Source organism: Carettochelys insculpta, chromosome 4 (genome assembly GCF_033958435.1).
Source record: "Carettochelys insculpta isolate YL-2023 chromosome 4, ASM3395843v1, whole genome shotgun sequence".
NCBI lineage: Eukaryota > Metazoa > Chordata > Testudines > Carettochelyidae > Carettochelys > Carettochelys insculpta.
In genome coordinates, this window is record NC_134140.1 from 74,411,266 (window position 1) to 74,555,444 (window position 144,179).

Consider the following 144,179-nt stretch of genomic DNA (forward strand, 5'->3'; position numbering starts at 1 on the left):
AACAAACTGAGACTGTTACACAGCCTTTCTGACCAGATCCAGAAGGAGTTATTCATGTCTCCATTGGGAAGACCAAATGTACCTGTTGGATACAGACAAACTTGCCCTAGGACTAATCCTCAGATACACCAGTTTCCTTTCCCCATACTTTCAACGTGCATTTCTTACTCTTATTGTTAGGCACTTTGATATCAGTGAAATTTTTCTGTTTGACTATTTTGAGAACCAACAAGTTACAACCATATATATCAGAGAGGTAGCTGTGTTAGTCTGTATCTTCAAGAACAACAAGAAGTCCCGTGGCACCTTATAGACTAACAGATATTTTGGAGCATAAGCTTTCATAGGCAAAGACCCATTTCACCATATGTCAATACCTCACCAAAGTATAAAGGAATAAAACAAATGAGGATAGGTTAGACTGCTATAATCTGGAATTCCCTCATTGGGCAGCATTTGTGGTCCGGCATCTCCATGGAGGATCCCAGGCTAGGGCACTCCTAAAAAAAGCCTGGGGCCCCATGCTCAGCAACTCCTCCCCTGCTCTCCCAGAGCTTCTGCAGTACTGCTAATAGCTCATTTGTGGTATTCAAGCTCAGGTAGGGAGGGGAAGGAGCGGGTGGGAATGGGAGGTGGCAGTGTGGCTGCAGAGCCCTATAGCTGGGGGCTAGGAGCTCAACTTGGCTGCTGTGTGGCTCAGTTTACTCCTCCAGGGCTGCGTTCCTGCGTCACAGCTGCAGGTCTCTGGTGGAAGCAGAGGGGCTGGCAACTTGTGTTTGTATTGTTTGCTAGCTATTAAATTTAAACAAAATTTAAATTGTTCAGTTGTTTAAAATTTAAACAATTTAATCGTTAAATTTAAACAGGGATAGAATTTTATCTGAATGAGAGACCTAAAATAGCCTGAAACATGCTATCTGTCTATACTTTGAATATTTGTACACATAACTTTTTTTTTAAATAAACAGTTCATATTGTGTTTCAGCTGGTAAAGATCCTGATCCAAAGCCCATTGAAGTCAGTGTGAGTCTTTCAATGTACTTTAATAAGCTTTGGATGAAAGCTCAGTATTTTTTGTTTTTTGTTCTTCTCAGCTGAGGATATTTTAATATGTTTCAGGCTCAGTGATGTGACTAATTTCAAACCATCCAAAGATGAGAATTTGCCAGTCTCTTGCCTCCCTGGCATTTAATAAATTCTGCCAATTAAATGCTCAATCCAGGAACATATGTGTAGTATATAGGAATTGAGTAGTACCCCTGAGCCTTTACTGGCCTCTGATTTCTTCATTTCAGAAGTCACCAGAGCCCTGCGTGAGCAGGGCGTGTTTGTGAATGATAAACAACAATATTTGGGCTCTAGCGTGCCTGTGTTCCTTCATATTATGTTTTTTGTGTAAAGAACAAAAGACACAGGGATGGACTCTAAGGGACAGCCTCTCAGCTGGTGTAAATTGCCATGGTGCCATTGATTTCAGTAGCACAGTGGCAATTTTCTGCAGCTGAGGGTCTGCCTGCTTTTTTCCAGCAACATGAGATTGCTGTGCAAATGTCCTCTGTTTTTCCTAGTGATGCTGTATGGCTGCAAATGCAGAAAGGTAGGAAAAAATTCAATATTTCATCATTATATCTGGAAGTGGGAAGGATATGAAAATATGGTACTAGAAAGATTAAAATACTGAATCCATTTAAAGTATATTTTTACTGCTCAAACTGACAGTTTTGAGGAGGTACTATATGCAACTACTTTATTACTGTAAATCAGACAGGTTTTAACTCCTGTTGTGCTGCCTTCTAATTCCAGTCTGTATTCCATGTAGTAATTTCTGGTAATAAGAATCCATGAAAGAGGGCAAAAGAGCAAGAAGATTAAATAAGAACCTGTGAAAGATGTAGTAATGGGTTGTTTTATTTTATTTTTAATGTTACATGAGAAGAGAAAAATAAAGTGTTTGTAAATATAGTTAACTGTTAAAAAGGCAGTCATAAAACTTAGTCAAGGAGACAAAAAGGTAGGAAGTTTATAGGCAGTACAAAAACACATACTTGCCTACTTGGTGCATACCTTTTCATTTAGGTCCCAAGCTCTGAAAGTCAAAAGAAACATTAAGAATTATTCAGAAGCAACACACAAGTTCATCTGGAGATTAAAATAAATAAATTAAAAAACAAACAAACTCTTCTTTCTTCTCTTCACTGTTTTGTCCATTAGCTGTGAAGAAAACCTCATCTCTCTTGTTAGAAAAAAACACAAAAAAAACCCACCTAATGGATTCCTTCTGGACCTAGGAATTATGAGTAGGTGCTGGAGGTTAATGAAGGTAGGAATTGTGATTTCCACCATTTTTATTATTATGCCTATCAAGCACTATAGTTGAATGAATCATCAAGTTTAGTATGGGAGAGGAATAATTTCATGAAGAATCTGATAATTGCATAAGGAGCAGGCAGAATTGCAGATATGAATATGCTGACATTTACATAAGCTCCTCTGTACCTAGTGATGTTTCAGACAGCCTCAATTGTGGGTTAATAGGTTGTGCTGCAACATAATTGCCTTATATACAGCACAAAAGATGTTGATTGACTTTATGTAGTGTATGCAGTGGTACTGTAGCTGTATTTTTCCCAGGACATTAGAGAGACGGTGTGAGTGAGGTAATATCTTTTACTGGACCAACTCCTACTGGTGAAAGAGGCAACTTTCAAGCTTATACACAGCTCTTCAGCAGGTCTGACAAATGTGCTCAGAGTGTCATAGCTAAATACAAGGTCCAACAGATACCATAAATAGCACATATTCTAAGGCACCTTTCAAGGCGAAGTGGCCTGTTAACACCCTCAGGGTCATAGAATAAAAAGTGGGGTTAGTGAATTACAGATTATTGTTATAAACCATAAATCCAGTATCTTCATCAAGAGCACGTTTTTAGTGTCTGGCAAAGTTATGAATTTAATGACACTCCCATAATGGAGATTGTTCTAGGGGAGCTAGACATTATTCTTATCGAGGATGCGAGTGACGTATGAATAAATTTGAATATTTGATTAGGTCAAGTCAATCACACCAGAGCAATGGACTGGACTAAAACTGAGTCCTTACCAATGCTCCCAGGATTTTACCCCGCGACCCTGCTCGCCGTCTACAGTGGGTCTAATCACAACGGGGTTGCAGGGTGTGTGAACTGCGCTGCTGCGGTGTGTTTACCCAAGGAAGAAAATACAAACAAGATGTCAGGTTCAAACAGGGAGACAGGGTTTATTTTATAACTCAAAAGTATGAACTTTGGTAAGCTAATTTGCACAAAATATGTAAGCCCTTGTTTTTGTGGAATAGGCACAGGATTTGAATACTATGGCTTGTAGCCTTAAACAATAGGTAACTGCTGTAACAGCACTGCTATCTAATCCCTCAGCTACTTACTGTGCTTCCGGGACGGACCGTGCAGCCTTTGATGCGTGCTGTAAAATGGAAAGATTAACTTCAGAGCTGAGTTATATTTATTTATTTATTCCTGGATCTTCCTGAGGTTCACCAGGTCGCTCAACCCTTGGCCGACTACCGCGGGGAGCAGATCTTATAAGAATAAGAATTTGCCTGCACTAAGCTAGGTCAATTCTCTAGTTAAATGGGTTGCCCTGCTGGCCAAGCAGGGGAGAGCCCAGTATATGCGGGGTTTCCTACTGAGAGGTTTTCCCCTTAGTTAAGTGGAGGGGTTTTCCTAGTTAAAGGTTATCCCCTCAAAAAATGGTACTGCCTATTTCGACCACCTTGTTATGGTAGCCCTTTATTGCAGACCTTCATTACCCTTAAAGGGTTACTAAGAATACCAGGGTTTTCCCTTTATTGGGTTATTCCTGACCGCTCTACCCTCCTAAATAGGGGGAAGCTTATAGCTCTGGATTATAGTAACAACGCAGTTTACCTAACTACCCTCCTGTGTGCATGCAATAGTTTTAAGCTAAACCAATAGCATTGGCCTCCTGTGCCTTTACAGAAGGACAAGGAATACAAAATATAAGGCGCTGATCATGGACTTGGGGAAGTCCTAATCCACCCTCTATTACAAAGCTATATAAAAACGTTAACTGCTCACCTAATTATTTAACTTTAAACCCAGACCATAAATACCTCCTTATTCCTGCTCTGTGATCCAGGCGCTGGGCCTGTAGTTCTCTTCGAGCTAGGAAGTTATGACCCTCACGGCGCGCTTGTACGGCAGCCGTGTCAGGTCAGACAGTAAAGGAGGAAGAAAGAGAGAGCCAGGAGGAAAAACTGGCTTGGTTAACAAAAACCTCCTGTGTTTTTAGGAACGACCGTGATATTTCAGACACCGGCCTGAGCTAAGGTCGGTGACTGGAAGGGCAGGGTCGCTGCTGCGGTTTCCCCGTGCAGGGCACCGTTGTTTGGGCGGTGCGGTCTGCCAGGCAAACCCTCCGGATAAAAGAACCGGAGCCTTACTAGTGATTTAGCTCTATGGAGACTGGAGCTCTTCTGGTCTTCAGGCTGGAGCTCTTCTGTTCTTCGACGGCCCACGGCGGCTAGAGAGCGATGACTGACACGCAGGTCAGCTTCGGCTCTTCTGCCAGCGATGTTCAGCTACAGGCTCAGTCCAGCTCTTAGCTCAGTCCTTCTCCGTAGTCTTCTTTCTTCTTCTGCTCTCCTCCGAGGTCTGGTCTGGAATGCCCCAAGCAGGGCTGCTCTCCTGAATATATGCAGCCTGGGTGGACCTGTTTGACAACCTTTGCCTGCTAGGTCCTCCTCAGTGCCACAATGTATCAAAGGGGCATTTGACTATTACATATGTATGAGGATCCTAAAGTAACCAATCAGTTTGAAACTTTTCAAACCATAACTTCATACATATTCATAGCTCGCCGAATATTAATTACAATTGTCATTTTCTAACTGTCATTCTCCGGTGGCCATTTTGGATTTCTAAAACTCCATTTTAACAGTGAATATGGTTTTTTAATTTATCTAATTTTGATGTGGTTTGTGAGGGAAATATGTCACCACTGCTGGTAAAGCAGGTTATAAGTTTAAAATGCTTAGCTTAAGAGCTATTTGGTCAGGATGCAGGGCAACCATACAGACACCACAGCTCATGGACAGGGACATATAAATCACCTCAGAAGAGGATATTTCTACAATTCTGAGATTTTTAATGAATATTTCCAGTCTCCCCTAGGCTCCTTATTGGACCACTGCCCAGCTAGTTTAGAGTTTGAGGCCAGAAGGGATCATGTGACAGGTTTCACTCAGTGCTGGGGCACCCCCTTTTGGCTGAGTCTGGGAATTGATGCTTGTATGCTTAGCATTCCCTTCCATCATTTGCTCACTGCATGGTCCCTTTCAGAAGAAGTCAGCATGCTCTGTCTTTGTGACTCAGCTGTCTGATCAGTCACTGTATAATTTTAGGGGTATTGACATCTGGCTAGACCAACTGTCCATATGACTTCACCAGTCCTGCACAACTTCCCAGTGGCTTCTGGGAGAACTTGGGTCCACTCTTTACTTGGGTTCCAGCCATGGGACCCTATAACCAGCAGCAAAAGTCTGCATATTGCTGTTTTCCTGAGTTACTTACAATACAGGATTTCTCAGCCTTTCTTTCCTGCAGGTTCTCTGGGTTGACCCTTCTTTGATGGCCAGGATCCCAGGGCTTATTCTCCTTGCCCAGGCTTCTGCACTCCTAGGCAGTGGCTGCAGACTCTCTACCTGTAGCTCTTTTTGTTCTCAACTTCCTAGCTTTATACTAACCACCTACATCTTCCTAGCTGGGCTTCCTGCTCATTTAAAAATGGATTGCAGCCACATATCATAACTGGCTTCTTGGGCCCACATTAACCCCATCACAGCCTGTCTGTAGTACATACCTCATCACTGCCCATTAGATCATTGAATTTGCTCTCCTGAATAACAGAATAGGTTTGTTCTTATGCTGTTGTTTGGACAGCATAAAGGCCATGTGTTTCCATGATGTTCTGCCCTGAGCTAAGTCTGGATGATATGGGATAGGAAAACTATGAAGTATAAATATCTGTCGACACCCAGTCCAGTCATCCTGCTTTAGGTCTTTTGATGGGCCATTGCTTTCCTGATTTTATTGGGTTAATGTCTACGATAACTGTCTCTGGGAAGTTGGTAGAAATTCAGAGCAGATGACCATGCCCCCTTAAAAAGAGGTGGTCAACTGTTTGTGAGAACTGGACTTGTTTACTTAGAAAATATTTTCATTTAACTTGAATTCATATCATTTAATGTTTTAAATAATTTGAAGATGCTTCATCTGAATAGTGTCCAGCTTCTTAAGTGTGCATGTGAGGGGTGATATCTCAGTTATGCGAAAGCAATATATTCTCTCAGTTTTGTCTTTCTACTTATCTATCCTTCTGTGACAGCAGATGCTCTTAAATATTATCTGGAGAACAGAGTCAGCCCTGTGTGCATGGAAAAAAAAGTTATTATTTTACTATTTAGAAATGAAAGTCAGCAAATGAGACATACATTTGGTACCATTACTTTTCTATCCACCCCAAGAAAAGTTTTTGTTCTGTCAAGATGGCCCAAGTAGCTGATATCAAAAAGACCCAGAGGAATCATAACAAGCTGGCTTCTTCAGTTGTGGCTTTCCATGATAGAGATAATTTTCACATTGCACCAGATTATCAAGAAGATATGAGAATTCAACCATTTACGTTGCATTTGTGTGGAGCAAGGCCACATTTTTTTCCTTTGAAAATGAATCACTGTGTTGTCTTTGAAACTCATAGGTCTCTCTGATGTGTTCTGTGGAATGTTCCATTTCCAATATGATGTCTCATCAAGTTACACCATCTTCTCAATTAGGTCAGACACTTGATAAAGCTACAATGCTGCTGCAGAATTCTTCAGTGCCAATCATAGTCTGTGCGCTTGACCAGATGCTAAGTAAATGTGTATTAGGCATACGTCTTGGTGATAAACTCACTGATGTTGATATTTCTGATGACATAGCATTAGTCATCAAATCAATGGACAAGCTAGTTGTGGCACTTAATGCCCTAAAAAGCTTAGGGTAAAAGACAGCTTGCTAGTTAATTGGAACAAAACCGAAATTGTGATATTGAACATACTGCAGGGTGTAGTGCTTTAGTCAAGCTTGTCAATGATTTTACTTGTCTCCATTGTCAGTAACATAGGTGGCAGAGAGAAAGAACTTGAAGCCTTCACTGCAACAAGCATCATCAGTAATGAGACATCTTCTCAAGATTGTCTTTGCAAGCTACATGCATTAGATAGACTAAAATATATAATTTCTTGGGATATTAAACTGCTTTGTCCCTCAGGCAGAGAACAGGAGAGGTTGAGATGCCACCAGTGCCTCAGGTTCCTCCAGGGAGTTGATTAGGTGACAGATGATCCTAGCCAAATATCCATGCTCCAGGCTGAAAAAGAAAGCAGGAAACCCCCAAGGTCTTTGCCAGTTTGATCTGGAGAAAATTCCTTCCAGCCTTATTTATGTCTGCCCATTAATGACTACATTTTGAAAACTGTCAGGGAAGCCATTTGTGTGCCCTGTCTAGGCCATATAATGTAAATTTGCAATCAAAATGTCATGAAATAGTAAGCCAAATGACTTGGAAATATCCACATATGCTGGATCACCATAGTTGCCATTATTACAGTTTCCCTCTTACTAAGAAAAATGCCCAGATTTATATGACAAGACCTACCTGTTACGAGATCACGATGACTCACAGCAATTATCTGTTTGATTTTTTTGTTGATGGTCTTGAGTTAGCTGTTTCATTATCTGACAGGAGATCCATGTCATGCAAACTGATCATAGCTTCCCGGGACATCCCTTTTACATGCTTTTCTAATCTGAGGAAGTTGGTCTTAATGTGTTAGTCTTTGAGGTGCTACAGGAATGCTTGTTATTTGTGACGAATACAGCTACCCTTCTGAGACTATTGCATGGGACTATGAATTAAATGCTTCATTTCAAATGCAGAACAGAAATATCTGTTGAACACTTCTACTGTTTTTACATCATTATTATTTTACCATCTGCCTAGCAAGGGTCTTACACGTGATTTAGTATTTTTGTTTTGTTTCTATTGTGTTTAAAAATATTTTCTCATTGTCTCTAGTCCTATTGGCTATTGAAATTTTATTGATTCCTTTAGCTTCCCTTATGAGTCACCTATGTTTTAAAGCTGTAACTTATATTCATTGACTTTTATATCCACTTTTCCATTCTGTCTGTATTGATATTCACCTCCATATCTCCTTTTAACCAAAATATCTTCTTGCCCTCAATGGCAAAAAATTATAATCTATGTTCATTTAAAATGCAGGTTAAAATTCACCAAACAAATAGTAGGCAAGAATATTTTCACATAGTCAAGTGAATTTAGTTCTTCTAATAGTTGTTGCGCTGATAATCCTTGAGATTGCCATCTTTCTGTTCCTGACCCACATACAATTGAAAGACTGAAGGCTTCTGTCTCTGATAACCTCTCATGACTTGGGGAGCCACTTTTATGGCTAAGGATTTGTTCAGTCTCCAGGTCCATTCCTTATCTGGTGTCTACTGAGACTGACAGCAGAGATGAGATATTGGGCTTTGTAATGTGGATGCTAATACAATTTTAACTGAATTACAATGCCATTGCAAATTGGATGATAATTAACTATTAAACTATAGGAATTTCAATCACTACCCAAATGTGCAAAATTAAAATTGGTGAAATAGAAGTGATTGGAAGACGGGTTGAAATTCTGGTCCATTGAAGTCAGTGGAAGTTTTTCCATTGACTCCTATGTTTCTTTCTTTTGTTTCTTGGTATTCCAGAACTGTAGCTTTTTTCATATCATATTTTAAAAAAATATATATATATATTGGCTTCATTGCATTCCATGCTATTTTTGACTGTTTTCTGATTCAGGGATCTTGGTTTAACAGATTTTCACACTTTAGTGTTGCCAAGCAACAGGTTGTTTGAGATCATATTTCTCAATCATTGGCATGTAAAATGACCTCTTTTCAGTTAATAGTCTGAGTACTGAGCACTCATACTGTACTTGTCCTGCTTCACTGAACATTAGGCTGTTTAAAGTGAGACTGACCTATGGGTCATCAGCTATTTGGTTAGTGATCTCTTGGATTCAATTATGTGAAGAAAATGTAAACTCACACCTTGCCTTTTCACAAATTCTTATAAATTTCAGTTTATTTGGAAAATATGTATACAATACCTACTATTAAAGATTTATTCTTAAAATGCTCCTATTTATATGGGGTAAGTTCTAATTTTCATCATCATACTTACAATACCAGAGTCCCTGAGTTGTTATGTCTTTGTATCTTGAGTCTGATTTGGAGGGCGAACACAAGGATTTAATCTTCATGTTTTTTCAATCCTTGGGTTTTTTGCTGAGTCTGGAAACAAAAGCATCAGTTGTGTTAGTGCTGGGAGTTTGCTGTGTGGTCAAACCGTTTGCTAGTGTGTATATATATATATATATATATATAATAATTTTGATAGTGTGGCCTACCACAATCAACACACTACAAAAGCCTGGTCCTGTTGGGGGATTGTGAAAGTGGGTGGGTGCCAACCCACCCACATTTACAAGATCCGCTTTATGGGAGGTGGGAATCCACTAAACACTTCAAATAAAAAGAAGAACAGGGATGGCTGTGGAAGTCATAGGGCCAAAGTGAAAGAGCCAGAAGGAGGCACTGAGCAGAGAGCCCTGGCCAGCACCCACTGGTCCCTGAAGGTGTCAGTGGAGCTGGAGAATGCTGTCCAGAGGAACTCTGCCCAGATATGTGAAAAGCAAGGAATGAAAGTAGGCCCCACAGTAGGAGTCACCGCACCCCAAGCCAGCCTCCTCTCTCTGATCCTATAAATGGCCACCTTAGCCAGAGCCAGGAGGAGACTGATGCAGCGGGGGTGTGAAAGGATCAGTATACGTGGAGACATGAGCAGCCAGAACCTCAATGGGAAGTTCTGGGGGAGCTGGCAGAGGGGCTATACCTGGCATACTCAGAATACATGTATGCCAGGGTCTCCCTCACACCACAAAAGGACAAGTGTCAGGGATGGGGTGAACCATGCCAAGTGCATGCTTGGGCTCACGGTGCCATGGAAGATCCTCCTGCTGATGTCCCTGTAGGATACAAGAGCCTGGTGGAAGGCAAATATTTATTGGGAGCTGGTTCAGTGCCTTTTTGTTCCCCAGCTAGGCTCACTGAGTCTGGCCCAGCAGCCAAGACAGGCAGTTGGGGCTCGTTAAGAATCAGTATGCAGCAAAAGGGCTAATCAGACACCTGCTGATAGTTAAAGCTTTCTGGCTCACTAGAGAAGGTTTCCCCCACCCATGTGGATCGGGGGCGGGGGCAGGAGAAGAGGAGCAGACCAGGAAGAGAGGCTGGAGGACTGAGGTTTTCAAAGAGAGACGTGGCTCAAGCAGGTATAGGGGGGAAGGTGCCAGAGGGAAGTGGTCGGCGAAGTGGCCTCCATAAAGACTTCTTTGTTTGTGGCAGGGGAAAATCCCCATCAGCTACCTTCCATTGAGGGTCCCCAGGCCACATCCCAGAGTAGTGTGCGGGCCTGGGCTCCTTCCATCCTTCCCTGGAGAGCTGCCCTAGCAGAAGGATGGGGCACCAGACCCTTCAGAAAGAGACTTGCTCCCATTCTTGTGATGTTTCTATGATGAGAATGGCTCAGTAAGCAGAGACCCTTACTTCTCAAAAGACCCAAGGCAATGGAAAGGCCTCCATGAGTCTCCGAGGCATACAGTAAAAGCCACCAAGAAGTGCAGAATCCCTAGGAGGCCAACAAGGGACTTGTCACCACTTTTACTCCTCTTTTAATGTCTCATCGTTTTCTACGTCTGTTTTTTCTCTCTAATAATAGTGCAAAAAAAAAAACCATTTGTGTTCTTCTTGGCTCAAACCTTTGCAGGACAATGTGAACCATAAACTTTAAAAGTGTGTTTCTAAATTTGCAAATAATAGAAATCATTTTTAACTAAAGCTTAGTCACTACAGTCTGCAACTCTTCAACATGACCCTGGAAACTCCCACTGTGGTGCTCAGTTAGCACAGCTGATCACAAAAGTTAAATTTACTTTCAATAACTAGAAATGCAGCAAGTGACATTTGAACTTTAATTTCTTACTTCCTGTCACAGGGGTTTGTACTTATGGGCCAGAAGTTTTGACCAGGTCAACCCTCATTACCAAAGAAGTCACAGTAAGTGAGCAAGCTCAGTCAGAGAGTGGGGACTGGGACCTAGCCAGGTGGGGCCTGGGCATGCCCCTTTAAAGAGGGTAGGAAGAGAGAAGCTTTGTCTTGTGTGGATTTTTTGTTTGGATTTTGTTCTGTGATTTTGAATTTTGTTTGGAGGGTTATTTATATTAATAAACCCAGTCCTCAGGTATTTTCCATGGGTAATTTTGACCTCAAAAGGCCCAGATAAAATTTTATTTGAACAGGTTGTAGGGGTGTACTTGGAAGGTGGCTGGCCCTTTCATGCTCCTCTGCTCTCATGAGGTATTATTTGTTGTCCTAAACAAAACAAAAGCCCAGTTTAATAAACTGCTACTGAAGGTCATAGACTTTAAGGGCAGAAGGAACCATCATGATCACCTAGTCTGCCCTTCCATGGAACCTCATCAATGCTCTCCACCCCCATAAGAGTCCCATAACTTCTGGCTCAGTTACTGAAGTCCTCAAATCTTGGTTTAAAACTGGGCTTTCTTTCTGCCGGTCTGCAGCATTCAGGCACCCTTCTTCCAGGCACTGACATTTTTGAAGGCACCCTTCCCCCTGCTGTGTGCATGCATGGTTCCAGCTGGGAGCTGTGTGGCTCCTACAGTCTTGGTGTAGCACCGCACAGTTCCTGCTGTCCTAGTGCCCACAGCCCTGATGGCCTGGTACAGCGCAGCACAGCACGGCTCAGATTTAGTCAGTGCAGCCCCTGTGGCAGCAGGGAGATAAGTTACTGGCATTCATTTTGGGTGGGGGTGGGAGGGGGCTGGAGGTACCTGGGTCTGGGGAATTGGGGGTTGCTCAGACCCTGTGGGGGGCAGTTAAGCTACCAGGGGATGCTTAAGCTGGAGCGGGGGCAGCTCGGGGCCTGTGCCAAGGGGGTTAAGCTGCCAGGGCGATTTGGCCCTTGGTGAGTGGGAGGTTGGGGTTTGAGTTCCATCACCGGTTTTTTTTTCTTGAAAAAAAGCACTGGATTAAAGACCCCAAGTTCCAGAGAATTCATCTTGGTTTAACATAAAACTTTTATTCCTCTTTTGACCACTCCAGAAAAGATTAAATTTGCCACAGTTACTTTATGTGCATATTGTTTCCTGAAGCTCCATAAAGAGACTCTGTACAGAGCTGTGGCAGAGGACAGATATAACAATGGCTTTTAGACATTCAAGTCTGTTTCAGGTTGTGCACATAAAAGACATTCTTGATCCTCTGCCCCATTTATTTGAAGGATGGGTAACGCTCTAGCATCTTTTCTTTCATTTACATGACTGACGTTTTGAAAGCCAAATTTGGCTAAGGGCAGTCAATTACTGTACTGTCTACTGTTCTGCTACTTAAACTGATCTAAAGGAAAGAGAATTTCTGGAACTTCACTTCAGTGGACATTTTCAGCATCAGGCTCAGGGTTAGGAATCATAATTTTAGATGACTTTACTGAACTGATTAGTTGTGGGTGCAGGATGAGTTCTCAATATGCAGGAGTTATAAAGTGTTATATAGTGGATGAGCCACATATAAATTCTTTTGAAAATCATAGTCCAGTTGTCATTTAACAGTCTTGCTGCCTCAAACTGTGATAGCACTAACCTTTATTCAATGTGGTCAAGCATATTTTCTCCTAGAAGAAATGGTCATGCAACAACATGGCTGTGGCTACACTAGCCCCCGCCTTTCGAAAGGTGTATGCTAATGAGCCACATCAGCAGAGCTAATGAGGCACTGCCATGAATATGCAATGCCTCATCAGCATAATGGCGGCCTTGGCAATTCAAAAGTGCCTCTTTCAAATTGCACGCTGCCCATGTAGACGGGGGCCTTTCGAAAGGACCCCCCAGACTTCAAAAGCCCCTTCTTCCTAAAACCAAATAGGAATAAGGGGCTTTCAAAGACTGGGGTGTCCTTTTGAAAGGCATCGATCTATATGGGTAGTGCATGATTCAAAAGCAGCACTTCTGAATCACTGTGGTTGCTATTATGCTAATGAGGCACTGCATATTCATGGCAGTATCTCATTAGCATATCTCGGAATGACTCATTAGCATTTCCCTTTCGAAAGGGTGGAGGCTAGTGTAGACATAGCCCTTGTGAGATTTAAATATCTTCACAGTTTGGATTCATACATCATAAACACTCTTTAAAATATAAGGGGCCTAAACTTTGAAGAGTGGGTCTTTTTTTTTTTAGTTACGTAGATGAGTAGGAAACCTATTTCTGATGTGTTGTGACATAACATAGCTTTGGAGAAAAAGTGCTTTATAAATAGAAGACAACCAAAGGTAAATGGTTCCAAATAGCTTTTGAAGCCAAAAACTATGCAAAAAATAAATGGTTTATCACCTATGAATAATAAGCACTCCATTCCTTCTGCTTTCCGAAGACATGTATGGTTAACAGGCTGTCTTGGCATACCTCCATCATTTGCTATTTAATAGGCAGAATAATTAGTTTTAGATGTTCATTTCACAGTAGAAAGGAATATTGATGGAATAGCTACACTCATAATAATAGCCCATCCAGCCTGATATAAACCTGAGCCAAAAGGACTGTAAGCAACTCAAATGCAACAGAGATATAGTGAAATGTTACAGCAGTTGCTTTTTTCTCAGGAACATAATGCTGTCCAAGTACAAACTACAGAAAAGATCCACACCAAGATTTTTTTGAACAATCTATTCAACCATAGAAGGTGGTAGTAACCCAGTCTTCCACCTATTAATCTCAAAGGGAATTTTGTTATTAGCATCAAAAGTTCAGGATTTGGCTCTAAGGCTTCAGCTCTATGAAAATTTACACTTATAAGTAGAGCTAATAAACTTAGTGGGACTGCTGCTGAGCTTACTGTTAAACATGTGCATGTAATTTTGCAGGAAGTATACGTGAGTTTTCAGCTGAATCTGTCTTTATTATTTACAGATGAGATCAAATTTTGGCTCAGCAAGCGGCCAGGATAATGTCATCTTTATCTAGATAGCTTTTACTTACATTATTGTTACTGATGCTTCGTAGAAATTTCCATGAAGGGATGATCATTGGGTTAGTTTATTTAGCACAGTTTTCATCGGGCACATCCCTGAGTAGCAGATAGGGGAACATCCTGAAGATGCCAGACATCTGCAAATACTTTATTGAACCAGATGGCAACTTCTCTCAGGAGGGTGTGATCGGGTATCTGCTGGAACAGCTACTCACAATGGCCGTGTCTACACATGCCCCAAACTTCGAAATGGCCACGCAAATGGCCATTTTGAAGTTTACTGATGAAGCGCTGAAATGCATATTCAGCGCTTAATTAGCATGCGGGCGGCAGCGGCACTTCGAAATTGACGCGGCTTGCCGCCGCGCGTCTCGTCCAGACGGGGCTCCTTTTCGAAAGGACCCCGCCTACTTCGAAGTCCCCTTATTCCCATGAGCTGATGGGAATAAGGGGACTTCGAAGTAGGAGGGGTCCTTTCGAAAAGTAGCCCCGTCTGGACGAGACGCGCGGCGGCAAGCCGCGTCAATTTCGAAGTGCCGCTGCCGCCCGCATGCTAATTAAGCGCTGAATATGCATTTCAGCGCTTCATCAGTAAACTTCAAAATGGCCATTTGCGTGGCCATTTCGAAGTTTGGGGCACGTGTAGACGTAGCCATAAAGTGCCACTTCAGGACAATAAGAAGGATGTCAAGGAGAATGAAAATCTTTTTAAAATAAACCTTGTCTGAGCATGTGGGATTCAGAAATGTCAGTAAGCAGATCACTCAGGAAAAGAGTAACTTCACTTTAAAAGCCAGAGGGTAAGGCTTGGATAGTTGGAAGTTCATCAGATAGGTAAGCATGTTGATGGGAAGCCTACCTTGAATAGAAAGTGGTGACAAAGAAGAGTTTGGTACATATTAACTCTTTTATCCTTCTTCTTTCTTCTTTTCTTGCCTCCTTTCACCTTTGTTCTCTTTTTTATCAAGACATATGTTACTTTTTATATTTGAAGAATGTGTCACCACCTTAGTGAAAAACAATTGCCGCTCATTAATATTAATGGTCTGATTTTTGTCTGAAAACTTCAATTTAGACATTTATTAGTCATTGACCAAAAAAAGTGCTGTGATTGCAGGGCTGCCTAAATGAGCGTGTGAATATAAAAGATGAAATGCTTGTTGGGGCGTCTATTAATTTGAAACAAAAATTGATGGTATAGCATCGCTTGCTTAAAAATAAGGGTTAATAGGAATTTAGATGTTAACTGAAATCAGTTGTTCTTACCCATAATAGGGAAAGGAAGTCTATTCTTACAAGAACAAGGGGGTTCTAAACTGAATATTTCTATATACGGCCACTTAATTTGTTAAATATCCCACAAAAGTGCCTGGTGACTAAGCATTGTAGATCTTATTTTCAAAAGTGACTTAGGTATGTTAACTCTGTGTAGAAATCTGATGAAGTTCAGTAAGGAAAAGTGTAGAGTCCTGCACTTGGGATGGAAGAATCTCAAGCATGTTACAGGCTGGACCAACAGGCTAAGGAGCAGTGCAGTGGAAAAGGACCTGGGGATTACAGTGGATGAGAGGCTGGATAAGGGTCAACAGTGTGCCCTTGTAGCCTAGAAGGTTAATGGCGTATTGGGGTGCATTAGGAGAAGCATTTCCAGCAGATTTCGATCTCTTCATTTCCATCCCAGTCTTCCTGCCACAAGTCCCCAGCTTCTGCAAACACACGATCCTCACAATCAAGTTTATCTCAAAACACTACTGCAGTGAGTCTCAGACCCCTGGTCCACTGACTGGGGCTCATAGGGCTCACTCTGGAGCTAAAAATAACAGTGTAAATACAATCCTAGGGCTGGAAGGTCTTAGGAAGTCATCTAGTCCAGCCCCCATCTAAAGCAGGATCAACCCCAACTAAACCATCCCAGTCAGGTCTTTGTCAAGCTGGGACTTAAAAAACTCTAGGGATGGAGATTCCACCACCTCTCTAGGTAACACATTCCAGTGCTTCACCACCTTCTTGGTGAAAGAGTTTTTCTTGATATCCAACTTACACCTCCCTCTCTGTAACTTTAGATTATTGCTGCTTGTTCTGCCGTCAGTAACTACTGAAAACAGCCTCTCTCCATCCTTTTTAGAGCTCCCCTTCAGGAAGCTGAAGGCTGCTATCAGATCACCCCTCACTCTTCAATTCTGCAAACTAAATAACCCCAGATCCCTCAGTGTTATGCTCCAGCCCCCTGAACATTTTATTGCTCTCTGTTGAACCTGCTCCAGTGCATCCACATCCTTTCTATACTGGGGGACTCAAAACTGGATGCAATACTCCATACATGGCCTGCTCTAGCTCTGCTGGAAATGATCCTCTTGGGGCTTGTCTATATTTGCCCCCAACTTTGAAGCAGGAATGGTAATCAGGGTGATGGGAGATTACTAATGAAATGCTGGAGTGAATATGCTGAACTTCATTAGGCTAATTCTCCCCAGTGGCAGCTTCAAAGTGCCGGCATGTGTGCAGCCGCGAGCACTTTGAAGTGCCCACGCTACTTCAAAGTGTCTTTACTCCTCAAAATTTTGCCATGGGAGAATTAACCTAAAGAAGCCATATTCATTGCACCACTTCATTAGTAATCTCCCATCACCCTGAATGCCATGCCCCCTTCGAAGTTGGGGGCAAGTGTAGACCCAGCCCTAATGTACCCCAATATGCCATTAGCCTTCTAGGCTGCTAGGGGGCACTGTTGATTCATACCCAGCCTTTCATCCATCATAATCACCAGGTCTTTTTCTGACGCACTACTACTTAACCAGTCAGTCCCCAGCCTGTAACAATGCTTGAGATTCTTCTGTCCCAAGCACAAGACTCTGCACTTCTCCCTGTTGAACTTCATCAGATTACTTTTGGCTTAATCCTCCAATTTATCTAGGTCACTCTGGACCCTATCCTGACCCTCCAACATATCTACCTGTCCCCTTAGCTTAATGTCCTCTGCAGATTTGCTGAGGATACAATCCATCCCCTCATCTACATCATTAATAAAGATGTTGAACAATACCAGCCCTAAAACTGATCTGTGGGGACCTCCACTTGAAACCAACTGCTAGCCAGACTTTGAAGCATTGATCATTAGCCTTTGATCCATATCTATCCACCTTACAGTCCATTTATCAAATCCATGCTTCCTTAACTTATGGGCAAGAATATTGTGGGAAGCTGTATCAAAAGCTTTGCTAAAGTCAGTGTATACCACATCTACCGACTTCCCTATGTCCACAGAGCTGGTTATCCCATTATAGAAGCTAATTGGATTGGTCAGACATGACTTGCCCTTGGTGAATCCATGTTGACTAGCCTTGATCACTTTCCCCTCTTCTAAGTGCTTCAGAATGGATTCCTTGAGGATTCCCTCCATGTTTTTGCCAGGGATTGGGGTAAGACTGACTGGTGTATAGTTTCCTGCATTGTCCTTCTTTCCTTTTTCAAAGATGGGTACTATATTTGCCTTTTTCTAGTCATCTGGGTCCTCTCCCAATCTCCATGAGTTTTCAGAGATCATGGCCAAAGTCTCTGCAATGACATTTGCTGACTCCCTCAGCATCCTTGGATGCATTAAATTCCAGACTCATAGAGTTATGTATGTCTAGCTTTTCTAAATAGCCACGTTAACAATCTGAGGTTTGCAGATGATATAGTTATCATTGAGGAAGACGAAGAGATGCTAGCGAGAATGGTGCAGGTGCTAAATGAGGAAGGGAAGTGGTATGGACTGATCATAAAATCATAGACTTCTCGGGCTGGAAGGGACCTCAGGAGGTCATCTAGTCCAGCCTCCTGCCTAAAGTAGGATCAACCCCAACTAAATCATCCCAGCCATAACTATGTCAAGCACGGACTTAAAAACCTCTAGGGACAGAGATTCTACCACCTTTCTTGGTAACACTTTCCAGTGCTTCACCACCCTTCTGGTGAAATAGTTTTTCCTAATATCCAACCTACATTTCTCCCACTGTAACTTCAGATCATTGCTCCTTGTTTTGCCATCTGTCACCATTGAGAACTGTCTCTCTCCATCCTCTTTAGAGCTCCCTCTCAGGAAGTGAAAGACTGCTATCGAACCACCCCGACTCTTCTCTTCTGCAAACTAAATAAGCCCAAATCTCTCAGCCTCTCCTTATAGGTCACATGCTCCAGACCCTTAATAACTTTCATTACCCTCTGCTGAACCTGCTCCAGAGTGTCCACTTCCTTTCTATACTCAGGGGACCAGAACTGGATGCAATACGCCAGATGTGGCCACACCAGTGCCAAGTAGAGGGGAATAATAGCTTCTCTAGATCTGCTGGAAATGCTTTTCCTAATGTACCCCAATATGCCATTAGCCTTCTTGGCTAAAAGGGCACTCTGTTGACTCATATCCAGCCTCTCATCCACCACAATTCCCAGGTCCTTTTCTGCTGCACTGCTGCTGCACAGCCAGTCAGTCCCCAGACTGTAATAGTGCTTGGGATTCATCTAATTATGCACATTGATAAAACAAAAACAATGGTATTTGGAGATAAGGAAATAGGAAGGAAGCTCAGTGTAGATGTGAGCAACTAGATGGGAGCAAACTAGAGAATGTAGAGAAGTTTACGTATCTGGGGAGCAACATAATGTATGATCTAGACTGTAGAAAGAAATAGTGACTCGAATAGTGAAAGCAAGAGCAAGTTTGAAGGTGATGGATAAGATCTGGAAAAGCAAAGCAACTAGATAAGAAACAATGCTGAGTATCTTAAAAATGGGTGTATTCAGGAGTATTTTGTGTGGATGTGGGACATGGGTGTTAACAAAAGATTTGAAGAGAAGAAGAGAAGAATATTGGCATTCAAGAGGAGTTTTTATAGAAAGATCCTGAGAATTGTATGGATGTAGAAGGTCACCAATGAGGAGTTATATTGGAAGATATGGCTGAAAGAGAACCTACTGCAGAAGAAAAACGCAGTCATGTAGCACTTCAAAGACTAACAGAATAATTTATTAGGTGATGAGCTTTCATGGGACAGACCCACTTTTTCAGATCATAGCCATACCAGAACAGATTCAATATATAAAGCACAGAAGCCCAAAAATTGTTATCAAGGTTGGCAAATCAGAAGAGCAGGGGGGCGGCAGGAGGTGTGTGTGGGGAAGTTAAGAGTTAGGTAAAACAAAATATGTAAAAGAGGCCTTATAATGGGCCAGGTAATTGCTGTCCCAGTCCAAACCATCTGTTAATGTGTCGAATTTGAATATAAATGACAGTTCTGAGCATTCCCTATGTAAACGGTTGTTAAAGTTCCTTTTCAGTAAAACACAGACTTTCAGGTCATTAACAGAATGGCCCACTCCATTAAAGAGCTGGCTGACAGGTTTGTGTGTTTGGAGTTTTTTGATGTCTGTTTTGTGTTCATTCATTCTTTGTCAAAGAGTGTTTGCAGTCTGTCCTATATACATGGTGTGTGGGCATTGTTGGCACCTGATGGCATATATGATGTTAGTTGAGGAATAGGAGGATGTGCCCATGATTCTGTGATTAACATGGTTAGGTCCACTGATGGTATCTCTAGAATAGATATGTGGACAAAGTTGGCTACAGGGCTTGTTGCAAGGAAAAGTTTCAGGATTAGTGTTATTGTGGTATAGCCTGTGGTTGCCAATGAGAATCCTCATATGGTTGGGAGGTTGTCTATAGGAGAGAACAGGCCTGTCACCTAGCACCTTCTGGAGTGTTGCAGCCTAGTTTAGGATAGGTTGCAGGTCTTTAATGATGTATTGCTGTGGTTTGAGCTGTGGGCTCTAGGTAATGACCAGTGCTGTGCTGTTGTTGGTTTTTATGAGCCTATGTTGGAGTAGTTGGTTTCTGGGTATTCATCTAACCCTGTCAGTTTGTTTTTTAATTCTCTTGGTGGGTAGTTCAGACTTATGAATGTTTGGTAGAGATCTTGTAGTTTTTGGTCTCTGTCAATAGGATCAGAGCAGATGTGATTGTACTGAAGGGCTTGGCAGTAAACGATGGATCGTATTGTGTGTTCAGGATGGAAGCTAGAATCGTGTAGGTAAGTATAGCAGTCAGTGGCTTTCCGGTAGAGTGTAGTATTGATCAGGCCATCATTGATTTGTACTGTAGTGTCCAGGAAATGTATCTCTCGTGTGGAGTGGTCAAGGCATAAGTTGATGGTGGGATGCAGATTGTTAAAGCCTCTGTGGAATTTTTCTAGAGTCTCTTTACCGTTGGTCCAAATGATAGAGATGTCACCAATGTACCATAAATAAAGGAGGGATAATAGGGGACAAAAGCTGAGGAATTGTTGTTCCAGGTCAGCCATAAATATATGAGCATATTGTGAAGCCATGTGAGTGCCCATAGCAGTGCCACTAATCTGCAGGTATAAGTTGTTCCCAAATCGGACATAATTATGGGTGAGAACAAAGTTACAGAGGTCAGACACCAGATTGGTGGTGGTAACATCAGGGATGATATTCCTGATTGCTTGTAGCCCATCGTCATGTGGAATATTAGTGAAGAGAGCCTCTACATCCATGGTGGCAAGGATGGCATTGTCAGGAAGTTTTCCAATACCACATTCTACAGGCCTCTGTCCCAGATTCCCACTGAGGAGTACACAGAGAAACTAGAGCTTCTGCTCAAGACCCTCCCTATAAAACACTGGAACATATCTACACAGACACACCCCTAGAATCCCAGCCAGGTTTATTCTACCTTCTACTCAAGATCCGTAAACCTGGGAATCCCAGACACCCCATCATCTCGGGCATTGGCACTCTCACTACAGGATTGTCTGGATATGTGGACTCTCTAATCAGACCTGATGCTACCAGCAATCCCAGCTTTCTTTGAGATACCACCAACTTCCTTAGGAAACTACAGTTCATTGTTAACCTTCCTGAAAACTCCATCCTGGCCACTATGGATATAGGGGCCCTTTACACTTATATCCCACATGAAGATGGACTTCCAGCTGTTAGGAACATTATTCCTGATGAGACTGAGGCACAAGTGGTGGCAGAGCTTTGTGACTTTGTCCTGTCCCACAACTATTTCAGATTTGAGGACAATTTATACCTTCAAATCAGTGGCACTGATATGGGCACCCACTTGGCCCCACAGTATGCCAATATTTTTGGAACAATGCTTCCCCTCAACCCCTAGCATCCCTCCTCTATTTGCGCTACATTGATGACATCTTTGTCATCTGGAATCATGGGAAAGAGGCTCTTGAAGAGTTCCACCATGATTTCAACAATTTCCACCCCACCATCAACCTTGGTGTGGACTAGTCCACGCAAAAGATCCATTTCCTGGACACTGCCACCCTATACCGAAAACCCACGGACCACTATGCTTACCTACACTCCTCCAGCTTCGATCCAAGGCACACTACATGATCCATTGTATACAGCCAGGCACTAAAGTACAACTGCATTTGCTCCAATCCCTCAGACAGAGACAAACATCAACAAGACCTTCACCAAGCTTTCCTGAAACTACAATACCCACCTAAGGAAGTGAAGAAACAGACTGACAGAGGCAGACGTGTACCCAGAAGCCACGTGCTATAAGACAGGCCCAACAAGAAAAACGAGAACACCACTGGTCATCACATACAGCTCCCAGCTAAAACCTTTTCAGTGTATCATCAGTGATCTGCAACCCATCCTGGACAACAATCCTTCACTCTCACAGACCTGGGAAGGAAGGCCTTTCCTTGCCTACAGACAGCCTGCCAACCTTAAACAAATTGTCACCAGCAACTAGAGACCCCAACATAGTAACTCTAAACCTGGAACCAATCCTTGCCATAAACCTCGCTGCCAACTCTGCTCACATATCTATACCAGTGATATCATCACAGGACCTAACATCAACCACACCATCAGGGGCTCTTTCACCTGCACATCTACTAATATAATATATGCCATCATGTGCCAGCAATGCCCCATTGCAATTTACATTGGCCAAACTGGACAGTATCTGAGTAAAAGAATAAATGGACATAAATCATACATCAGGAATAGTAACATACAAAAACCTGTAGGAGATTGCTTCAATCTCCTTAGACACTCAGTAACAGATGTAAAATTATTAGTCCTACAACAAAAAAAGTTTTGAAAATCAAATGGAAAGAGAAATTTCTGAGCTGCAATTCATTTGTAAATTTGACTCCATCAACCAAGGATTGAACAGAGACTGGGAGTGGTTAACCCATTACACAAGCAGTTTCTCTGCTCTTGATGTTCACACCTTCACATTAGCATCTGACAATGGGCCACATCCCTCCTGATGAACTGACTTGTTTTCTCCTCTCCTGATGTTCATTCACAACTCCACATTGCCTGCTGATTATGGGCCATTTCCCCTCTGACTGACCAGACCTTGTCGGCTCTGGCCCACCCCTTTACTGAGACCCCCTCCCACTCATGCAGATGCTGCTGCTGCTGCTGCTGCTGATGACGATGTTCTTTCATCACTGAGGTCTGCCCAGCTCCTTCCCATACTGCAATGCCTAATGCAGTATTCTGGGAACTGACCTTATCTCTGAAGACAGAGGAAAAAAAGCATTGAGTACTTCAGCTTTTCCCACATCATCTGTCACCAGGTTACCTCCCTCATTCAGTAATGGCCCCACACCCTCCCTGATCAGCCTCTTATTGTTAACATATCTGTAAAGATCTGCAGTTCCAATTGTGCTTTCACTTTCCCGATTATTTCTCTGGAATTCTCCAGGCATATATTTATATTCCTCCTTAGTCATCTGTCCAAGTCTTCACTTCTTATACGCATCCCTTTTCAGTTTAAGCACTCCAAGGATTTCCATGGTAAGCCAAACTGGTTGCCTACCATATTTGCTCCTTATTGTGCATCAGGATGGTTTGTTCCTGTGTCTTCAGTAAGGCTTCTTTAAAATACTGCCAGCTCTCCTGACTGCCTTTCCTCTTCATATTATCTTCCCAGTGGATCCTGCCCATCAGTTTCTTGAGGGAGTCAGAGTCTGCTCTTCTGAAATCAAGTCTGTATTTTACTGCTCACCTTCCTTCCTTTCATTAGGATCCTGAAATCTACCATCTCATGATTGCTGTAGCCTAGGTTGTCACCCACTTTTATTTCTCCTATTAGTTCTTCCTTGTTTGTGAGTATCAGATGAAGCTGTGCAGGGTCCCTGGTCATCTCCTTCACCACTTGTACCAGGAAGTTATCTTCAACATTCTCCAAAAACTTTCTGGATTGTGGGTGCGTCTACACTAGCTGGCTACTTTGAAGTAGCCAGCACAATGTTGAAATAGCATGCGTCACATCTACACGCATCATGCACTATTTCAATGTTGAAATTGATGTTAGGCAGCGAGATGTCAAAATCGCTGTTCCCATCCAAAGATGGGAATAGCGCCCTACTTCAATGTTCAACGTCAAAGTAGGGTGTGTGTAGACGATCCGTGTCCTGCTACTTTGAAATAGCGGGGTCCTCCATGGCGGCCATCAGCTGAGGGGTTGAGAGACACTCTGTCCAGCCCCTGCGGGGCTCTGTGGTCACCGCGTGCAGCAGCCCTTAGCCCAGGGCTTGTGGCGGCTGCTGCTGCTGCAGCTGGGGTCCATGCTGCATGCACAGGGTCTGCAACCGGTTGTCGGCTCTGTGGATCTCGTGCTGTGCAGGCCAGGAGTGTCTGGGAGGGGCCCTTTAAGGGAGCGGCTTGGGGCTTTGCTGGCCCCTTATTTCGACAGGGAGCGCTTGTGTGTGTGGACGCTCTGCATTGCCTTCTGGGTCAGCTCCTTTCGACATTCTCCGTCACTACTTCGACATTGAACGTCGATGGCACCAGCCTTGGAGGATGTGTAGGCGATGTGCATCGAAGTAGCTTATTTCGATGTTCTTACTTCGAAATAGGCTACTTCGACGTAGTGTGCTAGTGTAGACGTAGCCTGTCTGTGCACTGCTGTCTTGGTCTCTGTAACAAGTCCAGTGACGCCCAGCCCCTTGGTCAAGGGCGGGCGGCAGCAAAAAGGGGGTTAGGGCACCAGCCTGTACTCAGTTTGGGCGGTCAGCGGCTCACCGCTACAACACCATACAGGCCCCAGCCCTCAATCTAGGGCGGGGCAGCAGTTCACAAGAGTTGTATAGTTCTGGGCCCAGCCCTCAGTCCAGGGCAGGGCAGCAGTCCCCAGATAACAGCACAGTTCTGGGCCTGGCCCTTAGTCCAGGGCAGGGCAGCAGTCCCAAGTAATAATACAGTTCTGGGCCCGGCCCTCAGTCCAGGGCGGGGCAGCAGTTCACCAGGGTTAAGCACTGGCCCAGCCCTCAGTTTGGGGCGGGGCAGCAACACAAGGGTTAAACACCGGCCCAGCCCTCAGTTTGGGGCGGGGCAGCAACACAAGGGTTAAACACCGGCCCAGCCCTCAGTTTGGGGCAGGGCAGCAACACAAGGGTTACAGACAGGCTCAGCGCAGGCTGGCCCTGTCAAGGAGGGGGTAGGGGGTTGCAGGCCCTCCCACTCCACTGCGACCCGGCCCGGGGCCCTGGGGGTCGCTCACACGCAACCACGGCAGTGGGGATCCAGACCGCAACACACTGCCATGGGTTCGTGAGCGTCATTCCCCGGGCCACTTCCTACCTCTACCTCTGCTGGCGGGAAGTCCCAGTCCATCTGGTCAAGGGGTCCCCCTAGGTCGGTCTCCTCCAGGTCATCCACCTTCGGGGGCTCCGGCCAGTCGTCCATCACAATGTCATTGGGGTAGTCAGGCGGCGGTAATACAGGAGACCCAAGGCGATCCTGGGCCTGAGTGCTGTAAGGATCCGCCAGGACTCTGGGGCAGACTGCTCCTGGGGCTTCTTCCCAGGTAGGGGGTCTCCGCCGGCATGAAGGTCCTGGTAGGTCTGGGAAGTCTGGGTAGTCCCCTTGGGGCATATGGACCCGGGATTGCTTGGAGCCGCTGGGGGTTTGCTCCTCCGGCCTGGCTGGGCAGCAGCAGGCCCTCTCCCTTTGGCGCCGAGGAGCTCATGCGGGCACGTCCTCCCTGCCCGGAGGCCCAGCCTCGAGTGGGTCCTGAGTCCCGCCTTTGGCTCTTCTAGCCCTTGGCCCTGCTCTCTGAGGGGCAGGCCTCTGGTCTCCTGGCTCCGGCCCCGCCCACCAGGGCCTCTGCAGAGCCTCCTCTGCCTCCGGGTCTGCAGGAGGCCATACTGACTCACTACAGTCTCCCAGCAAATGTCAGGGTGATTATAGTTTGCCATGAGAACCAGGGCCTGTGATTTAGAAGTGTGTCTTAGTTGCCTGAAGAAATGCTCGTCTCCCTCATCTACCTGATCTGGTACCTGATCTCTGTTGCTTCCACCTCTAAGCTTAATCCAAAGACTCTCGACTGCTTTTCTCCTTCCATATACTGGAACTCTAGCAATCATACTGCTCTCTTACATGCAGCGCCACTCCTCCTCCTTTTCTCCCCTGCCTGTCCTTCCTGAACAGTTTATCCCCTTCCACGATGGTGCTCCAGTTATGCAAATCATCCCACCAAGTCTCTGTTATTCCAATCACCTCATACTCCTCTGATTGTGCCAGGGCTTCTAATTCTTACTTTTAGTTTCCCAGGCTTCTTGCAATTGTGTACAAACACCTTAGATAACTACTTGATTGGCCTTCTTTCTCCTTTTGAACCAGGGCTCCTCCTTTGTTGTACCTTCCTCCTTCCCCACATACCTCAAGGCTTGTGTCATTGTCCCACAATGAAACCAGTTTAAAGCATTCCTCACTAGGTTTGCAAGGCTGCCCACAAACATTAATGCTTCTTTTGCCTGTTACTCATTCAGCACAGAGGAAAACTCATGCATCCCAACTGGCTTTTAAATCATGGCATGTCAGGCCATCCCCAGAGCCGGCGGCTGGTCAAGCACATGGCAAATCTTTTGTCCCATGACCCAAAGAGAGCTTACCATTGTGTTGAAGGTAAACATCAGCTTCAGAAGAGCTTAAATAATTCTGCTTAGAATAATCCATTCTTCAGACTTAAGAATCCACAGAGTGAGCTTGTGTTTCAATATGTTCTTTCACAGAGACAGACAGCTCTGTCAGTATGCTCATTGTTCCAAGTAAAGATAAATGAGATTGCCACAAATGCAGAGGAGGAAAAAGTCACAGCAAGGAATGATGGTGAATTATTTTGAAGTGGCAGCAAAGTAAAAAGTTGAGCTGAGAGAGTGGAGGAAAAACATAGTGGGCAACCAAGCAATAATGAATGCTTCAGTCCTGTCAATAATGACAAGGTAGACTGAGATAATGAAAGCAATGCTTGAAAATTCAAAATCATCAAACTCTGCACTCCCTCTCCAAAACATGCCCCATTATATGCCACCCTATCCATACTCATTCCTCTCACCTGGTCAGGGTTCTGTATTCCCTCAGCCACTCCAGACATCCCCATTACATGCCACCCTTGCCATATTCATTCTCTTCACCTGGTTGGCACCTTGCATCCCCTGGGCACCACAGGCACCCACTTTACATTCCACCCTGCCACATTCATTCTCCTCCCATGGTCAGGGTCCCATATCCCCCAGCCACTCCAGCTTCCCCCCGCCCCATTTCAGACTTCTCTCCACACAATCAGTCCCTTCCCATGCTCAGGGCTCTGCATCCCCCATACAATCTATGGCCCCTGTTCCTTACGTCCTCTCTCTACATATTCCAGCCCCTCTTCTTATCGGGGACCAGAACAAGGGGGGGAAGGTCATGGAGACCCCCTGCACTCCCAAGGAATCACCCACCAGCTGAGCATTTCTTCATTAGCCGAAGGCTAACATGGGAAACAGCGGAGCTGGCTTTTATATTCAAATTCGGCACATTAACACATGGTTTAAATCGTGATGGGAGCTTTCTGAGTCACTATAGGGGCTCGTCTGCACACTTGGCTCAATCTAATTCTTGACCTTCCCCCCCCCACCTCTCCACTCTCTGATTTGCTCACCTTGATTATCTTTTTCTGATTTGTCCTCCTTGCTTACTCTTTTTGGTTCTCTGTGCCTTAAATATTGAGTCTGTTCTGGTCTGGCTATGGTCTGAAGAAGTGGGTCTGTCCACGAAAGCTCACCTAGTAAACTATTTTGCTAGTCTTTAAAGTGCTACTTGACTGATTTTTGTTTTGATACGATGGCCCATGAGTTTATTATCCTTTTATTTTCCCTATACCCACCACTCGGCCATTAGGACCCCCTAAATAAAAATGTTGTAGGTTGCAAAAAGAAAGTTTCATTTATTAGTTAAACATGCCCTGTTGTCCCTGCTTTGGGGTTGGGTGTGGTGGTGATGGTTGTCACGCTGTTGGAGGGGTTTCATAAAGGACAAAGAAACAGCATGGGTGTGTGTAGGGATGCTATTTAATGCCCTTCACAGTCATTAATAAACTTGGTTTTCAAGGCATCCCTGATCTGAATTGCCTCTTTCTGTGCTTTCCTGTTTGCCCTTGTGTTTGGTTTCTGATCATTTCTGGCCAGGGTCTTTGCCTCTGCCCCCCACACTGGCATGAAATTCTCCCCCTTTACCCCACCAATGTTATGAAAAATAAAAAGCAGCCCTCAATGACAAAGATAGCATTTCCTTCACTGAGGTCTAAGCAGGTCAGAATGCACCTGAACATGGCTTTTAAATGGCTAACAACACATTCTACTATTGTTCTGCACCTGCTCAGCCTATTAATGAAGAGCTCCTTACTGGACTACACGGCGCCTGTGTATGGCTTCATGAGCCAAGGAAACAGGGGTAAGCAGGGTCACAAAGAATCACTATGGACATTTCCACACCCCCAGTGTCCATTTTCTGGTCTGGGAAGAAAGTTCCACTCCGGAGCATTGTAAACAGGCCAGAATTCCTAAAGATTCATGCACCCTTCCTGACCACCCCACATTGATGTAGGTGAAATGACCTTTGTGATCCACCAACACCTGCAACACCATAGAGAAGTACTTCTTGTAGTTAATGTACCTTGAGGCCATTTGATCTGGTGCCAGAATGGGGATGTGAGTTCCATCTATGGCCCTATCACAGTTACAACTGCATAGCAGCAATCCATCCACTGTGTCGTGCACATTCCCCAGAGTCACTGTCTTTCGCAGGAGAAGCTTATTTATTGCCTTGGCTACCTGGATTACAACAGCCCCCACTGTAGATTTGCCCACTCCAATTTGGTTTCCCACTGCCTGGTAGCTGTCTGGTATAGCAAACTTCCACAGATCAATTGTCACATGCTCCTCAACTGTCAAAGCAGGTCTCATTCTGCTATTGCTGCGCCTCTGGGCAGGAGACAGCACTTCACAAAGTGGTTTTATGCAGGTGGAAGCTTTTCAGCCACTGTTGTTCATGCCAGGACTGCAAAATGATGTGATCTCAGCAGTCTGAGCTGTTTTTGCAGGTCCAAAACTTGTGCTTCATGCTGTGCAGTGACTCCAGTGCTGCCAACAACTTTGTGGTGCTATTCTCCCGCTGTTCACATCTGTCAACGCCTCTGGCATAAATCCACTGATAATGCATGAGCATTACATTCAGAATATACTGCATTGCAGTATGGGAAGTCATCATAAAACATTACACCAAACATTGGAGCATCTTGGGATCCATGTTATTCTTTGTAATTGTGAGTGACAGTCAATGTAAAAGTGTTACGAAAATTCTCTTTTCTGTTTCTTTTCAGTGGAAAGTGGGAAGTGAGGGAAATGCATTCTGGGATGATGACATCAGACACCAAGAACCGCTTGCAGTGATGACTTTTTAACCACAAGACACTGGCACAGAATCCCAAAATGCAACGGGTCTGCAGGAATTACAGAATGCACTGCTGCCACAGTTGAACTTAGGCAATCTGGTGGGGACACACTAAGTTGACTTTGTGAGCAGTTTTGGACACTCAAATTTAACTTTATAAAATCTAGTGTTGAATTTTTTGAAGTCAACTTTTTAACTTTATTCTCAAGTGTAGACATGCCCTAAGTGAATCAGTTTGGGAGTTACTTTAGCACCAACTGGACAAGATTAAGAAATACAAGTTAAAGAATTAGGATCTGAGGGAAGATTTCTGCCAAGCAAGAGCAAAAGTAGAGACACAATAAATAAATAAATAGGAAGATGGTATTTCTGAAGCATAGGAATTTTGGATCTGGCAGAAGCTACACAGGGAAAAAGAAGAAAGAGATAAAGCTGACAGAAGGCCATTGAGCTTGAAGAAAAATCAGAGGCCCAGGCTGAGGAAAATGAGGATATATCTGAGTTACAGAAAAGTGTAGCAATGTACAGATATTTTAATCAACTGAGTGGTAAAGAGTTGAAAAATGTGCTACTAAGGAGCTAAATTCAAAGAGATGAGGAGATTAAAATACTAAAAGAGGTGCATGCAGAGCTTAGATAAGCTACTTCTATATTTTTTGTGCAAGAGACCAGAGAAACCCCACCCATGAAATTGCTACAATCAACAGCTAAATTTAATCTACTGGCTGATCTCTGCTATTGTGTATAAGGATCTTAATGGAATGGAGAGGTTATGAGATGGACTTTACAAAAAAACTATTTGCTAGAATAACCATAAAACAAGTCTCAAGTTAAGAGTTCCTGAGGTAAAAAGCTGTATTGAAACTTTGCCAGAACTAGTTGCAGGACATTAAAAAATGGCTTACAATGAACTGGTAGAAAAAGTAAAGACTTGGAGACAGGCTGCAAAGGGTCTGAAAGATAATTTGCCCCCAAATCCTTTATGTCCAGAAAAAAGTTGATACAGTATATTGCTAATGTAACCCACACACCGAGGTGTGATGTAGCACTTTAAAGACTAACAAAATGATTTATTCAAAGATGAGCTTTCATGGGACAGACCCACTCCATCAGATCAATAGCATTTCCAGTACAGTGAAGCCCTTAGATAAAATCACATCTGCTCTGAACCTACTGCCAGAGACTGAAACCTTCAAAACTTCTACCAAGGATTCAAAAAATTTAATTACTCACTGAAGGAAGTGAAAAAAACAAATTGACAGGGCCAGCTGAATACCCAGAAGCCAGCTACTTCAAGATAGTCCCAAGAGGATCAATAACAGAACATCACTTGTCATCACCTATAGCCCCCAGCTCAAACCCCTGCAGTGCATCATTAAAAACCTACAACCTTTTCTAGATCATGATGCTACACTCTGGAAGGCCCTAGGTGACAAAGCTGTCCTTTCCTGTAGACGACCTCCTAATCTAAGGAAGAATTCTCACTAGCAATCACAGACTGCACCAAAGTAATACTAATCTTGGAACTTTTCCTTGCAACAAACCCCATTGCCACCTTTGTCCACATATTGTTTGTGGGGATACCACCACTGGACCTAACCTCATTAGCTACAAGATCAAGGGCTCATTCTCATGTACCTCAACCAATAGTATATGTACCATTATGTGCCAGCAATGCCCCTCCACTATGTGCATTGGACAACCAGGCAATCTCTTTGCCAAAGAATGAATGGACACAGAGCAGACTTCAAAGAATCTCAATGCACCTAAGCTTGTCAGTGAACACTTCAATGGAGTGGGCCATTCTGTTAAAGACCTGAGAATATGTGTCTTACAACAGAGACTTCAAAAACAGATTGCATAGGGAGAATTGTGAATTGGAGTCCATATTCAAATTCGAAACATTAACACTTGGTATGAACAAAGACAACAATTGCCTCACTCATCACAAGGATTGCTTCCCTTCCTTTGATAGTTGTAATTATCTCAGGCAAAACACTTGACATTCACCACCCCTCACTCCCTTCCTCTGTATTTGATTTGTCAGTTCTTATTGCATTTTTTTTTGGCCCTCTGTACTTACAGATGTCAGCGCATACTGGAAATGCTATTGATCTGATGAAGTGGGTCTGTCCTGCGAAAGCTTATCACAGAATAAATCAGTCTGTTATTCTTTAAAGTACTACATTACTGCTGTTTTGTTTTGTTAGAATACAGACTAACATGGCTACCTGTCTGTTACTAGACCTAGGTGTTGTTCACTGTCCCATGTAGTGGCACCTAGACCACTTACTCAGTGAGAAAAAATAAGTTTCTTCTACAAATTAAGTTGAGAGTTAGCTTGCTTTTAGCTCAAAGTATAAAGGGTCATGTACTAAGCTACAGATGTCCCTGGTTCAAGTCTGCCTGTGGGTGGTTACACTAAGACCAGGTTTATTTTGCTAAATCAACCTGCTCTGCATGGCCAGTGACGCCAGCCTTCACTTCCCATTGCCACTTCTCGTGTCAAGCTGCCCTTCCTTGATGTCCCTTCTGCGTGCAGCTTGAGCTCATCTCCAAGGCCCCTACCCTCTCCACATTTAAATCCTTTTAAAGTCATGCTCTCCTCAAGGAATCTAGCTCTTTTACACTGATGTGTTTTACCAAGATGGGGCCAGGCACAACCTCAACCACTCTATTTATATACTGTGAACTGTTCTGGTAACATCTGTCTGTTCTTGAATTGTGAGCACCTCAGGTAAGGCCTATGCCCTCTTTTTTCTCTGGAAAGCATCTATCCTAGCTGATTATGATAGAAAATAATGAGTTACAGTGAGTTTGTCTAAAGATTTAAGGAACATGTGAACACTCTTTGCTTATTCCATCACCGCATTTTCCATGAGCAAAAATAACTGATATGTATTTGCCCAATAAGTATTTCAGGAAAAATTATTTGTAAAATTAAGACCTCTGCCTAAACAAAAGAAATAAACCTACTGAAAACAGGCAGTCATAAGCACAAGGTGTTGCTGAGGCCCTGAGGAATTGCAACGGGGAAGAGTGTAAAGGGAGGTTAAAGTTCTTAGTGTAACCACCCGGAGGCAGACTCATCTTAATTTCAAAGCAAGGGAGAGGGTGGGACTACAATTTAAATTCAGAGCCTCTTATAATGTGTGAGCAATGCAATGGCTCCCAAAAGGCTGTCACAGCAATGAGGAATCACTGCAGGACATAATGGCCAGCTACAGTTGTTTTGGTGCCCTTTTCTGCTGATTCAGTCCTGCAATGTTTGGGGTGTGTTTTCCACCAGAACATTTGTGAATAGTCCTATTTTTACTCCTAATGTCATCCCATTCAGAAAACATTAAATTGGACAAGGCAAATATTTGATAGCCATTGTATAGATGACAAAAAGACTTGATAAAGAATCAGCTCTACTTTTGTTGTACCGGTGAATTTACATACCAACTTACTGAGAATATATTCAAATTACCTTATACACCTCTAGGACTGTGAGTTCAGGATGAGGGCCAATTCAATGTAAATTATAATCAATGGGATTGTTTCCATTGTCTAAGAGTCCCTAACTGGGAAGACTGGACTTGATTAAATTCCTGATATCAGCCTATTTAATTATATTTAGGATTATTTTCTATATATGAGTCAAGAGATTTGAGTCAAAGGAACGGTGATGCAACCAGCTTAACTGGCAAAACCATCACAATCTAAAGCCCCAGGAGATGCTACCTATAAATGACATTTTTTTATATGATCTGGTAGATTTTTCCCAAATAATTTGCAAGCATATTACTTAGCATTAACTGATTAGCTTGAGGAATTAGCAATGCATTTGGTAGGATGTTATTGCTTGGTTGCTGACATAAGTACTGTACTATTCTTGGAGGACCCAGATGATGCTTTCAGAGCTATTGGCTGAAACTGAGAATATTGGATAATATTATGTGATTTTTTAAAAGGTTAATTTATTACCTACCTGCAAATTGTGATAATTTAACAGCTTTTAGAAGCAGGCCTCAGTTTTTTTGTCCGTTTTCCTCTTGCAGTTCAGTGTATTTTTAAATGAAATAAGGCATATTTTACAGCAGTGCTTTTCTGCTGTGGTAAAATTTTTTTTCTATTTGATCATATTTTACATCATTTAGAAAAGTATGTGGAAGGCAAAATTAGCATATTGCATATCTGCATCAAGAAAAAGCTTTCCGCAGACAAACTAGATTCAACAAACTTATACTTGCTGTTGTTACATGTATTAAAGCAGCAGATATGGGTACCAAATGGCAATGGGGTATAGTGTATCAACACATATCCTGTGTCTACACGAGCCCCTTCCTTTTGGAGGGGACATGTTAATGAGTGGGTTCGAAAGATGCTAATGAGGCACTGCCATGAATATGCAGTGCCTTATTAGCATAATGATGGCTGTGGCAATTCGAAAGTGTGGCTTTTGAATCACGTGCCGTCTGTGGAGACGGGGACTTTCCGAAAGGACCCCCCAGTTTTTGAAAGCCCCTCCTTCCTAACACCAGATAGGGAGAAGAGGCTGTCGAAAACTGGGGGGGTCCTTTCGGAAGGTCCCCATCTCCATGGGCAGTGCTCAATTTGAAAGCCGCACTTTTGAATCTCTGTGGATGCCATTATGCTAATGAGGCGCTGCATATTCATGGCAGTGCCTCATTAGCATCATTCAAATCCACTCATTAACATGCCCCTTCCAAAAGGAAGGGGCTTATGTAGACCCAGCCATAGTGACAGCCAGCTCACACAGCGAACCATCAAAATAGAAGAGACAGAAGTTAGAAAGGGAAAGAAAGACAAAGTGACTTACCCAAGAATATGCAACTATGTGGCCACACAGCTCATTTATAGAAGGTTCCCTTCAAAGTCCTAGCACATAACATTACCCTCAGAATACAGTTAGACAACACTGGGAGAAGTTGTCTATCCTGGGCATATGTGAAAAGTTGGGAGAAAGGAATGAAGGCCCAAGGCCACTCTAGTGGCTAGCCAACATACACAATATAAAGCGGGTGAGTTTCTAAGCAGTACTTAAATCAAAAAGGGCCCAAGCATTAGAAGTTTGTGCATAGATGGTTTAGAGACACAATGGGAGTAAGAGCCCGAATTAACTCTGTGGTGCCGATGAAGACACATCTTAGGATCAGTGCTTTTTTGTGCCGGTACACCAGCACCTCAGCAGCCCCAACAGGATCCTCTTTTTCTTTTTTTTTTCCCTTCACAAAAAAATCACTGCTTAGGACACACTGCCTCCCAAAAGACATATGCTATATGCTGTGTGTTGAGTGACAAGGCGAAATCCCAACTCAGTTGGTCAGTGCTTCCCCTTCACTTCAGTAGGGCCAGAATTGCATCCATTTTGTTTACAAAGTACAGTATATGCAGTAGTTGTAAAGCATTCATCACTGTGGTATCTGGATTTCTTACAAAGCTGATTCACTGGGATTGGAGCTTTCTCATGTCAGAAAGCAAAACAGCCACTGCTTTGTGCTCGATTTGTTTCTTGGAAAGGGGATTCAGTCATCAGTGCTGCCAAGCTGGATCCTTTCAGAACCTCTAAATAATAAAGGCATGAGTGTTAGTTTTGATTTTTGTCCTCTCCTACAGATAACTTAGGAATACAAAGTGTTACTGTGAGAACTCCTTTGACTTAAAAACTGTCATTATTGGAACAGGTATAATGAAAGTGAGTACAAGTAATAGTCATAATGCTGAAGCTAGATTTGAGGACTGCTGCACATAGCATCTTTCTGCATGTAACAATATAATTATATTTTGCAGGATAGTATTAGTGTCACTCAAAATTCAGCATTTGCAATGGCATTATTTTTAACATTTTCTGGTTAGCATGCCTGCCTTTAGAGCTCTCCAAACCATTAATAAAGCACAAATTAGACTCGACAAAGAATGTATATGCAATTGTCTCTGTTTCTCATTGCATATGGTAGCTAAATTGCTAAAGCCCATCTTCACATTTACAGGCAGTGTGAGAGTTATTGTAGTTATCAGTCAGCATCATGATTCCCGATAGCAGCCTGTTATGATGGGATATTGGATTTAAATGGGATGTAAAATCCAATCTGCTTTTTCTTGCACCTTAGGATGATAAAATATTGCTTTTTTTATTCCCATAAACCTATTGAGATTGCTTTGTTGAAAGGAAATAAGAAAAGAATAAGTAGCTGAGCTGAGGTCTGATTTATCCTTTGAGCACACGATACTTGAGAAATTAATTCCTCCAGGGATGCGACAGGACTCTGGGGAACATAGGTAGTCACTACTGAACTGCAAATCGAAATAATCTAAAAATTTCTATTTAGAAATTTTCCAGTTGTGAACATACTGGTAATTCCCCTCTCCACCACTATAAATGCATTTTATTTTATATTGAGCAGTGCCTGTAGATACTGGATTATCATTTTTCTGAGCAACCTCAGCTCAGTGTGATTCTTCCACCCTAAACATTGCTAAATTGACATAGTTGTTAAAGCAGCAGAAATATAGCACTTTGAAGACTAAAATAATTATATATTCAATGATGAGCTTTTGTGGGACAGACCCACTTTATTGGATCTGATGAAGTGGTTCTGTCCCACGAAAGCTCATAATGGAATAAATCATTTTGTTAATCTTTAAAGTGCTACATTTCTGCTGCTTTATTTAGTCGGAGTACAGACTAACATGGCTACCTCTCTGTTACCATAATTTTTAAAGGCTGTTTGTACCACTGTTGCCAGGCTACCCGACTCCCCTTTGCTGATAGGAACCACTAGATCAGTGGTTCCCAACATTTTCTAGATGGGCACCCAGTTTGACAATTCAGGAACACTTGGTGACCCAAGGCAGTTTAAAACGAGGGTGAGGGGAAGGAAGCAGGGCCATAACTAGCTAATTTTGCACCTGAGGCAAGAATATAAAATTGCGCCCCATCAGGTTTATATATTCATAGTAGTTATTTCATAGAAAAGGGGAAATACATTAATAAGAATAATACTATGTTTATTATAGTTGAGTATTTTATTATTATAGTTGATCTGAGTTGTGATGGGGGAAAGACCCTCATCCTCAAACTGCTCCCCCATGGCTCCCTCAGCTTAAACCCCACATTCAGAGGCTGGATGGGTTAAGGGGGAGTCACCTTGAGAGGTCCTGGCGGGGGGGTTGCACTCAGAGCCTGGGGGGGGAGATACAAACAAAAAATGGAAACTGACAGATCAGCTACATAGAACAGAAGGGGGCAAAAGGGTAGAGGGGGCCAAAATTACTTACTGCAAGAGTATATTATGTGGCTTGCCTGGAATGATAATGAATATCAAAGGTGAAAAAGCTGTCCTCATAAGGTGTAATTGCTTCCCAGTTGATAGAGGGAGCTGCAAGTGGCTTCTTTAAGAGCCACATGTGTCTCTGAGCTGCTGGCAACTCCTAACAAATCTAATCGTGACCCATATTTGGGTCCCGACCCATAGGTTGGGAAACCCTGCTCTAGACACTGTATTTCCTCTCTTAATGCCATGTCTGGAAGTGTTGATTAAGCACAGTGAGGGATTAATGGCTCAGAGAAAACAGCATAAGCTGGACGTTCAGGCAGGGTTGGGATTCTTCTGAACAGTTCACCTAAATTTCTATAAGCATATGAGTAGAAAAGGGAGAAGAGTGGAGAATTCTCTAGGGTTGCCAGGTGTCTAATTTTCAACTGTACACTCGGTGAAAATAAGCAAGTGGGTGAGGGTGAGGAAGAGTTAACAATGTAGGGTGGGGAGAAGGAGTAAGCAGGGCAGGACTTCAGAAAAGTGGCGTGGCAGGGTATTTGATTGGTTCAGTCAATAAGCTGCCAATCCACAAACTTCACTCTAATCATCAATGATTGCCTTTGTTTTCTCTCATTACGAACACCTGAGATCACTATACTGACTAAAAGTAGCACACAACCTACTAGATCTAGTATACTGCCTGACCCATTGCTATCCTGACTTGCTGGTTTGTTTCATCAATCTCTTACATCCTTCCATGTAGACTGTAAGTTGTGAGGCAGGAACTGTCATTTAATTCATACTTGTATATTGCCTCCTGTAGTAGGACCAACTTGGTCAAAGCCATTAAGTACTACCATAATTTAACTGTTACATTGCAATACAATTGTGGCTGTTTATTGAAAATGGTTGACATTAAGGATACAAGAGCAAACTATTCTACTGCATAGAAAAGATGGGAAAGATGACAAGAGACCATCCTGTCTTAATCAGGACCGCTTGAATGATTTAATCGCAAAGGACTCCTACAAAAAGGGAAACTAGGTCAAATTACAAAGGATGAATGTGAACAAATTAAATAAGTATATAAGAAAAAAATTAGAAAGGCAAAGACACAAAAAGTGCTCAAACTAGCCAGCTAGAGACATGAAGGGTTATGAGAAAACATTCTACAAATACATTAGGAAAAAGGGGAAGACCAAAGACAGGGTAGGCCTATTACTCAATGAAGAGGGAAAAACAATAATAAAAAACAGGGAAATAGCAGAGGTGTTGAATGACATCTTTGTTTCTGCTTTTACTAAGAAGGTTGGTGGTGATTGGCTACATAGCTTAGTGAATGAGAAAATGAGACAGGTTCAGCAGTTAAAATATGAAAGAACAAGTTAAAAATTACATAGAAAAGTTAGATGTCTTCATGTCACCAGCTCTGATTAAATAAATCCTGGAATGCTCAAGGTGCTGATTGAGGAGATATCTGAGCTAATAGCTGTCATCTTTGAAAAATCATGAAGGACAGGAGAGATTACTGATGACTGGAAAAGGGCAAATATAGTGCCCATCTATAAAAAGGGAAATAAGGACAACCCAGGAAACTAAAGCTTAACTTCTGTGCCGGGAAAGAAAATGGAACAAATAATTAAGGAATCCATTTGCAAATATCTGGAAAATAATAAGGTGATAAATAAGAGTCAGAATGGATTTGTAAAGAGCAAATCACGTCAAAGCAACTTGATAGCTTTCTTTGATAGGATACCAAGCCTAGTGGACAAGGGGAATGCAGTAGATGGGGTATATGTTGACCAGGAATACAAAATAAGATAGAAGCAATTCATTTGAGCTAGTCTCTGGAGAGCCTCTGTTGCTGCATAGATCTGCACCTCCATAGGAATGGGTGCTTACAGATCCCATTGACAGCAGATCATTCATGGCCAATGGGAGCAGCAGGAAGCAGTGTGGACTGGGACACCATTTCTCATAGCTCCTATTGGTTGGGAAGGGCAATCTGTGGCCAAAGAGATGCAAGCACCTGTAGCTGCAGAATATGAGGTAAATCAAGTGGTGGCATCATCCTGTCCGGGGCTAACCCTGGTGAACCACATCTGCCCACGGGAAGATTATAGCCCACCACTGACCTACACTATAGCCGTGATACAGTATCACCTGACCTTCTTATAAATAAACTAGGAAATAAAACCTAGATGGGACTACTGGGGCTACTACCTAGGTAAAAATGGTAGGATAGGCATTCTCAGAGAGAGTAGTTATCACTGCTTTGCTGTCATGTTGGAAAATCATAAGAAGTAGGGTCCCACAGTGATCAGTTTTGGAGCCAGTTCTGTTCAACATCTTCATCAATAATTTAGATAATGGCATAGAGAGTATGCTTATAAAGTTTGCAGATGACGCTTATAAACCTTGTAGGAGTTTGCAAACCTAGAAGGGTTGAAAGTGTTTTAGAGGGTAGGATTCGAATTCAAAATGATCTGGACAAATTGGGGAAATGGTCTGAAATAAATGGGATACAATTCGATAAGGACAAATGCAAAGTACTCCACTTAGGAAGGAGCAATCACTTTCACACATACAAAATAGGAAATGACTGTCTATGTAGGAATACTGCAGAAAGCAGTCTAGAGGTACTACAAGCTAAATATGAGTCAACAATGTGATATAACTAAAAAAAGCAAACATCATTCTCAGGTGCATTAGCAGGAGTGTTGAAAGCAAGACATGAGAAATAATTCCTCCACTCCACTCTGTGCTCACTAGGCCTCACCTGGAATACTGTGTCAAATTTTAGGCATTACTTTTCAGAAAAGATGTGGAGAAATTGGAAAAGGTCCAGAGAGGAACAACAAAAATGATTAAAAGTCTAGAAACCATGACCTGTATGGGAAGATTACAAAAAATTGGATTTATTTAGTTTGGAAAAGAGGTGACTGAGAGGGGACGTAACAGCTTTCAAGTATCTAAAAATGTTACAAGGAAGAGGGAGAAAAATTATTCTTCTTAACCTCTGATGATAGGACAAGAAGCAATGGGCTTAAACTGCAGCAAGAGAAATTGCTGCAAGTTGTACAGTAGGAAAAAACTTTTTCCTGTTGAGGTAGTTAAGCAGTGGAATAGACTGCCTATGGAAGTTTTGGAATCTCCAGTCTTGGAGATTTTTAAGAGCAGGATAGATAAACATCTGTCTGGGATGATGTAGGTGGTGCTTGGTCCTGCCTGAGCACAAGGGACTGGACTTTCAGCTCCAGTGTTCTATGATTCTATGATTTTTCCCCCGTAGGCATTTGAGATTGACTTAAGTCTAATTTGAGTCATTTATTTAAATTATCCACAGAGTCAGCTTTTGTAACATCAAGTGCTCAGCGGAGCTGGGAAGGAAATTTCTGCTAAAATTATTTTCCAAAAGAAAATATAGTTATTCCAGAAATGCCATTTTTCACAGGAAAATCTCATTTTGTGCAAAACTTCTGATTTTTTTCCCATTGGGAAAATTTAAATTAAATTTTAGGTTACTTTGATCTGAATTGGAATATTTTATTTTGATGAACTGACTTGAAACATTTCATTTTGAATCAATTCAATAAAACATTAACCAGTATTTCTCTATTGGCATATTGCCTTATGCAAAACCAGCAGTCCTGTAGCACCTAACAATTGTTAGTCTTTAGTGAAGCTACAGACTAACACTGCTATCCCCCTGAGACTGCTTTATGGTCGTTTTAGTTAGGTGCTCAGCTTCTCTGAACTGAACTTCCTGAAGGATGACATCTCTCATAATGTAATGCAGACTTGCTTCCAGCTAAGCTCTGTGATGCACCAGAGTAGAGGTAGTCTAGCCATGGAGCCTCGTCCATAAGGGAGAACAAAGGCCTGATGACTATATGCTCCCAAAAGGCAATGCACTATCGCAACAAACTGCAGGTCTGCAGGTTAATATTGATCTCTCTCTCTCTCAAGTATTTTAGGTTAGCTCAATAAATTGAAACAAAACATAGAATGCTGAAATTTTTATTTCCAAATTTATATTCTTTCCAGAATCTCCCGCATATAAAACTTTAACTATTTATCTTAATATGAAGGGAAAACAAAGGTTGAAATGCTGGAATTTCCTACGGGACACAAATTCTGAATTTTGCTCACCTGTAGTCTTCATTTTCCAGCTAGCTCTTTTATTTATTCTTCAGTTCCCTCAGAAGTGCTAGGTGCTTTGCTGGTAACTAAAGTGATGTCCTTGACTCTAGACATCTTTTGAGTACTCAGGCTTGCCAGCCATTGTAAATTCACTCTGAGACAGCTGAAGGAGCTGTCTAGCTGTCCTACTTTTCCCAAGTGAATAGATTTATATATAATGTCCTTAATCTTGTATCACGGGGTAGCCAAATTAGTCTGTATCTTCAAAAACCACAAGAAGTCCTGTGGCACCTTGTAGACTAACAGATATTTTTGGAGCATAAGCTTTCGTTGGCAAAGACCTGCTTCCTCAGTGAAAGCTTATGCTCCAAAATATCTGTTAGTCTATAAGGTGCCACAGGACTTCTTAACATTGTAATAACCCTTGTGTCCCACTGTGCCAAAAGGACAGCAGTAAAAAAGTTCTTTATGGGACCTGAACCCATAACTTTTCTTTTTCTTTTTGAAATTGCAAAACTTGTAAACATTTGGTTTCTTGTGGTGTTTTAAATCTTTTATAAATGTTTCTGCAGTATTTTGACCTTGCTATTCATACTGCTCCCACAGAGTTATATCAGGTTATTGTTTGAACTCTAGCAAGAAAAAAATCTTACTTGAACAGTTAGAAATAGGGAATAAATCATGATATGAAGTTTCTTAGATAGATTTTGATCCTGTTTTAAAATCAAAGGGAGTACTTCTATCTTTTTTCAGAAGAAGTAAAATTGAATACTGTACAATTTATGAAACATGCACAAAGAATACACATAGTAGAACAGTTTCCATGGTGAGAGCTCTGAGCAAGATTCTTGTCCCCATAAAGCAAGAAATATATTTTATCCTGAAAATTCAATTGTATTCTGGGTCATGGTCAACACTATGGCATAACAACTGTCTAGTAATGAAAATAAGAGCAGGAGTTGATGTGCACATATTAAAGAAAGAGCTAACCTTCTAGAGGATAGTCTTCAATGCAGCCCATTTGTCCAAGTTAATGATTGTTAGTGTGTTCATTATACATCATTCTTCTCTGAAGACTTTTGTCATAGATTCAGGTTGCACAGCTGCTTTGCTGTCTCCTTTGTGGTTTCTCTAGGTACGTCTAAGAAGCCAGCAGGATCCCATGGGTACAAGTCTTAGACCACAGGTTGACAGGTTCAAGCTCGTAGGCCTTGCAGTGCAGCCCTCAAAATGTCTATATATCCATTGCTGGGTTGTGCTGGAGCTCAGGCTTGAAAGCCTAAACCTGTCCCTCAGCTTTAGAGCCCAAGCTCTAACTTGAGCCCAAATGCCTACACAGCAATTTTTAGTACCATAGTGTGAAACCTACAAGTCCAAGTCTTGAGCTCTGTGACTGATGGCCGCTATATCTTACTTGGTGTGGAAACCTTTAGGGATCAGGCCTGTTCTTTTGCCTATCCCTGGGTGGAATTCCACAAGTGTCCACCTGAGAGTATTGACTATTATCTAGCAGGTCTGACTGTGTCTACGCTGTGAGTTAAAATTGAATTTAATTCAGTTAGCTTGATTTTACCATGACTGTCTTCAATGTAAAGACCACTAACTCGATTTTGGGTGTACTAATATTGAGATTACAAAATCGTAATTACCTGATGGGTGTAGCATCAAGCTCAAATTCATAAGTTTGATTAAATGAAAGTGTGGAAGTACCACATCTTAAAAGTGAATTTATTAGCTTCCAAAGGTGTCCGGTATGTAACCCATAATGCCCTTCTCAGTGCTCCACTCTGGCCACTGCTCTCCAGTAACAGGAAGAGCATGGATTTCAAAGGGGGAACAGCGAGCCTTTAGCTGTGGGCTCATGTTAGTATGACAGCCAGAAAAATGGCTTCTTTCTTTCTGTGCTATTAGTGGTGTGAGTGCATCTGACCATTCAAATAGCCCCTGCAGGGAGTTCACAGCTCTATTTTTTTCTGCACTGCCTGGTACTAGCCCCTGCCCTGACATACCACATGTCAACAAGGCTGTGCTGGGGGTCGTGCTTGCATAACACACCAAGAAACTTCTTCTCAGTGGTTTACATTTGTGTGCAAACCCCCTTCCCTCCTCCACAGGCACCACACAGTAGGGGCCCCACGCCCTCTCTGATCACCTTCTTCTTGCTAACATGCCTGTAGAAACTTTTCTTGTTATCTTTCACATTCCTCGCGAGTCGCAATTCCAGTTGCGCTTTCACCGTCCTGATAACTGCCCTACATTCTCGAGCCATACGTTTATATCCCTCCGTAGACATCTGTCCAAGTTTCCACTTTTTGTAAGCTCCCTTTTTGTGCTTAAGTTTTCCAAGGATTTCCTCAGTAAGCCAGTCTAGTCTCCTACCATATTTACTTCTCTTGCTGTGCATCGGGACGGTTTCTTTCTATGCCTTCAATAGGGCTTCCTTAAAATACTGCCAATTTTCCTGGACTCCTTTTCCCTTCATGGTAGCATCCAAGGGGACTCTGCCCATCAAATTCCTGAAGGAGTCAAAGTCTGCTTTTCTGAAGTCCAAGGTGTGTAATTTACTGCTCTCTTTCCTTCTTTTGGTGAGGATCTTGAAGTCTACCACCTCATGATCACTGCTTCCCAGGTTGTCCCCCACCTCTACCTTCCTATTAGTTCCTCCATGTTTGTAAGCAGCAGGTTGAGTTGTGCATGACCTCTGGTCAGGTCCTTCAGCACTGACCTGACCAAGCACTGATCAATGTGCTTCACTGATCCTTCAGCACTGATCACTGACCAAGAAGTGATCCCCAACATTCTCCAGAAACTTCCTGGACTGCTTGTGTACTGCCGTATTGGTCTCCCAACAGATGTCAGTGTAATTAAAGTCCCCCCTGATAATGAGAGCCTGTGATTTGGAAACTTCTCTCAGTTGTCCAAAAAAACCCCTTATCTACCTCATCATCCTGATTTGGTGGCCTGTAGCAGACACCATCCACCACATCTCCAGTCTTGCCTACACCACTAAGCTTAACCCATAGATTCTCAACAGGCTTTTCTTCCTCTATGTACCGGAGTTCCAAGCAATCATAGTGCTCTCTTACGCACAGTGCAACTCCTCCTCCTTTTCTTCCTTGCCTGTTCTTCCTGAATAGTTTATACCCTTTCATGACAGCACTCCAGTCATGCAAGTCATCCCACCAAGTCTCTGTTATCCCAATCAAGTCATAGTTCTTGTACTGGGCCAGGGCTTCTGATTCTTCCTGCTTGTTACCCAGGCTTCTGGCATTGGTGTACAAACACCTTAGATAACCAGTCAATCTCCCTGCCCTCTCTTCTCAAACCAGGGGTCCACTTTTATTGTACATTCCTCTTTGCATTTCTTCCCAGCCTCTAAGTTCCTTTCTCCCCATAGGGTTTTGGTCACCGTCCCCCAGCGAACCTAGTTTAAAGCCCTCCTCACTAAGTGTAGGGGGAAACCAAAATTTCTTTGTTCCTACATTCTTCTAACTATAACAAGAAGTATTTTGGACCCCTGCATGATTTTGAGGGATCACATTTTGGCAATGATGGGAGGTGGGATGGATGGCCAGTTGAGAATACAGTTGCTGCACCTGTGTTGACAATGTAATGTGGGGGGAAACCAGAAATTCTTTCTTCTAATTTTGAGTGTCTTCTGCATTATTTCCAAGGATAAACATATTTTCATGGATCGGGAGGGGAATGATGAAAATGCAATGGGGGAAGGTGATGTCAAGACCAGAGAGCATACCCAGAAGCTATGGGGATGATGAGGGAACTGTGGGATAGCTTCCCACAATGCACTACTGCAACAGTCAGTGTTAGCCAATGTGCGTGCGGCAGCAATGACTCAACTTTGTGGAGAGCATGGTGTGAAGTGAGGATGGTCAAAATCGAACTTATAAATTCAAGAATGAGAAAATCAATATAAATTAATTTACATTTATTTTGTAGTGTAGACACAGCCTGAGTCTAGGGACCTGTGTTTCTTCCCAGTGGGATTCTGTGATCAGTTGTGTTTATAGTGACCACAAGCCATCTTAAAATCAAGGTAATGTTTGTTCTGAAAACAAAACATTTCCAGAAAAATTCCCAACCACCAGTGTATATGAATCTCCATCTTAGCTGAAGGCTTACCACACTCAGGTGGAACTAACTTCTTCAGATACCCTCAGCAGGTACTTATGTCTGTCTGGTGCCCCCAAACACCTAAATCCTGTCTTAGAATCCTGTACCTTTTATAAATCCTGATATGGTTCTTTTGTTCTTTTATGTTCACGAGATTTTTCTTGTCCATGTTCAAACCGGTTTTATAGGGAAGCTGGAGGGGAGGTAGAATCTTCAAATCTAATATTTTATTCATTGTCCTTTAACAATACTGAAGGGTTCACTGAGAGTTGGCTTCTCTTGAGCCATTCCTTCCCACTCTGCTTGCTTTTCTCATAACCTCTTTAAACTAAATTAACTTTCCTAGAGGACACATCCCAGTAATGAGGTTAGTATAGAGTCATGGTCAGCAAGCAAAATTGCAAGAAGTCATTAATTTTGTAAAAAACGCTATAATTCAAGAGCCGCAATGCATGTGAATACAAGCCGGTCCTTAATATATAATAGCAAACTATACTTTCTGTAACCCCTATTTTAAGAACAGTGTGCACTCAATGATTTGTAATGTGATACATGTTTACATGTTTACAAACTTTCTACATATTCTGTTGCCTCACAGTTCACATGTGTATATTTTTACCACCGTCTTCCTGGCTTTCGCTCCTGAACTTTCTGTTTCTCTCTGGAGGATGCTAGATTCTGAACAATTTCATTTTTGGTTTTGAAATCATTGTACAGCTTTTCTGATTTGTTGATAAAGTGCTCTTTTTTTATTTACCATTTGTGAAAGGCACAATCGCTTGAGCTGCCCCAACTAGCCACAGTAATGCTACTTGGTGATTTCACCCACTTAGTGTAAGGTGTTTCTACTTTGCTCTGTTTTGCATAGCAGCTCCTCCATTGTTCTTTTTCCTGGCTTCTCTAGCTGGTTACTGTTTGGCAAAAGTAGTGTTGCATTCTCAAGGTTGCATTTTTTGGTGCTGCTGAATTTCTCATTGCAAATGAGACATAAAAGGATACAGCTGAACTTGGTATAAATGCAATGGATTGGGTCCATTCAGTTTGACATCTCCTGTTTTTATCTTAAATTTTTCTCGTTAGTAAAGCCATTCCAGCCCCATTTTAATTATGCCAATTTTACTTCACATTTAATTTCAGTTTTCTTTCTTAGAATGCATGTTGCCTTTCATAGTAGATATGCCTTTCTTTTCCTGTTCAAAATCAAGACTTTATTAGCAGTACAACCAAAACTCAGATACAGCATCATAGCCCACAATGCACTGCATATATTAAAGGGGGGATTATCCAAAATTTTGAGATCACATGTCATTGCTGTTTAGATATGTGTTCATTTTTGGGCTTTGAGACGTTCACCATGTATCAAAAATAGTCAGGAGGATTTTTTTTTAACTTCGCATTTATAGAGTCAGGAGCCACACAGAAGTCCTTAAAGAGCCGCATGTGGCTCTGGAGCTTCAGGTTGCAGACCCCTGCTACAGAGTGTTCACAAATACTACTAAGCAGCCCCACATCAAGCAAAGATGTTACTCTGTGTTTTCCTAAACAATAAATTAGCCAAAGCTGTAATTGCCTTATCTGTGAGCAAAAGGATACAATATATGCCCCAAATTTAGGTGCTGCTCTGACAGAGGGCAGGTGCCCACTTATTTTACAGCCTGATCCACAAATCAGTGTAAGTTCAATTTACTTTATGGGCCTTTGGATTGTGTTATTAATATTTACTCCTTTGATTTAAATAATTGTAAGTGAATTTAGTTCCAGTAAAACAAAATATCACTTGACCAGCCACAGAGATGGAAGTTTTCTATAAAAAAAAAAACGTAAAGCAAAATTAATGTGATTTAATTTGGAATTGTACCATGTCTAGAAGAGAGACAGCATCGAAACCATGATTCTGAAAGCCCAGCTTTGCTGGACAGGGCACGTCATATGAATGGAGGAGTCAAGAATCCCTAAGCAGCAACTCTACGGTGAACTGTCCCAGGACAAAAGGAATCAAGGCAGGCCTCGCAAGAGGTATAAAAACTGCATGAAGGCCAACATTGCTCATGCTGGTTTAAAACTAGATCAGCTACAGCAGCATGCAAAAGACCGAACAGGCTGATGTGCTCTCATACAACACGCATATGACAGCTTTGGGCTGTGTCTACACGTGCACGCTACTTCGAAGTAGTGGCTCCAACTTCGAAATAGCGCCAGTCACGGCTACACTTGTTGGGCGCTATTTCGAAGTTGAAATCGATGTTAGGTGGCGAGACGTTGAAGTCGCTAACCCCATGAGGGGATGGGAATAGCGCCCCACTTCGAAGTTGAACGTCGAAGTAGGGCACGTGTAGACGATCCGCGTCCTGCACCATCGAAATAGCGGGGTCCGCCATGGCGGCCATCAGCTGAGGGGTTGAGAGATGCTCTCTCTCCACCCCCTGTGGGGCTCTATGGTCATCGTGTGCAGCAGCCCTTAGCCCAGGGCTTCTGGCTGCTGCTGTGGCAGCTGGGGATCCATGCAGCATGCACAAGGTCTGCAACCAGTTATCAGCTCTGTGGATCTTGTGTTGTTTAGTGCAACTGTGTGTGGGAGGGGCCCTTTAAGGGAGGGGCTTGCTGTTGAGTCTGCCCTGTGACCCTGTCTGCAGCTGTTCCTGGCACCCTTTCTTCAATGTGTGCTACTTTGGCGTGTAGATGTTCCCTCGCAGCGCCTATTTCGATGTGGTGCTGCCCAACATCGAAGTTGAACGTCGACGTTGCCAGCCCTGGAGGACGTGTAGACGTTATTCTCATCGAAATAGACTATTTCGATGTCACTACATCGAAATAAGCTATTTCAATGTAGAGTGCACGTGTAGACGTAGCCTTGAAGAGCGGCGATGCGCACGCCTCATTGATGCTCGTGAGAGGAAGAAAGCAACAGCAGCAGCCACACCAACTGAGCCAGGACAATTCCCTTTGTCCCCACTGTGAACGCCCATGCCGTTCAAAGCTTGGACTTCTCAGCCACATGCGAGTCTACAACCGATGAGCCTGTGCAAGCTCAAGACATCATCGTTGGACATGACGGACTACCTATATTCTGGTAAGACTACTTGTAAAGGACTAACACTGTTGGATTTGTAATTTGGAACTGTACTATTTACTAAGCCATTCATTTAACATAGGATACAGAACAGCTATTGTAACAATTCTGAGTCACTCAATTCTTAGCTGAACTAAATTCAATCCAATGCACTTAGCTGTGGCTCTATATATCCCATTAAAATGACATGAATCACCTACTCTTTTTTCTTAATTTTTATTTTGTGCCTAAATCAGTGTGTCTGCAATATATTTGAAGAGCTTTTCTGCCATGGCAAAGACACTTCTTCTATAAACATGCAGGATACAATCTGTTTCCAATATATGGTAGAATTACCACTTTAAAAATATCATGCAATCCTCATTTAACTAATACCAATCGCACTAATTGCAGGAGTGAAAATATTTTTTCAAAGCTGGCAGGAGATGTTTGATTTGCACCCCTAGACTATAGTGAGTCAAAATATTTAGAACAGAAAAGAGTACTATGAATATTTAAGTCATGCTACTGGATGAGTAGATCTGGTTGACTCTCATTCCTGGTTTAGTGAATGAAAACTGAGTCTTTCTAGTGATATAATAAATATTATATCATTTATGACTATTTTGAAAGCTAACAGCTCTTTGTAAAATATGCAGAAGTCCTAAGAATTCTGTATTTTTGGGCAAATGACTATTTGCTTGAAAATTCATCCCCAAATGTAGTTTCATACTTTTATAGTCTACTTACAAAGTTTCAGTTTACCAGTAAGGCCAAGGATAACTAAAGCTGTCTGAAAAATGTAGCTCAGCCCAAAGACTCTTTCACCAAGGATATGATCATGCATGTCATGTCACTCTGATCATAAGAAAGCCAAAGTGATTTCCTAAGAAAAATTACATTGATTTTACAATTTTCTTTAATAAGGACACAGTACTTGGGGCCTCTGCACCTTTCTAAATTATAGGCCGAATACTGAGAATTTAGTGCTGGATCCAAAGTTAATTAAAGTGAAAGGAAGTTTCCATTGACTTCAATGGGCTTTGAGTCAGACTCATACAGTGTTTGATATGTGATCTGAAATAGGCTTATTTGTAGCTCCAAAAAATGAATCGGGGCCTTTGAAACATCAGTGCTTTAAGACTATGTAGCTCTCATATCTACAATCTGTATTCTTCCCAAGCAGCAGAACCTGAAATAATAAACTCATTTCAATGTTAACTTTTACCTTCAGTTTTCACTTTATGTAAATTTCCTCATTTATTAATTGCAATTAAATATTGTTTATATAAAACTATTCACCCAAAGCATTCCAAATTAAGTCACAGGGCACGAGTGTGAAAGCTTGTTTCCCTCCTTGTAGAAGGTCATGTGGGTTGTGTGTGTGTGAAAAAGCACATTCCCAACCCATATCCACTGCCTAGTGTGTGTGTGTGTGTGTGTGTGTGTGTGTGTCATGACTCTCCGCCTGAAGCTTGCGAAAAACCAACAGGCAACTGCAATCAGTCTTATGCACCAACTCTAGATGCTGAAGATAATGTGAAGGAAAGTTCTACACCAAGCCAGACACTTTCCTGAAAGACATACCCAAAGCAGACAAGATTATTCTCTTGCGGGATTTCAATGCCAAGCTCGGGAGAGATGCGGCTTTCTGGCAGACTGCCATTGGGAAACAGGGAGTCAGCAACAGCAGTGCCAGTGGAGTGCTCCTCCTTACAAAATGTGTGGAACATGAGCTCATAATCACAAACACTGGTCTTTCACCAGAAAAACAAATATAAGACTTCATGGGAAAGCACTGGCACCTCATAGACTATGTCATCATCCACTCAGGATTGGTTTGATGTCTTCTCACATGACTAGTGCTGAGGACAGCCGGACTGATCACCACCTTATTAGATCCACAATGGCAATTAGGATTGTAACCAAACAGATAACCCAGAGCAAACAAATCGATGTACAAGGCTTGAAAGACCCCATCAGATGAAGTGACTTCCAGATAGCGCTCCAAAGGAAGCTGCTGACAGTACACTCTGAAGATGTGGAAGAACACTGGTGTCAATTGAAAAATGCTATCATTGGAGCTTGTGGAGAAACCATGGACTACCAGACCAGGAAGCATCAGAACTAGTTTGATGAGAACTCTGTGGAAATTGAATGCTTGATTGAGGCAAAAAGGAAAGTCTTTAGGGCTTGGTAAAGTGACATCAGTTGCATGACAAAGAAAGAAGTGCATGCCAAGGCCAAGGCGAATGTCCAACATAAAACAAGGACTCTGAAAAACCAGTGGTGGACTGAGAAGGCGCAAGAACTCCAAAATCTTGCAGACATCAATGATGCGAGAGATTTCTTCAGTGCTATCAAAACTGTTTATCGACCAAGAAACCATGGAATCAGTCTCCTGAGATCAAAAGATGGTATCCAACCCTGGAAAGGTAATTCCCTCGAGGGGGAGCACTATAACGAACTCTTGAACCGCCACTCTACTGTGGTCCTAGAATCCCTTGAACAAATCCCTCAGAAACTGCCTAGAGATGATCTTGTTACACTTCCTACAATGAGTGAGGTCTAAGCTGCCATAAAAGTGATGAAGTGCAACAAGGCAACCGGACTAGATGGAATCCCCAAAGAAGTCTTCAAAGCACGTGTGCCAGAGCTCCATGAACAGCTCCACCTCCTGATTCTCAAGATCTGGGATAGGGAGGGGATGCTGCAAGATTTCAGAGACACACTGATCGTCAGTCTTTTGAAGAAGGGTGACAAATCAGACAGTGGGAGCTACCATGGTATCTTCCTCCTAGCAATGGCAGGGAAAATCTTACCTTGAATCCTTGCAAACTGACTTCTGCCATTCTCAGAAGAAATTCTCCCAGAATCCCATTGTGACTTCTGACCATTCCAAGGCACAACGGATATGATCTTCACTGATGAGCAACTGCAAGGAAAATGTTGTGAATACAACCAAGCCTTATATATGAGTTTCATCGACCTAACCAAAGCACTCAACTCAGTTAATCATAGCTCCCCATTGACCATCTTCTCAAAGATCAGCTGCCCTAAAAAATGCATTAGCATTTTAAGGCTGCTTCATGACAACATGATTGCCACAGTATTGAGCAAAAATGGATCCCAAAAAGTGACCCCTTTGAGGTCAAAACGGGAGTCAAGCAAGGCTGTGTCATTGCCCCATCACCATTCTGCATCTTCATTGCCATGACCCTTCACCTCATTGATGGCAAGCTTCCAGATGGTGTGAAGATTGTCTCTGCCAGTATAAATATATTGCATCAGTATCTCTCCACCTCCTTCTGAAGAAGCTCTAATTTTCCAGTCACCCACAGTGTTCAGATGCTCCATGTTCCAATTAAAAATATATGTGTTAGTTGTAATTTTCTTTTGGTAGCCAACTTATTGACCCATCCCTGATCATTTGATTGGTGTTGCAGACTTTGTTTATCTGGGCAATGTCTGAGCCAGCATCTCTCATCGCTTAGTTGTACTGTCATCGGATTTCATTCGTATTTGTTATTTCATGATCAGCACATCATCACTCATCTGACCAACCCTCCTCCTCCTTTATCCAGGCTTGTGACCGATATGGAACCCCTAAAGGCTTCACAGCAGAGGAGTTGGTTAGGGTGTATCGTTTAATAAGTAACTCTTAAGGCTGATGTCAGCAGGCTTGGATTTAATACTAATCTGCAGATCGGATGTAATATTTCAAAATACCCTTTCAGGATACCATACTCATAGAATGGCTTTGTTGGTAATGGTAATGATAATGAATAAAAATGCAGCAGTTTGAGATATCTCTGTCTCTTCCTAAAATAGATATGTGCAATATGGTTACAGCTGAAATAAAGCTATTAGAATGTCATAACAGATCGCTGTTCTATCAGAACTCTTGGGTATACTGGTTGAAGCTCTCTGTTCTGGCACCTCAGGACCTGACCAGTGCCAAACCAGAATTTGCCCAACTACAGGAGGTCAACATTGTCTAGCCAACACTTCCACTTAGAAGACATTTAGTGGTAAATTACAGCTAAATAACAACACAAATTAGAAAGTCAGGACTGGTGGCTGGAAACAAACTTTATGCGACTGCATGAAACTTGGCCATACCCATGATAAGTGGACATCAGGCTAACTAAATCATGCTGGATCACGGATGTTATTGGATCAGTGAGTGACAGAGCAGAGAGGTTCAACATGTATAGCATTCTGTATGTCTACAGAAATGTACACAATTAAGTCAATACAATGATCTAAAATGAAGGGGGAAGAATAATAGGATTACATAGCTCAGAATAATTATGAGGATGGTTTTCTTAGTGGAAAATAAATAACTGTTTACACCTAGGGGTGGGATCGAAAGTCCCTTCAGGTTGATATTAGATGTCTGGGAGTAATGCACAGTGGGCACCCAATGAGATGTTCATTCATCCTTAGAACTGAGCTGAAACCGAACTCTTTGCTGGGACTGTAGGGAGTACAAAAAAATGAAATTAGGAAGGTCCTTCTATCTTTAGCTGAACTTAAGAACAGCCATACTGGGACAGACTAAAGGTCTGTCTAGCCCTCTAGCCTGTCTTCTGAGAGTGGACAAAGCCAGGTGTTCCAAAAGGAATGAACCAAATGCGTAATCACCATTTGATCATCCCCTGTCACCCAGCTTCTGACAAGCAGGGGGCTAAGGACACCATTCCTGCATATCCTGGCTAATAGCCACTGATGGACCTATCCTCCATGAACTTATTTAGGTCTTTTTTTGAAGAACTCCCATAGCTAGTAGGCTCTAGTCCAGCAGTCCGCTTATCCTCCTAGCTTTCAGGAGCTGAAAAGAGGGACAGCTTAGTGTTCCCAAGGCATCACTCGAAGCCACTACCAGAAGCTGCTGCAAAGCAGCACACTTCCCCACTATTTTTCATCAGCGGAATCCAGAAATGTGCCACAAGGATGAATGGCTTTTGGGGATTCAGGAGAGGGGCTTACATATCCTAGCTCAATGTCAGATGACCTCTGTAACTTTATCCAAGCTCTCTCTGTCACTGAGTCCCTCAGCTGTAAAATGAGGATAATATTTCAAAGAAATACAGTGAAGATAAATTAATGCTTGGAGTGGCCCAGGTATAATAGTGATAAATGGCATAGGAAAGGTCATAAATGAATATACTCTGTATCAGTGCTTTTTTTCTAGGAAAAAAAAGGTGCCAGAATTCTGCCCCTGCATGGCCCCAACCCACCATCTTGGTTAACCTCACCCGACCCGCCCCCATGGCCCCAATCCACTGCAGCCTTAACCCCCCAAAGCCAGTCTTTAATTCCCCCAGTCTCCCTGCAGCCCTGATGAACTGCCGACTTGACCCCCTGTCCCTCCCCCCATGCCCCTAACCTGCTGCAGCCTTGACCCCCTGTCCCATACCCCCATGACACCACCCACTGCCAACCTTTAACCCCCTCAAACTAGGATTCACTTACTTTTCAAAAGGAGCTCCACATGCTCCTGCTCCTTTGCTGGCTGCCATGTTCCCTACTGCATGGCGGTGCAGCTCACCCCCAGCCCTCTGGCTCCCCCACTTACAGCATGGTGGGGAAGCTCCTTGACTTGCTGCACTGAAAGAGCAGGGCTCAATTTAACTAGTTTAATGGTAGGAGCCAGCCATTAAACCAATCTAAACTGCATCCTGCTCTTTCATCAGCAGGCAGGGAGCTGGAGGTGGAGCAGCAGCAGCAATGGGAGCAGCAAGTGGCTGCTTAAAGAGCCATGTGTGGCTGAGAGCTGCCCAGCCACCTTTTAAAAATGGCAGCCTAGGGAAAAAGGCTGGTAGACTGTAGTTCCATTGTGTTCCACTGGAAAAAGCCCAGCAGTGTATGTAAGTTTCATGTTCAGAATTTGCTGCAGTATTCTAAAATCTTTGTCCTCCTATGTTATACCAGAGATTTCAGACCATGGCAGTGCAATTTGTAACAGCTGCGTCAGGACTACAGCAAAACATTCCTAGGCCCTGACTCTAAAAAACAATGTGAAGCCAGAAGTCAGTGGGCATGGAGGGCACCATTTTGTGACTGAGGCTTTGATCACCTTTGCATGTTCTATACTTATGAAACATTGGGGAAATGGGAAGTTAGCGCTTCTGTGGGGTGGGGAGACCCCAGAAATGCTGGGAAGTCATCCATATTTATTCCAGTGTGCAAAGCAGGCTAGGTCCCTTTTCCTTCATGCTTACATGGAAGGAGCAGGGTCAAGCCTTCATCTCTGTGAGTTCCTCTAATTCAGTGTTTCTCAGGTTTATTTGGCCATGGAACCCTTTTAAAGTTAAAAGAATTTTGCAGAAACCCATTACTAGTCTCTACCTCCTCAGCCCCCAAGCCCACCTCCCATCTGAAGGCTTTGTCCACCTCAGCTCTCAGCCCCCAAATCCACCCCCTATCCTCAAACTTTATCCCCATCCTGCATACCTACCCCTCATCCCCAGGTGTAACTCACTCTCAGTGCCAACTCCCCGCAAAGCCCCAGGCTTAAGTTCTCTCAGGCTATATGATAAAGCCAAATTTATGGCAGTTAGCTCAATTTTACAATGTCACTTGTCCTCACTGTAAATATCATTAGGTCAATTTTAGGGAGCGCTAAGGTCAATATTATAACATCATCGAAAGTGACTCCACGTAGCGTCAAGTTTGAATTTAAAAGTTCACATTAAGGATAATGTGGAAGCACCATGTCTTTAAATCAACTTTATTAGCCTCCAGAAGTGTACCCTATGTATCCCACAATGCTAGTTGAGATGACACAGAAACCTGGGTGATCCCAGGGCAGTATGACAGAGCCCCTGCCTTCTGAAGCCAACCTATTTGGTTTTTCTGAGGATTCCCTGCTTTTCACTCAGACAAAATGGCCATTTGTTTTCCACGGGAGGGAATGAGGGCAATGCAATATAGGAAGATGACATCACACTTGGGGTTGATCCTGCTTGAAGCAGGGTGCTGGACTAGATGACCTCCTGAGGTCCCTTCCAGCCCTATGATTCTATGCTTCTATGATTGTGGGGCATTTTTTCCCATACTGCACCAGCAAAAATACCCTGAGGGAACTGTGGGGTAGGTTCCCACAATGCACTGTTGCAACAGTTAATGTTTGACGATTGATCCTGGAATCAATGTCAACTTTGTGGGGACTTCCTGGGCAGGTGAGGATAGACAACTTTGAATTTATAAAACCCAGTGTTATAAAATCAAGTTTAGTAAAAGTGAATTGACATCATACTGTAGATGTAGCCTCAGACCCAAACCCCCCTCCCATTCCCAGGATTAACCTGTCTCAGCTCCAAACTGGCCCCCAGGAGTAACCCTTCCATGGTACTGGCTGGGGAGCCACATGCACCCAGTGGAAGGAAAGCTGGCCTGGAGGTGGTCTGCTGATGGGGGTGAGCTGAGCCAAGTCTGCTGTAGGGGTGTGACGGCTAGAGTAGTAGGGTGAGTGAGGGACTCTCTGAAGCTCCCTGCCCCACTGCCACTGAAATAATGGAACTAAATTCAGTTGGCTTAACATCCGGATCCCTCCCACTGCCCTGCCAGCCATTAAACCACTTAAATTTAGTTCTGCTGTTTCAGCGGTGACGGGGCAGAAGAGTCAGCTATTGTAAAGGAATTTTCTCTCAGAACCTTTATTTTCACTTCATGGAGCCCTGGGGTTCCACTGGACACCATCTGGGAAACACTGCTTTAATCTACTGCAGCCCCAGGCCACTCATAGATGAGCTCTGTACTTTCACACTTTCTGCAGAGCTCTCTGCTTCATTTCCTGGCTGTCTGGCAGGACACAAGTGGCATTTCCACCCCTTGAGTTAACCCCAGCACATTCCTGCAAAGGAGGACTCTGCAATGCAGAACAGTAGGAAATTAGCCCAGTTATTCTGCATAACTCTTGCCTTCACCTACTGCCTCCCTACTTATGCACCCTGGAGAAGCTGGGGGAAGTTGTGGAACTGTACTGGGTGGTTGGCTGGTCTCCTCCCTCAGAGGAAAGGGGAAATTTGAGTCTGACCCTCAGGCAGGTCAGTCTGACCCATATGGATCATTGTTGTAATTGTTTTTGAAAACTGATACAGTAAAACCCTGACTTAGGTGCAGTTTGCCTTTCTGGGCAGCCACATATAAGTCAAATGTTGTGCAAGTTGAGGTTTGCAGGGATGGGAGATAGTGGGGCGGGCGGGTGGCAGGGTTGCTGGGGGTGCAGCAGGGGCCAGCACGAGGGCACAGCAGCCTGGAGGAGGAGCTGGGAGGGAGACGCTGGGAGAGCCAGGAGCCCTGTGGATGCTGTGCCCCTGATCTCCACCTCCACCAATGGAACATGGACAGGCTTATCCCTGTCCTGCCCATTGCTAGAGGCTCCTCACTACCAGTTGAGCCTGGCTCTGGGGCGGATGCTGCTTGCAGGCCCCTTCCCCACCAGCTGCTCTGGCTGCTGACAGACACATCTCTCCCCTGTGTATCAAACACTTAAAGAAACAGAGACACATTTAAACAGACACAGAAACAATCCCCCCCACCCCTCTGTATCAAGCCCTTAAAGAAACACAGATACTATATCTACACTACAAGATAAAATTGAATTTGTTAATATCGATTTTGTAACTCTGGAATTTATAAATTCAATTTTGACTAACCTCACCACATGCTCCTCACAAAGTCGACTTATTGCTGCCACAGTCAATTGGCAAACATCGACTGTTGCAGTAGTGCATTGTGGGAAACTGTAGCTCATCCCCATAGCATTCTGGGTATGCTTGCTGGTCTTTGACATCATCTTCCCACTTTGCATTGTCCTCATTGCCTTCCCGTGTTAAGCAAACCTCCATTTTTCCAGTCGTAAGGAAGGAAAAGTAGGGCATCAACAAAGATGGCAAAATTAGCAAAAATCTCTGCTGTAACTGAATCATCAAGGATTTCATAAAAATAAACAAATGTGTGTTTTCACCACTGGCCATCCATTGTCTCCCCTCCCGTGCTTGTATCTGATCCCTGAAAATAACACAGGGAAAATGAAAAGCTTGGAGAAGAAGTTGATAGTAAAGTTTTTGAAAAAAAGAGAGTTCCTGAGGAGAAGGTATGTGGCTTCCCTGTTCATTATACAGCTTCTGTGCACAGTCTGTATTCTCAACTGGCCCTCCACCCCCTTTTCTCTGCATGAAGGGGCGCAAAGTTAGAAGAATGAGGTGAGAAAAGGCTAGGGAAAAAGATCTTTATCTCCCCTCTTCACTACATAGATGTTGCCAACATGGAGGATGGCAGTGAAATCTCATACACAGAACTTGTAACAGAAATAGGAATCTCAACTGGCCCTCCACCCACTGTTCTCTGTGTTTTTTGGGGGTCAAAGAATTAATAAAGAGGATAGCAAAGGTTAGGAAAAGGGTTTTATAACTGAAATATCAAATATTTTGCAAAAAGCAGCAGATATGTGCAATGGGCAGCAAGCCCCTGAAAATATTTTTGGCGGGGGGGGGGGGGGGGGGCTGGGGTCTGTGGCTGCAGATCCTGTTGAAATGTTCCACTGTCCTGAAAATTTAACCTGCTGGGGCAGACCGCCCCCCACCCCTGTAGCTCAAGCCCCCAGGGTCCTTGCTGGAACATGGGGTGTGGGAGAGTTTCAGTGGGGAGCCAGTTGAAGTAGTCCCCCTGAATATGTTAGCCATTGGAAGAGACTTTCCCCCAGAAGCATCAAAGCCCCAAATATCTTAGATACCAGGGGAAACTACGCCCTCTCCTCAGTGGTCGCAAGCCCTCAGAATTCGTTCTTGCTCTTGGAACCCTAACCACGCACAAGCCAGGACATGATGCTATGCACCAAAAGGCAGACATGTCCTTTTATTGGACCAGGGGTTACTCACGTGATGAGGCTGAGTGCGGGAAAAACCCCGACTGCGTGGTGCCTGTAGGGGTGGGGGACCGCTCACATATGTTAACCCCTGAGAAGAAGTTTCCTAGCCCCTTATGCAAGCATGACCCCCCACAGCAGCTTTGCTGTTGGCAGGGCAGTGGCTGGCACCAGGAAGCATATTGAAAATAACAAATGTGGAGACAGAAGCATGAACTCTGTGCTTGGGCTATTTTTAATGGGCAGATGCGCTCACATTGCTAACAGCAAAGGAAGAAAGAGATTTCTCAGGGTCTCAGACAACAAAACTCCACAGCCACGGGCTTCCTGGTCCCAATTTGAAATTCACATCCTTCCTGTTACCTAATTCCGGTGCACCTGGAGAGCAGCAGCCAGAGTGGAGCGCTGAGGGGCATTGTGGGTTACATATGGGACCCCTCTGGAGTGTAATAAATTTGATTTTAAGATGTGGACCTTCCATACTGGCCTTTAAACAAACTTTTGAAGTTGAGCTTGGCACTACACCCAGCCGGTACTGACGATATTGTAATATCGATATTAATGCTCCCTAAATAGAGCGAATGGTATTTACAGTGAAGATAGTCATGTGGTAATATCGAGTTAACTCTCTTAAATTCCAATTTATCTTGTAGTGTAGATGCAGCCACAGTTAAACAGCCATAGAAACAGAGACACTCACCCCTCTTCCCTCCCTCTTTTCCCATGGCAATGCAGTGTCTCCCCCTCACTCCTTACAGCAAACAAGATTAATGCTGAGAGGGGAAGCCTTCAGTGCTAACTAAAGAAGAGCTGGGGAACTGAATACCCATCTCAGCTGATGGAGTTCAGTAAGGCAGTTCTGCAAGCCCCCCACCTTGAACCCCCTTCCAGACACTGCAGCTGCTCCTTCCTTCCAGGGAGAGGAAAGGAAGCCGGATCCGGGAGTGTTGGCAAAGCACTGCTGAGTGACACACATACCCAGCTTGTCCTCTTGCAGCACTGCAGACTTGCTGGGGGATTTATTGTGACTGTAATTTTGACTCGCATTAATCCAAAATGCGCTCAAGTCGAAATCACATAAATTGGAGGTTTACTGTACGTATTTTAAAAGAATATTTTCAAAAATAATCACATAATTTTATCTTTTTTATTTTTGACTCTAAAACAATGTTTTCCCATAAATTACCATGATGCTACACGAGCTACTGTGCCTGTGCTGGAAAGAGGGTGAGGTTCCACAGGATATGCGCAACGCTAACATTGTAAAATTGTATGAGAACAAAGGAGACAGAAGTGACTGCAACAACTACCGTGGAATCTCCCTCCTAAGCGTCACTGGTAAACTGTTTGTGCGCGTCATCCTTGGCAGACTCCAGAAGATTGCTGAGAGGGTGTACCCCGAATTGCAGTGCGGATTCCGCATAAAGAGGTCTACCGTTGACATGATCTTCTCTCTAAGGCAGCTGCAGGAGAAGTGCAGGGAGCAGAGGAAGCCACTCTACATAGCCTTCATCGACCTGACCAAGGCCTTTGACTTGGTCAGCAGTGATGATCTGTTCAAACTGCTCCACAAGATAGGCTGTCCTCCACGGTTACTCAAGATGATCCAGTCGTTCCACGAAGACATGAGAGGAACCATCCAATATGACGGCGCATTATCGAATGCTTTCAGAATCAGGAGAGGCGTCAAACAAGGATGCGTGCTTGCTCCGACATTGTTCGGGATCTTCTTCGCACTCTTCCTGAAACATGCCTTTGGATCTTCAACAGAGGGCATCTTGCTGCACACAAGATCTGATGGGAAACTGTTTAACCTTGCAAGGCTGAAAGCTAAGTCTAAGGTGCGGGAAGTCCTCATCGGAGACATCCTGTTCGCAGACGATGCTGCTGTAGTGTCTCACACAGAAGACCAGCTTCAAAAACTGCTGGATCAGTTCTCCAAAGCGTGCAAGGACTTTGGGCTTACCATCAGCCTCAAGAAGACAAATGTACTCGGTCAGGATGTTGCTGAATCCCCATCAATCAGCATTGACAACTATACATTAGAGGTCATCCACGAGTTCATTTACCTGGGGTCCACCATCACTGACACCCTGTCGTTGGACACTGAGCTAAATAGGAGGATCGGAAAAGCGGCCACAACTCTGTCCACACTCAGCAAGAGAGTGTGGAATAACAACAAGCTGCACACTCACACCAAAATGCAAGTCTACAGAGCCTGCATCCTCAGCACCCTCCTTTATGGCAGCGAGACATGGACCCTGTATGCCCGCCAGGAAAAGAGGCTGAACGTCTTCCACTTGCTCTGCCTCAGGCGCATCCTTGGAATATCATGGAAGGACAGAGTGACCAACACCGCCATCCTCAAGCAAGCTGGAATCCCAACCATGCACACCCTCCTCAGGCAGCGTCGACTCCGCTCGCTTGGCCACGTCCACAGGATGAATGATGGAAGGATTCCAAAAGACATCCTGTATGGTGAGCTAGCCTCTGGCAAAAGACCTCCCGGACGCCCCCAGTTGCGCTACAAAGATGTCTGCAAGAGAGACCTCAGAGAGGTAGACATCAAGCTGGACAACTGGGAAGAACTAGCAGACCGCAGCAGATGGAGGCAGGGGTTACACAAGGGCCTTCAGAAGGGCGAGATGAGGATCAGACAGCTAGCAGAGGAGAAACGAGCACACAGAAAGCACACTAAGGACTTGCCAGACACCTACCACATCTGCAAGAAATGCAGCAAGGACTGTCACTCTTGTGTGGGTCTTCATAGTCACAGTAGACGCTGTAAATGAAGTCCTCAATTGAAACTATAAAGGGCACGATCCATAGTCTATGTAGACTGAAGGATGCCTACTACTACCATGATGCAACACAAAAATGATAAATATATATACAGTAAAATTCCTTTAATCCGACACATCCAGGACCAGACAAGTGGTGGATCACCAAATTTTCCAGACTATTGGACGTCACCACCGTGCACTCATGCGGCTTCACCCACACCCAGCTACAGCTCACCACCCCCACACGTCCCCACTTTCTTCACCCTCATACCCCTCCCACTTGATAAGGTGACCAACTGTCCCATATTGGGCAGGACGGTCCCATAGTTGGCACACCTACGTATTTTTTATGGGATGAATTGTCCTGTATTTAGGCCCTCAGGGGTTGGGGCTTGAAGCTGGGAGCACCCATGGCTGCCACTTTCCTGGGGCTTGGGGCCAGGAGTGCTCACTGTCACCCCCGCCCCCGGACCCTCCTGCAGCTCTAAGCCACCCAAGGCTTAACCCTCCAGCCCCCCCTCCTATGGCCCCAACCCACCACCCAAGCTCCTTGACTTACTTGAACTTCAAGGTACACAAGGGCTGACTGGGAGGGTGCAGCTGAGCCAGGGCATACAGGGGGTTGGACCCAGGCAGCAGGGGCTGGGGCAGGTTTTGAGTCTAGCACCACTCTGGGAAGGCAGGAGGAATGGGCTCTTAGCCTGCCTAGCTGCCTGCAGCTGCAGGAAGCTAGGCAGGCTGACAGCCCTGCAGGTTTATATCGTGTGTTACTCGCATTAAAGCAAGTTTCGTGCAACATGAAGCCGCATAAAGCTGGGGATTACTGTAGTCTGGGCCATCAAATTTTGCTGGATTATCTCTTTAAATGAGACTATTTTTGCCCGATGCTAGACTACCAGGATTTCCAGACCATCAGAGGCCAGATTAAAGGAATTTTACTATAGATAAAAAACACACATAGAAAACATGTATATACGCACACACAAATAAAAGCCACCACAACAGCAGTGGAACAGACTGTTTTCCTTCATGTCTCCGTATACTCTGCACTTACGATCAGGCAGGATAATTAATGCCTCTGTGAGACTACTTAGACATTTCAGTATGCTGCCTGGTAACAAAAAAATGAAGCAGACCTGCACAGCAAGGAGAAAAGCTCCTTGAGTATATACATGCTTACAGTCTGAAACATGGCCAGTAGATTATATTTTCAGTATTCCAGGCTTGAATATCTCTCTTAACAATCGCTATGGTTTAAGAACATACACACATACAAAATTAAGCAAAAATTTCTGCTGCCAAAATGTCATTTATTCAGCAAGAATTTGGCCTTCCGTGGGAAGATAACACTCAAAAAATAACATCCAGTGCTTTACAAATTGTGAAAGATGATTACATCTTGTGATTATGTAAAAGAAGTTTAATTTACCATCTGTTCTGTTAAGAAAACAATTTCTATTATACTCAGAACTACTACAGATATCTATGCAAATGCTAAATTTTCTTGAGTAAAATTTTTATAATAACCATCATGTAAATGTATTGCTTAAAGAAATAAATTATTCAAAGGGACATATATTTATGATGTGCAGCATTTCAATATATTTACCTCTCTTCTTTTGCCAACAGGCAGAATTGTAGAACTGTTAAAAGATGAATTGGTTGGGTGTCAATGAATGTCATACAAAGTACAAAAGCTATGTGGCTTCTGGTATATTTCAGATTAAATAAACAAAAATAAATTAATTGGCAAAGGGAGAACAAACTGTATACAAAATCAAGATAACATCAGACCTTTCAAAAGCTGATACAAAGCAGAAAGACATGTGATACCACCTCCAAAGACAGAGAATTATGCTAAGAAAAATAAAGAGACTGGATTTTAAAATTAGCTTTAACTAGATCAAATAGCTGAGGAAATGTTTTGACTTAGCTATCATTTGATGGACCTAAATCTTTCTTGTAATAATTGTGCCTTGCCCTTATGTCAGTTTTGAATGGGTAATAAATACTAATCGAGAAATTGGGTTGAAGAACCTGACTGTGTCTTATGTTTTAATTAATAATTTTAATTCACGAATTGCAAACAGCTCTTGATTTGTATATTATATAATGTTGTCTATCATATATTATAGGCCTCTTTTTTGTAGGTAAAAACAGTGCTTTTTTTGTACCAGCACCTCAGCAGCCCCATTTGCAGGATTGGCTAGGGAGTGGGGCAGGGATCTGGCTCATAAGAACATAAGAACATAAGAATGGCCATACTGGGTCAGACCAAAGGTCCATCCAGCCCAGCATCCCATCTGCCGACGGTGGCCAATGCCAGGTGCCCCAGAGAAGGAGAACAGAAGACAATGATCAAGTGATTTATCTCCTGCCATCCATCTCCTGCCCTTGTTCTGATGGCTAGGGCACCATACTTTATCCCTGGCTAATAGCCACTTATGGACCTAACCTGCAAAAATGTATCAAGCTCTTTTTTAAACCCTAATAGAGTCCTGGCCTTCACAGCCTCCTCGGGCAAGGAGTTCCACAGGTTGACTGTGCGCTGTGTGAAGAAAAATTTCCTTTGATTAGTTTTGAACCTACTACCCATCAATTTCATTTGGTGACCCCTAGTTCTTGTATTATGGGAAAAGGTAAATAATTTGTCTATATTCACTTTCTCCACACCATTCATGATTTTATATACCTCTATCATATCGCCCCTCAATCGCCTCTTTTCCAAACTGAAAAGTCCCAGTCTCTCTAGCCTCTCCCCATATGGGACCCGTTCCAAGCCCCTAATCATCTTAGTCGCCCTTTTCTGAACCTTTTCTAATGCCAATATATCTTTTTTGAGGTGAGGAGACCACATCTGCACGCAGTACTCAAGGGCTACGTCTACACGTGCACCCAACTTCGAAATAGCTTATTTCGATGTTGCGACATCGAAATAGGCTATTTCGATGAATAACGTCTACACGTCCTCCAGGGCTGGCAACGTCGATGTTCAACTTCGACGTTGCTCAGCCCAACATCGAAATAGGCACAGCGAGGGAACGTCTACACGCCAAAGTAGCACACATCAAAATAAGGGAGCCAGGCACAGCTGCAGACAGGGTCACGGGGCGGACTCAACAGCAAGTCGCTCCCTTAAAGGGCCCCTCCCAGACACACTTTCATTAAACAGTGCAAGATACACAGAGCCAACAACTAGTTGCAGACCCTGTATATGCAGCACGGACCCCCAGCTGCAGCAGCAGCAGCCAGAAGCCCTGGGCTAAGGGCTGCTGCCCACGGTGACCACAGAGCCCCGCAAGGGCTGGAGAGAGAGCATCTCTCAACCCCCCAGCTGATGGCCGCCATGGAGGACCCCGCTATTTCGATGTTGCGGGACGCGGATCGTCTACACGTCCCTACTTCGATGTTGAACGTCGAAGTAGGGCGCTATTCCCATCCCCTCATGGGGTTAGCGACTTCGACGTCTCGCCGCCTAACGTCGATTTCAACTTCGAAATAGCGCCCAACACGTGTAGACGTGACGGGCGCTATTTCGAAGTTACTGCCGCTACTTCGAAGTAGCGTGCACATGTAGACGCAGCTAAGATGTGGGCGTACCATAGTTTTATATAGGGGAAGTATGATATCTTTTGTCTTATTATCGATCCCTTTTTTAATAATTCCTAACATCCTATTTGCCTTACTAACTGCCGCTGCACACTGCGTGAATGTCTTCAGAGAACTATCCACTATAACTCCAAGATCCCTTTCCTGATCTGTCGTAGCTAAATTTGACCCCATCATGTAGTACGTGTAATTTGGGTTATTTTTTCCAACATGCATTACCTTACACTTACCCACATTAAATTTCATTTGCCATTTTGCTGCCCAATCACTCAGTTTGCTGAGATCTTTTTGTAGTTCTTCACAATCCCTTTTGCTTTTGACTGTCCTGAACAACTTGGTGTCATCTGCAAACTTTGCCACCTCACTGCTTACCTCATTTTCTAGATCATTGATGAACAAGTTAAACAGGATCGGTCCCAGGACTGACCCCTGGGGAACACCACTAGTTACCCTCCTCCATTGTGAAAATTTACCATTTATTCCCACCCTTTGTTTTCTGTCTTTTAACCAATTCCCGATCCATGAAAGGATCTTTCCTCCTATCCCATGACCACCTAATTTACATAAAAGCCTTTGGTGTGGGACCGTGTCAAAGGCTTTCTGGAAATCTAGGTATATTATGTCCACTGGTTGCCCCTTGTCCTCATGTTTATTAACCCCTTCAAAGAATTCTAATAGATTAGTTAGACACGACTTCCCTCTGCAGAAACCATGCTGACTTTTGCCCAACAATTCGTGCTCTTCTACGTGCCTTGCAATTTTATTCTTTACTAGTGTTTCACAAAAGAAAAAAAAAAAAGGACTGGAGAAGAGGCAGAAATTGGCAACCTCATATTCCATTCTTCAATATTGATTTCTCTGCCATTTAGGTTCATTAAATTAGCTCATTCTGTGCATTTTCCTAAGAAAAGATGCTCATTTGTCATTTTCTGTGTTTGCTTTTTACCCTGCCTTCCTATTTGTAGTACTAATTTTTTGTAACTTACTAGGTTTCTGAATATTGTTAATGCACTTTGCTTTTTGCTGCACTCCTTTGGGGCTATATTCTGATGTCTTCACTTTGAATTTTACCTTACTCTGAAGAAATCCTTTGAAATCACAAGAAACCCTGAATTTACTGAGACTGTTCAAGGAGTCAGGTAAAAATATTACATTTTGGCCCTTAATAAACTACTGATGCCATTTTTAAATGGGATAGTTTTGGTTTAATTTCCGCAGGGCTCAGAAGACAACATGGGGCTGGAATGACCAAAGGAGTTGCAGGCTAACATATGAATTTCTGAATACTACCAAATAAATGCTATTGTTGTAAAATTCCAGGATAGACACTCTTTGTGTGTGTTACTCTGAAGCCTAGAATATCAGAGTCAGTGTGAAGGAACTGCAATGGTTTAAATACCTCAGCTGAGAGTGCTTCTTGTTTAGACCATCGCCAGGCTGAATCACCTCTGGCATTCATGGTCTATTACTGGCCAATTTTTAAATTTTCAGCCTTTTTTAAACTTGATGAATAACTCCCATGGCAGGTTTTCACGTAGGTCTGTAATAATCTCTTTTCAGATTATCACTGAAACTTCTGTATGGCTCATATTTACAGTGAACAACTCATCTTCAGAGAACAGACTATCTTTATAAGGCCTTGGTTATCCCTAAATAAAGATGCCACCAGAATCATATGTTAACAAGAAGTAAACAACTGCCAACTGCCATTTATTTTCTGATGCTGAAATGTCTAAAAGGGCCGAACTGATGCACCATGTCCCCCACACTGAAGCTGAGGGCTGGGAGAACACCAGCCATGGGGAAATCTATGGCAGTGTGGAGGGATTTCTATTCTAGCTCCTGTAGTGGATATTGTGATATTGAGGAGACTAGATGGTGTGCAGCAGTTGTTCCCTTTTATGCCTGATTCCCCTTTTCAGGCCTGGATGCCCTAGGCAGACATTTGTGCTTTTTGCTTTCCCTTATTTTCTCATCATTCTCAAAGAGTTAGCTGCTTGCTTAGTGTGATCATTTACGAATGCCCTGTTTAACTTCAACAAGTTCTGGGACAGGGCCCCAGGCTATCCACCCCATATGGGAGTACGGGAGAGTCTGGAGCGATCACATAGTTGTCTATGTTGACTATTTGCTACTTGCCAAAGCTAATTACTGGACCTGGGAAAATATGCAATGTATCAACAATCTTGTCGGGCTCTCCAAACAATCTTGTTGGCTTAGGTGTGGTTAACGTAGATCCAATAGTATATAAATGCCAAGGATATTCCTAACATTGGAACCTCGGTGTAGGCTGGGGCCACAGCAGGTGCCATGTACTGGCCATTGGGGTCGTCCATTGTGTTCCTGGCAGCAGAAGGGACCTAAGCATTGAACTTTAGTCTGATATTCGCTTAATAAAATCTTTAAATCTCCACCCAATTTGTGTGCATATTGCCTCTGAGTCCTTTAAGAAAAGAACAATTGCCACTTGGCAAGTCAGCTCCTCGTAGGCTACCACCTTGCTTTACTTGAAGCTTCATTTGGCTTAAGTAGATACAATAATTGTCAAGATAAGAACATATGATTATTTTACCATAGCAACAGGTAGGGAGTTATTCCTGTACTGGCCAATGAGAATATCCCAAAGGAAGAGGCAGATTATATTGTTCTAACCCCATACAAAGCTGGGAGGTGCTTTCACCCCTCTTTGTAGTTGGAATACATGTTTTCAGAGCAAAACCATGGGACAGAGAGGCATGGCAAAAAAACTGACTGGTTAAATCTGATGTCAGATGAAATCAGATTACTTGAAAACAGGTAGGGTATAAAAAGATGGCTTTATGGGTGCAATTTTGGGAGCAAACCTTCTGCACTAGGTGAATGTACCAAGTCTGCACCAGATGGCTTTCACCAGAAACTGATACGATACTGATCCTTTTTCTTGTACTATACTATTGGCTAGTAGCAACAAACTTGAGTGATATTGGTTATTTTGTCTCAAGTATAAAGTGACTCAGGCAATACAACTTAACAACAATAGGAACATTTAAGTTAAAATCTTGGCTGGTTAAAAAATGGAAGCTCGTCATTAACTTCAATGGACTTGTGGATGCACTCTTGGCCTTTAATTGGGTTATGTGATTTTTTTTAGAGCTGAGAAGTCACAAAGAATAATGACTCTAGTCATATTCATTTGAAATGATTCTTTAGGTAGCATTTTTTTGTTTCTTTCTTCTCTTTGTATAAATGTGATTAAGGCTGTGCAACATATGCTGGTTTCAGCTGATACAGATTTTGAATATTAACACTGCATTTGGTTCACAGGGATTTTTACAGCCCTTTTGTTTCAAATTTGCTTACTGAAACCAGAAAACTTCATCACATTTTCTTTTCCAGTCTCTTCCTCCACCCACATTTTTCAAGGTCAGCCATTTGTCATTCTTGTCCATATGCGATCTTCAAAGCACATGAAGGAGGCTCACTTCAAATTCCCATGAATAAATGTCTCAAAAGGTTGCTTAACTCTCACATCATCACAACAGGGCAAACATTTGATTCTGTCAGGATCCTACAGTCTTGGAAAGATGGTTGATCCACTGTTATCTTTTTGCCATACAACTGTGAATAGAGCAAGAAGAGCTGTCTTGAATTTCGGTGTGAAAATACTACTCTCTTGGACAAATAAGAGACACATCACCGCTATTACTCCTGATTTGCCCCCGCATTCATACAGACACACCTTTTTCTTCTACCAGTGAATGCAGTAAGTGATGCCACTGCTGTCTCTAACTGGGAGGAGAAAAACAAAGGGGTGAGAGAGTGTTTCACACCACATGGAAACATTACCTGTTTTGGCACTGAAGGACAATAACAGATTATACAGAGGTGGTTGGTGTAGTGGCTTGTGTTACACTGTAGGGTGCGAGAATAGTTTGTAACGGTCTCATGAGAGCAGATCGACCCCTCTGTGAATCCGCAGGAGAATCTAAACAGACCAGTCTGTGCAAGGTGAAAGCTGCAAACTGCCATGGGAACAGCTGCAGAACAAGCCGCGCTTGCCAGGATTTCAAGGCTACGCTGGCAGTAGGCCACCAGAGATAGTGATAAGAAATGCATAGGCAATTTTAGGCAATCTTATGTTAATGGGCTCAGCTTATCAGCTAGTGTTAGGAGGCCTGTTATAGAGCCTGTCCCCGAGCGAAGCTCCGACGCGTCGGGTTTTTCCCCACTGGTGACTGCGGCGTCTCCGGGGCTCCCGTCGCGGGTGTCACACGCTTTCATTAAACCAAATATAGCACTCGCCTTCTGGGTGCAGCCTCGTCTCTGGGGAACCCGAGCCTGGTTGGCTACACTTGGCGCAGCGAACAGGGTTCTTCAGGTACGATGCCCTTTTGGTCGAAAGCGGGGGAGGCAGGGAAGCCAGCGCTGTCCCTGCAGCGCATACCAGGATGGCCCTCGACGGAGCAATGGGGGCCGGTAGCGCGGATGGTGGCCTGTTGGGCAGCCCCGGCAGACTGGCCGGAGTTGCAGGAGGCGGCAGGCGTGACGCCAGTACAGGTAGAAGGGGCGTTGCGTCGGCTGCGGTTGAGCCGCCGGCCGGGGCCGGAAAAAAGGGTGGCGGGAGAGGTAGCATGGCTTTTCCTAACCGCCCTCCGGGCCCTCGGTGATGAGCTTCTCCGCCTGCAGAAGGCGCTGGCGGGGAAGGAGCAGGAATGTTGCGCTTTGGCGGATGCGCGGGCAATAGCGCAGGAGGTGGTTACCTCGCAGTCTGAAAGGACGCAAGAGTTAACCCATCATTGTGAGGTGTTGGCAGCGAGAGTTGCGAATCAGCGGTGCATGAAAGTAGGGAAAGCACCGGTGTCGAAGGCCCAAGTGCGTGCGGTCCTAGCGCTAGCCTCTTGGGACCCTGAGACCTGGGATGGTAACATTTGGAGCTCTTCCTCGTCTGAGGAGGAGGAGGAGGTGGTGATCGGGGAGGCTGTGCCTACCGACCAGAGACAGGCGCGTCCCGTTCGGGAGATGAGGTCGGAAGGGGGCACCTGCGCTCCGATGTCTGGCGAACGTTTAAGACAAGTGAGTTGCAGGAGTTGGTGAAGAGTTTTAAGCAGGAGCCAGGGGAAGGCCTTTTGGCCTGGCTGGTGCGTGTGGGACAACGCGGGCAATTCTGTGTTGCTGCTGCCTGCGGAGCTCCACCAGATGGGTGTGTTGTCCCAGGATTCACAAGTCAGGCAGGGAGTGCAGACTATGCAAGGTCTGAACGATGGACAGGGGAATGCTGTGGAAGCGCCATCCCTGTACCGCTGGTTGGCTGCGGCGGTGGGTGAAGTCTACCCCTCCCCTGGGGAGCTGGAAGTACAGGTGAGGCCCTGGCGTACGATCCCAGAAGGGGTGAGTGCACTGAGACAGCTGGGCATGGCATGGGCTGTGGCCCTCGACATGGGACCGGACGATGTAGCGGTCCAGAAATCCATCAAGGCCACTCTGTTACGCCTTGCCCCTCTCGAGCTGAAGGCCTCCCTTATGGCCGTGGTCATGGCAGCGGGAGGGACTGTCGGTAACTTGGTGGAAACATTGATGCAGTTAGAGGCTGTCATAGGCGGCGCGAAAGCGGTCCGTGCCACAAAAGGAAAAGGTGGTCGGGCAGGAGCCTCTGGACAGGAAAAAGGGCACGTTAAGGTGACTCAGAGAACTATGTGAACGGATTTACTGAAGGCAGGAGTGCCCCGTGAGGAGATCAATGGTTTGCCGACACCAGACTTGTACAAGCGTTGGTTACAACTGCCGCCTACCCAGCGGAGCGAGGATGTGGGTGCCTCCAAGAGGGTGAGCGAGACTCAGGCACCACAGAAAGGTACAGGAGCTGGGGGGAGGACCGAGCCCAGTGGCCCGGTCGACTGGACCCTTCCCCCTAGAAAGTGACGGGGAGGAGGGTCCCCTGTGGTACGGGCTGTGGCTGTGCAACAGGTAGCAGGGGACCGGCGCCCATTCGTCCCGGTAACCATCAAGTGGCCCCGGGGAGGGGAGCAGCATGTGCTTGCTCTGTTAGACACTGGAGCTGAAGTGACCATTCTGCATTCTACCCAGGCTGCGGGTCACGTGGTGGTTGTGCAGGGCCTCGGAGGAGCAGAGACCACCGCTTATTCGGTGGAGGTCACCCTCATGCTGGGGAAAGCCCCTCCCTTTCGGGCGACTGTGCTGGCTGCGCCGTTAGGTGAATACATCATTGGCATGGATGTTTTGCCTGGCCGGTGTGTGGACACACAGTATGGGCTGTTTGCCTTTGGGCACCCCCGATACATCCGGGCAATCAGAACTGTAGAGCCCCTACTTCGGGGACATCCCAAATGGAAGCCTGTACGCCTGCCGGTCCCCCAGACCCCGGTGTCAGTCAAGCAGTACCGCATTCCCGGTGGAGAGCAGGAGATCAGTGACACTATAGCTGCATTGCTACAGGCGGAGATTATTCGCCCCACGCTGAGCGCCTTTAACAGCCCCATCTGGCCAGTGAAGAAGCCGGATGGCTCGTGGCGCATGACAGTGGACTATCGAGAACTCAATAAGGTAACCCCAGAGCTAACGGCCGTGGTTCCGGACATGGTTACCATTCTGGAGCTCATCACCCTGGCAGCCCTGCCGTGGCATGCCGTCATAGACCTGGCTAATGCATTTTTCTCTGTTGACATTCATCCCGAGAGTCAGGAGCAGTTTGCCTTCACGTGGCTAACAAAGCAGTACACGTTTACCGTGTTACCCCAGGGCTTTAAGCACTCCCCGACGATCTGCCATCAGCTAGTGCAGGCCGATCTGGAGCGTCTGGACCTCCCGGACCAGACGGCCTACTAGCACTACATCAATGACGTTATGATCTCGGGACCAGATGAACCAACTGTTCAAGCTGCCTTGAACACCGCTGTAACAGCTTTGCAAGAACGGGGGTGGGCTATTAACCCCAAGAAAGTGCAGGGGCCAGCCACCAGTGTGGTTTACTTGGGCGTGCTGTGGATGGGTACAGACAAATGCATTCCACCGAAAGTGCGGCATACCATCCAGGTATTCCCCACACCCTCGTCTAAGCAGCAGCTGCAAACCTTTCTGGGCCTTCTCGGTTTCTGGCGTGCTTTTATTCCGCACCTTGCTTTTCTTATGCGTCCCTTACAGGAGCTTGTGCGCAAAGCCACCCAGTGGCACTGGACAGAGAAGCACCAACGAGCCTTTGACCTCTGCAAAGAGGCGGTGGTAGCACACGCCCGCCTCACTGCACTGCTGCGGGGCCAACCGTTTGAACTGGAGGTCACAACCGTCGGCGACGCGGCGTCCTGGGGTCTGTGGCAGCAGGTAGGAACCCAGCGAAAAGAACCTATTGGTTTCTGGTCACGGACCCTCCGCGGAGCAGAAGGTGGGTACACCCCCCTGGAAAAGCAGATCCTAGCAGTGGTGTGGGCTTTGCAGAACACTGAGCGGGTCACGGGTGTCTCCCCTGTTACCGTGAGGACCCCGATCCCCTTAATGGGGTGGGTCACGGATACCTCTGAGCGTGCACATACGGGTGTAGCCCAAGCAGCTACCCACTTCAAGTGAAAACACTACTTACAGCAGCGCATGCGCTTGGGAGCCCCCACGCTTACTGTTCCACATGCCCTGCTGCTGGGAACCATTACCTTTCAGCATGATCCCCAGCTAGCGGATGAGCTACCCGCCGTCGACCCACCAGTGGCCCCCTCACCGGTGGCGGAGGCACCTCCGTTGGATACCGTGTCTGAGGAGAGGAGAGGAAGCATCTGGGTAACCAACGGGTCTGCTACATACACCGCAGCAGGACAGAGACAGTGGCGAGCAGTCGCATACGCCCCCTACAGGGATGAAATCGCCTTTGCCTGGGGAACAGGTAATTCGAGCCAATGGGCGGAATTGCGGGCAGCGACACTGGCAGTGGAAACTGGACAAGCGGAGACCTTTATCTATACTGACAGCTGGGTAGTCTACAAGGGTCTGCGCACCTGGGTAACAACGTGGGAAGCCAAGGAGTGGAAAATAGCGGATCACCCCCTCTGGGGTGCCGACTTATGGCAACAACTTTTAGCTTTCGCTCGGCAGAAGCCCCTGGCGGTGCGGCACGTTAATGCCCACACCAAACAGACGACTTTGGAGGCGCAATTCAACGCAGCCGTGGATCAGATGGCAGGGCACACAATCACAGAGCGCGCCGTGGCCCTCCATGTGGAGTCAGGGCACCGAGGTGCTCACGCAGCCCGCCAATATGGCTTAACCAAGGGTGAGAACCTCCCCCTGGTGGCGTATCGGGCAGCCCGACTAAAATGCACCATCTGCACCAAATTGGCCCCAGTGGCGCTAGCACTAGCCACAGGAAGTGTACGCCACGGGCACCTACCCTGTAGTGAGTGGCAAATCAATTACATCGGACCGCTACCTCCATCGCGCTCATGGCTCTATGCGCTGACTGCCATGGACACCTATACGGGCCTGCTGTTTGTACAGCCCTGCAAGCATGCGGACGCTGCTGCTACAATCACAGCACTCACTCAGCTCAGCGAACGGTATGGTGTCCCGCTAGCAATTCAGAGTGATCAGGGCACACATTTCACCGCCCAACGCCTTCGTGACTGGGCGGCTGACCTACGGATAACCTGAACATTCCACATGCCCTATACCCCCACTGTGAGTGGGCTAATTGAGCGGATGAATGGACTCCTGAAAGAGCAAATCCGCAAACTAACGCCCACGAACACCCTGAAAGGGTGGGGGGAGGTGGTGCACCGCGCTGTTTTCTTTCTTAACAACCGGGCGGTTGAATCCACTACGCCCTATGAGCGCCTGCGCCTTGCCCCGGAGCAGGGAGTTGTAATCCGTGTCAGGCAGGCCTCCCTCCCAGGCCAGGTGCAAGTGGAAGGACACCGGGTGGTGCTCCTTGCTGGAACTCCAGAAACGGTAGCACCCCTGACCACTGCTGAACCCTGGGCGGGGGCAGATATGCTTGAGTGTACCCCTGAAATCCTCTTTGCTGTTAATACCCGAGTACCTGGGCTGAGTTGGGTCCCAACTTACTGGTCAGTTCCTGGCCCACCACTGGCTGAATTACGGTGTTACAATCACACCGACCAGCCAGTGGTCTGGGAAGTAGGGCAACCCCTAGCTGAGCTGGTCCCTGTGACCCCCACAACGGCACACCGACAACCAGTGCACCTTTGCTCAGCGCCTGGTGCCGTGGTGCGCCGTCAGGGGCTATACAAGCAGTTACGATCTTAGCAGAAGGCTCGGGCACGGCCGTGGTCCTCCCTGAAGGTGAGGACTCTCCTCACTGTGTTTCTTCCCACAGGCTAACGCTACGGACCTTGTAACCATGGCCTGGCTGTGGCGCTGGTACCTCTGGACTGCTGTAGCACTGGCCTCGGAGTGGGGCCCACGTATCAGTAACCGCTCCAACGTATGGGTAACATTGGCACAAACTGCCATCAACGCGTCTGCCTTTTGTCTGCCCCACAGCATGGCCGTGGGACAGCTCATGGACACTTGTTTCATAAGTGTCAGTGCTACTCCTGCTCTCTTGCAAAACTATGTCCTTTTGTATAACTTTGCTTTCACTGCTCTCATATGCTGTTGTCAAGTCTGTTCCACAGGTGCACACTGTGTTGCCAAAAGAGGATCAACCACCTCACTTAATTCCTACTAGCCTTGGCGTTCACAAAGGGGTCGCGGGGAGGAGTGTAGGGTGCGAGAAGAGTTTGTAACGGTCTCATGAGAGCAGATCGACCCCTCTGTGAATCCGCAGGAGAATCTAAACAGACCAGTCTGTGCAAGGTGAAAGCTGCAAACTGCCATGGGAACAGCTGCAGAACAAGCCGCGCTTGCCAGGATTTCAAGGCTACGCTGGCAGTAGGCCACCAGAGATAGTGATAAGAAATGCATAGGCAATTTTAGGCAATCTTATGTTAATGGGCTCAGCTTATCAGCTAGTGTTAGGAGGCCTGTTATAGAGCCTCTCCCCGAGCGAAGCTCCGACGCGTCGGGTTTTTCCCCACTGGTGACTGCGGCGTCTCCGGGTCTCCCGTCGTGGGTGTCACACGCTTTCATTAAACCAAATATAGCACTCGCCTTCTGGGTGCAGCCTCGTCTCTGGGGAACCCGAGCCTGGTTGGCTACATACATGCAACCTTTATTTCCCTTCGCTGGGGCATACTCAGCATACTGTCACTTGGTTTAATTGTTGTGAAGATTATTCAACAAAAACATAGCCATTGTCTTAGGATTGTTAGGTGAAAAGAGCTATTTAAATTCTAAGTACTCTTCATCAGTGCAAAATATTACATTGACACCTGTTGTACTGAGCGAACAAATTTTGTTTGTGAGGCAAAGCTAAGAAAAGACATTTTCCTCCATACAGCTGGAGAAAATATCAAATGCTGCATCTCTGTAACAACTTCCAGACTCAGAGATATGAAAATATGCTATTTGGTAGTAGACACGCAAGCCACATATACACGAGCGGCTTTTCCTGGCAAAACTGGGCTTTTTTTGGAAAAACCCATGGAATGTCTATATGCAAAATGTGCTTTGCTGCCAGTTGGACAAAACCCACTGGCAGCATTATACGTCTCCCTGTTTAGGTATAACACTTCTCTTGACAGTGTTCTGTCAACAGAACAGCTGCGTAGATGCTCTGGGGCCCTTTTGTCATCAGACAGGGCTTCTGGTTCACTGGGCAGCCCTGTTTGCACAGCTTCTAGTCAGCCGTCTGTTCAAAGAGGGCCAGGCAGTCTGGCTGCTCTCTGTTGACAAAGCAGATTGCTCTTTCCATCTGCTTTTATGTGTAGACACGATCTGTGGACAGAGGTCCTGTCAGGAAATCTCTTCCGACAACGACATCTATCAACAGAGACTTCCCGTGTAGATGTGGAAGTAGACTTTAAGGACAAGACTGACCAAGATGGTCCCCTAGTTTCACCTCCTCGATATTGCAGGCCATAGAACCTCACCACCAGCTCCTGTAATAGATCCATAACCTCTGGTTGAGTTACTGAAGTCTTAAATAATGATTTAAGACTTCAAGCTACAGAGAACCAATCATTTACACTAGTTTAAACCTGCAAGGGACCCATTTCCCATGTTGCACAAGGAGAAAATCTCTAATGATGTCTGTCAATCTCACCCAGGGGGAAATTCCCTCATGACCCCAAATATGGTGATTAGTTAGACTCTGAGCCTGTGGGGTGATCCTCCTGTCAGATGTCTTAGAAAGTATTCTCTGTAGTAAATCAGAATCCTCCTGATCTATGGCCCATCACCCATCTTTGTTGATATTTGTAAGCCAGCAGTCACAGATTGAGATTGCTTACAATGGCACATAATCATTTTATCATCCCTTCCACAGATTTATCAAATTCAGTCTTGAACCTAGTTGGTCTCTCCACACCTCCGCTGTTTTACTTGAATTTCACTCCTGTGATGGTTAGAAACCTGTGTCTAATTCAGCCTATATTTGTTGATGACCAGTTTATAGCCATTCATTCTTGTTTCCACAATTAGTGATTAGCTACTCTGCCTCCCTTGTACTTATCCTTCTGGTGTATTTATAGAGAACAATATTAAAACAGCTCAGGTGAATATAGGCTGCATTTCCCTGGTCTGGCATGGTTGGGATCTGATGGGTCCCAAACAAGAGAATTTGCTGGACCAGGGGAGGTTCACAGAGCTTCAGCTACCAGGTGGCCCCACACCCCTGGGGGCTGTTGCATCCCCAGCCTTGTGCTCCCCAGGATCTCTGTCTTTGTACCGCGCTCCCCAGGACTGCCATGGAGCTCTGGTCTGCTCCATGCTGCTGTGAGGCAGGTGCAGGTTCCAGCTCCGGCCACTGGCCCTGTGGGGCAGGTGGGGATTCCAGCTTCAGCCCCAGCTTGGCTTTTGGCTGCTGCTCTGGCCCCAGCCCCATCCTGGGCCCTGTGGATGCTGGCTTTGTCCAGGATGCTGAACATTGGCCACCAGATGCTGTACCAGCCCCAATCCTGGGACTCTCTGGTCCTGGAACATCCATAGTCCTGCTGGGACAGGGATGTTGATAGACAAGAGAGTCCCACATTTGAGAGGTGCAACCTCCGCTATATTTCACAGGAAGAATATTCTCTGATAGTACCATACATTCTTCTCTTGTGAGGGAGAAAGATACTTTATAGCTCACTAAAACAGAGAGCTTCTAATACCAACGAAAACATGGGTTTGAGATTTAACATAATCTTTAATAAGGGACTGAATTATTTATAGAATCCCTGAAAATACTCTAAGGGAAAAACTAATGATAAAGCAGGATTTGACTTGGACTAAATAAGACAAGCTACATTTTATTTATAGGTTGATCTTGTAGTAAAATCATTTGGGTGCGCAACAAAATATTCTGATAATGCATCTGCATCCATTACACTAACTAGTGATACAGAGGGACAAACAAAATCTTTACTGATTAGAAACAGCTATAAAGATTCTGGTGAGGCTTGCTAGAGCAGAATCTGAATGTGTCTTCTGTACCAATACAGAAATATAGAAAGTAATACTTGATTAAAAGTAAATAACTTATAATACTTCTTGTAAATGTACTTTTACTTTCCCCATCTACACACTTCTGCCTTCATAACGCTGGATAAAATTCTGCTGTAACATTTGGGCCTAAAACTTTTTAACCATGAAAAGTAGGTCAAGTTATTTTCAGTAATCAATGCTCTAAACATGTGCAAGAAAACTGGACAGAAAGTAAATTAGTCCAAATAAAAAGGACTTCTGATAAAACTCAAGGACTGTGGTAAGATCAGGCCTAGTAAACAGGATCTGGATCTGGAAACTAATTAACGAAGATTGGTGTGATGGATATTGGACCTAGTAGGTGGATGAAATAGTGAGGAAATGAACTATTCTACCTCTCCCCTTTTGTGGGAGTCCTTCAAAGTGGATTTAAAAAACCAAAAGCATCATGGCATCTCAGCTCAGTGCCCCTTAGCTTGGCTCATCTTTTTCCCTAGTCTATACTATAACTTGTGTCTTCAAATCATATGTACTCAGGGTTGTAACTATTCTAGTACCTGAGTAACGTAAATTAATCAATGTAAGTGCTTGTGCATATAGTTTATGCCACTCAGAGATGTGTTTTTTATGCTGATGGGAAAGCTGTTTCCCATTGGCTGAGCACTTCTTCACCTGATGTACTTCAGTGGTTTGGCTGGATCACTGTTCATATAGAGACGGCCAGAACATCCATGGAATGGCAGAAGTAGATATTCCTTCATAACTTTTAGCCCTATGGCTGGGGCACTCATCTAGAATGTTCTATACATTTCCATTTATTAGAGGTGGAGTAGAGGTTCGGACCAGGAGTGCCAAGCACTGCATTGTAGGGTAGGCTCTCTCCATATCTCCTATTATATCTGTTCCACTGCTTAGGTGCTTAATTCCAGAAATAAATCCAAGTAGAGAAAGGTACCTACCTCCAGCCCTCATTTAGGTGCCTAATTCTTTTGAAGGGTGAGGCTTAGGTCACATTCCTTTCCTCAGCATTTCTTCATGGTTAGGTCAGGTGGCTCAGAGGGCTGGCCTTTGTGAATCACATTCATAGGCACCAAAGCCTCCCAAGCAACGTGTAGGGGACCTGGCAGCAAACTTAGGATTGAGAACTGCACCTTCTCACAGGTTGCCTCAATCTCTTGTACAGCACCAGTCAGGCTGGTACGCCAGCAGCTCAGAATATTTCTGTGAGGGAAATCCAGCCTCTGGATCCCAGTGCAAGGGATCAAGGGCCTCAAACCCAGGCCCAAGAGCAATGACCAGGCACAACCACAATCCAGCTGAGCAATGACATAAGGGAATCAGCTAAGTACAAGCTTGCCAAGGGTGTTTCCCCTCACACCAACATCCAACAGCCCTGATTATCTGAGGGTATTTATATAAACCACCAAGTAGCACAGGAAGTTGTCAAAGCAACTATAGGAATCCCTGGCTGGCTGTTCCCATGGACCCTTCCTGCTTACCTGATCCTGAGCCCTGCTTTCATGCCTGCATCTGGTGCTTGTTTTCTGTGTCTGCAACTGTTGTCTAGTCTCAGTTTCAGGTTTCCTACCTTACCCCCAGATCTCCATTCCTACTCCTTGTTCCTGACTTGTTTCTGCCTCTGATCCCTAGACCTGACTATTAGTCCTGCCAGACACACCCTAGTCATTGGACCAGGTGATTTTAAGGTCTGGAGTCTGTACAGAAACAAAGTACTGTCCAGCTCTGAGGTCCAAAGACATAATCTGAGAGCTCAGACCTATGGGCTCACACCCCTTCCTTAGAGTTGTGCCCAGGTGGCTGAGCCACTTACTACTCCTTGCCTCTCCCCGCATCTAATGCTGACTCCACCAACTCCTTGTGTAGTATAAACACACCCTTTTCCACAATCCAACTGAAGGTGTGCACCATTAGGGTTCCAGTATGATGCTGCTGAGGCACTCCATTTTGCTTTACTTAATCAGTCAAGAAATATGCATTTCAGTTTGCTAGCTCATCCATCCCTGGGGAGTCTTTGGAGATGGCCTGAATGGAGGCAGGAGAATTAACTTACCTCCATGTTACTCAGCTCCCACAGCAGTTTCCATCATATTAAAGTGGTGAAAAATGGCTGAAGACAGAGCTGGTTTTATTTTCAATTTATAAGCATCCAAGTTCCTCAGTCAGGTAACTCTGTTGTTAATCTGCAATTGATCATAAACTCCTTCCAGGAGACTTAGTTGCTAGACTAGCTCTCCCCTGCTAATCTACTTCCTCTGGCCTGGGGCCATCCTATTCCCTAGAAGAGCAACAAAATTTCAGAATTAATAATCTTCTTTTGATAGCCCTTTGCCACCTGCCTTTAGGAATTCCAGTCCACTACACAGGCAAACAGGCAATAAAAAAGGCAAAGTGCTAAACATTCAAGGTGGGGTTTGTAGTTTGGTAATGATAAATATAGAGTTCATAATTTTACACAGAATAAACATATTGTAGAGATTCCACCTCCCACCCCCAGCCCAGGTATTAGAGCCTCCCTCCCACCTGCCTCTTTTGAAACCTACCCATAGTAGGTTTCTAATATCTACCAAACTTTGCATCGCCTGGTCAGATTTGAGTAAGAGTGTAATCAAAGATGAGGTTGATTAATGTTTCCTATTCGTCACGTTCAGTTCCACAGAGAAAGAGACAGACATAATAAAACTGGATGCAATCGAGAATACCCAACAGCAGAAAAAAATTGCACTGAGAAATGTATTAATGAGCAATTAATAGTGCATCTGAACAGGGAAGTTTTTAAAGCCACAAGGTTATCTGCAATGTTTTATTACAAAAAAGAACTCAGAAGAAAAGGATACCTTAAACTGTTTCATCTTTCAAAATATTTTACAAATGAATAATATCACATATGGTATGTGATCAAAATCAATGTGAAATGTTATGATAAAATATCTGTAAATATGCAAAACCACTGAACTGTTAACAGAATATGTTCAAAATTAATAATAGCAGTACACTGTAATTAGCCTTAGAATGTGAAGATTGCAGATAAAAAAGGTTAGTGAAAATAATATGAACAAAGGCATGGTAATTTGTCAAGACCCTCGTATTCATCATAATGGACAGTTTGAATAGGAAAGGCAGACACTGCAGAGAATGGGTAGATGGTATGGTAGATTGGTGAGGAGCTAGTCTACAGAAAGTAAGCCACTCCACACTGGACAGGGAAAGAAGGAAGAAAATAGTGAGGGAGGCATCAGACACCAATGGGTGCTGAGCCCAGGGCTGTTGATGGTGATGGTAATTTAAATATACGTACAATATAAATGGCTTTAGGGGATCTAACTATAGCCCCGAAGTTCTGGAATCTAAATATTAGAGCACTGTGTTATTTCATTAGAATCAGAAATCTAATTAACCAGACATGTTTCATTATCCACTTTGTTGATATTGTACAATAAACCACACAAATGGTAAAAGTTAGATTTTATAAATTTCTACAGTGGTAATAGAAACTTAGATAGATTTGTTTATTATTTTTACCTTAAAAATGACATCATAACAAAACCAAAGCTGAATGTAATAAAACTTTGTTATCCAGCATTTTAATATCCTGAAAACTTAAGTGGCATCCACCCTAGATGGCAATACTATTTCCCACTCACTTAGCTGGAAAAATTCTAATAGCTATCTGGCATCATTTTCCAGAGTTTGTGGAAGTCATGTTTGTTTGATGGCCCTGTTGCAGTAGAACAGCAATAAATTATAGTACTGTTTACAGTAATAGCATTAAAAGGTGTAGGGTTATGTAAGGTTATTTAATTTCTTAAACATTTTTGACATTGGTGAAAAATCTTGAGTAACCGCCACATTTGATTAACCAGCAACCCTCACTCCTCATGCATGCTGGACAACAAAGCTTGTATGGTAATATGCAGTTCAAGAATTCCGAAATTTAAAACGATATATTAGCGACAGACGGATATGTACTTAAACCCTTTTTCCTTCACAGCTATATTACTGCTTTCTTTCCTTTTAATGACCCTTTTCTTATTGTTGAATAAGGGGATTTCAAAGTGTGCATGGTCCTTTCAAAAAGGACCCTGTGTAGACAAGCCACGCATGATCGAAAGTGGCACTTTCGAAGTGCTGCGGCCACCGTTATGCTAATGAGGTGCTGCATATTCATGCTAGTACCCATTAGCATCTCCTAAAGTGTCTCATTAGCATCCCCCTTTTGAAAGGGGGGTGCTAGTGTAGAAGCCGCCTGTGTATATAAAGTATTGATAATATTTAGACAATAACTTATCCTCTTGGATGGTGGCTGAATTTTGCTTCATATTTAGCATGAACACATTTTTGTCCAAAGTGTGGGATAATTCCAAAGGAGTTTTTAGAACAGTTAAAATACATTTGTAAATGAGATATCTTGGTTTCCGGCAATAGTAATTTTAAGTACCACTTTAATGTACAATTTAGCAAAGAATACAAGGATGTGAATGTGTGCTTTGTTGACTGGAGATGGACTGCTGCCACCAACATTTTGTTACACTAGGTATTTTTTTCCTGACACTCTTAGCAACAGTAACTTTCTATACTGTACATATATGTCAATTCTGTGAAAGATGATCAAGATAAACTGATTGCTGGAGAAAATATTGAGAAGCTGAAACAGTTGATCAGAATGCAAATATTCAAGGGGCGATTAATAATTATTCAAAACCACTGACGTCTGCTATGTTCTAAAGCACTCCACAAGCTCAGTGGACAGCAACAACTAACTTCCTGCCCTTTTACATTTCCCTGGAGCAGCTGGCAGTGTTCTGCTCCCCACCCAACCTACGTTGCAGGCTCTCCAGGGTTTCTCCCCTCCATGTCCCTTTCACTCAGCATTTCTTTTGACTGTACAGGGATCCCCCACACCACACTGCTGCCGGGCTCTGTGGGGCGTCTTTCCCTGCATGTCCCTTTCCACTCAGAATTTCTTTTACTTTACAGGGATTCCCTCCCACCCTCCCAGGAGTCCATGCAACTGTAATCAAGCCCATTCCCACCCCCCATCCTCTCTTGCCACATGCCTGTCAAACATTGCTCCAGGAACATCTGAAGTTTTTTTTCCCTTGCCCCAGGACACCTGATGACTTCCCCTGCTTTGCAGCCCTCCTCTTCCCCTGAAAAGCAGACAAGTGCTTATAGCTTACCATGTTCACAAAGAAATGTGCTGGATAAGTGAAGGCAAATGATGTATTGTGAAATGCATGCTTACTATCCCATCCTTAATAAGCCTTTAATGGCCCTTCAAAAAGAAACTTTCCCAGATAGTACACAAAGAGACCCATTAATTCCATTTGAAAGAACATTGGGTGAATAGTATCTTAATTTTGAGCTTCGCTTTCCAGCTGCCGTGCCCAGCAGGGGAGACAGGTCCAGAAAGCAAAAAAGGTGCAAGCAGGATCTCATCCAGCAGCACATGGAACAGAATGAATCAGAAAACAGTAAGATGACACTGCTGAGTAGTGTCATAGAACAGCTCGGTGGTGTCAGAGATAAGCTGAGTTGCAGCAGTGAATGTTTGACTTCCAGCAGCAGTGAGCAGCAAAGCAGAGTGAGGCTGCGGCAAAGCTTGTAACGGCAGTAACCAAGCAAATGGAGGTCCTGCGCTCCCTGCTGCAGCTGTACAGGGACTCCCAACACAGCACTGCAGGAGCCAATACCTGCTGCCTGGAGTACCCTAAAGAGAGATCACCCCCCCCCATCATCGTGGTCCCTGAACATGGGGAGAGAGGACAAGGATAGCCTGCTGCACCAGCCCCAAGGGCCACTGCAAAAGACTATTCAAGCACCCTCGAGAAGGTTTCTTTTCTGCGCTACTTAAACCTCTCCTTAACCACTTGAACCATTCCCTGGAGCTCTGTGTGATGTTGTGGTGTGTAGGAGTGGTAGAGAACACAAATCATTGTGGGGAACTGGATGGGTTGGGGGAGGGCTGAAGACACAGCTGCCCACTGCTATGCCAGTGTCTGCAGATGATGTGCAGCATAGGGAACCTGGACGGGTTTGGGGAGGATGAAGGTACAGCTGCCTGCCACTACACCATGGTCCACAGAGGAAGCAAGGCACAGGGAACCTGGGCTTGTTTGAGGGAGGGCTTAAGATACAGCTGCCTGCCTCTATGCCAAGGTCCACAGCAGACACGTAGCTGACAGAACTGGGTGGGGGCGGACAGAGCTGAGAGCACAGCTGCCCACCGCTATACCAATGTCCACAGAGGATGCATGGCCCAGAGAACTGGGGTAGATTTGGGCGAGGGCTGAAGGCAGAGCTGTCCACCACATGCATTCTACTTACTGCAACTTAACCCCCTTCCACCAAGTAAAAGCATTCATTCATTGAGACACGGTATGACTTATTGGTACTATGATAGAGAAATACATAGGTAAAGTGTGTTCCAGGTCATTCATGAAACTATGTTTTAAAGCGTCCCTTATTGCTGAGGCCTCAGGATAGTTATTGGTGAATGGCTGTGTAGGCAGCTGTGAGTAAGCCCTGCCTATGTCTTCAGCTTTGGAATTTCAGAGGGATGGAAAGTTCTCCTGCCTGGATTCACAAATTTTACACAAAATGCTGCAGACTGTAATCACAGTGGGGACATTAGTTTCAGAAAAGCTCAAACAGGTCAATAAGCATCTGAACCTTGCTTTTAAATGGCCAAAAGTGCATTCCACCACCATTCTGCACTGGCTGAGTCTGTGATTGAAATTTTCCTTGATGTGGTCCAGGGCTCCTGTGTAGGGTTTCATAAGGCAAGGGAGCAGGGGGTAAGCAGGGTCGCCCAATATTACAATGGGCATCTCCATGTCGCCAGTTGGTATTTTCCATTCTGGAGAAAAAGTCCCATCCAGACTCTTTCTGTACAGCTCAGAATTTTGGAAGATGTGAACCCTCCCTGACCATCCAACACTGATATTTGTGAAATGAACTCTGTGATCTACCAGCCCCTGCAAAACCATGGAGAAGTACCCCTATCTGCTTATGTACTGAGAGGCCATGTGGTCAGGGGCCAGGATGGGGATGTGTGTGCCATTTATTGCCCCACTGCAGTTAGGAAATCCCTGGGCAGCAGAGCCATCCATTATTGCCTGTACATCTCCCAGGGTCATGGTCTTCCTGAGGAGATGCCAACAGATTGCATGGGCCACCTGCATCACCACAGACCCCACTGTAGATCTGCTCACCCCAAATTGATTTGCTACTGACCGGTAAAGGTCGGGTGTTGCAGACTTCCATAAAGCAATTGCCACTCGCTTCTGAACCATTAAGGCTGGCCTCATCCTTGTGTTGGTGTGCTTTAGGGAGGGAGCCAGCACATCACAAAGTTCCATAAAAGTGGATCTGTGCATGTGAAAGTTTTGCAGCCACTGATGGTCGTCCCAGGACTCCAAAACGATGTGGTCCCACCAGTGTGTGCTGGTCTCATGAGTCCAAAACTGTCCCTCCACTGTCAGCAATGCATCCAGGGCAGCCACCAGCTCTGAGTTCTTGAATTGCAGTTATGAGATTTGCTCTTCAAAACCATCATCATCATGATACTGAATCATCACTGAGCTTTGTAATTGTGTAGTATGAGTTGAATCATTTGGAGATCCATTCTTGCGCTGGCAGAGAAAATGCCACAGGAAATGGTGCAATCTCCTCTTTATTTTCACGTGGTTACAGAGTACTCTGCATTCTGGGACAGTGCTTTGGATTCTGGGATTCTAACATAAAACACCCATAAGCAACCAGGCCTGAGGCACTGTAGGATAGGTACCCACCATCCACTGCTTACAATGTTGAACTTGCATAAGGTAATGGACAGTGGAATCTTGACATGGAAAATAGTGGGTTAAATTTCAAGAAGGTTTGTGAACACTTAAATTCGAATTTATAAGAACAAGGTTAAATTCAAATTTGTTAAAAGAAAGAATTTATCTTGTAGTGTAGATGCAGTCTTAGATGTTTGGTTTATCCACATTATTCATGTAACTTTTCATCAGTTTCAGGTAATGTTTACCTGGAACTACACAGTTGATTGATGAAAGCATTTGCTACTATCTTATGCTTCAATTAAAGTCTGGATTGGGGCTTATTGTATTCAGTCCCTAATAGCTAAGCTCCTTTCCTTGGCTCTTCATCTTTCCTTTGCCCAAAGGTGACCACCTGTCCTGTTTTCGGTGGGACAGTCCCGTATTTGGGACTCCCTGACTTATTTTATGAAAGGGACAGAATCACAGAATCACAGGGCTGGAAGGGACCTCAGGAGGTCATCTAGTCCAGCCCCCTGCTTCACGCAGGCTCAACCCCCACTAAGTCATCCCAGCCAGGACCTTGTCCAGCCGAGACTTAAAAACCTCAAGGGATGGAAAATCCACCACCTGTCTAGGCAACACATTCCTACATAACCGCCCACCTGGTGAAGTAGTTTTTTTCCAAATATCTAACCTACACCTCTCCCTCTTGAACTTCAGACCATTACTCCTTGTTCTGCCATCTGACACCAATGAGAACAGTTTCTCACCCTCCTTTTTAGAGTTCCCCTTCAGGAAGTTGAAGGTTGCTATTAAATCACCTCTAAGTCTTCTCTTCTGTAGACGAAACAAGCCCACATCCCTCAGCCTATCCTGATAGGTCTTGTGCTCCAGACCCTTAATCATTTTTGTTGCCCTTCGCTGAACTGGCTCCAGCAAATCCACATGCTTTTTATACTGGGGGGCCCAAAACTGAACACAATATTCCAGATGTGGCCTCACCAGTGCCGAATAAAGAGGAATAACTACTTCTCTAGATCTGCTGGAAATTCTCCTCCTAATGCACCCTACTATGCCATTAACCTTCTTGGCTACAAGGACACACTGTTGACTCATATCCAGCTTTTCATCCACCATAACCCCTAGGTCATGTTCCATCATACTGCTGCTGAGCCAGTCGGTCCCCAGCCTATAACAATGCTTGGGATTCTTCTGCCCCAGGTGCAGAACTCTACACTTCTCCTTATTGAACCACATCAGCTTGCTTTCGGCCCAGTCCTCAGATTTATCCACATCCCCATTCTCTCCCTACCCTCCAAGGAATCTACCTCTCCCCCTAGTTTTGTGTCATCTGCAAACTTGCTGAGGGTGCAATCCAGTCCCTCATCCAGGTCATTAATAAAGCTGTTGAATAACACTGGCCCCAGAAACAAGCCTCACGGCACTCTGCTTGAAACAGACCGCCATCCAGATATTGAGCCATTGACCACTACCTGTTGGGCCCGACCACCAAATCAGCTTTCTATCCATCTTATAGTCCAAGGATGCAATCCATATTTCCTTAACTTATGGACAAGAATGTTGTGGGAGAACGTATCAAAAGCCTTGCTGAAGTCAAGGTATATCACATCCACTGACTTCCCCATGTCCACAGAGCTTGGTACCTCATCATAGAAGCTAATCAGATTGGTCAGGCAGGACTTGCCCCTGGCGAATCCACGTTGGCTACTTTTGATCACTTTCCCCTCTTCCAAGTGCTCCTAAATGGATTCCTTGAGGATTCCCTCCATTATTTTCCCAGGGATTGAGGTAAGGCTGATGGGTCTATAGTTCCCTGGATTGTCCTTCTTCCCTTTTTTAAAGATTGGCACTACGTTTGCCTTCTTCCAGTCATCCGATATTTCCCCTGATCTCTAAGAGTCTTCAAGGATAATGGCCAAAGGTTCAGCAATGACCGCTGCCAGTTCTCTCAGTACCCTGGAGTGCATTAAATCCAGACCCATGGACTTGTGCACATCTAATTTTTCTAGATAGCTCAGAACTTGTTCCATCCCCACAGATGGCTGCCCTCCACCTTCCCATACTGCATCGTCTAGGACCGTCATATGGAAGTTGACTTTGTCCGTGAAGACTGAGGCAAAAAAGCATTGAGTACTTCAGCTTTTCCTGAATCATCTGTCACTAGGTTACCTCCCTCATCCAGTAACGGCCCCACACCTTCTCTGATAACCTGTTTATTGTTCACGTGCCTGTAGAAACCTTTCTTGTTACTCTTCACATCCCTTGCCAGCTGCAGTTCCAGTTGTGCTTTCACTTCCCTGATTACAGCCTGGCATTCTAAAGCTGTATGTTTATACTCTTCCTTAGTCAACTATCCACGTTTCCCTTTCTTGTATGCACCCTTTTTGAATTTAAGCTGACGAAGGATTTCCCTGTTAAGCCAAGCTGGTTGCCTACCATGTTTGCATTTCTTACTATGCAGTAGGATCCTATGTTCCTGTGCCTTCAGTCAGACTTCTTTAAAATACTGCCAGTTCTCTTCAATTCTTTTCCCCTTCATCTTCATTTCCCAAGGGATCCTGCTCATCCGTTCTTTCAGGGATGAGAAGTCTGCTCTTCTGAAATCAAGGGTCCGTATATTACTACTCACCTGTCTTACTTTTGTCCGGATCCTGAAATCTACGATCTCATGGTCGCTGCAGCCCAAGTTCCCTCTCACTTCTATTTCTTCTATTAGTTCTTCCCTGTTTGTGAGCAGCAGGTCAAGTTGCGCACAACCCCTGGTCAGTTCCTTCAGCACTTGTACCAAGAAGTTATCCCTAACATTCTCCAAAAACTTCCTGCATTGTCTGTGTGCTGATGTATTGCTCTCCCAACAAATGTCCGGATGATTAAAGTCTCCCATGAGAACCAGGGCTTGTGATTTGGAAGCTTCACTTAGCTGCCTGAAGAAAGCCTCATCTATCTCATCTCCCTGATCTGGCGGTCTATAACAGACACCAACTATAACATCACCTCTGTTTTTTCCGCCTCTAAGTTTAACCCGAAGACACTCAACTGGATTTTCTCCTTCCTCATACTGGAGCTCTGAGCAATCATACGGCTCCCTCACATAGAGTGCAACTGCTCCTCCTTTTCTCCCCTGTCTGTCCTTCCTAAACAATTTATAACCTTCCATGACCATACTCCAGTTATGCAAATTGTCCCACCAAGTCTCCGTTATTCCAACCACCTCATACTTGTGTGACTGTGCCAGGGCCTCTAATTCTTCCTGTTTGTTCCCCAGGCTTCTGGCATTAGTGTACAGGCATCTTAGAGAAGGGGCCAACTGCCGCACTTTCTCCTCTTCACCCAGGAAACCCACTTGATTGTTCCCTCTTCCTTCCCCACTTACCTCAGGGCTTGTGTCACCTTCCCCTGACAAACCTAGTTTAAAGCCCTCCTCACCAGGTTTGCAAGCCTGTCTGCAAAGATGCTCTTTCCTCTTTTAGTGAGGTGGATCCCGTCTCTTCTCAGCAATCAAGTCAAGCAGGGCCCCAGATTTGGTGGTGATGGAGGACTTCAACTATCCAGATATATGTTGGGAAACTAATACTGTGGAGCACAGACTATCCAGTAAGTTCTTTGATTGTATTGGAGACAATTGTTTTATTCCAAAAGGTTGAAAAAGCTACCGGGGGGAAGCTGTTTTAGATTTGATTTTAACAAATAGGGAGGAATTGGTAGAGAACTTGAAGGTGGAAGGCAGCTTGGGTGAAAGTGATCATGAAATCATGGTGTTCACAATCCTAAGGAAGGGTAGAAAAGAAAACAGCAAAATAGAGATAATGGATTTCAGGAGGGCAGATTTTGGTAAACTCAGAGAGCTGGTAGGTAAGGTCCCATGGGAAGCAAAACTGAGGGGAAAAACAGCTGAGGAGAGTTGGCAGTTTTTCAAAGGGACATTATTAAGGGCCCAAAAGCAAGCTATCCCGCTGTGTAGGAAAGATAGAAAATATGGAAAAAGACCACCTTGGCTTAACCAGGAGACCTTGCATGATCTGAAAATAAAAATGGAATTTCATAAAAAATGGAAACAAGGAAAAATTACAAAGGATGAATATAGGCAAACAACACAAGAATGCAGGAGAAAGATTAGAAAGGCTAAGGCACAAAGTGAGCTCAAACTAGCTACAGGCACAAAGGGAAACAAGAAGGCTTTTTATAAATATATTAGAAACAGGAGGAAGACCAGGGACAGGGTAGGGCCATTGCTCAGTGAGGAGGGAGAAACAGTAACAGGGAACTTGGAAATGGCAGAGATGCTTAATGACTTCTTTGTTTCGATCTTCACTGAGAAGTCTGATGAAGGAATGCCCAACATTGTGAATGCTAGTGGGAAAGGGGTAGGGTTAGAAGGTGAAATAAAAAAAGAACAAGTTAAAAATCACTTAGGAAAATTAGATGTCTGCAAGTCACCAGGGCCTGATGAAATGCACCCTAGAATACTCAAGGAGCTGATAGAGGAGGTATCTGAGCCTTTATCTATCATCTTTGGAAAATCATGGGAGACAGGAGAAATTCCAGAAGACTGGAAAAGGGCAAATATAGTGCCCATCTATAAAAAGGGGAATAAGAATAACCCAGGAAACCACAGGCCAGTCAGCTTAACTTCAGTGGCAGGAAAGATAATGGAGCAGGTAATTAAAGAAATCATCTGCAAGCACCTGGAAGGTGGTAAGGTAATAGGAAACAGCCAGCATGGATTTGTAAAGAATAAATCTTGTCAAACTAATCTGATACCTTTCTTTGATAGGCTAATGAGCCTTGTGGATAGGGGAGAAGCGGTAGAAGTGGTATACCTAACCTTTAGTAAAGCATTTGGTGCGGTCTCTCATGATATTCTTATCAAAAAACAAGGCAAATACAATTTAGATGAGGCTACTATAAGGTGGGTGCGTAACTGGCTGGATAACCATACCCAGAGAGTAGTTCTTAATGGTTCTCAATCCTGCTGGAAAATTATAACAAGTGGGGTTCAGCAGGGGTCTGTGTTAGGACCGGTTCTGTTCATTGTCTTCATCAATGATTTAGATATTGGCATAGAAAGTACACTTATTAAGTTTGCAGATGATACCAAGTTGGGAGGGTTTGCAACTGCTTTGGAGGATAGGGTCATAATTCAGTATGATCTGGATAAACTGGAGACATAGTCTGAGGTAAACGGTATGAAGTTTAATAAGGACAAATGCAAAGTGCTCCACTTGGGAAGGAACAATCAGGTTCACACATACAGAATGGGGAGAGACTGTCTAGGAACGACTACAGCAGAAAGGGATCTAGGGATTATAGTGGACCACAAGCTAAATATGAGTCAACAGTGTGATGCTATTGCAAAAAAAAGCAAACATGATTCTGGGATGCATTAACAGGTGTGTTGTGAACAAGACATGAGAAGTCATTCTTCCACTCTACTCTGCACTGGTTAGGCCTCAGTTGGAGTATTGTGTCCAGTTCTGGGCACTGCAGTTCAAAAAAGATGTGGAGAAACTAGAGAGGGTCCAGAAAAGAGCGACAAGAATGATTAAAGGTCTAGAGAATGTGACCTATGAAAAAAGGTTGAGAGAATTGGGCTTGTTTAGTTTGGAAAAGAGAAGATTGAGGGGAGACATGATAGCGGTTTTTAAATATCTAAAAGGGAGTCATGAGGAAGGAGAAAACTTGTTCTTCTTGGCCTCTGAGGACAGAACAAGAGGCAACGGGCTTAAACTGCAGCAAGGGAGGTTTAGGTTGGACATTAGGAAAAAGTTCCTAACTGTCAGGGCGATCAAACAGTGGAATAAATTGCCAAGGGAGATTGTGGAATCTCCATCACTGGAGATATTTAAGAACAGGTTAGATAGATGTCTATCAGGGATGGTTTAGATAGTACTTGGTCTTGCCATTGGGGCAGGGGGCTGGACTCGATGGCCTCTCGAGGTCCCTTCCAGTCCTAGTGTTCTATGATTCCATGATTCTATGAATCCCTGTTCACGAAACAGAATCCCATGGTCAAAGAAATCAAATCCTTCCCTGCTACACCACCTACACAACCACGCATTTACCTCTGTGATTTGACGATCCCTATGCGGACCCCTTCCTTCCACAGGGAGGATAGATGAGAATACCACTTGTGCTCCGTATTCCTTGATCTTCCTTCCACGGGTTATGTAATCTGCCGTGATCTTCTCAAAGTTGTTCTTGGCTGTATCATTGGTTCCTACATGAAGAAGTAGGAAGGGGTAATAGTCTACAGGTTTAAAAATTTTTGGCAGGAACTAATTGTCCTGTATTTACTGCACAGGTGGTGCTGCCTGCTGGAGAGCATGTAGTGTGCATCAGTACATGCTCTCCACAAGAAAAGGAGCTGGCAGGTTAGTTACTTTCCCCTTCCTGGAGGCTCGGGGGAGGGAGCGTGCCCCTGCTGCTCCTTCCCTGCTGCTTTGCTGAGGCTTGGGGAAGGTGGCAGGGTGCGGGGGTAGTGCTATGGCTTCTCTATCCTGGCCACTTCCCCGAGGCTTGGGGATGGGCCGGGGGTGGGGGGAGTGCCAGGGCTGCTCTGGCCCTGCCACTTCCCCGAAGCTTGGGGAAGTGGGGGGAGGAGTCCCGCCTCCCATCCCGTATGTGGTCATGGGAGATATGGTCACCCTACTTTACAATGATGATATTTTAATGTTTCCTATTTATTATTATTTCTTCTTTATGGCTGTGTCTACTCGAACTCCCTTCTTTCAGAAGGGGTATGTTAATGAGGGACTTCGAAAGATGCCAATGAGGCACTGCCATGAATGTGCAGCGCCTCATTGGCTTAATGGTGGCTGCAGCGATTCAAAAGTGCCGCTTTCCAATCACGGGCTGCCCAGGTAGTCAGGGGCCTTTCAAAACAACCTCCCAGTCTTCGAAAGCCCCTTCTTCCCAAAACAAATGGGAAGCCTCATTAGCATCTTTTGCAATCCCTCATTAACGTGCCCCTTCTGAAAGGAGGGGGCTCATGTACACACAGCCTATGTGTACCTTAAATTACAAAATTAAACTATTTCATATGAAGATTTATTATTAATTACATGACCACATTAGCACTGCATCAGAAAAGTGTATATTTGGAGGAAAATAATTCCATACAATTTATATGAAAAGTAGGGCGGGGGTTTAATGACACAAACAAATATTTTAAAAAGTCTGTACAACTGCATTATGAGAAATGAAACCATTATTTGTTTCTAATTTAGTAATTCTTAAAATTTACTTTAGACTACATTTTAATGTATAATAACCTAGAAAACTAACATTGCTTGCTTAATCCAAAAGAACATAAAAATTAAAAACCTGCTCCTATTCTGCTGAAAACAATTGGCATTTTGCCAATAGTTTCAAAGAGCTCAGTATTAAATCCTAAATGAGCAGTTGTTTTCTGGTGGTACTGGCAGTGTTATTCTTGTGAAATTTTCTATTTTTCTCGGTATGTGTGCAGGGCCATAACAAGAGCAGCAAGAGTGAAGTTATTGATGGGGAGTTTTGAGCAGTGGAAACGAAGCACAGGTTTTCATTTACAATGAAGGTATGTTTGTGCATATATGTGCTTATATCACATGCACATATGTTTGCCTCTTAATCACATATTGAAAACTTTCAATGGACAATATAATAAATTTCCTGGGTATAATTTTGCTGTTCATTTCTTTAAAATGAATTATTATTTTCCTCCAACTACTCTTGTATTGTATTTCTGTTCTCGAAACATATGTTTTTAAATTTTTCACTTACTCTTCAGTTTATTTTGTCTGTCTAAAGTTCCAACAATTCCTCAACTGACAGGGGGATATGGTGAAGGAACCTTTTTTTGGGGGGAGGGGATGCATGGTGGTTCCCAACTTAGCTCCCATGATGGACAGGGAAGGCGTGTCACCCAGCTCTGCTCTGCCTCCACCCCAGCTCCAGCCCAGCCTAGCTCCACCTTGATTCTGTCTCTGCCAATGGGCCAGCTCCACCTCTAGCCCCAGTTTCTCCACCAGCCCCAGTTCTGCCCCCAGTTCAGGCTCCTCTGGTAAGCTAACTATGCAGTAATGAGTGTTTGTGGGAAAGCATGTGCACACATTCATGAATAGTAATGTGGGGGATGCAAGATAAAAAGCTAGGGCACAGCTATTTTAGATTTTTCTGTCTTGTCTTTCTCTCGTTTCCCCATATTCCTTCTAATTCCTCTCATGCTGTCTCTTCCCCCAGTTTCTATCCATATCTTCGTTTAGCTTTCCACCATAATCTTCCCTGTCCATTAAAGCAACACACCTCAGTCCTGCCCGTCGACAGATTCTTTTCAGCCATAAGTTTCTTTCCATCCAGTTTTTCGGCTCTTACCTGTTCCTCCTTTTTGTGAGTGCTCACCCTTCTCTTGAGCGCTTCCCTCCTAGTTTTTCTCTTGTGTTCACTTTCTTTTTCTGAATTGTCAACATTCCCATTCTTACCATGAAGGAGCCACCAGTCATTAGGCCATTCAGGGTTAAATGATCTCTTTTTGCTTCTAATCACATTTTCCTCACTGGCTTTGCTGTGGTAAAGTAAATCTCCTTCTAGTACTTCCTGTGGTAAAGAATAAGTGCTTGAGAGAAAGCTTTGTGAAATGAGGTGGCCTGCAATGAAATGGGAGCTTCTTTTGAGTAATGATAATGTGCAGCACCAGCTGGGTACTCCAATATATAGAGAAGTGGAAGCAATCAGGATGTTTCTGAAGCTATGGTTGGCCAATAGGGTTCCTCAGATGATGAACCTTCTTGTACAAAATACTGGGGCTCTGGACTCATGTTTTCCTGTTCCACAGAAAAGTAACTAGAACCTAACTTCACAAGAGGTAAAATTGACAGACACCGAACTCTAGGGGTGTCTGGTAACCACTGGTGGGAACGTGTTCCTAGATGTATCTGGCATGCCCATCTGAGGAGTTGAAGCAGAAAACAATATTAACTACTGTGTGGTACTAAGTGGATATGACACATCTTCTCCTCCTAGCTATTATTTAGAAATACCTAAGTAGGTGTTTTCTGTCAGAGACTAATTAAAGAAGTATTTCTTGGTGATGAGATATTTCCAATTGGTTCTATTGAAATTGCAGGAATAGAGTAGCGCGTTGGCTGACAGTTGCTAATATTTCAGAGCTACAGCCAGTAAATACAGTTGAAAACAAAAATTACAAGATCTCTTTGTCATAAACATTTCCTACTCCATTATTTTTGCCAGAATTCTTCAGACTTCAGGGTGTTTCATAATTCACTGCCATTCTAAGCACCAGACGTGACCATTGTATATTTCAAATGTTTTCTTTCTGCCCATCCTTATTCTACCATTCAGTTATGTAGGTCAGATTCATAATCAGTGCAACTGCCTCCCATTTTTTTCCAGTGTAATAGTTCAGTCTATTATCTTTTCTTCTCCAGTGAAACATAGATTTAGGTCACTGATATATCCATACCTTTTCAAAGGCCAGTAGTTGTAAAGATTTCAGTCTTGGGTCTGCTTTGATTCTTCTTAATTCGTAGTAGGAAGTTTGCATGGGAAAGCTGCAAGTCAGATGAAATATAGTATCGTTAGCCCCCTCCCCAATATATCTGATAAAGGCGTTGTCTAGAAAATATCAAATAAAGTAAAAATCTCATTTTTTAGCTCTTTACGAATGTATGCTCCTCTCAATCAATAAGGGAATTTGCGGATTGAGTAAGAACTCATAATACTTAAAAATCTCTGTCACAGTTCTACAAAAAAATATTTCTTTCTTTGCAGCTTTTCTAATAATCTGAATTAATACCATAACAGTGTGATCCAAGTATTGCTTTTGTTTCATTTTTAATATAATGAATAGACCTTGCTCTCAGCTCAGCTGTGTGTCAGCACATTCATGCGACCAAGGCCCTTGTACTCTGGCTTTGTTTATTATTTTGACTGAATCCATAAGGAGTTATCCAGCACCCCAGAAGTCAGTGGGAATCTTTCTATTGGCTTCAATGTTTTCTTTAACCTTTATTTTGAAAGATCAAGGAGAGATTATCAAATTATCCATTTTAACTAAATCAGCTCTAGCAAAGTTAGTGGAAGCAGAAGAAGCACCTTGAAACTACACCTTCATAGTTCCTTCTCAGGGCTTGTCTCCACTATGGGGTGGATCAATGCTGTAGTGATCAATTTCATTGGTGGTCAGTTTAGCACATGTAGTAAAGACCCACCAGTTCAACCTGTTGACTCGAGTGCTCAAGCAAGATGAGATGAGTAAAGGGAAATGACAGGAGAACTTTTTTCTCTGTTAACCCCTTACAATGTGGATCCCACTGCTAAGATAATTCAACTTGCATAGCTTAGATCAACCTGCCCTTGTAGTGTAGTCCTGAATTCAGAGAGGACTCAATACTCTTGCTAGTGAGTTATTTAGAGGAAGGCATTACTGTGACTTTAATTAGTGATGCTTGGATAGGAAAGATCAAGGCCTTTTGGACTAGCAAAACTTTTGATTATTTTTGTCTGTTTAGATACCTGGTATTGTTAGGATATTCTTTCTCTGTTTTAGAATGTCTGAATGCAGTAGAACACATAACTGCTTAGCTAAGTCTGTAGGGAATTGCTTTTATGGCTGGTTCTGTCATTTTTAGTTCTCTTGGTCTGTCTTTGTCTTCTTGCTTTCAGCCTCTGCAGGCTGAAAGGCAAGAGTATTAATTAAGGTCTTCAGCACAGTTGCAATACACTACATTGGGAATAATCTATCCTGTTTTTTAACTCTGACTTTTCTTGGTCAAAATCTAAGTTGTCCGCAGTTTGGGAAAGAGAAGCTGTCAGTGGAAGAAAAATCTTCTATTTGTAGGGAATGTGGCAGAAGGTGCTGCTGAAGGCTGGGAGGAATGAGTCTCCCAGAGGTCATCTGCATGAGAATGCAAAAGGTGTGCATGTGTGATACCTTTTCAGGCAAAGCCTAATGGGTAGCAAGTAAGCCAGGAGATTTGGTCTATTGTAAACATGTAGTTGTAAAATCACAATTTAAGCTGACACTTAATGCGGGAGTTGTGAGATCTCACCAATGCTCTGGGTTGTTGTGGGGGACAGGGCAGTCGCCTTAGCTGTGTAAGACATTGATTACACAGGGCTCCCTGGTTTAAAGCATTGTGAGAAAGAGGGGAGGGGTACTGGCTGAGCCAGCTTGCTGAGTGCCTTGGCCTTGGCCTTGCCTATGCCTTGGTCATATAGCTATAAGCCTGGCTTGACTAACCCTCCCCACCTGTTAAAAGATAGAGCTGGATACTAGGGTGTTTGTGAAACCCCACACTAGAGATACCAAGAGCTGAAATCACAGAGTGGCAGCTGAGGCCACACAGAGCTGAAATCACTGGGTTCTGCCTTAGGGCAGTCCCAAGCAGTGGGGTTAGGACTGGCAGGTGGCCGGTAGGAGCGGCGGTAGATGACAGCGACCGGCAGGCAGCTGGTGACAGCAAGGGGAGGCTACAGACAAGTGGACAGCTAGTATTGCCCTGGTGATGTATCTGTGGGCTTTGAGTTTGGGACTGCACCGCAGAGGATACACCCTGTAACTGTGTGTGGCTGTGTCTACACGTGCCCCAAACTTCGAAATGGCCATGCAAATGGCCATTTTGAAGTTTACTAATGAAGCGCTGAAATGCATATTCAGCGCTTCATTAGCATGCGGGCCGCGCTTCGAAATTGACGCTCCTTGCCGCTGCGCGGCGCGTCCAGACGGGACTCCTTTTCGAAAGGACGCCACCTACTTCGAAGTCCCCTTATTCCCACTCACCAGTGCCACTGCTGGAGTTGCCCCAGACTCCTGCCCTGGCTCAGATCTTGCTGTGTGGCTGGGACCCCCTTGCCACATGCAGCTGGAGCTGCTTGGCCATGTGCATTGGAGGCACCCACCATGTGTGGCTGGCGGTGCCTTGCCATGCATGGCTGGAGACATCCATCATGTGAGGCTGGAGGCTCCTCACCACATGCGGCTGGAGGGGCCAGCCACACACCGCTGAAAGGGCAACTTCATGGCCAGCAGGAGCCGTCACCAGAGCCACCATGTGCTCTTCCCAGCAGGGGTGGGGTGCATTTGTGGTGCAGTCTGTGGCAGTGGTAAGTCCCCCACTTTTTTGGAGCTGGGGTGGAGGGAATTTAGGATTTTACAGACTCCAGCAGACTTTGAGAACAATGAGGGGGAACCTCCTTTGTTCTCAAAGTCCACTGAATCAGGGTATGTAAATATCAAGGGTTTACTGTATCGATAGTTGGGGTTATTTTTTCTAGTGTGCATTACTTTACATTTAGCCATGGCAGGAGAAAAGCCAGTTGAAAATCTTTGGGTTAAGCTACAACGGGGAAGCAACAGAGATGATATTGTGGTTATAGACCACCAGATCAGGTAGATGAGGATTTCTTCAGACAATGAAGAGAAACTTCCAAATCACAGGCCCTGCTTCTCGTGGGGGACTTTAATCACCCAGACGTTTGTTGGGAGACCAATACAGCAGCACACAGACAATCCAGGAATTTTTTGGAACATATTGGGGATAACTTCCTGCTACAAGTGCTGATGTAACTGACCATGGGCCATGCGCAACTTGACCTGCTGCTCACAAACAGGGAAGAACTAGTAGGAGAAATGGAAGTGGGTGGAAACCTGGGCTGCAGCAATCATGAGATGGTAGATTTCAGGATCCTGACAAACGGAAGAAAGGTGAGCAGTGATATACAGATCCTTGATTTCAGAAGAGTAAACTTCTACTCTCTGAGAAAAGAGGTGGGCAGCATTCCCTGGGAAACTAACATGAAGGGGAAAGGAGTTCAGGAGAACTGGCAGTATTTTCAAAAAACCCTAATTAAAGGAACAGGAACAAACCATCCTCATGCACAGTAAGAAAAGCAAATATGGTAGACAACCAGGTTGGCTAACCAGGGAAATCCTTGGTGAGCTTCAACTCAAAAAGGATGCATATAAGAAGTGGAAACTTGGACAGATGACTAAGGAGGAGTAGTGGTGTTAGTGAACTCTCCATCCCTATAGGTTTTTAAGTTCCAGCTTGATAAAGTCCTGGCTGGGATGATTTAGTTGGTGTTGATCCTGCTTTAGGCAGGGGCCTGGGCTAGATGACCTCCTGAGGTCCCTTCCAGCCCTAGGATTCTATGTCCTGCAAAGTCAGAAAGCTCTGTTCCTTGCCCAGGATCATGGAAACATTTATGAAATTACATCATTCATTTCCATGGTGGAGAAGGAATTTCTCTGTCTTCTCCCCTACTTAATGCCTCTTCAAATCAGGGCATTAAGCTAGTGCTCCTTTACAGATTAAGAACTAATTTTTTGTTCCTTTTCTATGACTTGTGAATCACAGGACTAGGTCCTGCATAATACACAAAGTGCCCTTTCTCTCTCCTCCATTTTTTGCTCAGTGTGACTGGGGCACTGCCGTGTCTCCTTACTAAAGGAGTATGTCTTCTTAGAGTCAACCTGTTGGTCAAAGTGGAACTCTTGTCAGAATTTGAATCTGCTGTCAAGATTCAACATAGCCACCATTCCCAGTGAAAAGCTTCTGTCTGTTCCCCTCATAGGGAGTGTGAAGAAGTCTTACCCCACCAATGCAGCCCTTCACTATTCTTATTTGAAGCTGATTGTACATGGAGAGAGTACACAATATGAGGCAATTCACTGAGGTTTATAGCTGATTCCAATATGAATTTCTTTCCAGCTCATGCTAACTTCTCACTCCCTGTTGGGAGCTCAGTGAAACTTCTCTGTACAGTGTCTGCTATGGCCTTGTACTTCACTTGAGTCCTTTTCTCTCCCCTTCCCTCTCGTCTCCATTAGATAGGTTGAATGGAGGAGTCAAGAATCCCTAAGCAACTCCTCTACGGTGAACTCTCCCAAGGCAAAAGGAATCAAGGTAGGCCTCACAAGAGGTATAAAGACTGCTTGAGGGCCAACATTGCTCATGCTGGTTTAAAACCAGATCAGCTAGAGCAGCATGCAAAAGACTGAACAGGCTGGTGTGCTCTCGTACAACATGCGTATGACCACTTTGAAGAGCAGCGATGCGCACGCCTCATTGATGCTCGTGAGAGGAAGAAAGCAACAGCAGCAGCCGCACCAGAGCCAGGACAACTCCCTTGCCCCCACTGTGAACACCCATGCCGTTCAGAGCTTGGACTCCTCAGCCACATGCAAGTCCACAACCAATGAGCCTGTGCAAGCTGAAGACGTCATTGTTGGACACGATGGACTACCTACTGAATACTGGGGGGTAGAATGTAGCTCTCTCATTTGGAAACTGCCCTCATTTAATTTGTTTCAAAGAGTAAAGGGGAAATTTCCTTAAACTTTTGTCTGTTTGCACCCTGACTGCTATCCCCCAACCAGGTGCCACACATGTTCCTCAGACATAAAATTTATCCAAAGGCTTAGGGCCCCTTTTCTTTTCTCCCCATGGTGCCTTTTCTATCTTTTCTATGTAGCTTTTTCATCTTTCTTTTTTCCCTCTGCTTGCCTCAGCCTGTGTGCTTCTCTGCTCAAGAGAATCTGCACCCACACACTTTGCTCTCATGCAGATGAACTGCTGAATTCCTTCCAGCAGCAAGCCAGGCTTCGTGTCCCACTCCACAGGCTGTGCTGATGTCAGTGCTGACATCAAAGTACTGAGCTTTTTGGATGAAATCACAGCGCAGAGTTCCAATGCTCTCTTTCCTTTCTCCCAGATTTAAGCAATAAAGTAGTGTCGTCTGAGTCTCCTTTTCCTTCCAATTTGAGCAAGTAATCCCTTTACTTGGAATAGGAAAACTGCTAGTACAGACAATATATGACCAGTAAAAAGTTTTAACCTCCACACTTATAAACTGCATCCATATTTCTATTTGTGAACTAAATAGCACTATTCATGTTCAGTTATCAAAGGGATGTCATTTCAGACCCCTTCCCTTCCCAGGCCCTCTGGGCACCCCCTCAAAGGCCACCCCTCTGGCAGCAAGGCTGTGTAAGGTTGGGGCATCATGGTCCCCCTGAGCTTGGCCTCCATGATGGCCCCACACTGGCCCATCGCACTATCACCCCTGGCCCCCAAAGGTCTTCCTTGCCTGGGAGCCCTCTCTCCTCTGCCACCTCTCTCTGCTGGGCCAGTGAGCAGAGTGTGCCTTACCTCAAGGAAGACAGCCCTGATGGTCAATTTGCCCACCCTGAACTGCTGGCCCACAGAGCAGTAGGTATCTGGAGTGGTGAGCTTCCAAATGGCAATGACCATGCACTTCTCCAAGATCAGGGTGGGCCACATGCAGGTGTCATGGCATCAGAGGGTGGGGGTGAGCCAGCTGCAGAGTTCCAAGAATGTTTCTTGCCACATGAAGAAATTTTGCTGCCACCATGCATTGTCCCACTCACCCAGGACCAGCCTGTCCCACCATTTGCAGCTGGACAGGTAGATCAACATGTGCCAAATGGTCCAGGGGGTTGCTGCCAAGGACATGGTGGGTTGGGGGCTTGGGGGCCAGGTCTCAGCCACTGGAGGAACCAGAGGGTGGCTGCAAGGATGGTAGCCATCAGCCCAGACTGAGGGTCCAGAGCTGCTGTGGGTCCATGGCTCTCAGACGTGAGCTTCAGGAGTGTGCATGGGCTCTGCTAAGCTGCGTGCAGCAAGGCAGGCCTCAGTGAGTGCAAGGAGGGGGTGTTTGGGAGGGGACCTTTAAGGGAGTGCATGACTGGAGCTCCCAGAAGGGCTTATTGGCCACATGACCCCATCCACTGCGTTTCCTGCCTTGTTCTTTCAAAAGAGTGGCCTTGATTGTGTGTTATCTGTCTTTTGAAAGAGCAGATTGATCTTTTGATTGTCTTATTGTATGTGGATGCATTCTTTCGAAGGATGGTTTTCTGGAAGATATCTTCTAGAAAATCTTCTTTTGGAAGATTGCTGTAGCGTAACCGTAGCCTCAAACATATGCTTCATGTAATTTGGCTACTGTTTAAAACAAGGTGACAGATGCTCTGGGAATGCTTTGAATCATCCCTACTAAACAAATAGTTCACTTACAGAACTGATTAAAAAAACTTCAAGGGAACATTGCTGCCAAAATGCACTTTTAAAAAGTCAGAATATTTTTATGGATAGAGTCGTAGTTTAAATTCATTTTGTTTTTGCTTTCTAAGCTAAATATTAAATGTAACAAAATACATATTGCATTTATTTTAATAGAAGAGCAAAACAACTGAATTGAAACAAAGCCAAATGTTTTACTACACTAAAGGAATAGATTCTAGGATTTTCCTTTTACAGGAAATTAGAAATTTTTACTCTGTTTTTTGTTTTGATCACTTCTTTTAAAGTCAGAATTTCCTACAGAATGAAAACTTCTGTTTCTCACCAAAATTTTTGTTTCTCTTAGAAACAGCTGTCATACCAAATCCTCCCTGTTGCGGCGCAGGGAGGAAAATCAAATATGACAGTTTCCTTGGGAGAGTAGGGAATAGTCATTTTTTGGCACTGTCTCTAGTCACTATGGTCATTAAAATCTACTGCTAAACATATTCTTGTGAACTCCTTGTTCTCTCCTGTTTTGTCACCTTTTCTCCCTCTTAAGTTACAGGGTTGTAAAGGGCAAGTTCCTTTTACTAACTGTCTTGCCAATGGGTCAAACACTGGCAGGCCCAATCCCACGATGCCTTACTTCAAAGCAGAGACCTGACCAGACTGCAAACAAAATGTCCAACTCCAAACTCCTTGTGGATCAACCCAGGTATTCAAGTGTAGTGATTGGAAGTGTGGTTGCTTAGATATGAAGGTGTTTGGCAGTGTAGGTACTTATTTAATCCAAGAAACAGGCAGAATGAGCAAGAATCAAAATGATGACCATACTGATCCAACATTACCCAGCCTACCATAAAGTCAGAGTGTTAATTGATGAAACTCAAGACCAGAGCTCCATCCTTTTCCACGTAAATCCTCAATATTTACAAAACACACTGGCTCTGTAGTGGTAAACTCTTTATAAAGCACTGCAAAATCATTTTCTCTGGAAGGACCAAAAATGTGCACAGGAAATGATTTCCCTTCATACTGTCAGAAAACAAGCATATGCTTCTTTGAAAAGCTATAGGAGCATCTCATCACGCATAATGAGCTATAAACTACAAGAGAAACTTGTATCTCTGATGCTAATGGTAGGCTACTCACCCACACAGTTACAGAGGGTGGTGTCATAAACCGATTTTACTATGAACTTCAAAGAGAAATTTTCCCAAATTACGAGCAGGATTTGGTGGTGATGGGGGAATTCAACTATCCAAGCACTTGTTGGGAAACTAACACTGTGAGTCACAGACTATCCAAAAAGTTCTTAGACTGCATTGAAGACATTTTTTTATTTTAGAAGGTTGAAAAAGCCACTTGGGGGAAGCTGTTCTAGATTTGATTTTAACAAATACAGAGGAACGGGTTGAGAATTTGAGAGTGGAAGGCAGCTTGGCAGAAAGTGACCATGAAATCATAGAGTTCATGATTCTAAGGAACAGTAGAAAGGAGAACAGCAAAATAGAGACAATGGATTTCAGGAAGGCAGATTTTGGCAAACTCAGAGAACTGGTAGGTGAAGTCCCATGGGAAGCAAGACTAAGAGCAAAAGCAACTGAAGATAGTTGGCAGTTTTCCAAAGGGACACTATTAAGGGCCCAAAAGCAAGCCATACCGCTGTGTAGGAAAGATAGGAAGTATGACAAAAGACAAGCTTGGCTTAATCAGGAGACCTTGCATGATCTCAACATCAAAAAGGAGTCATATAAAAAAGCAGAAACTAGGGCAAATGACAAAGGATGAATATAAGCAAATAATACAATGTGAAGGGCAAGATTAGAAAGGCAAAGGCACGAAATGAGCTCAATCTAGCTAGATACATTAATGGTAACAAGAAGACATTCTATAAATAAATTAGAAATAAGAGGAAGACCAAGGACAAGGTAGGCCCACTGCTCAGTGAGAAGGGAGAAACAAGATCAGGAAATTTGGAAATGGCAGAGGTGCTTGATGACTTCTCTGTTTCGGTGTCCACCAAGAAGTCAGATGAAGGAACACCTAACATAGTGAATGCTAGTGGGAAGGGAGTAGGTTTAGAAGACAAAATAAAAAAGAACAAGTTAAAAATTATTTAGAAAAGTTAGATGTCTCTAAGTCACCAGAGACTGAATCCTAGGATACGCAAGGAGTTGATAGAGGATGTATCTGATCCTTTATCTGTCATCTTTGAAAAGTCATGGAAGTCAGGGAAGATTCCCAGCAGACTGGAAAAGGGCAAATATAGTGCCCATCTATAAAAAGGGGAATAAGAGCAACTCAAGAAATTACAGACCAGTCAATTTAACTTCTGTGTCAGGAAAGATAATGGAGCAAGTTATTAAGAAATTCATCTGCAGACATCTGGAAGAAATTAAGGTGACAGATAACAGCTAGCATGGATTTGTAAATAATAAATCATACCAAACCAATCAGATAGCTTTGTTTGATAGGATAACAAGCCTTGTAGATAAGGGAAAAGCAATGGACCTGGTATACCTAGACTTTAGTAAGACACTTGAAATGGTCGTGCATGACCTTCTTATCGATAAAGTGGGCAAATACAACTTAGATGGGGCTACAAGACATGAGAAGTCATTCTTCCACTTTACTCTGTGCTGATTAGGTCTCAGTTGGAGTAGTAGGATAGTAGGCATCCTTCAGTCTGCATAGACTATGGATTGCGCCCTTTAAAGTTTCAATTGAGGACTTCATTTACAGCGTCTATTGTGACTATGAAGACCCACATGAGAATGACAGTCCTTGTTGCATCTCTTGCAGATATAGTGGGTGTCTGGCAAGCCCTTATTGTGCTTTCTGTGAGCTTGCTTCTCCTCTGCTAGCTGTCTGATCTTCATCTCGCCCTTCTGAAGGCCCTTGTGTAACCCCTGCCTCCACCTGCTGCTGTCGTCTGCTAGTTCTTCCCAGTTGTCCAGCTTGATGTCTACCTCTCTGAGGTCTCTCTTGCAGACATCTTTGTAGCGCAGCTGGGGGCGTCTGGGAAGTCTTTTGCCAGAGGCTAGCTCACCATACAGGATGTCTTTTGGAATCCTTCCATCATTCATCCTGTGGATGTGGCCAAGCCAGCGGAGCCGACACTGCCTGAGGAGGGCGTGCATGGTTGGGATTCCAGCTTGCTCAAGGACGGCAGTGTTGGTCACTCTGTCCTTCCATGATATTCCAAGGATGCGCCTGAGGCAGAGCAAGTGGAAGACGTTCAGCCTCTTTTCCTGGCGGGCATACAGGGTCCAAGTCTCGCTGCCATAAAGGAGGGTGCTGAGGATGCAGGCTCTGTAGACTTGCATTTTGGTGTGAGTGTACAGCTTGTTGTTATTCCACGCTCTCTTGCTGAGTGTGGACAGAGTTGTGGCTGCTTTTCCGATCCTCCTATTTAGCTCAGTGTCCAATGACAGGGTGTCAGTGATGGTGGACCCCAGGTAAACGAACTCGTGGATGACCTCTAAAGTATAGTTGTCAATGCTGATTGATGGGGATTCAGCAACATCCTGACCGAGTACGTTTGTCTTCTTTAGGCTGATGGTAAGCCCAATGTCCTTGCACGCTTTGGAGAACTGATCCAGCAGTTTTTGAAGCTGGTCTTCTGTGTGAGACACTACAGCAGCATCGTCTGCGAACAGCATGTCTCTGATGAGGACTTCTTGCACCTTAGACTTAGCTTTCAGCCTTGCAAGGTTAAACAGTTTCCCATCAGACCTTGTGTGCAGCAAGATGCCTTCTGTTGAAGATCCAAAGGCATGCTTCAGGAGGAGTGCGAAGAAGATCCCGAAAACGTCAGAGAAAGCACACATCCTTGTTTGATGCCTCTCCTGATTCTGAAAGCATCCGATAATGCGCCGTCATATTGGATGGTTCCTCTCATGTCTTCGTGGAACGACTGGATCATCTTGAGTAACCGTGGAGGACAGCCTATCTTGTGGAGCAGTTTGAACAGATCATCCCTGCTGACCAAGTCAAAGGCCTTGGTCAGGTCGATGAAGGCTATGTAGAGTGGCTTTCTCTGCTCCTTGCACTTCTCCTGCAGCTGCCTTAGAGAGAAGACCATGTCAACGGTAGACCTCTCTGTGCAGAATCCGCACTGCGATTTGGGTACACCCTCTCAGCAATCTTCTGGAGTCTGCCAAGGATGATGCGAGCGAACAGTTTACCAGTGACGCTTAGGAGGGAGATTCCACGGTAGTTGTTGCAGTCGCTTCTGTCTCCTTTGTTCTTATACAACGTTACAATGTTAGCGTCACGCATATCCTGTGGAACCTCACCCTCTTTCCAGCACAGGCACAGTAGCTCATGTAGAGGTTCCAGGAGTGTGTCTGCGGCACATTTGATTACCTCTGGTGGTATACCATCCTGACCAGGGGCCTTTCCTGCTGCAATGCTGTCGATGGCTCTCTTCAGTTCATCCACAGTTGGTTCTTGATCCAGTTCGTCCATTACTGGTAGGAGCTCGACGGCATCGAGGGCTGCGTCAACCACAATGTTCTCATGTGAGTACAGCTCGGAGTAGTGCTCAACCCAGCGCTCCATCTGTTTGGCTTTGTCAGCAATGACTTCACCAGATTTGGATTTCAGAGGTGCCATCTTGTTCTGGGTGGGTCCTAATGCCTTCTTCATACCCTTGTACATTCCTCTGAGATTACCAAAGTCAGCACAGGTCTGGATGCTGCTGCATAGCTGGAGCCAGTGGTTGTTGGCACAGTGCCTGGCTGTCTGCTGTACTGTTCTTCTGGCCTCTCTAAGTGCTTGCTGGGTACTCTGGCTCGGTGAGTGTTTGTACTCCAGGAGTGCAGCGCGCTTCTTTTCAATGACTGGAATCATCTCATCAGAGTTAGCTTCGAACCAGTCGTTTGTGTTTCTAGCTCTTCTTCCAAACACCGACAAGGCCGTGTTGTAAACTGTATCCTTCAGATGCTGCCATTTGGATGTCGCATCGGCGCCCCCAGGGCCGCTGTGCAGATTTTCCTGGAGGGTCTCTCTGAAGTTTTCAGCTTTCTCCGAGTTTGCCGTCTTTCTGGCATCAATGCGGGGCCTTCCAGCAGGTTTACAGTGGTACAGCTTCTTGGGTCTCAGCTTGAGCTTGGAGCAAACTAGCGAGTGATCTGTATCACAGTCAGCACTATGATAGCTGCATGTCAGAAGGACGTTTTTGAGGTTATTACGCCTAAGCTGTGTCTACACGTGCACGCTACTTCGAAGTAGCGGCACCAACTTCGAAATAGCGCCCGTCGCGTCTACACGCGTCGGGCGCTATTTCGAAGTTAACTTCGACGTTAGGCGGCGAGACGTCGAAGTCGCTAACCTCATGAGGAGATAGGAATAGCGCCCTACTTCGACGTTCAACGTCGAAGTAGGGACCGTGTAGACGATCCGTGTCCCGCAACGTCGAAATTGCTGGGTCCTCCATGGTGGCCATCAGCTGGGGGGTTGAGAGATGCTCTCTCTCCAGCCCCTGCGGGGCTCTATGGTCACCGTGGGCAGCAGCCCTTAGCCCAGGGCTTCTGGCTGCTTCTGCGGCAGCTGGGGATCTATGCTGCAGGCACAGGGTCTGCAACCAGTTGTCAGCTCTGTGTATCTTGTGTTGTTTAGTGCAACTGTGTCTGGGAGGGGCCCTTTAAGGGAGCGGCTGGCTGTTGAGTCCGCCCTGTGACCCTGTCTGCAGCTGTGCCTGGCATCCCTATTTCGATGTGTGCTACTTTGACGTGTAGACGTTCCCTCGCTGCGCCTATTTCGATGTTGGGCTGAGCAACGTCGAAGTTGAACATCGACGTTGCCGGCCCTGGAGGACGTGTAGACGTTATTCATCAAAATAGACTATTTCGATGTTGGCTGCACGTGTAGACGTAGCCCTAGTGATGACCACATCTAGTTGATGCCAGTGCTTTGAGCGTGGATGTCTCCACGACACTCTGTGCTGTGGCTTCGTTTGGAAGAATGTGTTTGTGATGCACAGATTGTGGTACATGCACAGTTCAAGGAGACGCTGTTCATTGTCATTCATTTTTCCCACACCGAAGTGTCCTAAGAAGCCATGAGGCCCAATCAGCTCCAACTCTTGCATTGAAGTCACCCAAGATGTACAGTTGTTCACGAGCAGGTATTTGCGCTACTGCAGCACTAAGCACATCATAGAACTTGTCTTTTACTTCTGGTGTGGCGTACAGGGTTGGAGCATAAGCGCTGATCAGGTGAACAGGACCAGCGCAAGTTTGAAGCGTGATCCGAAGAAGTCTGTCTGATCCGCCCATGACTAAATCTACCATTTGTAGAAGGGTGTTTCTGACAGCAAAGCCAATACCATGCCCTCTGGGTTCTTCTTGGGCTTTACCCTGCCAGAAAAAGGAGTAGTCCTTTTCCTTTAGAGATCCTGAATCCGCGAGTCATGTCTCTTGCAGTGCAGCTATATCAACTCTGAGCCTCTTCAGTTCCTCGATGATGACAGCAGTCTTTTGGGTGTCACTGATGGCCTGAAGATCTTCAGTCAAGCCGGTTAGCATGGTCCGCACATTCCAGCAAGCAAGCTTAAATTGTTGATGTTTCTCATTTCTTGTTGATTTTCTTATTGGTTTGCCTGGTGGAAACCAATAAGAAAATCAACAAGAAATGAGATAATAAATAAGAAATAAGGTTCAGTTGGAGTATTGTGTCCAGTTTTGGACGCCTCATTTCAAAAAAGATGTGGAGAAATTGGAGAAGGTCCAGAGAAGAGCAACAAGAATGATTAAAGGTCTAGAGAACATGAGCTATGAGGGAAGACTGAGAGAATTGGTCTTGTTTAGTTTGGAAAAGAGAAGACTTAGAGAGGAGCTGATAGCATTTTACAAATATCTAAAAGCATGTTACAAAGAGGAGGGAGAAAAAATGTTCTTCGTGGCCTCTGAGGATAGGACAAGGAGCAATGGGCTTAAACTGCAGCAAGGGAAGTTTAAGTTGGACATTAGGAAAAATTTCCTCTCAGTGTGGTTAAACATTGGGATAAATTACCCAGGGAGGTTATGGAATCTCCATCATGGGAGATATTTCAGAGCAGGTTACATAGACATGTATCAGAGATGGTGTAGACCAGTAGTCAGCAACCTTTCTGAGGCAGAAGGCCGCAATTTGTTTTTTTTTTAACATCCGCATACAGTGTGAGTGCTGGTGATACTTTTAAAAGTCACTAATAGTCCTAATTACAGCTTCATTAATAAATAAATTAAGATGCAGAGCTTTACTGTTTTGGTCTTTAAATCTCCATCCATATGTTGTTTTTTTTTTAATATTTGAAAATGTGTGGGATTCTAATACAAGTTGAACCTCTTTTATCTCAGATTCTCTGGTCCGGCAACATCAATAGTCCAGCAGGACCACAGATGTCACTGAAATAGGGAGCCCCTTTCGCAGAGGTTGTCTAGAGAGAGGTTTCACATGTCACTCTGATTGTCTGGAACTCCTGTCAATCAGAGCAGTGGGAGTAGACAGTGTCTGGGACCATGTCTCCAAAAAGTCTCTCCAGGGCACTCTTCTCCCCGCTGATGTTCCCCCTGTTGGGGTGCAGACAGTGTGGCAGGGAGATAAGCATCCCACCTTACCAAGCCTGCTCCTGCCCCCTCCTCCTGCCCAGAGCACCCCACGCTGCTCCTACATCCCCTTCTGCCCAGACTCTCCCTCCCACACCCTGCTCCTGCCCAGACCCCCACCCTCAGCCTGTTCCTGTACCTTTCCTCCCATCCAGACCTCTCACCTCCATCATGCTCCTGATCCTCTACCCACTGCTGCACTTTATCTCCCACCCAAATCCCCAAACCCCAACCCATTACTGCACCCTCCCTCCCAGCCCGAACCCACACACCCACCCCCAGCCCACTGGAGCTGGGGAGAGAAACAAGCCTGCATCAGGTTCATCGGGACTTGGTGCTGTGGACTCAGGAGGGTCTCTTGCCCCAGCCCCATGCCATACAGGGCTCTGGCCCCAGCCCCATGGGAGGCCTGGTGTGGGGGGCCCTTGGCTCCACACTGTACAGGGTTTTAGAGTAAGTTTTCGTCTGAAAAAGAAAGATTGTGTGAGACCAGAGATAGAAAACCTATCAAGAAGAAAAAAGAACATCTGAAAGTTGGCTTGAATGGAAAAAATGACTACAGACCCCACCGTAGCTGTGTCTACACGTGCACGCTACTTCGAAGTAGCGGCACCAACTTCGAAATAGCGCCCGTCGCGGCTACACGCGTCGGGCACTATTTCGAAGTTAACTTCGACGTTAGGCGGCGAGACGTCGAAGTCACTAACCTCATGAGGGGATCGGAATAGCGCCCTACTTCGACGTTCAACGTTCAACGTCGAAGTAGGGACCGTGTAGACGATCTGCGTCCCGCAACATCGAAATTGCTGGGTCCTCCATGGCGGCCATCAGCTGGGGGGTTGAGAGATGCTCTCTCTCCAGCCCCTGCGGGGCTCTATGGTCACCGTGGGCAGCAGCCCTTAGCCCAGGGCTTCTGGCTGCTTCTGCGGCAGCTGGGGATCTATGCTGCAGGCACAGGGTCTGCAACCAGTTGTCAGCTCTGTGTATCTTGTGTTGTTTAGTGCAACTGTGTCTGGGAGGGGCCCTTTAAGGGAGCGGCTTGCTGTTGAGTCCGCCCTGTGACCCTGTCTGCAGCTGTGCCTGGCACCCTTATTTCGATGTGTGTTACTTTGGCGTGTAGACGTTCCCTCGCAGCGCCTATTTCGATGTGGTGCCGCGCAACATCGAAGTTGAACATCGACGTTGCCAGCCCTGGAGGACGTGTAGACGTTATTCATCGAAATAAGCTATTTCGATGTTGGCTTCACGTGTAGACGTAGCCCGTGAGGTATTAAAAAGAGTGGTGTAAAAGGTTAAGAATACTGGCTTGAGAGAGAAGGCAAAAAAGCTTGAACAACACCGTCAAAAATGTATTGGATAGAGCTTTTTCAGAAAGATTACTATCAAATAGATGAACACTCACGATAAATCAGCTATGTGATACTCAGAGGAATTAGATACTAGATAAAATCAAAATCTTAAAAGAAGGAAAGAATCTTTGCATTGGTTATTAAACATGAATAGTCCTGTTGACACTGAGGCTATCAATTGTGAAAGCACAACAAAGAATACACACTAGAAGTAAAAATTGAAGCCTCAGTCAGGTCTCTGGAAAAAAAGCACCTGCTCCAGATGATATACAGCTTGGAGTGTTGGTCTTACAAATTTATTTAACCTCATTTGGATGAAGGACAAAGTCTCTGAACAGTGACAGTGCTCAGTGCTATGGAGATGCATACGACATGTTTTCTGAGGAGCAGGTACAGTAGCAATCTCATGCAACCAAAACAAGCGTGGGTTCAAAATAAAAACAAATGAATGGAGGATGTGTTTTTGTATCTTACTAGCCATAGGTGACTTCTGCACTAAAACCTGACATTTTCTGACATGTAGTGCAGAAACAGCATTGTGTGAGCTGCATGTTCTTCCTCTTACCATCTGAATTCTCTAAACCTCACCAGGTCAAATGGTTTCCAATCTGAAATGGGGTTTTTCTGTTCCTTTTACAGCTGCACTTTTAGCTTCTCTTAATCAATAGGAGCTTTTAACAGACATGCTTTTGAAGAGCTTGTAATATAGTAAATGCATAAACAATGTAACTTCTTTTCTTTAAACCCAAATGTTTATATAGATGTACCTGCAGCTGAGAAACTTTTCTTCTTGAAAGAGCAGGTAATACTGTTGCACATAGACTATATTTCTGAGATGGTTGTCAGAACAGGACATGGTGTGAAGGTAAGGAACAACATGCACTTTCATTAATTTATTGTAATAATTCATTAATGTGACTTCATGAAACTCTTCTGTGGAACAATCCTTAAAAACTCTGAACGTGCTTAATGATAGTCAGTGAAAGATCTTCACAATTTTTTGTCATTGAAGAATCAGTTTATTAGCAAATTTCCTGACTCACTTGGTCCTGTGAACTTCATAACAAAATAATAGCACTGGAAAAAATTAAGAAAACTACAACACAAAAAAGTTTGACAAATGTTGTGAATTATATTGAATATTGGACGACCAACAATGGCAGTATTTGATATGTAGAAAGACACTTTTCTCACAAAGCATAAAAATATTAATCATCCAGTGCTGTTGCCAAGAAACCATATGGCATTGATTTTTATATTGTCCATCAATCAGCAGATTCTCTTCATTTGCCCTTACTAAATTGGGTCTGGCCAATACTGAGGTGTTGGCCAACTACCAAATGTAAAATAACCATCCTTGAGGATGCCATCGAGGGTCAGAACAAGAGATGGCCCAGCTTCAGTGCTCAGGTTCTACCATAGCACTCCATAATGACATCCCTCCAATTTTCTTGACAGCTGCCAGGTTAATGTGAGAATGGCCCAATCCAGTGCAGGGGGAGATACCATGCATGCTGTCAGGACACCAGCACCCCTGTTCTTTGTGGAAAGCCCAGGAATCAAGGCTGTGGGCCCACTCTGTGCTCCTGGCCTGCCTGGGGTAGGGTGCTTAGAGAAGCACTGGGGCTTCTCCTCCCAGCCTGGGATTCTGTCAAGAGGCATTCCACCTAGTCACCTCCTGTGTGACCAGCATGTGGCCATGGGTCCACCCTATCCTACTTTCCGGCACATGGTGGGAGAGCAGGTAGCACTGATCTCTGTTCACAGCTGGCTGGAGGGGCAGTACTTCTTGCACTGTACCCTATCCCTGTCTTCCCCTGGCACCAACGTCTTTCCCATAAGGAGGTGCAGGAGAGGAGTCCTTAACTGGCAAAGGTTCCTGTCAGGAGTATTGTGACCCTCACTGCTATTCACCCTCCTCTGTTCTTGCTGCCCACAGACTTTGGACTTCAAGACTTCTGGGTAGAAAATTTAACCCAGATCTGAGTCAGTAGGACTCTCATGGAATAGAAAGTTCTGCACTTCTGTTTTTTAGGACTTCAAGCTCTGCTGAATTTGTGGGTTATGAAAAGTACTCATCTGGAAAGCTCCATCCCGCCTTCATTTATTTTCTAGCTGCTTTAGAAGATGCTTTGCTTTTGAATCAAGGACTTTTTCTAAGGACCTGAAGTCCAAAGTCTATGGCTTAAATTTTGATCAGCCAGTGTAATTGTACAGCTTGAAATGAAATATTGGAAATGGGAAACACACCAGAATGCTGTATAATTTATTTCATGTTTCCACTGAAGACAGGTTAGCTCTCTGGTTAGGCAAACTTGAATAGTTGTTTAGCATATGAAATCACAGGACCTGGTGCTCTGATCGTACTGTCATGATTGTTGCCCTAATGAGGAGTGGGCAATAATTGACCTCAGAGTCTAGTAGTATATATAGTCTTATAGTATGTAGTCTTTTCCCTCTTTTAGCTATGTTACAGAAAAGTTAGAGCTGGCACAATCCCTGTATGATTAAGAACAAAACATTATAATCTTGTGTTCATGATAAATTGAAAATAGCAGTTATGGACATATAACCTTGCCTGAGTTTCTCAGCCAATCACTATAGGTACAGTACTTTAACTGGGAATTTCCATAATCTTAAAATTGGCTTCTTGCTAGTTTAAACTTAATTTTGAATTTCCTACCTTTCTAAAGATCATTCTTGGTTAACTACAAAGTGGGCCTGGTGCTTCCGTGGGAAGAGGAGTGTCACAGCGTGAACTAGGGCCCTGAGTCCCCTGGCTGGAGGCCTTATAGCCCCAGAAAAGGCCTGCAGATAGGTCTTCTGAGCTGCCTAGGGTGGCTGTGTGGGACACAGCCAATCAGGGCCTAGCAGCCTAGCATAAGAGGAGTTCCATGGCCAGAGGAAGGCAGTACCTGGTAAGAGCTGCAGAAGAGCAGATGGTGCTCAGGGATAGCTGCTGGGACTCCACCAGGCGAAAGCCCTGAGGTAAGGGTGAAGAATGTGCTGGAATCATGGGGAAGGGGGCCAGGGCATTATATCAGTAATGCAGTTTTTAAAGGGACATTGCAGGCAGCTGCTGTGTACAGCGTCCCTGGGCTGGCACTGAGGGGGAAGTTCCCTGGACAGTTACGCACCCCAGAATGAGGAAATGAACTAACTGACCCAGCTGAAGAACAAGGGTAAAAATGTTGCTTCCAGGTAAGAAGCCCTGGTCTCTGCTGTGTTTCAGGGGGAGGCAGAGAAAGACATTATAGAGGGCACTTGGAGCAGCTCAGACTGGATTTCTACCCAGGAGAGGTTTGCTTTGTTTTATTTCGCATGCAGACTGTGTGTCACTCAGACAGGGGGCTGAGTCACCAAAGAGCCCCTCAAACGGAGAATGCAGGAACATGCAATTAGCCAGGGGATGCTTGCAGGGGATGAGAGTACCCCCTCACAGGGAGCAACCATAGGACTTTTAACAAGAGAGTAAAGAAATACTTATAGACCTTGTTAACAGACAAGGACAGGAGATGCACCGGGAACCCTTCTAACAGCCATTAGGAGTCTTGTGGCTGGATCCCTATACAGTGAATTGTATGAGCTTGAGCATTTGGTTTCTCGGTTGTGATACAGTCTATTTTACAGGTGGTGTGTTATCCACAAAGCTTGAATCAAGTGCCGAATAGTCCCCAAAGATTGAGACAATGAAGTTATAGCTGGGATTTTGTTTCTGACCTATTTTTGATAGTAGACAAGTTGGGTGAGGAAATATCTTTTGTTGGACCAACTTCTGTCAGGGAAAGAACCCAGAGAAGTTGTTCCAATGAAAAGATATTACTTCACTCATCTTGTCTCTCTAATATCCTGGGACCGACATGACAAAAAACAATACAGCATCCATCTCTGATAAAGCAAAAGTCATTAGATCCTGAGAGGCATGGTTAAGGTTGTTGAAATATCAAAATTAAATTCAGGTAATGCTGTACTAAACAAGTCCATGCTGTGTCCAATTGTACCACCACATCATGAGCATTTGGGATGACTGGGTGCTGCAAAAATGCAGGGAAAAAAACTCTAAAACTATAAAAGAAGTTTGGTCCAACAGCTGTTGGCAGTTTGCTGTGGACTATGGCTATCATTTGACTGGAAATGTTGCAATTACTTGTGCTTTTTTTTCTGATCTGTGATGGAAATATAATATTATAATGTTATATTTTAATTGCTTTCATATTTTAAAAACTAACAGCTTGCATAAAGTCTCTTATCCTGTCTAATGAATAGGCTATTAGAAACCAGAAATGGATGGGTAGACTTATGGATGGTTCACATAAACATACAAAAATCCAGAGGCTCATTTCAATTTATATGTGCAAATGCCATGAGTTCACGCTTTCTTGTGAGATTTTTCTATTGTTGACTTCAAACAAGCCATAAAATAAAATAGATGATCCCTGAGTTCTGCCAACAGGCCATTCTATTGACAGAACTCTCCAGTGGAGACACAGCCCTGAAGTATTCTTGCCATCAAGTTAAAGTATGGCTTGGATGAATGGCTTATAACATGGATAGAAAGGTGGCTAGATCACTGGGTTCAATGGGTCGTGATCAATGGCTCAATAGCTAATTGGCATCCAATATCAAGTGGAGTGCCCTAGGGGTTGATTTTATTCAACATCTTTATTAATGATCTGGATGTTGGGATGGATTGCACCTCTGCAAGTTTGTAGAGCACACTAAGGTGGGGGGAAAGATACATGGGAGGGTAGAGGGTCCAGAGTGACCTAGATTAATTGGAGCATTGCACCAAAAGAAATCTGATTAGGTTTGACAAGAACAAGGGCAGAATCTTGCACTTAGGACAGAAATATCCCAGGCACTACTAGAATACATCTACATGGCCAGTTTTTGTTGACAGAGGTCACTCACTATCAACAGAGAAACTCTGGTAAAACTTCTGTTCACGGGTAGCGTCTACATACAAAAACAGATTGAAAGAGCAACCCACTGTATTGACAGAAAGCTGCCAGACTGCTCTGTCTTCTCTTGACAGAACAGTTGACTGGAAGCTCTGCAAACAGGGCTGTCCAGGGAACTGGAAGCTTTCTCTGTTGACAGAAGTTTCTACACTGGCATTCTGTTGACAAAACACTGTTGACAGAGGCTCTATACCTGATCGGGGAGGCTACATCTACACATTCAACCTCTGTAAGCAAAATTGGGCATTTGTCATAAAACTCGCCAAGCACCTACACAGTTAAAATGCTCTGTCGAGAGTTTGTTGAGGGAACTCACCTGTTCAGCCAGCAGTGTTATACCTCTCCCTGATCAGGTATAATGCCTCTGTAGACCATGTTTTAATCAACAGAGTGCCTGCGTAGACACTTCTGTCAACAGAGGCGGGTACTGGTTCTATAGGCAGCCTGTTAGCGGAGCTTCTGGTCAGCCATTCTGTCGAGAGAAGGCAGGGCAGTCTGGCTGCTCTCTGCCAACAGAATGGCTTGACCTTTTGACCTACTTTTATGTGTAGATGTGATCTGTTGACAGAGGCTGCCCATGTAGACGTAGTCAAAGAGATATAATGCTGCCGGCTGACCAGCTGAAATTTGTCAGCAAACTCTCAACAGGGCACTTTAACCATGTAGATGCTCAGCAAGTTTTGTCAACAGAAGCTGCCCTGCAGTCTGGGACTGACTGGCTAAGCAGCAGTTCTGCAGAAGAGGATAGTAAATAAGAAGCTGGATATGAGTCAGTGTGTCCTTGTTGCCGAGAAGGCTAGTGGAATATTTCATTAACAAAAGATCAAAGAAAGTGATTATTTTCCTCTATTCAGCACTGGTGAGGCTTCATCTGTGTACTGCATCCAGTTTCCCTCTCCCCTACCCACACACACACTACAGAAAGGATGTGGACAGATGGGGAAGGAGAAGTCTAGAGAGAACCCAATTGCCCTGGGAGGGTAGTGGAGCACTGGAATGGGATGCCTAGAGAGATGATGGAATCTCCATCAGAGATTTTTAAGGAAAGTCTTGATAAAGCCCTATCTCAAACAATTTAATTGGAGCTGGTCCTGCTTTGAGCAGGGGGGTTGAATTAGATGACCTGAGGTAACTTATTTAACAGTTCAAATACTATTTTAGCAGACATAGCACACCAGGTAAATATGTTTCAGAGCACGGTTGTTCAGTAGCCTAATATAAAGGATCTACAACCAAATGGAGATGTATTGAATTTGTAGTTGCAAGATGACAGGTGAATAAGCTTAGGCCTGATTCTGTTGTCACTTTCAGGCCATGTCTACATGTGCCCCAAACTTCGAAATGGCCATGCAAATGGTTATTTCAAAGTTTACTAATGAAGCGCTGAAATGCATATTCAGCGCTTCACTAGCATGTGGGCGGTTGCGGCACTTCGAAATTGACGCGCCTCGCCACTGCGTGTCTCGTCCAGATGGGGCTCCTTTTCGAAAGGATGCCGCCTACTTCGAAGTCCCCATATTCCTATGAGCAGATGGGAATAAGGGGACTTCGAAGTAGGCGGCGTCCTTTCGAAAAGGAGCCCCGTCTGGACGAGACGCGCTGCGGCGAGGCGCGTCAATTTCAAAGTTCCGCGGCCACCCGCATGCTAATGAAGCACTGAATATGCATTTCAGTGCTTCATTAGTAAACTTTGAAATGACCATTTGTGTGGCCATTTCGAAGTTTGGGGCACGTGTAGATGTAGCCTCAGTGATGTAAAATGAACACCATGAGGTTACTGGTGTAAAATATGGGTAAATAAGAAGAGGAATAAGCCTGTAAAAATTTATATATATAAAATAATAGGACTGGGGCAGATGAATACAAGATGGATTATTATTTTAATTAAATAGTGAGATAGCAAAACATATCACTTGTAAGGAATTTCAGTACATTCCGGAGGCCAGGACGTATATAGTAGTCAACCTTTTGTGCTTTATTTTCTTCTATATTTTTTAAAAAGGTAATCTTTATACATTGAACATCTCAGTCTATTTTATAATCTCCTCTTGAAATGGGACAGAGAAATCACCCAGAGGACTAATCCTTTCTCATATGTAAATATTCTTTCAAACCAGATTTCTCTGCTCCTGATTTCTTGTTTCTGTTTTGCTGCATTTGCTTTTACAAAACTGAGGCACATTCAGTAATGATGCCCTCTGGGATGTTCTCAGTCTTCTTCGCAGATGTTCAAAACAGAAAAGCAAACTTTTCTGATTTTTCTGTTCTAATGACATTAGATTGCCATTGCCAGGTTGCAAACAGTGCATAGTGAAACAGTGAGACATTTTCATCTGTACATCATCCATTTTAAAATACAATGGAACCCTCTCACAAGGAAATATTTTACATTTCTGGCTGAGAAAACTGCACCATAAGAGTAATGGGCCTTTCAGTGTTTTCTGATAGCCTACAAAGAGTGCCTGGGTGACCTGGTACCATCAGTGGCATTATATATATATATATATATATATATATATATATATATATATATATATATATAAGCCTGTGGCACTGAATGATATAGGGAGGCACTAACACCTATTGCTACAAGTCAGGAAGGCAAAGTGAAAACTTGGTAACAAATGACATTTCCATTTTAGAAAGTGCTGAAAAGAGATGTGTAATTTGCTGGGAGTTAGAGGTACAAATACGGAGGAGTGATGGATGAAAATATATTACAAGCTTGATGGTCCAGGATCCCTGGTGAGCACGGGTTGCCAGATGATCAAATGTGTCAGTTGAGCTGGGGCCACCAGCCTCGCTCCGTTGCTGCTCCACCACCTCTTGCCAGGCCACGGGCCTTGCTGCCATTGGGCAGCAGGCCCCGCTCTGTCAGCTCTGGCTGGGCAGCCAATCCAGCAGATGCCCATTAACCAAACCTGACAGCTATCCGAGTGGTGGATAACACAAGCTTTTATTGCACAGTTTTTGTTCCTCAAAAAAGGATTTTGAAATTTGGAAAATTGCAAAAGGCAAGCCACAAATCACATTATGACCTTTACCTATTATATTTGACTAAATCAAACACTACAGAAAAAGTGACTGAAGGCACATTAGTAACATTCTTCTTCCAATGTCCTTCTAACTCAGGTGTGACCACATCCCTTGTTATGGCATTGGGCCTAGTTTTGATCTATGTGACTCAGAGTCAGAGGGTCTTACAATAGCACTAGGACATACGAAAACAGGTTTTGATTAATGCCTCCTCCACAGATTTTATGGGCATATTACCCAATCTCTCTGTGCCTGAGCTCCCATCTGTGAAACAGGAATGTTAATATCTCTTTTTATCTACCTGTTTTCTGCCTCAACTATTTTAAATGGTGATCACCTCAAGGCAAGTACTGTTTCATGATCTGATGATGTAGGGTGGTTAACATGATCACAGTCAGTGCATATCCCTCATCTTCACTGCTTCATGCTACTATAAGAAAAATAAATAAAAATAATCGTGATGAAAACTGTAATAAGGTTCCTCCGTTTAGAAAAAAAGTGAGACACAGATATTAAACAGAAGTCAGAGGTATTAATAAAATTGTAAACCTTGTTCTCCCTCCCCATTCTTATTGGACTACACTGGACACATAGGCTGCGTCTACACGTGCACGCTACTTCGAAGTAGCGGCAGTAACTTCGAAATAGCGCCCGTCACGTCTACACGTGTTGGGCGCTATTTCGAAGTTGAAATCGACGTTAGGCAGCGAGACGTCGAAGTCGCTAACCCCATGAGGGGATGGGAATAGCGCCCTACTTCGACGTTCAACATCGAAGTAGGGACGTGTAGACGATCCGCGTCCCGCAACATCGAAATAGCGGGGTCCTCCATGGCGGCCATCAGCTGGGGGGTTGAGAGATACTCTCTCTCCAGCCCTTGCGGGGCTCTGTGGTCACCGTGGGCAGCAGCCCTTAGCCCAGGGCTTCTGACTGCTGCTGCTGCAGCTGGGGGTCCGTGCTGCATATACAGGGTCTGCAACTAGTTGTTGGCTCTGTGTATCTTGCACTGTTTAATGAAAGTGTGTCTGGGAGGGGCCCTTTAAGGGAGCGACTTGCTGTTGAGTCCGCCCCGTGACCCTGTCTGCAGCTGTGCCTGGCTCCCTTATTTCGATGTGTGCTACTTTGGCGTGTAGACGTTCCCTCGCTGTGCCTATTTCGATGTTGGGCTGAGCAACGTCGAAGTTGAACATCGACGTTGCCAGCCCTGGAGGACGTGTAGACGTTATTCATCGAAATAGCCTATTTCGATGTCGCAACATCGAAATAAGCTATTTCGAAGTTGGGTGCACGTGTAGACGTAGCCATAGATTCTTAAACTACATCTATATAAGAGTTATCTGTCAACAGAAGTTACTGTCAAAAGACAACAAAACTTCTGTCGACAGATCACATCCACACACAAAAGCAGATCAGAAAAGTGATCCACTGTGTTGACAGAAAGTGGCTGGACTACACAGCCACTTTCTTGCCAGAATGGGCCCCAAACCTCAGCAGACAGGGTCATATAGATGTCAAGCCCTTCCTGGAGAACTGGCCAGGCACGCCCTTAAAACGACTTCCCCCGCTCACCTTTCCTGCCCATGCTGAAGCTTGCCTATCTTGTTCAGAGACAGCATAGCTAGTTCAGGGCTCACACACTTTCAGTCAGAGAACTTTTGCTTTCCAGTCAGCCATGGTGACACAGCAGCCCCTGGGCTTCCCCTGGTCCCACTCCCTGCTGTTTGATCTGATGCTCGTGCTGCCAACGGCCATCCTTCACCTCCCCTGGGGGGACGCACCCAAGACTGAAACCAAGGAGAGTGACCCTGGGTCCCCAGTACCCCCTCGAATGATCAGGCAGATCTCAAGGTACACCACCATTTATGACTGGTCACGGGCAGTGGAACAACCAGCAGTGGCTCCAAAATTTCTGCATGCAGAAGGAGACTATCCTGAAGCTCAGCACCTGGCTCACCCCCACCCTCAGCAGACAGGACACCCAGAAGCAGCCCATTATCCCTGTGGAGAAGTGGGTTGCCATTGTCCTGAGGAAGCTTGCCATCCCTGATTGTGACCTCTCAGTGGCCAACCAGTTCAGTATGGGGAAGTCAACCGTCGGGGCTGTTCTCAAGCAGGTGAGGCACTCTGAGGGTGCAGGCCCTGCATGGGGAGAGATGGAAAAGGGAGGGCATCCCACCCAAGGGGAACCTTGGGATGAGGGGGTGGAGGTGCGAGGGGGGAATGCGGAGGGGAGGAAGCCCAATCCCTGGGGTGCTGTGCCGAACCTCCCTCACACAGACACTCCCCTTGGGTCTTGCTGCGGGTTTGGTCTCCTCCCCTTGCAGGTGGTGATGGCCATCAACACCATCCTGCTCCGAAGGATTGTCTGCCTTGCAGACCTGCATGTGGTCGTGGCCGGATTCACTGCTCTGGGCTTCCCTAACTGCTTCGGAGTGATTGACAGGACCCACATCCCCATCCATTCCCCAGACCACAGTGCATAACCTACAAGGCCTATTACTCCATTGTGCTGCAGGCCCTGGTGGATCACCAGGGACAGTTCTTGGATGTTTATGTTGGGTAGTCAGGCCAGGCACACAATGCATGGGTATTCAGCAACTCCGGCTTGTTCCAGAGGAAGAAGATGGGCACCTACATCTGCTCCTGGAATCTGGCAGTTGGGGACATAGACATGCCACTGTCTATGGTGGGGGATGCAGCCTACTCCCTCCTGCCCTGGCTCGTGAGGCTGTACACCTGCCACGTGAACCCAGTCCAGGACATGCTTAATGCCCATCACAACTGGGCAGGGAACCAAGTGGAGTGTGTATTTGGCCATTTGAAGGCACATTTTCGGCGTCTCCTGGCCCGGCTGGATGTAGGGGAGCACAATGTCCCCCAAGTGGGTCTTTGCCTATGAAAGCTTATGCTCCAAAATATCTGTTAGTCTATAAGGTGCCACAGGACTTCTTGTTGTTTTCTAAGGACATTATTTATTTTTTTGAGCATCGTATTGGTCTAGGTTCAGCTGATTAACCCCTCCCCTCCCCAAGTCCTTTTGAGAGTCACTGATTCCTGGGAGTGATTTCCCAACCCATAAGCATATCCTACTTTCTCTATTTCTACATGTAAGACTTACATTTATATGTATTGAAATCATATTGTTTGTTTCTAGCCCTTTACCTCTCAAGATGAAGTTTAATATAGAATTTCTTCACATTGGATGTGAAACTATTTGCATTAGGAAATTATCTTCAGTCAAATAATATTCAGAAATATGGTTGGTGTTTTAATATTGGCATCCAGAGACCTCCTGCATATGCGACTTAAACTGAAGTCCACCTACTGAAACATCTTTTTTTGGTCATAGTGTAGTAATCCTATTCTCTGATTTGATGGGCTATAGCAGACACCACATTAGTATCTCATCATGTGCCTCATCTGGTAGGACATTGATCGCTAACATTCCAGATCATTTACTTTTGAGTTGTTACTTGTCAGTGGTTCAAAAAGAGGTAATGCCACTTTTGACACAGTGCCACTCCCTCTCCCCTTTTGCCCATTCATTCTTTTCTAAGTAGGTCATAACCAGTGGTTTTAACTTTCCAAACATGCTAATCTTCACACCAGCTTTAAGAAATAATGACTAGGTTGAATTTATGCTCACTAAAGTATAATTCCAATTCCTTTTGTTTTGTTACCGAGGCTCCTAGCACTAATATATAACCGAGTAACGAATTTGTTCTCTTCATATCCTTTGGTTCCTTGATTAATTTTGTTCTCAGCATCCTTATTTTATGCTAGATGAGGGCTTATTTGTTCCCTTTTTCATCTTTCCCTATGTCCATTGTATAACAACTGAGAACCTGAAAGAAAAAGGACAAGCTTCCTCAACAGAAAAAAAAAGTAAGGATTAAGCCTAGAGCTTTTAGAAATGTGAGACACTCCTCTGCCAGTTTCAGGGACAATAGTGAATGTGTTTTGGCAGCTATTCCTGATCCTGTGCCATTTCTATTGTGTGCCTGCAGAATCTATCTACTAATCTCATATATACGTCTGGTAAACTTCTCAGAATAAAAAAATATCCTCTTACCCACCATGTATGTTTATGAGGCTATCATCAAGAGGTCAGAAATACTGCAGTGGTAGCAAAGTTGAAAGATAATTCATATTAGATGGGGCTTAAACCTTATTTGGTTTCCCAACAACACTCTGTTATTGAAAGTAAAGGGAACAAAAGCTAAGGGAGAGAGCAATGATTTAGAGATCTAAAAAATATTCTGAGGTTTTTATTTCTGTTTTGCTCCCCGTGTTCTGAGTGCCTCGCAGACTGTGCTCGCTATTTAAATAAAAATCATTGTGTGCCAGAAAACCCTGTGTTCACATCCTACATACGACTATAATGATTTTTTACAAAATATTTCTCGTGGAGTGTAATTTAAAAATTAATAACACCAAGGTTTAAATTGTAAAATATATATCCTAATGCATCATGTGAAATTATGAATACTCATTAACATTATGCTTCAGCCGTACGTGGCGAGTTATATGGCCATAGTCCTGGCCTGGGACTGGGCTCCACCAGAGATTTAAAATGCCCAGGGAGCACCCCTTCATCACCCCTTTTAGCACAGTGGGACTAGAGCAGCTTCTGGCTGCTTGCTCCCCATGGCTGCATGCATGTGCAACGCCATGGCCCAGGCAAATGAGATTTCAGTGCACTGGTCCCAGCAGCTGGAGCAGCACAGGACATAGAGATGCTGCCCCAGGGTGTTTGAAGTCAGCTGGGGGTGACGGGTTAGGCTGCGGTATGCATGAGGGTGGGGGGGTGGCGAGCAGGTGGGCAGCAGTACCCAGAGCCTGCATGGCCTTCAGGAGCCCCTGCCAGAGGGGAGTGCCCCAGTAAGCTCAGCATCAACCACTGCATCCCACCACACTTTTTTGTGCACCCATTTCTTCTAGAGCCTGCATCCTCTCCCCACAACCTTTCTCATGCTGCCTGCAAACTCCTTCCTAGAGCCTGCACTCCAGACCCCCAGCAAACCTCACCCCCATGCCAAAAGCTTCACCCTTTCCTGCACCCATATTTCCCTCCCACAGCCCCACCCTTCACCCCTCCTGCTCCCAAACTCCCTCTCAGAGCCTGCCCCCTTCCTCCCCCCAATCCTCTGCACCAGCCCAGAGCCTGCACCCAGCAACGAAAGTCCTCTACCAAACAAATTGCCTCTCAGAGCGTTAGGCCGGGTCTACACCAGGGGAAAAAGTTGATCCCAGCTATGCAAGTCTAGTGATGTCATTAGTACAGCTAGAATCAGCCTATCAGGATTGACTTTGTTCCCTGTTGTAGATCGAGGCTGTTCGGGCTTGCACCAATGTCTTTTACTCCACGCAATAGTGTGGACGAGCAGGATTGATGGCTGAGTCCAGAGAAAGCTATTTTGCTTTATTTTCAAAGATGTGGCAAAATCAAACTCCAGAGGATTAAGAACATAAGCTCATAAGAGCAGCCATACTGGGTCTGACCATAGGTCCACCAAACCCAGTATCCTGCCTTCAGACAGTGGCCAATGCCTGGTGCTCCACAGGGAATGAACAGAACAGGTAATCATCTAGTGATCAATCCCCTGTTGCGCATTTCCAGCCTCTTACAAACATAGGCTAGGGACACTGTCTGTGCTCATCCTGGCTAATAGCCATTGATGGACCTATCCCCCCATGAATTTATCTAGTTCTTTTTTAAACTCTGTTGTAGACTTGGTCTTCACAACATTCTCCAGCAAGGAGTTCCACAGGTTAACTGTGGATTGTGTGAAAAAAATACTTCCTGTTGTTTTAAACCTGATGCCTATTAATTTCATTTGGTGACCTCTGGTTCTTGTGTTGCGAGAAGAAGTAAATAACAGTTCCTTATTTATTTTCTGTACACCAGTCATGATTTTATATACCTCTATCATACCCCCACCCCATCGTCTTTTTTCCAAGCTAAAAAGTCCCAGTCTTATTAATCTCTCCTTGTATGGCAGATGTTCCATACCCTTAATCATTTGTGTTGTCCTTTTCTGAACCTTTTCCAGTTCCAATATATCATAGAGATGGGGCAACCACATCTGTACACAGTATTCCAGATGTGGGCATACCATGGATTTATATAAAAGTAATATGACATTTCCTGTCTTATTATCTATTCCCTTCTTAATGATTCCCAATATTTTGTTAGCTCTTTTGACTGCCACTGCAGATTAAGTGGATGTTTTCAGAGAACTATCTAAAATGACTCCAAGATCTTTCCTGAGTGGTAACGGCTAAGTCGGACCCCATCATTTTATATGTATAGCTGGGATTATGCTTTCCAAAGTGCATTACTTTCCATTTATCAACATTGAGTTTCATCTGCCATTTTGTTGTCCAATCACTCAGTTTATTAAGATCCTTTTGTAGCTCTTCATAGTCTGCTTGGGACTTAACTATTTGAAGTAGTTTTGTGTCATCTGCAAATTTTGCAACCTCACCGTTTATCCCTTTTTCCAGATCACTTATAAATATGTTGAATATGACTGGTCCCAGTACAGACGGCTTGGGGACACCACTATTTACCTCTCTCCATTCTGAAAACTAACCATTTGTTCCTACCCTTTGTTTCCAATCTTGTAACCAGTTACCAGTCCAAGAGGGGACCTTCCCTCTTATCCCATGACAGTTAACTTTGCTTTATAGCCTTTGGTGAGGGACGTTGTCAAAGGCTTTCTGAAAATCTAAGTACACTATACCCACAGGATCCCCCTTGTCCACATGTTAGTTGACTCTTTCAAAAAATTCTAAAAGATTGGTGAGGCACAACTTCCCTTTACAAAAATCATGTTAACTCTTCCCCAACAAATTATGTTCATCAACATATCAGATAATACGGTTCTTTACTAGAGTTTCAACTAGTTTTCCTGGTATTGAAGTAAGACTGACTGGCCTGTAGTTGCCTGGATCACCTCTGGAGCCCTTTTTAAAAGATTGGCATCACATTAACTCTCCTCCAGTAATCTGGAACAGAAGCTGATTTAAATGACAGGTTACAAACTACAGTTATTAGTTCTGCAATTTCACTTTTGAGTTTCTTCAGAACTCTTGGGTGAATACCATCTGGTCGTGGTGACTTATTACTGTTTAGTTTATCAATTTGTTCCAAAACCTATCCTAATGACATCTCAAGTTGAGACAGTTCATCAGATTTGTTACCCGAAAAGAGTTGCTCAGGTTTGGGAATGTCCCTCACATCCTCAGCCATGAAGACTGATGCAAAAAAAGTCATTTAGTTTCTCTGCAATGGCCTTATCACCCCTGAGTGCCCCATTACCATCTCAATCATCCAGTGGTCCTACTGGTTGTTTAGCAGGCTTGCTGCTTCTGATGCACTTAAAAATTGTTTTTCTATTACTTTTTGACTCTCTGGCTAGCTGTTCTTCAAATTGTTTTTTGGCCTTCCTAATTATATTTTTACACTTCACTTGGCAGAGTTTATGTTCCATTCTATTTTCCTCACTAGGATTTAACTTCCATTTAACTTCCATCCTTTTTGTCTTTCATTGCCTCTTTTTTCTTTATTGTTTAACCAGGGTGACACTTCTTTGGTTTTCTTACTATGTTTCCTAAAGTGGGGCATACATTTAAGTTGAGCCTCTACTATGGTGTCTTGAAAAAGTTGCCATGCAGCTCGCAGGGATTTCACTTTAGGAGCTGTACCTTTTCCTGAATCATGCTTTCTCCGCCTTATTTGATCATCTCTCCCGTGATCTTATCATTTCCAGGGCTCTTGTTGTTCTTTAGTCATTTCACTGCTTTTTCTACTTCCTCCTTTGAAATATTGGTCTCGCTGTCAATGCTCAGGGGAGATATCTCTTTCAACTCTTCCATCAGTCTCTCTGAGACACTCGGGTCCAACTGTGCTTTGTATAGATCAGTGCAATATCTCATCCATCGCTGCACAATCTTCTCCCTGTTCATGAGCACTTCTTTGTTCTCATCTTTGATCACCATCTGCTTCATTTGCCATTTCCTATTAATATTCCCAATTGTCTTATTCACCTCCCTGGTCTTCCATTTTCCGTAATACCTCTCGATATCTTCACATTGCTCCTCTAACCATTTGTCCTTATCCTTTCTGGCTGCTTTCCTTACCTCATTGCATTTCATCCTATATTGCTGTTCTGCCATCTCAGAAACATCTCTTCTGATCTTCAACGCTCTTTTCTCGTGAACCAACCTCAGTGTCTTCTGGGTAATCCACTTCTTATTGATCTTTTCTTCTTCTGGAACAGCCTGCTCAATTGCCTCTTCTATAGTGATGGGTATCCCTGCGACTCTCTTATCTAGGTCTTTCTCTCTGGCGATATTCTTAATCTTCTCTGACTATATAATATAGCATGGAAAGAAGGGAAGGCATCTAAGGAATGGACAAGATCTGTGCTAGTGACAATACCCAAGAAAGGAAGTACATTGGAGTGCAAGAACTACAGAATGATTGCCGTAATGAGTCATCTAGGTAAGGTGCTGCTGATGATATTGACTGAGAGATTAAGATCGCAGGTGGAAGAACATATCACAGAATCACAGAATCACAGGGCTGGAAGGGACCTCAGGAGGTCATCTAGTCCAGCCCCCTGCTTCAAGCAGGATCAACCTCTTCTAAGTCATCCAGCTGCACAAGGTCCTGGCTGCGGACTTAAAAACCTCAAGGGATGGAGAATCCACCACCTTTCTAGGCAACACATTCCAATGCTTCACCACCTGCCTGGTGAAGTAGTTTTTCCTAATATCTAACCTACACCTTTCCCTCTTCAACTTCAGACCATTACTCCTTGTTCTGCCATCTGACACCACTGAGAACAGTTTCTCACCCTCCTTTTTAGAGCTCCCCTTCAGAAAGTTGAAGGCTGCTATTAAATCACCTCTAAGTCTTCTCTTCTGTAAACTAAACAAGCCCAAATCCCTCAGCCTATCCTCAGAGGTCTTGTGCTCCAGACCCTTAATCATTTTTGTTGTCCTTTGCTGAACCTGCTCCAGCAAATCCACATGCTTTTTATACTGGGGGGGCCCAAAACTGAACACAATATTCCAGATGTGGCCTCACCAGTGCCGAATAAAGAGGAATAACTACTTCTCTAGATCTGCTCGAAATGCTCCTCCTAATGCACCCCAGTATGCCATTAGCTTTCTTGGCTACACGGGCACACCGTTTACTCATCTCCAGCCTTTCATCCACCATAACCCCTAGGTCCCTTTCCAACATACTGCTGCTGAGCCAGTCGGTCCCCAGCCTGTAACAATGTTTGGGATTCTTCCACTCCAAGTGTAGGACTCTACACTTCTCCTTATTGAACCACATCAGATTTCTTTTGTCCCAGTCTTCCAATTTATCCAGGTCCCTCTCTACCCTCCAATGTATCTACCTCTCCCCCTAGTTTTGTGTCATCCACAAACTTGCTGAGGGTGCAACCCAGTCCCACATCCAGGTCATTAATAAAGATGTTGAATAACACCGGCCCCAGAACGGAGCCTTGCGGCACTCTGCTTGAAACAGACTGCCATCCAGATATTGAGCCATTGACCACTACCAGCTGGGCCCAACCATCAAGTCAGCTTTCTATCCATCTTATAGTCCAAGGATCCAATCCATATTTCCTTAACTTATGGACAAGACGAGCAAGCAGAGTTCAGACAAGCAAGCAGAGTTCAGAAAAGATAGAAGTACCATACAGCAGATATTGGCACTAAGACTGATACTGGAGAAAGCTCGATGAAAGAACAAAAACGTACAGGCTTGCTTCGTCAATCTTCAAAAGGCATTTGACAGTATAGATCAGAAAGTGACTTGAGTAGTGCTGGAGTCATATGGCGTGGATAGCAGACTAATACAGTTGTTGAAAGATATCAATGATAATGCGGAGGCAACAGTGAGAACATGCGGGGAGTTGGGAAGTTGGTTTAAAACAAGTAGAGGTGCAAGACAAGGAGATCCAATATCGCCAAGTATCTTCATGGCACATCTGGAGAGAGTGATGGACAAGATCAAGGAAGAGGTAGAAGGGATATCTGTGCACGGGAAAAGAATTAACAACTTGAGGTTTGCGGATGATATAGTTATCATTGAGGAAGTTGAAGAGAAGCTAGTGAAAACAGTGCGGGTGTTAAATGAAGAAGGGAAGCAGTAAGGACTGATTATGAATATTGATAAAACAAAAACAATGGTATTTGGAGATAAGGACATAGGAAGGAAGATCAGTGTGGATGGTATTGAACTAGAAAATGTAGAGAAGGTTACATATCTGGGGAGGAACATAACATATGATCTGGACTGTTAGAAGGAAATAGCAACTAGAATAGCAAAAGCAAGACCGAGTTTGAAGGCGATGGATAAGATCTGAAAAGGCAAAGCAATTAGCTTAAGAATGAAGCTGGGAGTCTTGAAAACGTGTGTATTCAGCAGCATGTTGTACGGATGTGAGACATGGGTGATAACAAAAGATTCGGAAAGAAGAATATTGGCATTCGAAAGGAGTTGTTGTAGAAAGATTCTGAGAATAGGATGGATGCAGAAGGTATCCATCAATGAAGAATTATATAGGAAAATACAGCCAAAAGAGAACCTGCTGCAGAAGGTTATAAAATGGAAGCTACAATTATTTGGACATATTTGCAGAATGAACAACGAACGAAAAATCAAAACCCTAGTATTTGGCAGAATGGATAGCTAGAATAGGAGAGGCAGACCCCACAGAGAATGAACAGATGACGTAGTAGATTGGTGCTGAACTAGTCTACAGAAACTAAGCCACTCTGCACTGGGTAGGGAAAGAGGGAAGGAAATAGTGAGAGAAGCATCAGACACCAATGGGCGCTGAGCCCACAGTTATTGATGATGATGACTGTACCTTTTAACTTCCATTTAACTAACTTCCTCATTTTTGCGTCATCCCCCTTTCTGAAATTAAATGCTACAGTCTTGAGCTGCTGTAGTATTTTCCCCACCGCAGGAATGTTAAATTTAATTATATTACTGTCACTATTACCAAGAAGTCCAGAAATATTCACCTCTTGGACCAAATCCTGTGCTCTACTTGGGACTAAAGAATCACCTCTCCTCTTGTGGGTTCCAGGACTAGCTGCTCCAAGAAGCAATCATTTAAGGTGTCAAGAATTTGTGGTGAGTCAAATGCATGGTAACTTTAGACATACCCTGCGAGGGAGTTTGAGCGCAGGCTCTGGGAATTCTGGTCCCCAGTAAAATGTCTGCAAACCTCCTGCCCCTGGCTTTAACATCTGTGATGACACTAAAATGTGCACAAATCAGGCATATCAGGAAGAGCTGGTGAACACATTTTCTCTTGACAATGGAAAAAGTCTGACATCTCAGATCAGCTGCTGCCCAATTTCAGTGGAGTATTCATTTGAATCACAGGTTGCAGCAGGAAGAGAGTTTGACTAGTAGCACTCTCCAGCAGGAGAGAACCAACATGGACATTGGTGATGCATGGGGGTGCACAGGGGAGCCACATGCACTCTTCAGCTTGCCCTCTCCCTGCATTCACTGTCAGCTCTATGCCACTTCTGACGAGTCCCCCCCAGAGCTGTGCAGCTTGAGACCAGCATGAGCATCCCAGCTTGTGCTACTCCTAGGCCACACCACTCCAGGGCTACGTCTACATGTGCACGCTACATTGAAATAGCTTATTTCGATGTAGCGACATCGAAATAGGCTATTTCGATGAATAACGTCTACACGTCCACCAGGGCTGGTGCCGTCGACGTTCAACGTTGACGTTGGGCAGCACCACATCGAAATAGGTGCTGCGAGGGAACTTCTACACGCCAAAGTAGCACACATCGAAATAAGAGTGCCAGGAACAGCTGCAGACAGGGTCACAGGGTGGACGAGCGCTTCCGGGGCAACAGCTAGCCGCTCCCTTAAAGGGCCCCTCCCAGACACACGCAGCCTGCACAGCATGTGGTCTGCAAAGCCATAGGCATGCACACCTCGGGCGACGCAGTCATGGACCCCCAGCAGCAGCAGCAGCAGCAAGAGGTCCACCCAGCTGCCCCTGTAGAAGCAGTGCTCACCCTGCTCCATGCCATGCAGGAGGCAGCTGAGCACATCCTTGCCACAGAGGAGGAGCTGCCCGCAAGGGAGGAGGATGCAACCCCCAACCCTGCAGCACCCCGCCCCCCCCCCCCCACTTCATAAGCCACCGGCTGTGGAGCTACCCCACCAGCACCAACTGGTGGGAGCGGCTGGTGCTCGGAGAGCGGGACGATGACCGCTGGCTCCAGAACTTTCGCATGAGCCGGCAGACATTTCTGGAGCTATGCCAGTGGCTCACCCCTGCACTGAGGCACCAGGACACCTTCATGTGGTGTGCCCTCAGTGTGGAGAAATGGGTCGGCATCACTGTCTGGAAGCTGGCCACTCCAGACAGCTACCGATCCATGGGACAGCAGTTTGGTGTTGGCAAGGCCACCATCGGGGCTGTCCTCATGGAGGTAAGAGGACCCACGGGGGGAGGGGGAAGCAGCCCTGGCAGGGGAGGGGAGCGTAGGGGAGGGCCACATACACCCTGCACACCACTCATTGGTGCTCTCCCATGTGCTTCCCCTGCAGGTCGTCCGCGCCATCAATGCCCTGCTCCTCCACAGGCTCGTGAGGCTTGGGGACCCGGATGCCGCCATTGTGGGCTTTGCCACCCTGGGCTTCCCCAATTGCTTCGGGGCTCTGGATGGGACTCACATTCCCATCTGCGCCCCAGAGCACAGTGGAGGACGCTACTTAAACAGGAAGGGCTACCATTCTGTGGTCCTCCAGGCCTTGGTGGACAGCCGGGGACATTTCTTGGACATTTATGTGGGCTGGCCTGGCAGCACCCACAACGCCCGGGTATTCCGGAACTTGGGCCTGTGCCGCCGGCTGGAGACAGGGACCTACATCCCCCAGCAGGAGATCCCTGTGGGGGACACCACCATGCCCCACTGCCTCATCGCAGATGCGGCATACCCCCTCCGGCCCTGGCTCATGCACCTGTGCATGGGCCACCTGTCAGCCAGCCAGGACCACTTCAACATGCGCCTGAACCACACGCACCAGGTGGTGGAGTTCACATTTGGCCACCTCAAAGGGCACTGGAAGTGTCTCCTCACCCGCTTTGATGCGGGCCCCACCAACATCCCCCAGATTGTGGGTGCGTGCAGCGCCTTCCACAACCTGGTGGAGAGCAAGGGGGAGGCCTTCTTTCAGGGCTGGGCTGTGGAGGCCGGCAGGGCTGATGTGCAGCCACCCGCTGGCCCCAGTCACCAGGTGGACCCCGAACGGACCCAGGTCCGGGAGGCCCTGCGGGCCCAGTTCAATGAGGCTGCGGGGTGAACGCTGGCAGACCCCCCACTGCACCCCCCCATCCTCCACAACACTCCCTGCCCCTACGCCCACACCACAGAGCACCCAAGGGCACCCCCCCCCACACTTTTCTTGTAAATAAAAGCACACATTTGTTCGTCAAATCAAATATCTGTTGAACTATTATTATTATTATCATTACTAACTATTTACAGGCAAAATCAAAATTATGTATATATATTATAAATAAGATAAGATGAAAGGGGAAGACAAGGAAGGGGAGAACTATGTACATGGGGGGGCAGGGATCAGCATAACAACAGGGGTCTAATAGAAACTATTTACAAAACAACATTAAACTGAAGGGGATGTATACAAAGGGGGGGGCCCACATCCTGGGCCCCACACCCCCTAATGTCCAGCACTGGGGGTGGGCAGCCGCGACCCACGCCTCGGTCTCAGCCCTGGCCGGGGCTGACTGGAGGCCGGGCGGACCGGGAGATAAGGCCGGCGGGTGTCAGCTGGCCCCAGGTCCCCCTCGGCGGAAGGGCCCTTGGTGGTGGGTGGCGGTGCAACGGCGGATGGCGCAGCAGGTGGAGCAGCGGGTGAAGCAGCGGTTGGAGCAGGCAGGGCGGGCACAGCTGCTGCTGGCGTGGCATGGGGGGCCAGGTAGTCCGTGATACAGTCGAGTGTCCGCATAAAGGCCCCCCATGCCTCCTGGCAACAGGCCAGCACCCACTCCTGGAGTTGAAGGTGCCGCTCCTCCACCCGCAGCCGCTGCTCGGTGACCTCCAGCTGCCGACGATGGATGCCCAGCAGCTGGGGGGTCTGTCACCTTCGGGTGGTGGTGCTGGGTCCGCCGTCGTCCCCGCCGTGGGGCTGGTCGGTCGTCCGCCGAGGGGCTGGCCTGGAGTGATGGCCCCGTTGGGCTGTCTGGGACCACTAACACCTTGCCGGTGCTCTCCGGTCCTTCCGATGGTGCAGCTGTGGAACACAGGGGGGGGGGAAGAAGAGTAGAGACAGCCATTAGTGTGGGCCCCGAGCCGTGGCCCTTGTCCCCCCACCCCTCTGCTGCTGGTTCCCCATCCCCATCCCTGGGAGATGCTGCTGCTGGTGATGATGGGTGTCCCACCCCCTGCCCCCGGGGGACCCTAGAGGTTCCGCTCCCCCCAGACCCAGGGATGGGGCATGCCACTGTTATGCGGGGGGGCAGGGGCTGATGCACTCTTCTGAGGGACATGCCACTGCTGTCCTTGGGGCCATGGTCATTTGGGCATGTGGAGGGCCCTGGTCATATCTATTACCCCCGCCCCTCAACCCTGGGGGTGTGCACCGGGGGGGTACATACCTGATGGTCCACTCCCACAGTCGGGGGACACCCGGTGGGCGGACGCCCTGCTGGAGCTCCGGGACAGGATGTGGATCCGGAGCCAGGCATCGCTGGAGGAGGACTCTCCCACCTCCTGCTCCTCCTCCTCCGGTGCCCTGGGGGTGGGCTCCTGGGGGGGCCCCCGGGGTGTGGGGCTTGCCTCCGGGGCAGACTCCACGTCTGGGGCCTGCTGGGGCTCATCAGCCGAGGTATCAAGAGTGGCCGGAGAGGAGGAGGTGTGCCGGGGGCCCAGGATGGCCCTGAGCTCCCTGTAAAAGGGGTAAGTGACGGGGGTGGCCCCAGATCGGCTGGCCGCATCCCGGGCACAGGCGTAACCCTGCCGCAGCTCCTTCACTTTACTGCATACATGATCCGGAGTGCGGGCAGGGTGACCCCAGGCGGCCAGGCCCTCGGCCAGCTGAGCGAACGCGTCCGTGTTCCGCCTCTTTCTCCCCATTACATGGAGCACCTCCTCCTCACTCCAGAGCCCCAGCAGGTCCCGAAGCTCGGCCTCCGTCCAGGAGGAGCCCCGCTGTCACTTCCCGGCCTGGCTGCCAGCCTGCGAGCCCTGGCTCCCCTTGGGGGGGGTGCCCTGGGGGTGCTTAGGGGGCTGGAGGGAGGCCATCGCAGTGCTGGAGGGAGTTTTCTGGCTGCAGAAGAGCGTGCAGGCTGGCCGCGTGGCTGGGCTGCCGCCTGCACGCTCTCTCAGCTTCCTGCACAGGAAGGCAGGGGGCGGGGAGCTTTAAGGGGCAGCTGCACGCAGTGACCATTGAGCTCAGGGGCTGGGCAGAGCATCTCTCAACCCCTCAGCTGATGGTCGCCATGGCGGACCCCGCTATTTCGATGTTGCGGGACGCGCAATGATTATACATTCCCTACTTCGACGTTCAACGTCGAAGTAGGGTGCTATTCCCATCTCCTGATGAGGGTAGTGACTTCGACGTCTCGCCGCCTTACGTTGATGTTAACTTCGAAATAGCGCCCAACACGTGTAGCCGTGACGGGCACTATTTTGAAGTTGGCGCAGCTACTTCGAAGTAGCCGGCACATGTAGACGCGGCCCAGGTGTGTGTGTGTGTGTCTGGGGGGGCTCTCCTATACATACTGGAAGTGGTAGGTGAGGGTGGAGCAGTGGTGGATGGGGGAGGGGCAGGACAGGGAAGGGGTGGAGCAAGGGCAGGAGGGAAGAGTACTGGGTTGCGAAAGTATGGAGCAGGGGTGATGAAGGGGATGGGGCAGGGGGAGGTGGCCAAGATCCCCTCTCCCAGTATCCCTGCACCGGTCGCCTCTGTGAATGGAGCCTTATCTTCCAGATCTCACTGCTTTTATATTCATTAGGAACCAATGAACATTATTTGGTGCTACACTTGAAAAGAATATATTTTGAAGGTACTCTGAAGTACATACCGAGGGGGAACAAACACCTAAGTTATCCCTCACTCCAAAGAGTCAAGGAAACCACCATATTTGCTCTCAGTGGTGAGTCTTTGCATGGCCAACCTGTAAAAAGCTGGAAAGAAGAGTGCAGATGATAGAGGAATTATCTTGGAAAAAGGCTGTCTCATCCTAGATTAAGTTTTAGACTTTAAGATGTATTTTAACTATTTCTGATCTTACATTTAAATTACCTTGAAACCCATCTATTTTTAACAAAATAAGCTTGTTTTACTTACATTCCAAATCAAGCCAGCACTCAGTTGGATTTGAAGTGATTATTAACACCTGCTAACACAACAACCTTCTGTGGTTTTATCTCTTTAAAGGAGCAATCAATCATAATGCTTGCCTGAATGTTCCTGGAGAAGGCTTGATAGTCAGGGCAGACAGTTTTGGGGCAATGCTAAAGTCAGGTCTCGTGGCTAGTAGCAACTGAAGCTGGTGTACAGTAGCAAACAGAATGTGGCTTTGGTATAAGAAGTAGTGGGTGGGGGGCAGGTTTGGCAAAAAAAGAGGAACTGATACAGCGCCTGTCTACCCTCCCACCTCACTCTCGGGTCCTATGGCTGGGGTGGCCAGAGGGGCAGTGAGGGGTCCTAGCTCCCAGCCCCTGGCACTGTGGGGCCAGAAGGGGCTCTGTGCTGCTGTGGGGCTGGCAGGGGCTCCAGCTCCTGGCCCCACACTACTGCAGTGCCAGGGTGGGCTCTGACAGCCCCATGGCTTGGAGCAAGCTGGGGCACTGAGCCCTGCCAGCAGCCCCAGCTGTGGGAACCCTGGCAAAGAGGTGCTGGTGCACAGTACCGGCAAATACCATCACAGAGAAAGCCCTGATAAAAAGTAAGCTGCTTGAGTCACTACTGCGGAATGAGGGTTGCTTACCACACAGACACAATCAGTACATGCTTGTATGCTGACTGGAAGAAACGAGATAGAGAGCTACAGCCCCAGAGCATTTTAAGTCACTTGAAGTTACAAGATAAGTGGTGATTCAACCTCCCTGGCCTGGTTTGAATTCCAAAACATGACAATAACACAGCTTAAAAATTGAGAAAAAAGGGAGTAACAAGTAAGCAGAAAAGATCAAAGTTATAAGAACACTTTTTAAAAATATCGGAGGGGTAGCCGTGTTAGTCTGGCTCTGTAACAGCAACGAAGGGTCCTGTGGCACCTTATAGACTAACAGAAAAGTTTTGAGCATGAGCTTTCATGAGCACAGACCACCATCTGATGAAGTGAGTCTGTGCTCACAAAAGTTCATGATCAAAACTTTTCTGTTAGTCTATAAGGTGCCACAGGACCCTTCGTTGCTGTTACTTTTTAAAAGTTATTCCTCTGTTATAATCAATATTAACAATGCCTTTGTCACTTTACCTTATTTCTTATTTTCCCATATATGCTACCTTCACTTCCATAATCTTCAGTATGGAGTGAGCATTCTAGTCTGTAAAAATATATTCTAAATTATAGTCCAAAACCTGTAATTAGTCTCTCCTTCCAAGAATAATGGATGGGGAAAGCCATGATTGCCAAAGATGTTAATATTTTGTTATATCTGCATGATAGAGGGAGACATTTAGCACAATATTGATTTATTCCAGCTGGTTCATTTTAATTCCAAAGTAGAAATGAAACCAACAGAAAGCAAATATCTCCATTTGAAGAGCCCTGAGAGGGAATATTGAATGCAAATCGCAATTGTACATATTCTTAAAAATCAGCATAAAATAAATCCAAGGCTGTATTTAAAAAGTTTTAGTAGAATACTTCATGGACTACTTTTTTGCATACTTTGGAGGGTAGAAGGTTCAGAATAATCTGGACAAATTGAAGAATTGGGCCAAAAGGAATCTGAGGTTCAAAAAGGCCAAGAGCAGCATCCTGTGCTGAGTGCATGGGATTTCTCTGCTTACTACAGTTTGGGGACTGACTGGCTATGTGTCAGTTCTGAAGAAAAGGACCTGGGGATTACAAAAGACAAGAAGTGGATATATAACAGCACAGATTGGACTGTATTAGTAAAAGCACAGCTAACAGATTGAGGGAATTAATTATTCCCCTCTTTTTTGGCACTGATGAGGTCACATTTGGAGTACTGTATCTAGTTTTGGGCCCCACACCACAGAAAGCATGTGGACAAATTGGAGAGAATCCAGCAGAGGGCAACAAATATGATTAGGGGGCTAAGGAACATGATTTATGAGGAGAGGCTGAAGTAACAGGGTTTGAGGGGGAATTTGATAGCAGCCTTCAAATACCTAAAGGGGATTCCAAAGAGAACGTGGAGGAGGATGGAGGAGAAGACGATGGAGTTAGGCTGTTCTCAGTGTTGGAAGATGACAGAACAAGAAGAAATGGTCTTAAGCTGAAGTAGGGGAAGTCTAGGGGAAAAAAAACTTCACTAAGTGGTTGGTGAAGCACTGGAATGGGTTATGTAAGGAGGTGGTAGAATCTCCATGCTTAGCAGGTTTTACAGACTGTGTTGACAAAACCCTGTATGGAATGATTTTGTTGAGGTTGGTCCTGCCTTGAGCAGGGCTGGATGGAGTAGATGACCTCCTGAGGACTCTTCCAACTCCAATCTTTTATAATTCTATGAAAAAAATATTGAAGATGACAATACTATCCCTACTTGGAACTTAGGAAAAAGTAAATTGGAAACTCTTTACACACAAAGGAGGATGTAGGTCTTATTTTAATTTGAAACTTTGGTATGAGGGAACTCCAAAAAGTGATTATAAGGAAAAAAACACCACACCAGGCAAACACAAAATCAGCTTTGAAATGCCTAGACACCTACGTGACAAAGGGCAGAGGGCAATATTAACGTTATGAAGTACTTTACTGGGGAAAGAGGGGAAAGGAGAAATATCCATGCAGTGGAAATATGGAAGTATCATCGCACTTATGTGATGAGGAAATATGTACTTTAGGCCTGAGAAAATACATACCAGCTACCCTTACAACATGTTTAGGTAAACTGTGGAAAAATGTTGACAGAGATTAGTAGACCACTTTAAAATGGATGGAATACAAAGTGGGTTCAAAGAGGTAGGAGTCTGCTTATATGTGCAGTGTGGTCACCCAGAAGCACAAAAACCTTGAATGCTAAATAATACAATACAATATTTTTCACAGGCCTAAAAAAGCCTGCAATGTATTTTATAAAATTGGCAACTATTGGTTTTGTAGGAAGACTGTGCAGCTAGATAAGGGACTTCCTAAGCAAGAGGACCATTCAACATAAGGCAAGGAAAGCCTTTTTATCATCACATATCATGCTCCAGAAGAAACACCATGAGGAATGTCATTAGCTTAACACTTTTTCAGGTAACTGATCTTCCAAACTGTGCTGATGACTGTGCCATATGGACCAAATGTAGAAACCTTGGAAGTGTCACTAAACAGAACCAATAGTGAGCTTCAGAGGAGTACTGAATAAGGAAACAGCAGCAGCTTCAAGTTCTCCATTGGTGAAGTAGAGGATCTTCACAAGATGGACAATTCAGAAAGAGATAAAATTTAACATAAAAGACCAGCAAATAAGCATAGCAGGAAAAGTGCACATTCTTAGGTAGATACATTGGAGGGTAGAGAGAGAATCCAGAGGGACCTGGATAAATTGGAGGACTGGGACAAAAGAAATCTGATGCGGTTCAATAAGAAGTGTAGAGTCCTACACTTGGAGTGGAAGAATCCCAAACATTGTTACAGGCTGGGGACCGACTGGCTCAGCAGCAGTATGTTGGAAAGGGACCTAGGGGTTATGGTGGATGAAAGGCTGGAGATGAGTAAACGGTGTGCCCGTGTAGCCAAGAAAGCTAATGGCATACTGGGGTGCATTAGGAGGAGCATTTCGAGCAGATCTAGAGAAGTAGTTATTCCTCTTTATTCGGCACTGGTGAGGCCACATCTGGAATATTGTGTTCAGTTTTGGGCCCCCCCAGTATAAAAAGCATGTGGATTTGCTGGAGCAGGTTCAGCAAAGGACAACAAAAATGATTAAGGGTCTGGAGCACAAGACCTCTGAGGATAGGCTGAGGGATTTGGGCTTGTTTAGTTTACAGAAGAGAAGACTTAGAGGTGATTTAATAGCAGCCTTCAACTTTCTGAAGGGGAGCTCTAAAAAGGAGGGTGAGAAACTGTTCTCAGTGGTGTCAGATGGCAGAACAAGGAGTAATGGTCTGAAGTTGAAGAGGGAAAGGTGTAGGTTAGATATTAGGAAAAACTACTTCACCAGGCAGGTGGTGAAGCATTGGAATGTGTTGCCTAGAAAGGTGGTGGATTCTCCATCCCTTGAGGTTTTTAAGTCCGCAGCCAGGACCTTGTGCAGCTGGATGACTTAGAAGAGGTTGATCCTGCTTGAAGCAGGGGGCTGGACTAGATGACCTCCTGAGGTCCCTTCCAGCCCTGTGATTCTGTGATTCTGTGATATGTTCTTCCACCTGCGATCTTAATCTCTCAGTCAATATCATCAGCAGCACCTTACCTAGATGACTCATTACGGCAATCATTCTGTAGTTCTTGCACTCCAATGTACTTCCTTTCTTGGGTATTGTCACTAGCACAGATCTTGTCCATTCCTTAGATGCCTTCCCTTCTTTCCCCTATAGTCTCATCTGCATGCTTGGCTGAATCTAATTCTTGACCTTCCCCCCCACCCCTCCACTCTCTGATTTGCTCACCTTGATTATCTTTTTCTGACTTGTCCTCCTTGCTTACTGTTTTTGGTTCTCCGTGTCTTAAATATTGAGTCTGGTCTGGTCTGGCTATGGTCTGAAGAAGTGGGTCTGTCCCACGAAAGCTCACCTAATAAACTATTTTGCTAGTCTTTTAAGTGCTACTTGACTGCTTTTTGTTTTGTTAGGATTTAAGAGGAGACTAGATAGGACAAAGCTACAAAATTCGTCATGTATACAGGGTAAAGAAGTAGATCTCCATGTGGCTTAAAAAATGCCAGAATCTATAGTTACAGGAAAATACTCATGGGAAAATCACCTACCACAACCACTGAAAGAGATAGGATTGCATAATAAAAAGAACAAAAGGAAGAGAGTGATTCTTATACAAGGTACAGTACATCGACAGATGTGTGATTAGTGGTGACAATATTTTCAGCATATACTGATGGCTCCAGAGAGTAAGAAACCAGTAGGATAAGACTAGGTTGCTTATTTATTCCAACTCAGTCCTAACTTTGACTTTTTGTCTCTATGGTATCTAATGGGATACTGATGGCACTAACTGGCTATTTCTACACAGGCAAGATCTGCCGGAAGAACGGTGCCTTCTTCCGGAAGATCTGAGGAGTGTCTACACATGCAAGACACTCTTACGGATTTCTTCCGGAAGAAGGTGCTCCCTCTTCCAGATTCTGTACTCCACTTCAGAATCAGGAAGATGGCCTTCTTCCAGAGCAAGTCCCTGGAGCAAGTCAGGTGCAAGGTGAAGGAGCTGCAGCAGGAGTACATGCAGGCCTGGGACAGCACCCACAGATCCGGCCATGTCCCAGCCAGCTGCCCCTTCTACTGGGAGCTTCAGGACCTCCTGGCTGTGGATGACATCTCCCCACCCCGTGGCACCATGGAGACAGCTGCACCTGAGCCCCCTGCTGCACCAGAGGAGGAGGGACCCGCTGCAGTGGATGTCCCATCTGATGGGGAGTCCACAGACAGGTCCCTCATCATCATGGTGCTCTCCGCTGCCAGCAGCCAGGCCCCCTCCAGTCAGGCATCACCTGACATATATGAGGTCACCTCGGGTAAGTGCGCACAGTGGAAAATCACAGTGGGGGGAGGGGGACACCTGGGACCCAGCCCCAGGCCCTGAAGTCCTAAAGTCCGTCCCCACTCAGGACCCAGGGCTCACCCATGCTTGCGAGCAGCATCCAGCTCCCTGTCCCATGGAGTGCCCCCCCAGCATGCTGAGGCTCCCCCAGGCAGCATAGCTGCATCCAGAACCCCCCATGGCTGAATCCCCACCAGCCCACAGGCCTGTTGCCAGGGTGGGACACTGTGGATAGCAACCCAGCCCTGGCATCATGCCCCAGTGGCTGCTGCAGCAAGTACGTGCAAGCCTACAAGGCAGCTTCTCCTGGCACCTTTCTGTCCCACAGGTCTGTGGAGGGTATAACCAGCCAGGGAGACTGCAGCCATGCAACCCAGGTCCCAGATGTAGCACTGACTCCCCCCTATACCCCAACCCTCTCTCTCTTAACAGCAGTACTATCTGAGGGCCGTGGCAGCCGGACAAGGAGCCCAGGGCCTGCCAGCCCCATCCAGGCCAGAGAAACCAGCAGCCCACCAGCTGGGCTTGCACCAGCCCCCTCTGCGTGGTGGCCATGGGTGCACCAGACCCAATGCAGCCACCACGAGGAGGAGGTCGTGGGCTATGTGGTAGCTCTGCACCACCAGAGCAACCTTGACAAAGAACGGCTGGACCTCGATGAGGCCGAGCTACAGAGGAGGTGGGATATATGGGGGGAGGTGTTGGGGATGCTCTGCACCATGTGTGGGGCCCTAGCGGGCCAGCTCCCAGCCCCCCAGCTGCTTCCCCCACATTCCCCCCCAAGGCTGTCCTTGCTACCCCTCCAAGGCCCCCACTGCTGTCCCCGTCAGAGTCCCCTGAGGCCCCTGCTACTGCCCCCAAGGCCTGCCCGCTATTCCCCAGCTGCCTCCCCTGCATTCCCCCCACTGGCCCCTCAGCTGCTCTTGTGCCCCCAGCCCATTACCCTGAGGCCCTGGCACTCTACTGCCCCTGGGCCTGCCTGATGCTGCACTGAGGGACCTCACATCATAGCTTGTGGCCACTGTGGGCCCCATGGAGGGTCACTCAAGCCACAACCTGCCCCTCTTTGGCCCCTCGGCTGAGGTTGGGCCAGGTGCTGACAGACCCTACCTGCCGGTGCTTCTGGCCCCATCAGCGCCCTGGAGGGGACTGCACATTCCAGAGCTCATGCCTTCCTCCCTGTTCCTTGATTAGGTCCCCTCACCGTTCCTGCCCCAGTCCCTGTCCAAATATAAGTGCCCCTTCTCCCTTACCCCAATGTATATAGTTCACTCCCTGTCAGGTTTTGGTTGTTATTTTTATTATTTACCATTTACTATTTACATTGCTCATGGTTGTTAAAGGTTGAGGATTAAATATGTGTTAGCATTCTTCACCTTGCTGTGTCCCTGATTACTGTGGGGGAGGGTGGGGGGGCTGGGGAGTGAGGGGTGTGCACATGGGGGTGTGTGTAGGGGGGAGCCTGTGAGAAGGGGTGTGGGGGTTAGTAGTCCCCTTGTCTGAATGCCTCCAGAAGCTCCTCCCGAATCCGGAGCCCATCATGGTTAAGCCATCTGTTGGGGACTGCAGCGGGCTGCTGGTAGGAGGGGGGCCAGCTCTGCCATCCAGCCGCAGGGCAAGGTCCCCTCATGTGCCTTGATGAGGTTGTGGAGCGTGCAGCAGGCGGCCATGACTTGTGGGATGTTCTCCACGCCCTCATCGAGGCGCATGAGGAGACACGTGAACTGTTCCTTCAGACAGCCGAAATCTCACTCAACGAGATACCGGGCCCATGCGAGCCAGGCGTTAAACAGCTCTTGGGAGGGTGTGAGGTGGCCCGTGTATGGGCGCATCAACCAGGGCTGGAGTGGGTCGGCCGGGTCGCCCACGAGGCAGAGAGGCATCATGATGTACCTGACGGCGTGCTCCTGCCAGGGCATGAATGTTCCAGTCTCCATCCTGCAGAACAGGATGGAATTCTTCAGGGTCTGCGCATCGTGTGCCCTGCTGGGCCAGCCAACGTAAATGTCCATAAACTTCCCATAGGTGTCCACCACTTCCTGGAGCATGATGGAGTGGTACTCCTTGCGGTTGACGTATTGGCCGCCACAGTGGTCTGGGGCCCTGCTGGGGATATGCGTCCTGTCGATCGCCCCGAAGCACTGGGGGAACCTGAGAGCGGTGAAGCCTTCAATGACTGCATCCAGGTCCCCCATGCTCACCAGCCGCCGCACCAGCACGTGGTTGATGGCCCTCATGACCTGCAGGGGAATGGGAGCATGCATGGGCATACGCAGAAGAGTCCCTGCCACCTTCATCTTCCACCCCCTCCCTCCCTACTGGGCTGCCCCTGCTGAGGGACCCCTCTGGCAGTGGCCATGTGGTATCCCTTCTGGGCTAGGCCTGTCCACCCCCTCAGCCCTGCTCCCTCCCAATTGGCTCCTGGGGTCCCCAGAGCCTGCTGGCCCCCTCCCTCCCTCCTGCCGGTGGAGCAGGGTCTAGGACAGGGCTTACCTGGAGGATGACAGTCCCAATGGTGGATGTGCCCACCCCGAACTGCTGCCTGATGGATTAGTAGCTGTCCGGGATGGCCAATTTCCATATGGTGATGGCCATGTGCTTCTCCGGGGAGAGGGCTGGCCTCATCCAGGTATCCTGGCATCATAGAATGGGGGCGAGCCAGCTGCAGATCTCCAAGAAGGTCTCTTTCTTCATCTGCGGGTTCTGCAGCCACTGGTCATTGTCCCACTCACCCATGTTGACCCTGTCCCACCAGTCCATGCTGGTGGTGTGTGTCCATATGTGCTGGACCCATCGGAGGGGGCCCCTCGGGGGTTGTGGGGGGTTCAGGACCCATGGGCCTGGGTCTCTGTCTCCACAGGAGGCTGAGGAGGGTGGCCAGGAGGATAGCTAGCCTGTGGCTGAGGGCAAGCCTGCTGTCCTGCAGCTGCTGGCGGTTCATACCAGCAGGCACTGGACTGGGACCTGGGTCTGGCTTGCTGGGCACAGATGTGGCTGGCCTCAGCAGCGTTTGCAGGGAGGGGCTGTTTGGGTGGGGCCCTTTAAGGGACCATGTGGCCGGCGGCCCCAGAAGGGCTCCCTGGCTGTGTGACACTGTCCGTGTTGTTGCCTGCCCTGTTCTTCCAGAAGAGTGCCAGTGCATGTGTAGATGCGCTCTTTCGGAAGAAGGGGTGGCTCTTTTGGGGTCCTGTTTGATGTGTAGATGCACTCTTCCAGAAGAGTATCTTCCAGAAGACATCTTCCAGAAGACCTTCTTCTGGAAAAAGTGCCATGTGTAGAAATGGCCACTCAGGGCAACTGCAGCAATTTTTCCCCCACAGCCTACTGGTACAAACCTCCCACAATGCAACAGGGCTAAGGCACTGTGGAATAGGTACCCACAATGCATTGCTCACACAGTCAAACTTGAATAAGGCAATGGAGAAGTGGTATGTCGACATGAAGAAATGGCAGATTGACTTTCCAGAACATTTGTGAACAATTAACTTCAGGTTTGTAGGAACAAGGTTAAAAAGTTGAATTTATTGAAAGTCAGTTTTATTTTGTAGTGTAGACATAGCCTGAGATGGATGTTCTAATGGCAATACTCTTGGCTATTGTTTCTTGGCGTGGTTTTTGTTTTTTTCTTTTTTTGGGGGGTAACATGAAATACCTTTTACAAGCATAATGGAACCCCTCTTTGATGTAACATATGCAGTGATTTCAGGTTTCTGTTTACACTGGTAAAGGATGCCTTAGCAGTTATTTTGCCATATTCAGTGCCTGAAGAATTTGACAAAATAATACATTTCAATGCTTAATTAAAACCTTTTTTTTTTTTTGGAAATGTGCTACCTTTGAAACTGATTATCAGATCACAATACACCTTTTATTTGTGTGCCTGCATTTCTTTACTTTGTTTCTGAACTAGCACATCTTTAGAGACCATTGCTCATCGGAGTGCATAAACATTTGTAAAGTCTTTATGAAGGAGGTCAGAGAGGAAGAACTTTATGTCTATGAAAAGTTTCAGAGGGGTGGCCATGTTAATCTGCCATGGTAAAAATCAAAAAGAAGTCCTGTAGCACTTTAGAGAATAATAGACCTAGGACATAAGATTTCATGGATAAACCCAGTTCATCAGTGAACTAAACTGCCTTTGTATTTCTACACCAGTTCATCATAGGTGTGTATGTTTTGGGAATAAGGGAATTTCAACGTGTGGTGTTTATTTCGAAGCAACTGCATCGATACAGCCAGTCTGAGTTTCGAAAACAGCACTTCCGTAGTGCGACTGGCTGCCATTATGCTAATGAGGCACTGAATATGCATATCAGCGTCTCATTAACCTGTTCCGAAATGTCTCATTAACATGCCTCTTCTGAAAGTGTTTTACCAACAAAAGCTTATGCCCTAATAAATCTTTAAGTCTCTGAGGTGCTGCAGTACTCATTATTTTTAATCACTATGGTCCATGGCAATTTGGAATTGTAGTCATTGTACGGCACAATTAATGTCTGTTGGCACTCCCTCAATCTGTTACACGGCTTGAGGTGGGAGAATGGGTTTTGTTGCACAGAACTGGTAGACACCATGGGATTGCCATGTTATGTAATTGTCTGTCTACCTGCTCAATGAAAACAATAACTAAGATGAATCTACAGCCTGTGCTCCTTTGGGTGGCATGTAATGTACAAATTGGTGTAACTTCCTCCCCTCCCCCCACACCTTGCACAGGTAGAAATAGCAATGCAGACAGTGAGGCACAATTCAGGTGAGTAAAACCACACCAGAAAGATAGGAGTATGTCCAAAAAGATATACCCAACATGGGTCTTTAGGCACCCAAGTGGTACCGCCCTGTTTACATTGCTATTTTTAACAGCATAGCGTCCTGCAGCCAGTGCCCTTCCCTGCAGTAGGGACAGGCTGTGTCCAGGGGAAGGCAGCAGAAACAGGCTTAGTTTTGAAAGGCCCAGGGGCACATTTGATTTCTAATTAGCAAAATGTTGACAAACTTGCTTTGAAGCAAAAATACAGACCTGTGGTTCTCTGATGTAGATCTGTATTCTCTTCAACGATACCGTGGGAGAGTTATCTTATTTGGCTAAATTCTGTTAGTGAG

General features: G+C 45.2%; 1 protein-coding gene across 1 annotated transcript; it reads left to right on the forward strand.

Moving 5' to 3' along the window:
* Positions 1–6,815: 6,815 nt before the first annotated feature.
* LOC142012917 (uncharacterized) lies at positions 6,816–72,494 on the forward strand. The gene is given in 3 exon segments (XM_074993965.1): positions 6,816–7,060; positions 70,157–71,081; positions 71,511–72,494. Coding segments are annotated over 3 exon segments (2,154 nt in total).
* Positions 72,495–144,179: the final 71,685 nt, after the last annotated feature.